Genomic DNA, 128,224 nt, shown 5'->3' with positions numbered 1-128,224 from the left:
CCCTTCTCTGCTACCTGGATGGCCCCCATATTTTTCAATCCATGCCCTCTGGCAAGTTTCTAAGCTGCAATTCTGAGACCCTTCCCTTTCCCATCCCAGCAGGTGGCCAAGGGCCTGCCGGGGCTGGAGACGTGCAGGAAGCAGAGCTGGCCCAGCTGGCCAGAGTGCGGTTTGGGGGGGGGGGTGGTCACAGCAGGAGAAATCACCATGCAGGATAAATGCCTCGGCCTTGCCATAAGCCAAGGGCAAGTCTCTCAGGGCTACGGGCCCTCTCAGGTTCTCCTTGCAGAGACCTCGCGTAGGGCACTTGGCTACTTGGGAAAACCGCGCGGGAGCGAGCTTTACACCAGCACATGTTTTGTAAAACTGGATGGGGTAGGCTCGGGCCTGTCCTCAAAGCCTCTACTCAAAGGCGAGCCCTTCCTGCGGCCGCCATGTTAGGGGGCTCCGCGACTGTGCCAAACAGCTCTGGTGTGAGTCGCGGTTCCCTCCTCCACCCACCCCTACGAGCCCCTGTCCCCTTACCTGCGGTCCGCGGCCCTCCGCTCCGCGCTCGGATGCCGCGGGGGTGCCAGGGACCCAAGGGACAGATCGTTCCCGGCGGCCGCGCGCTGTCTACCTAGACCCGCGCCGGGTCGCCGGCGGCTGACGGCGACGAACCCCGAGGACGCCCCGCGCCAGGTGCGCTCTGGCCGGGACGCCCACTTCCGGGAGAGGCGCGCGGACCGCCGGCGCGCTCAGGTGAGCCGCAGCCAATGCCGAGCAACACCCGCCCCGCCGGCGCCGCGTCCGCGCGGCGCAGCACGGTCTCGGCACTCCGGGCACGGGCGCCTGGGGCCGGGCGTCCCCTCTCCTGCGACCGCGAGGCAGGAAGTGGCGCCCCTGCGAGGCCGCTAACGATGCCCCGACGCGCGGGGCCTTCGGCGCGGAGACCGCTCCAGGCTGGACTCACCGAAGCCAACGCCGCCAGCAGGAGCGCTTAGCGGGACCCGGCTTGGGCGGGGGAGCTGCACACCCCCGCAAACAACCCAATTTTTTACATGGAAAAAGAACTTAAAAACACCCTTCTCCAGATAAGACATACAAATGGTCAACAAACACCTGAAGAGATGTTAAACATCATTAGTCACGATGGAAATGCACATTAATACCACAACGCCATACCCCTCCACAAACACTACAAGGCCTATAATCAAGAGAATTAAAAATAACAAGTTTTGGCAAAAATGTAGAGAAATTGATACAGAGTTTCCCATGGGGAAAATGAATCGGTCCAGGAGATGGATGGTGACAATATTTGTACAACAATGTGAATGTAGTCAATGCCACAGAACTGTATACTCAAAATGGTTTAAATGTTAAATGTTAGTTTTAATCACAATGAAAAAAATGAATGAAGCACTGATGATACATGTTAGAACATGGATGAACACTGAAAACATTCTAACTCAAAGAGGTCATACAGAAAAGGTCACCCAGATCATACTTATCTCGTGTGCTTTAAACCCATAAAGGTTTTCAAAATGAGGGAAAGTCTCAGTAATGGTTTCAGAGAAACAAAACTGGATCAGAATGGGAAAAGACATTTCCATAGAGTTGGGGAGATGATGAATGTTGAAGTGGGCCCGTGGATAGGATTATAAGGTGGAACCATAAAATTTCGTCTTTGGGTCTTTATGTGCTGGTTCCCTGGGAGAGGACCCCAGTATTGCATAAAACACACTGGAGTAGTTTATGTGAGGTGGTGTATTTTCTACTGCTACTTATAGTGTTTTTATACACTTGAAATTACTGGGAAGTACATTACTTTTCAAAAGAACCATGTCAAAACCATGCCCAAAAAAAGCAGAGAAGACATCAAACTTCATAATAGAGGCCAAGCCTTAACCAGATCCAGTTCACCTAAAGTGCTGACGCTCATCAGTCTTGTAGGGTCCACGCGTTATTAACAGGCACCATGGGAAGATAATATTAGGAGCCACTGTGTCTCGGGTGCTGTGGATGACCTGCCTGTGGTAGAAACAGTGGGATATCTGAATTCTAGTTTTCCACATCAAACCACCAAAAACCTGTTAGAACTAATAAACAAATTCAGTAAAGCTGCAGGGTAAAAAATCAGTACACAAAAATCACTTCTCTTTCTTTTTTTTTTTAATAAATTTTTTAAAAATATTTATTTATTTATTTATCTTTGGCTGCGTTGCGTCTTCGTTGCTGTGCAAGGCCTTTCTCTAGCTGCGGCAAGCAGGGGCTACTCTGCATTGCGGTACACGGGCTTCTCATTGCGGTGGCTTCTCTTCTTGCGGAGCATGGGCTGTAAGAGAGCAGGCTTCAGTAGTTGTGGCACACGACCTCAGCAGTGGTCGCTCGCGGGCTCCAGAGCACAGGCTCAGTAGTTGTGGCGCACGGCCTTAGTTGTTCCGTAGCATGTGGGATCTTCCCGGACCAGGGCTCGAACCCGTGTTCCCTGTATTGGCAGGCAGATTCTTAACCACTGAGCCACAAAGGAAGCCCTAAAAATCACTTCTCTCTCTATACACTAAAAATGTGCCATCAGAAAGAGAAATTAAGAAAACAATCCCGTTTACAATTGCATCTAAAAAATACCTGGGAATAAATTTAACCAAGGATGTGAAAGCACACTAAAAACTGTAAAACACTGATGAAAGAAACTGAACAGACACAAATGAATGGAAAGCCATCCCGTGCTCATAGATGCAAACAACACTGTTAAAATGTCCATTCTACCAAAAGCAATGTTCAAATGCAAAGCAAGCCTGGTCAGAACTCCAATGGCATTCTTCACAGAAATATAGCAAGCGTTCCTAACATTTGTGTGGAAACACGAAGGCCCCTGAATAGCCAAAGGGAGTCTGAGAAAGGAGAACAGGTTGGAGGCATCTCCCTCCCTGACTTCACACTACATTACGAAGCTTCAGTCACCAAAAAGTGTGCAATTGGCACAAAAACAGGCACGCAGACCAGAGGAACAGAACAGAGACCCAAGAAATACACCTACGGTTATGCGGTAAGTTAATTCACAGGAAAAGAGCCAAGAACATACACTGGGGAAACAACAGTCCCCTCAATAAATGGTGCTGGCAAAACTGGACACCACACACCAAAGACCACTGCACTCTGTCTACACCACACAAAAACTGGCTAAAAACCCAGTGTTCCACATGAAGCCCTTCCTCTCCTCGGTGCTCTGAGGACAGACACCCTCAGCAGTCAACCAGACACAAGAACCTTCTCCCCCACTTTTCCTCACCTTTTCCTTTAGCAGCATCACCTCCCAGCAGGTCCAGAGGAGACCTGGCTCCTGTCACCATGAACCGGACCCCACAGTGTCCCAAAGCCCCACTGGGTTCTGAGGAGACCCGGCTTCTGCTACATCCGTTCTCCTGTGGAAATTCAAATTGAAATAGAGCCAAATGACCCATGAATTCTCCAAAACAGTTAAGGAGCAATTAACTAGAAACCATAAGAAATGAAATGATTATAGACACAGACTTTACTTATTTTTTTTTTAATATTTATTTATTTAGCTTCGCTGGGTCTTAGCTCTGTCACATGGAACCTTTTTCTTTTTTAAGTTACAGCATGCGAACTCTTAGTTGAGGCACGTGAGATCTAGTTCCCTGACCAGGGATGGAACCCAGGCCCCCTGCACTGGGAGCACGGAGCCTTAGCCACAGGACCACCAGGGAAGTCCCTAGACACGAACTTTAAAACTTATGCCAAATTCACACAAATTTATTCACAGACATTTCAAATGCAAGGCTATGAAAATTACACAGAAACATAGAAGAAAATCAACAAGACTTTGGGTTTCGTCTATAGATCACCAGCTTTGAGTTTTAACATACAAGGCCAATCACAAAAGAAAAAAATATGGTGGACTTTATAAAACTAAAGATTTCTACTCTCAAAGACCTTATTCAGAAACTCAAAATGAGGCAGGAGATAAATGGTCTCCAGCCTACACATTTACAACTGGCCTCCGGTTCACACTTCCTGCGATGAGAAAAAAATGGGCTCCAGGCTGGACATTCATTACCAGCCTCCTGTTTACATTTCCTGAAGCAAGACACAAACAGGCGCCAGGACTACATATTTATGACCGGACTCCTGTCTATATTTCGAGGTCTGCACCTCGATATGAAAACCAGCAACAAAAATAGCGTAAATAATCACACATTGGACATTTTTATGCGAGGGACAGAGTGGGACTAAACCCTGTTAAAAGATCAAGAGGTCATACATTTCTCATCCTTGGGGCAAGGGAAACATTGCACATGTGCAGAAAGGTTCCTTGTGGGTCAAAAAGGAAGGCGCACCACCCCAAAATAGGTGATGCTAAGGTCGTCCCATAGGCCTCTGGGCTGTAATCCATCTTGGAAAAAAGTTGCGCACGCATGTTGGGGAGGGTCCTAGGGCAGGGCAGGTGTGGAAAAAGAAACCAGATAATCGACCAGAGGTGAACAGAGACCCGGAAGAACTGCCCTATATAAGTGACTTAACTGCCTCTTTACTGCACTCCTCCTCATTAGGGAGGGTCTCCACACCCTTTCTCTCCCGGTGTGCATCTCTGCCTTCCTTCTGTCTTAACTAAACAAACTGTTTCTCTGTGTGCTCTCCCACTTGTTGCTGTGCTATGTCTCTAATAATAAACTTTGTACCTGTTTTTACAGTTTTTACCTCTATGAGAAATGCATTTTTCACTGGGAGCAAGAGCTAGTGGGGGTGGTGGCTAGGATTCCTGGTTTTCATCCAGGCTACCCAGCTTCAATTCCTGTGCAGGGAATGAAGATCTCGCTTCATGCCACCACTCACTGCTGCCTCTCCAAGATAAAAAAGACAAGCCACAAACTGGGAGAAAAATACTTGTAAACCACATATCCAGTAAAGGACTTGGACTCAAAATGGACAAAGACCTCTAAAACAACCCCATTTTAAAAATGGGTAAGGATTTGAACACACACCTCGCCAAAAAAGATATACAGATACTAAAAATCATACAAAAATTATACAAAAAATTCATATACTATTAGGGATTTCCAAATTAAAATCGTGAGCCATCACAGCACACCTACTAGGATGGCTAAACTCCAACAAAACCATGGCAACACCGACTGCTGGAGGGTGAGAAGCAACCCCTCCTCATAGCTGGGGTGCATGTACAGCCACGTGGCAAGACAGTCCCGCAGCTTTTTCCACAACTAATCAAGTCTCCCCTCGGGGTCCAACAATTATGCGTCCAGCATACAGGCAACTGCTTTGAAAATCTATGTCCAAAAGCAGACAAGGGTGCAATTATGCACAGCAGCACTATTCGTAATGGCTAAAAACCTGAAGAAATCAGGATATCCTTCACTAGACGACTGCATAAGCAAAGTGGAGGACATCCATGTCAAGGTGAGCAGAATACACCACGCCAATATATGTCTCTCTGGCATAAGGATTATTTCAGTCTCATTCAAAAAAAGATACAAAACACTGAATAGAGACTGACCTTTTAAGAAGGACATTTATAAGGATATCTCCATTTCTAATGCCGTGTCCCTCTTTGCACCAGAAATACAAGGATGATTAAATCTCAAGTCACTCTTATCAATGGAGAATTCCCGACTTAAATCTGCATACAATACCCTTGTTTACTGTGCTTTGCATGATAACCTGCCACTATTGGCTTCCCCCCTTCCCCAAGGTCTTTTGTTTTTATCTGAAGATGGTATTTGGTATTTAAGGTGATGGCTTTGGCCATTTCACGGAGTGACTCAGTTTTTCTGGGTATCTCCCCTGTATACAGGAGGTATACATGCTCTTAAACTTCTGTTTTTCTCCTGTTAATCTGGCTTTTATTACGGGGCGGGGGTGGGGCTCAACCAAGAACCTAGAAGGACAGAGTGAAAATTGTTTTTCCTCCCGTACACATGCAATGCAATACTACTCAGCAGCAGAAAGGATGAACCATCGACCCACGGAAAGACATGGATAAATCCTCAGTATATGTTGTTACGTGAAAGCATCCAGGCTGAGGAGGCTGCACACACTATGACCCCATTGATGACATTCTGGGAAAGGCAAACCTACATAGATGATAAGCAGATCATGCGGTGGGGGGTCTGAAGTATTCCATGTGATACTTTAGGATGGATACCTGTCACTATGCATTTGTCTAAGCCCATAGATGTGTATAGCCCAAGGGGTCAATCAAACTCTATTCAAATTTAGTTATTTACAGTGTAGGAGTATTACAGGATGGAATACTCAATGTGACAGAATCTAACTGTATTAGAAATGCATGGGAAAAACTCACTGTAGGGGATGGGATAAAAGGTGCTGGCCTAAGTTAACTGTGGAAATGAACGCAATCTCTAGACTAAATGCAAAATGTACACAAACAGTGGACTTTATTTTATGGAGTTCTTTCCAGGGTGTAGCAGCTAACAATTCTGAAAGCTCTGCACATGTAATCTGGAAAGGAGCAATGCATAGGTAAATGGCAGATAGTGGGCACCAAGCTCCTCATTGTGGGAGTCGGAAGTTACAGATAAGCAAGGGGAGAGCCTCTGCCCTCATAATACTTGGCTGAGCTTCCTGGGAGGATGGTGTGGGGAGTTCACTGGCCATAGGACATGCACAGATCTTTACACTGGGAAGGCTGTAAAGACATAGGAAACTCACACCCCATCTTTCCACCCATACCTGCTGCAAACACTCAGCCCTCTGTAATCAGCCAGTTGCACCTTTTTAGACATTCTTGCCCCCAGGCAGATAAAGGAGCGTGAGGGTCTTGCATTACCTCTAAGCTGTCCCAGAATCCAGGCCCTGCGGGTGGAGCCAGGATGGGGGTGCCTGGGCTCCTGACCAGCAGGTGAGAGGAAGGAGAAAGACCAGTCCTGAGGACAGAGGTTCCCTCAAGTCTGTGAGCCCAGGAGCCCCGATGGGATTCATTCCCAGTGAGGACATGGGCGGGGTCTGCAGTGGTTCTGTGCTCCCCCTGGACCCCTCTGATGAAGCCATGGCAGCACTGGCCCCAGACGTCTCCTGGTGGTGTTTCAAACTGACACAGCAGTTTTACAAAGGAACAGGAGAATGAAGCTGAGCTCCTGACGGCCACTTCTTCTGCCTCTGAGTTGCTTCTGTCAGGCCCACAGACACATCCGTAGAGTCTGCTGTAACCCACCTTCCCCCACCTGGCCTTTCCTCTTCCTCCCTGCGATGATTCCCGTGACATTTCCAGCCTGGACCCCTCTCCCAGGCCAGACGCCTCTGTCCAGCCACTGCATCCCCATCTCACCTTGGGGGCTAACAGGGCCCTCAGGGGACCGGGATCCTGCAGCTCCCCACACCCAGGAGCAGCCCCACCTTCCCTGGTTGCTGAGCCCAGGCACCGGGTATAACCGAGCAGGACCCAACGGGGCCTTCCCAGGACAGACCCCTCCCCCGCATCCTCTGCTGTAGCTCCTCTCTGAAGTACCTGGATAACAGCATCTGATGCACGCTTCCTCAGTTGTTTTACAGACTTCTACCAGATGGAAGACATTAACTACTGTACTTGATGATCAAGAGCCCCCAGACCTACTGGTACCTAAGGATTGATACTGTTCACCACCCTGTTACCTCACCATCAACCAACCAGAGAATTGTGCACCAGCTGATCTCATACCCTGCGACCCCCTCCTCCAAATTCACACTAATTCCCCTCTACACCCACAGCCCTGGCCCAAGCCCGATCTAGTGCCTGGTTCCTCCATCAGGCCCTGACAAAACTCCCTGCCCCCACAGCGTGTCTCACATCCCACCCCAACGTGGTCTTTCTAAAGCATAAACGAGACTGTGACTCTCTCCCACATGTAATCCCCAAATGTTTCCCCACTTTCGCTAGAGTATCTGCTGGGAGAGACATCTGCCAAGGCCCTGAGAGTCCCCGGCATCCCTACTAGGCTAGTGCCTCTTGGGTTCCCTGATACTGAGCACCTCAGCAGGCCAGGCGAGATGGCACCAAACCCCAGAACTGCTCACCTCAGGATGGGGCTGCCACTGCTGCTGCCTGATCAAAGAGAGCAGAGAAGGGTTCCCCAACTGGGACACAGATTCTGCACAAGTGGCCTCTCCCTGAGCTATCGCATGTTCCCCACGGGACTTGAGGGAAGGAAGGACCCAGGCACGTTAGTTCCTAATCAGGATGCTGTGGGCTCAGTTGTGTCCCCCCCAAATTCACATGCTGAATCCCTAACCCCCAGGACCGCAGGATGTGGCAGTATTTGGAGATGGGGTTTTTAAAGAGGTGATCAAGGTAAAATGAGGTCACTAGGGTGGATCCTAATCCAACAAGACTGATGTCCTACCACAAGAGATTAGCACACAGAAGATCATGTGAAGAGAACATGGCTGTCTACACACCAAGGAGAGAAGCCTCAAGGAAAAACCAGCCTGCAGACACCTTGATCTCAGACAGCATCCAGGACTAGGAGGTAGGTCTGTTGTTCAAGCTCCCCGGTCTGTGGTGTTTGTTATGGCACCCCTGAGCAGACTCACACACAGGGTAAAGAAGGTCTCACACTAGATAGCCCACTCTCCATTCCCCTGTATGTGAGTGACATTAGCCTCAGGAACTGAGGAAGGTGTGCCCGAGGAAAGGCACAAAATATGAGATTTTAGGCATAACACGACTGCACTGATTTTTTTTTTTTCCTTTTTTAAAGATTTTTTAAATCTTTATTTATTTAATTTATTTATTTTTGGCTTCGTTAGGTCTTCATTGCTGCACACGGGATTTCTCTAGTTGCGGTGAGGGGGGCTTCTCTTCACTGCGGTGCACGGGCTTCTCATTGCGGTGGCTTCTCTTGTTGCGGAGCACGGGCTCTAGGCGTGGGGGCTCAGTAGTTGTGGCACACGGGCATAGCTGCTCTGCGGCATGTGGGATTTTCCCGGACCAGGTCTCGAACCCGTGTCCCCTGCATCAACAGGCAGATTATCAACCACTACACCACCACGGAAGCCCCACGACTGCACTGATCTTAAACGAGCCTGATCTACATTCACACGAGATGGTTTTGTCCTGTATATACACCCACATTAGCACCTTCAGTCTCAAGGGCAGACCTTTGGCTTCACCACCTCCACTGAGAGCATTACCTTAATCTGCTCTGAACCACCTCCTATAGGATTTCCAGAACCACAAAGCATCAAAGACTGCATGCTGATGTCTAATCATGTTTCACAGGACCCAGAGACTGTGTGCTAGCTTCCGAGTGACCCTGCCACAGCAGAGCCGCCCAGCTGTCCACCAGAACCCATGTCCCTTTTTCCTGTTCACAGCCACCCTGCACCTCCCAGCTTTCCCACCCATTGCAGCTCCAAATGGAAGTGGTGGAGGTGGTGACGGCCTTGGCTAGCCTGTGTCCTAGGATGGAGGGCATGGTGCCATGTGGTCACCCCATCCCCTGCTGGTTGGAGCCCTCCACCTGAAAGCAGGGAAGAGAAACAAGGAGGACAGAGCCTGGGCCCCGACACCCACCTGCCCTGAACTATCACATGAAGGGAACACAGACATCTTGAGCATCAGACTATTTTGGGGGGACACTTTCTTCCAGTAACAAACCTTTGCTTTAAAAACCAAGGTGCTTTACAGATCCCTCCCCAACTATAACAGAAAGTGAGGCTTAATTTCATCATAGAATAAAGTTATGAGGAATTTACAGGCCAAAGAAACTTAGGTTTGGGATACTCAATTAGTGAAGAATCTAAACAGAGTTTGGGCTTGGGGTAGTAAATTAAAGAAGTACCAAGTGTTGTTCATATAGGCTTCTGCACCTTTCACATGAGAGACTTATTTCCTGCTTTCAAGGAGATAGATAGTCAGAGTGTCCCTCTTGCATCAGCCATTTATTAAGGAACTGTAATTCAAAATAATTGATATGCCATTGTGGAGCACCCCTCCCTGAGACCCAACAATACACAAAGGTGGGAATACATGCACATATTTCCTTGCATTATCAGCCGAGCACTTTTAGCTCCTATATGTAACTTTTTCATAACATTCTCTAGTGAAAAGAACCAGAGCTCTTTGAAATAATGGCTGACACTAGGACTGACACAGTAAATATATGAGCCAGGACAATCTTGAATCTTATATCAGAAAATAAGGAAGTATCAAGAAAAAAAATCCACAGGGTGGAATGATGTCAAAGGAAAACAGGAGCCAATGGAAAGAGCTCTCAATAGCCAAAGTAGGAATGAACTTAGCAACAAAATCTGGACTGCTGGATTATAACAAAAAGTTAAAAAAACAAAGAAAAACAAACAAAAAAAAACTGTCCACAGGTGTCCATGCTAGTAAAAATAAGTAACTGCATAGGGTTTTGTTTGTTTGCTTGTTTGTTTGTTTTAATCAATAAGGTTGAATAGAAATCTCCTATGCAGAAGTCCAAATAATTGATGTGGACACTCAGCCATCCATAGATTGTGGAGGTGGAGATGACTCCTGTCTCCATAAGTGCTGGTTCCCAAAGTAGCTTCCTCCTAAAGAACACACACAGCACGGAAATGGGAAAAACTTAACTTCATTGTGGGGAAATCTGACCAACTACCTCAGCCAGGTGACCAGAGTTAATAGTAACAGTGATAAGTTGCCTTGAGAGCCTGTTCCCTTGATATAAAGTGATGAGAAAGCACTTTACCTCTGTGATCTGCTTACTCAAAACCCATAACTCAAGCCTAATCCTGAGAAAAACACCAGGTAAATTCCAATGCGGGACAGTCAACAAAATATCTGACCAGTACTCCTCACCAATGTCAAGGTCATAGAAACAAGGACAGTCTGAGAAACTGTGAAAGCCCAAAAGAGCCTAAAGAGACATGATGACTAAATGTCACGTGATACACTGGATGGCATCCTGGAAGAGAAAAAGTTAGAATGAAGGAAACCCAAATGAAATATGGATGTCAGTTAATAAGTGACAATTCGGTTGAAAACTAGACTGAGAAACCTATTGCATCACACTAGAAATCTAGAGGAAATGGGTAACTTCCCAGTAAAAACACACATTAACAAAATGGAACATAACAAAGGAAAATACAAACAGAATAGTTAAGCCACCAAAAGACCTCTTCCCCATTTTGCTTCTCCTTTCATTGTTCCGGGATTTCGCTCTCCTGCGACAGGGAAGGAACAGAGACACAGCAATCTGGCAGTTCCCCTAAGTTCGGACCCTGCTCAGTGTCTTCATCTCTCCCAGCCATGCCCCATCCAGTAGGGCACCCAAGGGAGTCTCAGGGATTATTGGCTCTGATGTATCAGCTATGACTTTTTTGATTCCAATGGACTGGACACACTTACTAAAGTAAAATAAAACATTATTTTTAAACGACAGAAATAAATTAATAACTGCAAGAGACAGGTTTAAGAGTGCATTTGCACCTGGCAGTTCTGGTGGCTCACTCTCTTGCAGTGTGATCTGGTCTCCCTCCAATCCTTTGTCCTGCTAAATGCCTTTGGGTGGCCCCATTCACAGGAACACTCTCTCTCACTGCATCCAGGGCTTCCAGAAACTGCAGGCGACACCCACTCAATGTCCATTTTAACAGAAAAGAAGAGGTTCAGTTAAGGTCAGTGACTGTGGTCACCCATCCAGGGCTCTTGCTGTCCTCCCTTGATGGCAGGAAGCTCTTCCACTAGCTAAAATAGCAATTTCGCTGTTGGTGGGAAACTCAAGACTCTTGCTTTGGGCATCGGGGCCTCATATCAGAGGCTGGCCCTGATTGCCAGTGTACCTCAAAAGGCACACAGACTTCATTTGTGTCCCTGGGAGGTGGGAGCCCAGGAGTCACACCTGCCCTCTGACTATATTAATCACCCATCTCCACAGAACACATTTGCTCATTTTCCAGTCTCTGCTCTCTCCTTTACAGAGAACAGAAACCAAATGGTAGGTGGTAAGGAAACTGTTACTCAACGGAGCAGTGTCTCAAGGATTATTCTATACCATGGAATCCACAGTTGGCTGGCTTTCCGGAGGCCGCAGGGACTAGGCCCGGGATGCGCATGGCTCCTGGAGACCACATAGCCTCAGAGGGAAAACACCAGTTGGGAAGCCACTTGCTCCCATTCCTTTGATTTTTAATGAGTATGAATCTCAAAGGTTTGCAACAACCCGAAGGCCAAAGGATTGCAGGGCCACGGTCTGCTGTATGCTGGTTGTGGCCAGGGCCACACTCAATGTCTGGAGGGTTATTTCTTCTCGAAAGGCTGAGAGGCTATGAGGGAGGAGGCCCTTTTCTCAATCACATGGATGTAGGGAACTGAAACATCCCAAGGGGCCGTCTACGCTGCCCAGGTAGCTGTTCAATTGCCCAGCAGCAAGGTCAGCTCAGTGATTGGCCACAGGGGCTTGACAGGGCCCAGGCAGGCCTGAGCTGCAGGACCGCAGATGCCTGCCTGGATGGTCAGGGGTCAAGGGATATTCTGAGATTTTATTATCTACTACTGCCCACTCAAATGGGACGAAGCATGCAGCCAGTCCTGAAGGGCACCGCCAGCCCTCAAGAAGGCAGCATAGGGGGGCTGGCAGCGCTACAGCCTTGCAGACATGCCAACATGTCCCACTGACCACACTGCGTGTCAGGGCTGTGCTGGAGCCTGGGTCCAGCCCCACCCTCCCCAGGTTGGCGGCGGGGGACCTTCCTGACTTCTGAGGCCCTCCACAACCACAGACTGAGGTTAAGTTGGAGATGAAACAGCCAGCAACCAGAGCAGACATTTCATTCATCTTCTTTAGAGTGCAGGATGCGGAGAGGAAGCAGAGGCGGAGCAGAAAACCAACAGTCCAGCTTGACCCTGCGTCACTTGTAGCACGTGAGTCCCGTCCATCGTGGAGGCTCAGATAGAAGAGAGAGGGGAAGGCGAAGCAGGCCCATTAGATCGTGAACACTAGGTGTGTAAAGTATGAGTACTTTCTGGTTTTCTTTTTATTTACAGGAATTTCTATTTTTCAATCATTAAGATACGCTATTAGTAAAATAAAAAGATTAAAATTGTGTATATCTTTTCACACGCCCCTCACTAAATGTGAATTCTGTAGAAGGTACACATTTTCTGAAATCTCTTCTTACAAGAGTCACGGATTTACTTACTAAACGCTGGCTGGAATCAACACAGGTGACTTTGCAGTTTTAGGATTGCCTGGGTCCATGGCTTGCTGGGCTGCAGTTCCTACTTTCCACCTCTGTAAGATGCAGGTGAAGAAGCAAGGGTGAGACCTGTCTCTCTATTAGCTGTTCAGCTAGGACTTTGAGGTACCTACCTTGCGCAGTATGTGGTAGCAGAAGCACGGGTCACAGCAGGAACAGAGTACTTGGGCTCGGCCCTTAGATAACCCAGAGTGGACATTACATACTCAGCCAACAACCAGAAAAGAGAGTCCCTTTATTAAAAAAAAGAAAAAAAAAGACATTCAGCCAGCACCTTGGGTTCACCCAGGCCTGCTCTGACCTTCTGTTCCCCCTCTAACACAGGCCAACGAGATAGCTCTGGGCAAAACTGTGTTCCCACTCACCTCCCACCCACCTCAGTCAGGTCTTGCTGAACCCAGAGCACCAGGAATGCTGACCATCCTTGCACTTTGGGGCCCCAAGGCTGTAAGCTCATCCCGGTGGGCCAGCTCTCTGGGGTCCTTCCGGCACACTCCCGAGGGCAGTGACGGGGACGCAGCTGGAATCTGAGCTGCACAGTCTGCTCACTTCACCTTCACTCGTTACGAAAAAGGTCTTTACCCATGAAACATTCACCCCATTTTTGGTCCTTTAAAAAAACAAATTTTCTTAGGAACTTTTACACCAAAGTGTCTTCCGGAAAGCAAACATTCACCAATAAGATTTATTTCAGTACAATTTCATTTTATGTACATACAAGTGTACTTAAAGAGGGCCATGTATAAAATGAGATGCCTAGTTTCCCATTTCTTTGAAGTCTGAGGCACCTGAGGGTGAGCATACCTGAGGTTTATGATTGTTGCTTTCATAGAGTACTGTCTTCTCGCCTTTATCTCCAGACCCAAGGATGGGGAACAAAGGTGAAACAGGTCTGCACACTGCAAAATGTCTTCAGAAATCTGCAAACCCAGCTTCTTACAGGAGTTAAAGGTTAAGGACCAGGACAATGAAAGGGTGTGCGGGGGAAGGAATAGCAAGTAACCAAAACAAGGTGTCTGCGACCAGCCCGCCTTCTCTGTCAGGAGTGTGCACCTGGAGCTGCTCTCTGCGTTTGGGCAGCCCTTGTGCTTCACAGAAGCAGTGCTGAGCCCGGGCGGAGCAGCTGGCCACAGACACCACCTGCCAAGTACCCACTCTCAGTCCTGAGCTAAGCTTAAACCATAATTACATTTATTTGCTTATTTACTGTGACAGGCAATGTGCTCAGTACTTGGAGTGACTATATTCCCCCCCATTTTATTTTTTTAAACCACTTTATGAAGGTATCATTGACATACAGAAAGCTGTACATGATTAATACATGCAACTTTGTGAGTATGGAGACAGATTACACCCATGAAACCATCACCACAATCTACACCGTAAACATATGTGTCACTCCAAAGGTGTCCTCCCGACCTATTCATTCCTTTATTTATTATTATTCCTATTATCATCATTCTTTGTGTGGATGGTAAGAACACTTAAGATAGGAGCCATCCTCAGTAAATTCTGAGCACACAATACAGTATTGTTAACTACAGGCACCGTATTATACAGCAGAACTCCAGAACTTGTTCATCTGGCATAACTGAAACTTTGTGCCCTTGCACTAGCACCTCCCAATTTCTCAGGGACTCAGAAGGGGTGACCTGTTGCTTTGGGCCTTGACAGCTGGGAGGAAGCAGAGCCTTGGTGTCTTCCTGCTCTGTCCAGACCTACGCGCGGTCTGCAAATGCTCTGCCCCTGGCCGCAGCCCCTTGCTCACACGCCCTGGTATAAAACCCCAAGTTTGGACCCCAGGCCACCCATGCATGAGTGGCAGAAACCCTTCCCCAGGGACCTCCCTCTGCCTCCTTTTTCTAGTCTTGTCCCTCCCTCCCTCCCATGCCTCTCCTTGCTTCCCCGTGAAGAAGGAGCTGGTGGAGAAAAGCAAAGCCCGGCGGCTACAATCACACACACACACACGCACACGCACACACACCCACACACACACACACCCACACACACACACCCACACACACACACACCCACACACACACACACAGTGCTCCCTGCTGTGAGGGCTGCTCTGAGTGGTCACTGCATTCACACATTAAGCCTCATGACGACCTCGGGAGGGCAGTCCTCACTGTTCCCGCATTTCACAGATGAGGGCCCGAGGCAGAGGACAGCAGTAGCGCATCCACCCTCACACAGGATGAGGGCCAGACGCCCCTAACCTGTGGCTCACCTGGCTCCAGCCACAGCCACCTCGGGTTCTCGGAGACTCTGCTGGGTCTTTTCCACAAATCCCTTCGAGACCTACAGGCTCTTAACTAATCTACGAGGGCAAGTTACTCAAGTTCGTCTGAAAAACATCCCCCGGCAGGTGTCTAACCAGCTATGATCACGGGAAAAACTGAAGACAGATGGGAGAGCCCAGGTTACAGAAGAGGTTGAAGCAGCCGCTTCGTTGTCACAGTAGGAGAAGGGAGAGCTTGGCAAGGAAAAGAAGGTGCGTGGCTGAGAAGGAGGGGCGTGTGCACCCTCTCAACGCCCCGTCCTCCACTCAAGCACAGACTTGGACCAAGCCCAAAGCAATGTGAGGACTCTGCAGTCAACAGGTTGAAGAAGGCGTACACCCTGGACCAAGGCCAAGTGCCAGCCAATGTCTTCAGAAGGGAAGAAAAATATAAAATAGGTAGCTCTGCTTGGAGTCTTTGAGATTGAGCTGCGAGGGGCAGACCCCAGCATCATGCCACTCCAGCACATGTTCATGCCCAGAGGTACCTTCTCCACGGGGAACTGTGGACATTTGTAGAACATATCTGCCCTTTTTCTCCACAGAAGAAGAACCTGAGAGTCAGAGAACTGAGGTATCCTGTGGAGGAGCACACACCGCTTACAGGTTGTAAATAGCTTCAGGAGGTCACCACTGCTGACCAAGCCCCAGCTGCATGCGCATTTAGGCACACAGGCGGGTCAAGAGTCAGGCAGGGTCCTTTTGCAAAGCTGCCCCACTAAGCTTCCACTCTGATAAGGTTTTGGTTACAGAAATGCGTACTCATGGCAGAAGTTTTTAAAATGCAGAAGATAACTGAGAAGTAACAATTCCCTGTGATTCCCTCCCAGGAGACACCGCCACCAACCTACTGATCCATCCATCTCCTTTCAGCCTCAGGCTGAGCCCCTCCGACCTGGACTTCAGTCTGGCGTGGACACCACACCCCGCGCTACCCCTACATGTCCAGTGCGGAGGGGCCAGCGTGCTGGGGCTCGGGGATGGGGTGGTCTGTGCCTGGGAGAGCCTTCTGAAGAGGCCAACTCCGAAAGGCCCAGGCCGTGGGGCACGGTGTGAGGCTGTGTCCTCGTCACACCTCTGCTACTGATCAGCTGTCCCAGAACCTCGCAACTCAGGGGCGTTCCGCAGAGCAGCCACCACCTCGCTACGAATCGGCCTAATTTGTCTCTTTCTACCCCAAATATCACCCTGTACATTACCAGTGACGCCAAGACCAAGCCTGCTAGCACCAAATCCAGCAGCCACTCCCTCTGGCTTTTCAGACCCTGCTCTACAACAGCAGGGAGCGTGGGGGTAAAGCGCACTCTGAGTGCACAGAATTCGGGGAGCTAACGAGGCCCTCAGGCCCCGACTCCTAAAGCCAGGGCACCGGGTCACTCACCAACAGCGGACAGCAAAAGGTCCTTAAATTGGAGCAAGCTACAGGAGAGGACCATCCCCCCCTTGTGGGCAGGAAGAGGGTTGGGCTGTCTCCTGAACTTCTCCTGGAGGCCAGCATTACCACATACATAGGTTTCTCATCCTCAGCACTGCTGACATTCTGGGCTGAATCGTTCTCTGTGGTGGGCTTTGTCCTGGGCATTGTAGTGTGTTTAGCAGCGTCCCTGGCCACCTGCCACTAGCCCACCCTCCAGACATTGCTAGGTGTCTCTGGGGAGGGAGGGTAAACTGTTCTGTTCAGGAACCCCTGCACTCATCCTGCCGCTCCGGCCAGCCCAGGGGCCACCGTGCCTGCAGGACTCACCTCCTAACCAGGCATACCGGGGAGGGTGGGTGGGGAGGGTACAGGCTGGAGTCTCTTCTCCACCAGAGTTGGCATCCAAAAATCCTAACTGCTGATTCTGCAACTCCCACGAGGTTGACATTTCTCCCCTCTCTTATCAGGGGCTTGAAAACAATTTATCTCTCTGTGGTTTCATTATTAAATCCCTTTTCTTTCTGATGAAAATGCCTTTGGTCCCTAAATACATAGAAGTTTAAGATTTTAAGTGTACTGCTACTTCTATTTTAGATACTGATGACTATGAGGGCAAACCTAGGTCTTTTGGGAAACACATTTTTCTGGGTCTATAACATGTTTCCTTTTTGATACTGGGGGGCTCGGGTAGCAGTTTGGGATGGATTATTTGAAACCAAAGATTTGAGGATTGCATCCTTACACCTGCCTATTTTCCCTCTCAGTCTCCATCTGAAACTAGCCTGGATACATGGAAAGTGTGTACCTCGGCAGCCAGGGTCTCAGTGAAGGGGCGCCGCTGGCTGAGCTCTGTCCATTCATGTGAAGGGCAAACTGCTCACTCCTGAAACCTCTCCACCTTGGACCAGGTGTGTCATTGCAGGGAAGGTACAACCTACAGACACTTTTATTGGCAGACCTCTTTAAAGATTTCAAAGTGGGGCCACATGGTGTACGTTTGTTGCCAGGTTATCGCCATGAATACGGGAGGGAAGCGCTGTGGTGCCCACCTTACAAATAAAGAAAGCTGAGGCTCAGTTAAGTGGCTTGCCCAAGTTGACCTAGATTCTGGTCTTTCATGGGATGCCTGCAGGACACACAACAGGAATATAACGCCTCTACACACTCCCAACACCTCTGATGAAATGGCTTCTGCCGTCAGGCACCCATTTCCCGGCGGACACGCAGCACACTTACACGTGCTTTCTAACAAGTGAAAAGAGACACGAGCTACACACTGGGCACTTCCCTGAATCAGCGTTTCTACACGGGGTGTTCTGTGTGTAGTGAACTGCCTCAACTAACGAATGCCTGAGTTAGGCCTCCGGGCCTGTGCTTGCTCCAAAAGCCTGCAGTGTTACACGAAGAACTGTGCTTTCCTTGCAGTTGGAACGCGAGCCGACGTTCTCCTGGAGGCAGGGTGACTTCAGGCAGGAGGTCCTAGAAGGAATGCTTAGCACAGTGCTTTTTCAGTGCAGCTCACAATAGGGCAATGAGGCACAATTCCATGGCGTGTTAGACGGGCTAGAAACGTTTTCCTAAAGCTGTTGGAGTGCTGAGGAAATCTAGTTCTCTTAAGGAAGAGTGTAGCATGTTGCCCTTTGCTCGGCATACCCAGAGGGCCTCCGAGGGACCGACCTATGGGTCTCGATGTTGCTCAGCAGGCCCACAGCGGTCTGGAGGTACTCAGTGATCTTGGAGGGAAAATGATGCACACACGAGGGGCCTAGGAGTCCTGAAAAGGGTACTTCCTTTAAAATAAAGCACAACAGCGACTAAGACCTCATGGAAACAGCTGCATGCCTCCCTTTCTGCACGGCTACTCAGGGCCTTACCTCGAGGCCAGTACTCACGTTGAGTTTCCCTTTAGCTCTGGAGCATGGCAGGATGAGCTCCACCCCGGCCATGGAAGCACCCGGTTTAGCTAGAGAAAACTCATTTTCTTCCCAGAGCCATGCGTACAGTGGCTAGTGGCCTGTCAACAGCAGTCAATTTCAAGTAGCTTCAAGGCAGCATGAATGGAGCTTTCCAAATGGGAAAGCAAGGCTAGTTCCATCAGGCCCCCATTTCCATGGGCACACGCAGCATACATCCCTGTGCTTTCTAACAAGTCCAGAGAGACACAGGTTACCCAGTGGTTCCTTCCCTGAATCAACTCATCGAAGCACGGTGTTCTGCATCTAGTGAACCGCCTCAACCAAGGAACGCCCCAGCTAGGCCTCCGGGCCTGTGGCTCTTCAAAAGCCTGCAGTGTTCCACGAGGAACTGGGCTTTAGTTGCAGTCAGAACGCAAGCCGACTTTCTCCTGGAGGCAGGATGAATTCAGGCAGGAGGTCCTAGATGGAATGCGAAGCCGAGGGTCTTTCTCAGTGCAGCTCAGACTAGGGCAATGAGTCAAACTTCCACGGCATGTTAGACGTTGTAGAAGTGTGTACGTGAACCTGTGGGAGTGTTGGGGAAATCAAGCTGTCCCAAGAAAGAGTGCATCGTGTTGCCCTACACTCGGCATACACACAGTGGCTCTGAAGGGCTACGGGCCTGGATGTGGCTTAGCAGGCCCAGGGGGGCCTGGGGGTACTCAGTGTTCTTGCAGGGAATAGGGTGCCCATGCGCGAGGCTCCTAGATGTCCTGCAAAGCGTACTGACGTTAAAATAATGCAGAGCAGTGGCTACGGCCTCATGGAAATTGCTGCACACCTCCGCTTCTGCATGGCAATTCAGGGCCTTACCTCAAGGCAAGTCCTCACGTTGGGTTTCCCCTGAGCAACAGAACATGGTAGGATGCTGACTTTCTCCTCGCGCAGAGTGACTTCAGGTACGCGGACATTGAAGAATTCTAAGCAGAGTGTTTTCTTATGGCTCTGGAAATATAACCCTAACCCTCTAACACTAACCCTCACCCTCCCCTTAACCTTAAACCGTAAACCCTAACCCTTAACCCTAACCCTAGCCCCAACCCTAAAACCCTAACCCTAACCCTAAACTTAGCCCTAATAAAGGCCACGAACCTGTCCCTAACTCAGTCCCTGACACAATAGCTAATAAAGGCTCTGATGCTAGTCCTAACTAAGGCCCTGACACTGTCCTTAACTAAGGCCCTGAAACTACTCCTAACTCAGGCCCTGGTCATGTCTTTCACTAAGACCCTAATGCTGATCCTACAAAGGCCCTGATGCTGCTCCTAAGTCATGCCCTGAAAATGTCCCTAGCTAATGCCCTGACGTTAGGCTTCACTCAGGCCCTGTCGCTCTCCCTAAGTCAGCCTCTGACGCTGTCCCTACCTGAAGCCCTGACACTGGTTCTAAAGAAGGCCCTGATCCTCTCAGTAACTGAGGTCTTGACACTATCCCTAGGTTATCTCCTGACACTATCCCTAGATGTTAACCTGACCCTGTCCCTAGCTAACCTCCTGCCTCTTATGCTAACTAAAGCCTTTGTGCTGTGCCTAACTCAGGCCCTGAATTTAGTCCCAAGGCCGTGATACTGTCTCTAACTATGGCCCTACCCCTATTCCTAACTCAGGACCTGACACTCGAGGCAAAGGCCCTGACACTAATCCTAACTAAGACCCTGACACTGTCCCTAACAAAGGCTCTGATGCTAGTCCTACCCAAGGCCCTGACACTGTCCCTAACTAAGGCCCTGACACTATTCCTATCTCAGGCCCTGACACGATACCCAACAAAGGCTCTGATACTAGTCCTAACTCAGGCCCTGACACTGTCCCTAACTAAGGCCCTGACACTACTCCTAACTGAGGCTCTGACACGATTCCTAACATAGACTCTGATGCTGGTCCTAACTAAGGCCCTGACACTGTTCCTTACTAAGGCTCTGACACTACTCCTAACTCAGGCCATGATACAATGTATAACAAAGGCTATGATGCTAGTTCTAACTACGGCCTTGACACTGTCATAACTAAGGCCTTGACACTACACCTAACTCAGGCCCTGACACTGTCCCTAACTAAGGCCCTGACATTACTCCTAACTCAGGCCCTGACACTGTCCCTAACTAAGGCCCTGACACTACTCCTAACTGAGGCTCTGACACGATTCCTAACATAGACTCTGATGCTGGTCCTAACTAAGGCCCTGACACTGTTCCTTACTAAGGCTCTGACACTACTCCTAACTCAGGCCATGATACAATGTATAACAAAGGCTATGATGCTAGTTCTAACTACGGCCCTGACACTGTCATAACTAAGGCCTTGACACTACACCTAACTCAGGCCCTGACACTGTCCCTAACTAAGGCCCTGACATTACTCCTAACTCAGGCCCTGACACTGGCCCTAACTAAGGCCCTGACACTACTCCTATCCCAGGCACTGACACGATACCTAACGAAGGCTCTGATGCTAGGCGTAACTAAGGCCCTGACACTGTCCCGAACTACGTTCTTGACACTACTCTTAACTCAGGCCCTGACACGATACCTAACAAAGGCTCTGATGCTAGCCCTAACTAAGGCCGTGACACTGTCCCTAACTAAGGCCCTGACACTACACCTAACTCAGGTCCTGACACTGTCCCTAACAAAGGCCCTGCTGCCGTCAATACCTAAAGTCCTGACACTATCCTGAGCTTATATCCTGACCCATCTCATACTAAGGTCCTGAAACTGTCCCTAAGTGAGCCTTGACGCTGTCCCTAAGTGAGGCCCTGAGGCTGTCCCTAACTCCGGCGCTGAAGCTATCCCTAACTGAGGCCTTGACGCTGTGACTAACTCAGGCCCTGATCATGTCTTTAACTAAGACCCTAATGTTGATCCAACAAAGACCCTGATGCTGCTCCTAAGTTATGCCCTGACAGTGTCCCCAGCTAAGGGTCTGACGCTAGGCCTCCCTCAGGCCCTGTCACTCTCCCTAACTCAGCCTCTGACGCTGTCCCTACCTGAAGCCCTGACACTGGTCCTGATTAAGGCCCTGACACTGATCCTAACTACGGCCTTGACGGTGGTCCTAACTACGGCCCTGACGCTTTCAATAACTAAGGTCTTCACTCTATCCCTAGCTCATTTCCTGACACTATCCCTAGCCTGGAATCTGACTCTGTCCCAAGCTAATGTCCTGCCTCTTATGCTAACTGAAGCCATAACGCTCTCCCTAACTAAGGCCCGGAATCTGTCCCTAATATAGGCTATGCTGCCGGCCATATCTAAGATCCTGACACTATCCTGAGCTCATATCCTGACCCATCTCTAACCAAGGTCCTGACACTGTCCCTAAGAAAGCCCTGTCGCTATCCCTAAGTGAAGCCCTGAGGCTGTCCCTAACTCAGTCCCTGAGCTATCCCTAACTGAGGCCTTGACGCTGCGACTAACTCAAACCTTGATCATGTCTTTAACTAAGACCCTAATGCTGATCCTACAAAGGCCCTGATGCTGCTCCTAAGTCATGCCCTGAAAATGTCCCTAGCTAATGCCCTGACGTTAGGCTTCACTCAGGCCCTGTCGCTCTCCCTAAGTCAGCCTCTGACGCTGTCCCTACCTGAAGCCCTGACACTGGTTCTAAAGAAGGCCTTGATCCTCTCAGTAACTGAGGTCTTGACACTATCCCTAGGTCATTTCCTGACACTATCCCTAGATGTTAACCTGACCCTGTCCCTAGCTAAACTCCTGCCTCTTATGCTAACTAAAGCCCTTATGCTGTGCCTAACTCAGGCCCTGAATTTAGTCCCAAGGCCGTGATACTGTCCCTAACTAAGGCCTAGATGCTCGGCCTAAGTCAGGGCCTGATACTGTCCCTAACTAAGGCCCTAACCCTATTCCTAACTCAGGACCTGACACTGTACCTAACAAAAGGCCCTGACACTAATCCTAACTAAGACCCTGACACTGTCCCTAACGAAGGCTCTGATGCTAGTCCTAACCAAGGCCCTGACACTGTCCCTAACTAAGGCCCTGAGACTACTCCTAACTCAGGTCCTGACACGATACCCAACAAAGGCTCTGATACTAGTCCTAACTCAGGCCCTGACACTGTCCCTAACTAAGGCCCTGACACTCCACCTAGCTCAGGCACTGACACTGTCCCTAACAAAGGCCCTGCGGCTGTCAATATCTAAAGTGCTAACACTATCCTGAGCTTATATCCTGACCCGTCTCTTACTAAGATCCTGAAACTGTCCCTAAGTGAGCCTTGACGCTGTCCCTAAGTGAGGCCCTGAGGCTGTCCATAACAGAGACCCTGATAATGTCTTTAACAAACACCCTGATGCTGATCCTACAGAGGCCCTTATGCTCCTCCTAAGCCTTGCCCTGACACTGTCCTTACCTAAGGCCATGACGCTGGTCCTAAATAAGGCCCTGATGCTCTCAATAGCTAAGGCCTTTAAACTATCCCTCGCTCCTTTCCTGACCTTATCCCTAGCCCGTAACCTGACTCGGTCCGTAGCTAATGTCCTGCCTCTTATGCTACCTGAAGGAATAATGCGGTCCCTAACTAAGGCCCTGACTAGTCCTAACTAACGCCCTGACACGGTCTGTAACTAAGGCCCGGAAGCTGTCCCTAATGTAGGCCCTGCTGCCGGCAATAACTAAAGTGCTGACACTATCCTGAGCTAATAGACTGACCCATCTCTAACCAAGGTCCTGACACTGTCCCTAAGTCAGCCCTGACGCTGTCCCTAAATAAAGCCCTGAGGCTGTTCCTAACACAGGCCCTGAAGCTATCCCTGAGGCCCTAACACTATTCCTATCTCAGGCCCTGACACTGTACCTAAGAGAAGGCACTGACACTACTCCTAACTAAGGCCCTGACACTGTCCCTAACTAAGGCCCTGACACCACTACTAACCCAGGCCCTGACACTGTCCCTAACAAAGGCTCTGATGCTAGTCCTAACCAAGGCCCTGACACCGTCCTTAATTAAGGCCCTGACATTACTCCTAACTAAGGCCCTGACACTGTCCCTAACTAAGACCCTGACACTACACCTAATTCAGGCCCTGACACTGTTCCAAACAGAGGCACTGATGCTACTCCTAACTCAGTCCCTGACACTGGCCCTAACTCAGGCCCTGACACTGGCCCTAACTAAGGCCTTGACACTACTCCTAACTCAGGCGTTGACAGGATACCTAACAGAGGCTCTGATGCTTGTGCTAACTAAGGCCTTGACACTCTCCCTAACTAAGGCCTGATGCTACTCCTAACTCAGGCCATGACACTGTCCCTAACTAAGGCCCTGACACTACACCTAACTCAGTCCCTGACACTATACCTAACAATGGCTCTGATGCTAGTCCTAACTCAGGCCCTGACACTGTCTCTAACTAAGGCCCTGCGGCCATCAATATCTAAAGTCCTGGCATTATCCTGAGCTAATATCCTGACCCATGTCTTACCAAGGTCCTGAAACTGTCCCAAAGTAAGCCCTGACACTGTCCCTAAGTGAAGCCCTGAGGCTGTCCCTAACAAAGGCCCTGATAATGTCTTTACCGAAGACCCAAATGCTGATCCTACAGAGGCCTTTATGCTGCTCCTAAGTCATGCCCTGACACTGTCCCTAACTCAGGCCCTAAAGATAGGCCTCACTTAGGCCCTGTTGCTGTACCTTAGTTAGGCTCTGATGCTATCCCTACATCTAGCCTTGACACTGGTCCTGATTAAGGCCCTGACGCTGGTTCTAACTATGTCCCTGATGCTCTCAATAACTAAGGTATTCACACAATCCCTAGCTCATTTCCTGACACTATCCCTGGCCTGGAACCTGACTCTGTCCCGAGCAAATGTCCTGCCTCTTATCCTCCCTGAATCCCTAATGCTCTCCCTAACTAAGGCCCTGACTAGTCCTAACTAAGGCCCTGACCCTGTCCCTAACTAAGGCCCTGACACTACTCCTAACTCAGTCCCTCACACTGTACCTAGCAAAGGCTCTGATGCTAGTCCTAACTAAGTTCCTGACACTGTCCCTAACTAAGGCCATGCTGCTGTCAATATCTAAAATCCTGACACTATCCTGAGCTAATTTCTGGACCCATCTCTTACCAAGTTCCTGAAATTGTCCCTAAATAAGCCCTGACGCTCTCCCTAAGTGAAGCCCTGAGGTTGCCTCTAACAGAAGCCCTAATAATGTCTTTAACAAAGACCCTGATGCTGATCCTAACGAGGCCGTTATGCTCCTCCTAAGTCCTGCCCTGACACAGTCCCTAACTCAGGTGCTAACTGAGAGAGTCCTCAGGTATTCCCTGTTGCTGTACCTTAGTCAGTCTCTGAAGCTGTCCCTACATCAAGCCCTGACACTGGTCCTGAATAAGGCCATGACGCTGTTCCTATATAAGGCCCTGATGCTCTCAATAACTAAGGTCTTCACACTATCCCTAGCCCGTAACTTGGCTCTGTCCCTAGCTAATGTCCTGCCTCTTATCCTAACTAAGAACCTAATGCTGATCCTACGAAGGCCCTGATGCTACTCGTAAGTCATGCCGATACTGTCCCTAGCTAAGTCCCTAACGCTAGGTCTTACTCAGGCTCCGTCGCTCTCCCTAAGTCAGGCTCTGACACTGTCCCTACCTGAAGCCCTGACACTAGCCCTGAGTAAGGCCCTGATACTCTCTGTAAGTAAGGTCTTGACACTATCCCTAGCTCATTTCCTGACACTATTCCTAGACCTTAACCTAACCCTGTCCCTAGCTAATGTCTTGCCTCTTATGCTAACTAAAGCCCTGATGCTCTCCCTAACTAAGGCCCTGAAATTAGTCCCAAGGCCCTGACACTGTCCCTAACTACGGCCTGGATGCTTGTCCTAACTCAGGCCCTCACACTGTCCCTAACTAAGGCCCTGACACTACTCCTAACTCAGGCCCTGACATTGTACCTAACAAAGGCTCGACGTTAGTCGTAACTAACGCCCTGACACTGTCCCTAACTAAGGCCCTGCTGCTGTCGATAACTAAAGTCCTGACTCTATCCTGAGCTAATATCCTGACCTATCTCTTACCAATGTACTGACACTGTCCCTAAGTAAGCCCTGACACTGTCCCTAAGTGAGGCCCTGAGGCTGTCCCTAACTAAGGCCCTGACGCCCAGCCTAACTCAGGCCCTCATGCTAGGCCTAACCCTGGCCCTGATATTGTCCCTAACAAAGGCCCTGACCCTAGTCTTACCTTAGGCCCTGATGTTTGGTCTAACTCAGGTTCTGACGCTGTCCCTAACTAAGGCCCTGAAGCTGTCCCTAACGTCAGCCTTGCTGCCGTCAATAACTAATGTGCTGACACTATCCTGAGCTAGTATCTTGATCCATCTCTTACCATGGTCCTGACACGGTCCCTCCTAAAGTCCTGATGCCGTCCCAAAGTGTGGCCCTGAGGCTGCCCCCTTGAAGCCCTGTTGCTGTACCTAACTCAGGCCCTGATAATGTCTTTAACTAAGGCCCTGATGCTGATCCTAGCTAAGACCCTGATGCTAGGCCTCACTCACTCCCTGACATTGTCCCTAACTCAGGCCCTGAAGCTGTCCCTAACTCAGGCCCTGACACTTTGCCTAACTCAGGTCCTGGCAATAACTTTAACTAAGACCGTGATGCTGATCCTAACTACAGTCCTGATGCTGGTCCTGCGTCATGCCCTGACACTCTCCCCAGCTCAGGATCTGATGCTGTCTGTAATATCTTGGTCTCTGCCTCCCTAATTCCCTGAGGCTTTCCATAACTATAGACCTGACACTGTTTCTAACTAACTGACTGACTCCGTACCTAACTGATACTGAATAATCAGCTTCTCTGCACCGGTTCTGAATCAAATCTTGAGAACAGTGTTTTGGAAAAATAAAAAAGATTAGTTTTATCACTCTGCCAGCCAATGGAGGACACAGCAGGCTCGTGCTCTCAACAGCTGTGTGTCCCAATGTGGGAGGATTTGGTGTTTTAGAGCAATGGTTCAAGGGTGTGGTTGCTCATAAGGATCAGTGTGTATGCAGGGCCTGCACTCCTTTAATCTGGTCTCAGATAGTTTCTTGATGAGCTCCTCTGGAATGAAGAATGCTAACATCTTCCATTTGTTGGGGGTTTTAGTTCTTTAAGGAGCTCAAAGATATTGTTATGTGTATCCCTTGAGGCAGAACCAGGACCCTGCCACAAGGCTGCACTATTGTTTCTTGACTCTTCCTCCCTGTCTCTGCATCCCCTCACTTCCCTGATTAGCAACTGTTCGAATTTGCCCTTTGGAACTCAGGGAAGGTCCTGGAGTCTCTAGTCTATTCCCTACAAACAAGTTAGGAGGCACACAGAAAGGCTTCTGTGCCCAGGAGACCACAGAGTCCCTCTCAGTTTCACTCCTCCTCTTCTGGATACTCCTCAATCTTGAGGAGAACAGATTTTTGACAAGAAAAGGAATAATCATTTCAGACTGAGACATTAATCATAAACTTGGCACAGGAACTCAGTTTTCAGGGGACTCGGTTTTAATCCCCACTTCACTTTTATCTTTCCCCACATCCTTCAAGGAACAGGCTGATGACCGCTCTGGCTACTTCTTGCTGAAATGGGGCGCAGCCCTGCCTAAATCTAGGGGAATGGATACCAAGGTAGAAATATTTGAGTTCCAAGTTCTGTACCTGAGACTCGTATGATTAAGATCTCAGTCCCTTGGTCCCCCATTTTGGTGCAACCAATCCAGTTAAAATAGGAGGGGTAACAACTGAAATTTTAATAGTAAAAACAGATCTCATTCCCTTAGGAATTCAGGAGAATAAGTCTGAAACCTGGTCTGGAACTGGCACTTCAGAGAGACTTCGCAGCCAGTTGTCCAATTCTACCTAAGTAGGTTTTAACTTCTGATGTAGTATTGATGTATCCATAACAGGAGCTATTGACCACTACACATATGTCTCATCTTTCTATTAGTATCTGATCTAACGTCATTGTTTGAAATTTAATCGTTAAGAGAGGAGTCCTTGAAAACGTACGGTTGCAGCTACCTGCAGACATTGTTTTGAGAATGGCTAGTGGCATCCTGAGTCTGATATAGCTCAGAAATTCAATTTCAACAATACAGGAACGCGGGGACTTACCTGGTGGTTCAGTGGTTAAGACTCTGCCTTCCAACGCAGGGGGTGCCGGTTTGATCCCTAGGCAGGAAGCTAAGATCCCACATGCCTCGTGGCCTAAAAACCAAAACATGAAACAGAAACAATATTGTAACAAATTCAATAGACTTAAAAAATGGTCCACATCCAAAAAAAAAACTTAAAAACAAAAAAAAAAATACAGGAATGCATCTAAATCACATCTACAATGGTCACAGTTTTATCTTGGATGTCTGAACCATAGTTACTTTTTGACTGTCAAATGCATTCCCCTCCTCAATGCCAAAGCAGATGTACAATTCATATCCAAAAGGCCAAAAAACAGGCCACTTTGGTCAGTAAAATTTAAGTTAAACCATGTAGAAGCCAGAGTGACTTCCTCACACCTCAATACGTGAAGAGTTTTTTTCCCTTTTGATTACAAGTCTTTCAATAGAAAGCATTGATGATCAAAATGTCAATCCGTCAGTGCCAGAACGATTCAGCTGTTTGGCCCAGGTGTAGATCATGTCCCTTAGCGCTAGGCCTCCTTTATATTTGCCTAGTTAATCCACATTGGGGGAATACTGATCAGGTATCGTGAACATGCTCAGAGGTATGTTAATGAGAGAACGCTTTATATAGGCCATACATTTTATTATTCATACCCAATTGTCACACAAGCATTGTACATGTGCTTTTAGCAGTAGACCTAAAGCAAACAGTGATACATCATGAGTAATTACATTCTGATAACTTCACTAGGTAATTTTCCTTTCCTCTTAAACATCAGGGCAAAATGAAGCCAACACAGTAACTTTCATAAATACACACTTCAATACAGAGGTGTCATTTACCCAATTGCTCCAAGTCCTAAGTAGCTTCAGGTGAAGGACTTCCCTGTGTCTGGGAAACACAGATCAAAGCCAGTAACAAAAAAACAAAAACATTATAACCATATTCACCAGTTCACTCAGTAACCAATCCTTTTGTTAACTTTTTATGAAGCCATCCAATTCTCCATTAAGATTTTTCATTTCTTACCCAGTTTGGCATTATGATATGAAATTTATCAGAGACCTGTGCTTGCCAAAAGGTCCTTCACATAGATCTTCTTGAAGATGGAGCAGTTTTGCAAAGTGTTAGAGCACAACAGTAACTATCTATAAATCACATAAAGACTTAAAAGGTCATGGTTAAACATCTGATCACAATGTAAATGACAAAAGAAACCATTATTGCTGTTACATACAACATTTAAAAATAACTAGAATTATGACTGATAAAATTTTACCAGGACATACTAGATTTTTAGGAATTCCATGTAATTTAACATACTAATCAAACATTTCTCTCTGAGATGGCTCAAGGGCCTTCTAAAGCATCTCAAAGTTAGCTGGAGATCAAAAGAACTGTTAGAATTGGCCAAACAACACTTATTCACTGAACCAAAGTAAAGAGATTTCAAACAAAAATACAGATCACAGACACAGGCAAAGAAACTCACAAGCTGTCCACAATCAAAAGCAGCATTCCAAGAAAACTCTGGAGGGAGAAACCAAATCCAGGCTTGCCCTAACCCACTTCCAACAAAATCCATCTTAGAAAATCCCGGTCATGCACAGCTCTTTCCTCAGTGTTCCCTTTTCACACATGTTCATCACCTTCTGTATCCATCTTATGTTGCCCCTTAGTTTTTTCCGCATTCAGACACAACCAGCTCTAGTACAAAGTGACTTTCTTTTCTCTTTGTACCATCAGCCTGTTACCTAGCTGCTCACTTCCTTTATTACGTAGCTTCATAAATGCTTGAACATATAGAACTTCTTTTGTCTTTCTCTTCCTGTGGCAAAATAACTAGCTGAAGGATAGTATAGTCATTTAGGCTACCATTCAAACACCACCTTTCCGCATTTTTCAAGAATGTATCCATACAGTGGCCAGACAAAATTATAATAGAATTTCATTCTTTTCTTAGTCTTAGGTTTACAACTATAGGTTGACCAGTCTGCCAGGATTTTGCCCATTGGCTATCAGATGGAACTGAAGAAGAAGCACTTCTTATGTTTGAACCACAGAACACTCAAATGCGGACTAAGAACAAAACAAAATCCTAACCACCAACGGAAGCCTCAAACCAAAGGAACCAGAAACCAAACAGAAACCAAAAACCAAACAGCAGAAGACTCAAATCAGCTTCCAAGTCTCAACTTAGCCTGTGACCTCTGTCCAAGTGGTGCACCTTCCAAATGAGATTTCCTGGAATGAAAAGTCACCCAAATGGGAACCAAGGTTCCCCCAAATGTACAGGGCTAAAAGGACCCCAGACTGCATGCCAGGGGAGTTACCACATGCTGGCTGAGGTGCTGCAACATCCCAAATGCTCTTTTTCTGGTTCCCCAAAATAATCCCTTGGAGTAGGACATTCGGGGCAGTCCAGGCAGGAGGAAGAGAGGAGTGTCCTCAAGGCAAAGACGGCCTCGGCAGCTGCTAGGGTGCTCCCTCTTCCACCATCTACTCCTGCCCCAGAGTTCTAACTGCTGGGATGACTGGGGCTCGGCCTTTCCAGGCAAGGGTCCCACGTGGTCTGGCCTCTAAAGGAATTCTCCAACCCTACACTCTCTCGAAAGAGGCTGGCGTGGAGAAAATCTCAGTGTCCAATCAAGTCAGGGGACCCACAGGGGCCATCCCCAAGTCAGCCCCACATTGGGTACTAAATTTGATGTCAAAAACTCGACCTCTGTGCACCAGTGCCAAATCGAATCTCAGAGAGAGAGGTATGGAGGAAGTAGAAAAGAATAGCTTTACTGCTTTGGCAGCCAAAGGGGGACACAGAAAACTCGTGCCCTCAAAAACCGTGCGTCCCAATGCAGGAGGATCTGGTGAGGAGTTTTACAGAAATGGTTTAAGGACACAGTTGATCCTAAGGATTAGTGTGTGCACAGGGCCTTAACTCACTTTAATCTGGCCTCAGATGGTCTCTTGATGAGCTTCTCGGGAATGAAGAACACGAAAATCTTCTATTTTGTGGGGGTTTTAGGTTGGTAAAGAGCCCAAAGATACTCTTACGTGTATCCCTTGAGGCAAAACCAGGATCCTGCCCCAAGGCTGCACTATTGTTTCTTGACTCTTCCTCCCTTGTCTCTGCATCCCCTCCCTTCCCTGATTAGCAACTATTCGAATCTGCCCTTTGGAACTCAGGGAAGGTCCTGGAGTCTCAAGCCTAACTAAGGCCCTGACACTACTCCTAACTCAGTCCCTGACACTGTACCTAACAAAGGCTCTGATGCAAATCCTAACTCAGGCCCTGACACTGTCTCTAACTAAGGCCCTGCTGCCGTCAATATTTAAGTCCTGACATTATCCTGAGCTAATACCCTGACCCTGATCTTACCAAGGTCCTGAAACTGTCCCAAACTAAGCCCCTGACGCTGTCCCTAAGTGAGACCCTGAGGCTGTCCCTAACAGAGGCCCTGATAATGTCTTTAACGAAAACCCTAAGGCTGATCCTACAGAGGCCCTTATGCTGCTCCTAGGTCATGCCCTGACACTGTCACTCACTCAGGCCCTAAAGATAGGCCTCACTTAGGCCCTGTTGCCGTACCTTAGTTAGGCTCTGACGCTGTCCCTACATAAAACCTTGACACTGGTCCTGATTAAGGCCCTGACGCTGGTCCTAACTAAGGCCCTGATGCTCTCAATAACTAAGGTCTTCACGCTATCCCTAGCTCATATCCTGACACTACCACTGGCCTGGAACCTGACTCTGTCCCGAGCTACTGTCCTGCCCCTTATCCCCACTGAAGCCCTAATGCTCTCCCTAACTAAGGCCCAGACTAGTCCTAACTAAGGCCCTGACACTGTCTCTAACTAAGGCCTGGAATCTGTCCCTAATATAGGCCCTGCTGCCGGCAATAACTAAAATCCGGACACTATCCTGAGCTAATATCCTGACCCATTTCTAACCAAGGTCCTGACACTGTCCCTAAGAAAGCCCTGTCGCTGTCCCTAAGTGAAGACCTGAGGCTGTCCGTAACTCGGACCCTAAAGCTATGCCTAACTGAGGCCTTGACACTGTGACTAACTCAGGCCCTGATCATGTCTTTAACTAAGACCCTAATGCTGATGCAACAAAGGCCGTGATGCTGCTCCTACATCATGCCCTGACAGTGTCCCCAGCTAAGGGCCTGATGCTAGGCCTCACTCAGGCCCTGTCGCTCTCCCAGAGTCAGGCACTGACGCTGTCCCTACCTGAAGCCCTGACACTGGTCCTAAATAAGGCCCTGATACTGTAACTAAGCTCTTGACACTATCCCTAGGTCATTTCCTGACACGATCCCTAAACTTTACCCTAACCCTTTCCCTAGCAAATGTCCTGCCTCTTATGCTAACTAAAGCCCTTATGCTGTGAATACCTCAGGCCCTGAATTTAGTCCCAAGGCCATGACACTGTCCCTAACTAAGGTCCTAACACTATTCCTAACTCAGGCCCTGACACTGTACCTAACAGAGGCCCAGATGCTAGTACTAACTAAGGCCTTGACACTGTCCCTAACTAAGGCCCTGCTGCCGTCAATATCTAATGTCCTGACACTATCCTGAGTTAATTTCCGGACCCATCTCTTACCAAGGTCCTGAAACTGTCCCTGAGTAAGCCCTGAAGCTGTCCCTAAGTGAGGCCCTGAGGCTGTCCCTAAAAGAGGCCCTGAGAATGTCTTTAACAAAGCCCCTGAGCCTGATCCTACCAAGGCCCTTATGCTGCTCCTAAGTCATGCCCTGATATTATCCCTAGCTAAGGCCCTGACGCTAGGCCTCACTCAGGCCCTGTCGCTCTCCCTAAGTCAGGCTCTGATGCTGTCCCTATCTGAAGCCCTGACACTGGTCCTAAATTAGGCCCTGATGCCCTAAGTAACTAAGGTCTTGACACTATCCCTAGGTCATGTCCTGACACGATCCCTACACCTTAACCTAACCTTGTCTTTAACTAATGTCGAGCTTCTTATGCTAAATAAATCCCTGATGCTGTTCCTAACTAAGGCCCTGAAATTAGTCCCGAGGCCGTGCCCCTGGCCCTAACTGAGGCCTGGAGGCTCGTCCTAACTCAGGCCCTGACACTGTCCCTAACTAAGGCCCTGACACTACACCTAACTCAGTCCCTGACACTGTACCTTACAAAGGCTCTGATGCTACTCCTAACTCAGTCCCTGACACTGTACCTAACAAAGGCTCTGATGCTAGTCCTAAGTCAGGCTGAGACACTGTCTCTAAGGCCCTGCTGCCGTCAATATCTAAAGTCCTGACATTATCCTGAGCTAATATCCTGACCCATGTCTTAGCAAGGTCCTGAAACTGTCCCAAAGTAAGCCCTGAAGCTGTCCCTAAGTGAGGCCCTGAGGCGGTCCCTAACAGAGGCCCTGAGAATGTCTTTAACGAAGACCCTAATGCTGATCCTACAGAGGCCCTTATACTGCTCCTAAGTCATGCCCTGACACTGTCCCTAACTCAGGCCCTAAAGATAGGCCTCACTTAGGCCCTGTTGCCGTACCTTAGTTAGGCTCTGACGCTGTCCCTACATCAAGCCCTGACACTGGTCCTAACTAAGGCCCTGATGCTCTCAATAACTAATGTCTTCACGTTATCCCTAGCTCATTTCCTGACACTATCCCTGGCCTGGAAGCTGACTCTGTCCCGAGCTAATTTCCTGCCTCTTATCCTAACTGAAGCCCTAATGCTCTCCCTAACTAAGGCCCAGACTAGTCCTAACTAAGGCCCTGACACTATCTCTAACTAAGGTCCGGAATCTGTCCCTAATATAGGCCCTGCTGCCGGCAGTAACTGAAATCCGGACACTATCCTGAGCTAATATCCTGAACCATTTCTAACCAAGGTCCTGACACCGTCCCTAAGAAGGCCCTGTCGCTGTCCCTAAGTGAAGACCTGAGGCTGTCCGTAACTCAGTCCCTGAAGCTATGCCTAACTGAGGCCTTGACGCTGTGACTAACTCAGGCCCTGATCATGTCTTTAACTAAGACCCTAATGCTGATGCAACAAAGGCCGTGATGCTGCTCCTACATCATGCCCTGACAGTGTCCCCAGCTAAGGGCCTGACGCTAGGCCTCACTCAGGCCCTGTCGCTCTCCCAGAGTCAGGCACTGACGCTGTCCCTACCTGAAGCCATGATACTGGTTCTAAATAAGGCCCTGATACTCTCAGGGACTAAGGTCTTGACACTATCCCTAGGTCATTTCCTAACACGATCCCTAGACTTTACCCTAACCCTGTCCCTAGCAAATGTCCTGCCTCTTATGCTAACTGAAGCCCTTATGCTGTGCCTAACTCAGGCCCTGAATTTAGTCCCAAGGCTGTGACACTGTCCCTAACTAAGGCCTAGATGCTCGTCCTAAATCCGGCCCAGAACTCTCCTTAACTAATGCCCTAACACTATTCCTAACTCAGGCCCTGACACTGTACCTAACAAAAGGCCCTGACACTAATCCTAACTAAGACCCTGACACTGTCCCTAACGAAGGCTCTGATGCTAGTCCTAACGCAGGCCCTGACACTGTGTCTAACTAAGGCCCTGCTGCCGTCAATATCTAAAGTCCTGACATTATCCTGAGCTAATATCCTCATCCATGTCTTACTAAGGTCCTGAAACTGTCCCAAAGTAAGCCCTGAAGCTGTCCCTAAGTGAGGCCCTGAGGCTGTCCCTAAAAGAGGCCCTGAGAATGTCTTTAACGAAGACTCGAATGCTGATCCTACAGAGGCCCTTATGCTGCTCCTAAGTCATGCCCTGACACTGTCCCTAGGTAAGGTCCTGACGCTAGGCCTCACTCAGGCCCTGTCGCTCTCCCTAAGTCAGGCTCTGACGCTATCCCTACCTGAAGCCCTGACACTGGTCCTAAAATAGGCCCTGACGCTCTAAGTAACTAAGGTCTTGACACTGTCCCTAGGTCATTTCCTGACACTATCCCTAGACCTTAACCTAACCTTGTCTTTAGGTAATGTCGAGCCTCCTATGCTAACTAAATCCCTGATGCTGTCCCTAACTAAGGCCCTGACACTACACCTAACTCAGACCCTGACACTGTCCCTAAGGCCCTGACACTACTCCTAACTCAGTCCCTGACACTGTACCTAACAAAGGCTCTGATGTTAGTCCTAACTCAGGTCCTGGCACTGTCTCTAACTAAGGCCCTGCTGCCGTCAATATCTAAAGTCCTGACATTATCCTGAGCTAATATCCTGACCCATGTCTTACCGAGGTCCTGAAACTGTCCCAAAGTAAGCCCTGATGCTGTCCCTAACAGAGGCCCTGATGTCTTTAACGAATACCCTAATGCTGATCCTACGGAGGCCCTTATACTGCTCCTAAGTCATGCCCTGACACTGTCCCTAACTCAGGCCCTAAAGATAGGCCTCACTTAGGCCCTGCTGCCGTACCTTAGTTAGGCTCTGACGCTGTCCGTACGTGAAGCCCTGACACTGGTCCTGATTAAGGCCCTGACGCTGGTCCTAACTAAGGCCCTGATGCTCTCAATAACTAATGTCTTCACGCTATCCCTAGCTCATTTCCTGACACTTTCCCTGGCCTTGAACCTGACTGTGTCTGGAGCTAATGTCCTGCTTCTTATCCTAACTGAATCCCTAATGCTCTCCCTAACTAAGGCCCTGACTAGTCCTAACTAAGGCCCTGACACTCTCCCTAACTAAGGCCCGGAATCTCTCTCTAATATAGGCCCTGCTGCCGGCAATAACTAAAACCCGGACACTATCCTGAGCTAATATCCTGACCCATCTCTAACCAAGGTCCTGACACCGTCCCTAAGAAAGCCCTGTCGCTGTCCCTAACTCAGGCCCTCAAACTATCCCTAACTGAGGCCTTGACACTGACTAACTCAGGCCCTGATCATGTCTTTAATACCCTAATGCTTATCCAGCCAAGGCCCTGATGCTGCCACTAAGTCATGACCTGACAGGGTCCCCAGCTAAGGCCCTGACGCTAGGCCTCACTCAGGCCCTGTCGCTCTCCCTAAGTCAGCCTCTGATGCTGGCCCTACCCGAAGCCCTGACAGTGGTTCTAAAGAAGGTCCTGATACTCTCAGTAACTAAGGTCTTGACACTATCCCTAGCTCATTTCCTGACACTATCCCTAGACCTTAACCTAACCCTGTCCCTAGCTAATGTCTTGCCTCTTATACTAACTAAATTCCTGATGCTGTCCCTAACTAAGGCCCTGAAATTAGTCCCGAGGCCATGACCCTGTCCCTAACTGAGGCCTGGAGGCTGTCCTTAACAAAGGCCCTCAACTTATCTTTAACTGAGGCCCTGACACTCTCCCTCACTAAGGATTGAGGCTGTCTCTATCTAAGGCCCTGAGTCTGTCTTTAACTAATGGCCTCATTCTTTCCCTAACAAAGGCCCTGACACAGTCCCTAACTAAGGCCCTGACACGGTCCCTAATAACATGAGCTGTCCCTCATTAATGCCCTGATGCGGCCCATAAATGATGTACTGAAGACGGCACTAAGGTCCAGACGATGTCACTAATGACCCAAAATGTCTCTTACTAAGGCCCTCAAATTACCTCTAACTGAGGCCCTAAAGATGTCCATAACTAAGTCCCTGACACTATCTCTAACTAAGACCCTCAAGTTATCTTTAACTGAGGCCATGACAGTGTCCCTAACAAAGAACTTGACACTGTCTCTAACTAAGGCCCTGAGTCTGTCTTTACCTAACGGCCTCACTCTTTCCCCAACTACTCCCTGACGCTGCCCCTAACCAAGGCCCTGACGGTGTGCCTAATTGCCTGAGCTGTCTTTCACTAATACCCTGACCCTGTCCATAACTAACGCCCTGATGATGTCCCTAACGAACAGCCTGAAGTGTCTCTTACTAAGGTCCTCAAGTTTTCTCTGAGGCCCTGACACTCTCCCTAATTAAGGCCTTGACACTGTCTTTAAGTAATGGCCTGATGCAGTTCCTACCTGAGATGCTGATGCTCTCACTAAGACCCTGAAGTCTCTACCTGAGAAGCTGACACTGTCTGTAACTGATTTCCTGACTTTTTCCTTAACTAACATCCTAATTTTGCCCCTAAATAACACCCTGACACTGGTCCTAACTACGGCCCTGATGCTGAACCTATCTAAGGCCCTGACGATGTCCCTAATAGACTTAGATGTCCCTCACTGTGGTCCTGATCCTGTCCATTACTAAGGTCCTGAATATGTGCCTAAGTACGTCTCTGACACTGTCCTAAGGCCCTGACCCTCTTCCTAACTAAGGGCCTTGACGCTGTCTCTACAGAAGGCCCTGACACTGCCCGTAAATAACGGCCTGACACTGGTCCCAAGTGTGGACCTGATCCTGTCCATAACTAAGCCCCTGAAGATGTCCCTCTTTAAGTCTCTGACACTGCCCTTAATAAGCCCCTGACACTGTCCCTAGCTAATGGCCTAAGCTATAACTTACAAAGTCCCTAACACTATCCCCAAGACGCTGACACCCTCCCTAACTTAGGCTTTAATGCTACCCCTTAGTACCTAAGCGGTCACAAAATAACACCCTGATTCTATTACTAAGGCCCTGAATAGATCCCTAAGAAAGTCTCTGAAGTGTCCCTAACTAACGGCCTAAACTGTCTCTTACTAAGGCCCTCACGTTATCTCTGAGGGCCTGACAACACTGTCCCTAAGGCCCTGTTGCTGGCCCTAACTAATGTCCTGATGCTGAACCTGAGGCCCTGATGCTCTTCCTAACTAAGGCCTTGATGCCAATTCTACCTGAGGCCCTAAAACTGTCTGTAACTAATGACCTGACTCTTGCCCTAACTAACACCCTAATTTTGTCCCTCATTAATGCCCTGACACTGGTCGACACTACAGCCCTGATGCTGACCCAATCTAAGGCCTTGACGATGTCCCTAATAGCCTTAGATTTCCCTCACTGTTGGCCTGACCCTGTCCCTCACCAAGGCCCTGACCTCGTCCTAACTAAGGCTGTGATGATGTCTCTACCTGAGGCACTGACACTGTCTATAATAACAGCCGACTCTTTCCCTAACACCCTGATGCTGTCCCTAATAGCCTCATGTATCTCTCAATAACGCCCTGATCCTGTTCATAACTAAGGCCCTGAATATGTCCCTAAGTATGTCTCTGACGCTGTCCTTAACTAAGGCCCTGATGCTCTCTCTACCTAAGGCACTGACACTATCTATAATAATGGCCTCTTTCCCTAACTAACACCCTGATGCTATCCTTAATTGAGGCCCTGAAGAGGTCCCTAATACCCTTAGGTATTCCTCTCTATCACCCTGATCCTGTCCATAACTAAGGCCCTGAATATGTCCCTAGGTAAGTCTCTGACGCTGTCCCTAACTAAGGTCCTGACGCTGTCTCTACCTCAGAATCTGACATTCTAATGTCCTGACTCTCCCTAACTAACATCCTGACGTTGCCCCTAAGTGAGGCCCCGACACTCTTCTTAACGAAGGACTTGCCGCTGTCCTTACCTAAAACCCTGACACTGTCTGTAACTAATGACCTGACTCTTTCCCTAACTAACACCCTAGTTTTGGCCCTGACTAACGCCCTGACACTGGTTCTAATTATGGCCATGATGCTGGCTCTAAGGCCCTGAAGATATCCCTAAGTAACAGCCTGAACTGTGTCTAACTAAGGCTCTCACGTTCTCTCTAACTGAAGCACTGACACTGTCCCTAACTTAGGCCCTGACGCTGTCCCTTATAGTCTAAGCTGTCACTAAATAATGCCCTGATCCTGTCCATAACTAAGGCCCTGAATATGCCCCTAAGTACATCTCTGACGATGTCCCTAACAGCCTGAACTCTCTTCAAGTTATCTCTGACGCTCTGACACTGGCCCTTCCTAAGGCCTCACCCCGGGGTTGTCCCAGGCTGCTGGGCAGTTTTCTCTTGTCCGCATCTCTAGCCAGCTGCCTGCCATCGGCCACTCTAAGATTCTGCGATGCAGTAGTCCCACGTGGGATGTGCCTGTGTAGGCTCACCTGCGGGAGGAGAGTCATGGCCACTCCGCCCTCCAGGGGACTGCGGCTCAGGGTAGGAATCTCTCAGCCAGCGTCTGGACACAGGGTTCTGTGTCCTTGTTTGTTGTAAATCCCTTGGAGTTACCTCTAACATTTTTTAAATGGATCTCCCCCTCAGCATATTTATGATTTAAATTATTTACCACATTAAAATACAGGAATGACATTATTAGAATGAGCAGGAAGATATCGGATGCCCCCCCTCAAATGATCTATTACTTGGAGGATTTAACATTCTAATGAGAAAACACTCACTCTCCTCACCCTCTTGGGCGTCAGCACAAGGCGGGAATCAGCTGCATCCTTTATTTATCCCTCTGATTTTCCAGAACCTTTCCTTCAAGGAGAAATCTCTGGGCTCTGCGGGAACTGTGAGTGGTGACCATCAGGTAAATCTGAGACTGAAAAGCAAGAGGAAAAGAGAGAGGGGAAGAGATGAGGATTGGTGATGGGGAGAAGCAGGGGCATCCACGTTCAATCTCAGGCTGAGAGTCTGGGTTAGTCTCCAATGAAGCTAAGGACCACCAGGATCTGGCCCCACTGGCCTTGTCACCTGGTGTGGGGATTGGGGACAGCCAAACCACCATGGCCACTCTCAGAGAAATAAAGAAGGTGGGAGGGCACCCCTGAGAGCCAGGTTGAAAATGGTCATGCTGTGAAATAATAAGATGCCCTTTTCAGAAAAGTGAAGACGGTTCTCTTGGTTCTCAAAGACTTGCAAATACTCTGTGTCCTTCTGGAGGCATGCTGAAGCCGTCAGCCTTTGAGGGCAGTAATGGGAGTGCATCTGGGCTCAAGACCATCCAGCGCTCACTCCTTGAGGGTGCAGAGGATGACCAGTGTCCACCCCTCGGGTGCTGTGGGGCCTGAGATCCCCTGATCACCGAGGACGGGAGGGGCCGCACAGACACTCCACTGGACCACCGGGGGCTTGGCTGGTGGGCTACAGTCCTTTATCAGATACATGGTTTGCAAACATCTTGTGCCATTTTGGATGGTGGATTATCTTATTCCTTGCTCCTTTTATACACAACTGTTTTTCATTTTGAGGAAGTCCAATTCATCTATTTTGTCTTTTGTTGCTTGTGCTTTTGGTAGCAGATCTAAGAAATCATGACTAAATCCAAGGTCATGAAGATTTACTCTCATGTTTTCTTCTACGAGTTTTATAATTTTGGTTCTTGCATCTAGGCCTTTGGTCCATTTTGCGTTGATTTTTGTATACGGCGTGAGGGGAGGTAAGGGTCCAAGTTTATTCTTCTGCATGTGGGTATCCAGTCGTTCCAGAACCTGTGCTAACTGTTTGGGAGAAAATACGCGCAAATGATGCGACCAACAAGGGCCTAATTCTAAAATATACAAACAGCTCATACAACTCAAAAAAGAAAAAAAATCAAAAAATAGGCAGAAGGTCTAAATAGACATTTCTGCAAAGACATACAGATGGCCAATAGGCACATGAAAAGATGCTCCACATCGCTAATTATTAGAGAATGCAAATCAAAACTACAGTGAGTTATCACCTCATAGTGGTCAGAATGGCCATCATTAAAATGTCTAGAAATAAATGCTCGAGGGGGTGTGGAGAAAAGGGAACCCTCCTACACTACTGGTGGGAATGTAAATTGATGCAGCCACTATGGAAAACAGTATGGAGATTCCTCAAAAACTAAAAGTAGAATTACCATATGAACCAGCAATCCCACTCCTGGGCACATATCCAGACAAAACTATAATTTGAAAAGATACATGCACCCCAGCATTCACAGCAGCACTATTCACAATAGTCAAGACATGGAAGCAACCTGAATGTCCCTCAAAAGATGAATGGATATAGAAGATGTGATACATATATACAATGGAATATTACTCAGCCATAAAACAGAATGAAATAATGCCATCTGCAGCTACATGGATGGACCTAGAGATTATCATACAAAGTGAAGTCAGACAGAGAACGACAAATACCATATGATATCACTTATATGTGGATTATAAAATGAGACCCAAATGAACCTATCTACAGAACAAAAACAGACTCTCAAATATAGAAAACAGACTTGTGGTTGTCAAGGGGAAGACAGGGGAGAGGGATGGATTGGGAGTTTGGGATTAGTAGATGCAAATTATTATATATAGGATGGATAAACAAGGTCTTACTGTACAGCACAGGGAACTGTATTCAATACCCTGTAATAAACCATAATGGAAAAGAATATGAAAAATATGTATATATGTATGTATGTATATATGAATCACTTTGCTGTACAGTAGAAATTAACACAACATTGTAGGTCAACTATACTTCAGTATCAATTAGTTTGAAGGCACTTTTATAAATTAGGCCTTATTTCTCTTGTCCTTTCATCCTGGGACAAATGTATAACAGAAACTAACCTGGATTACTCCGGGATGAACTCATATCACACAGAACTTTAATTGTTGAACAAACCATGAATATCAGTTACACCATGGGATGTCCTGATCCAATATGAAGTTTGTATACCTTGTATCAAGCCTGCAGAATCCACTAAATTTGGAAATTCAAACTGAAATGAAGCCACCTATCCCATGACTTCTCCACAACTAGTTATACAACATCAATTGGAAACCATATACAATCAAATGAATGCAGACAGAAACAACTATAGCCTTGCTTTTTTTTCCTTTTAGATAAAGACGGTATTTAAGGTGATGTCTTGGGCCGTTTCAGGGTGTTACTCAATTTCCTGGGTATCTGCCATGCACACAGGAGGTACACATGTTAGTTAACTTGTTTGTGCAACTATATGAAGGTAGTTAACACCACAAAACTGTATACGTAAAGTGAATTAAATGCTAAAGTCATGTTTTGTATTTTTAATGACAAAGAAAAAAAAGTGTAGCACTGATATTTGTTACAAAAATGAACATTAAAAACATTCTTAGTGAAAAAAGCCATACAGAAAAGGCCACCTAGATCCCATACTCATCTTGTCTGCTTCAAATCCATCAAGGTTGTCCAAATGAGGGGGAAACTCAGTCATGGTTCCAGAAAAAGAAAACTGGATCAGGATGGAAAAAGACATTTTCATACAGTTGGGACAGCAGGTGAAAGTTGAAGTGGGGCTGAGTATTAAATTATAATGTGGACATCAGGATTTCCTCATTTAGGGGTTATGTGCTGGTTCCTTGGGCAAAACACACTGAGCATTTTGTGTGAAGTGGCAAATGTGAGTACTTTTTGCCATTATTGCAACTTTTCTGTACATTTTAAATTACTGGAAAGTAAATTACTTTTCTAGACAACCATGTCAGTATCATGCCAGAAAATCAGATAAGACAGACATCAAATTTTGTTATAGAGGCCAAGACTCACCCAGACCAAGTTCAACCAAAGTTGTGATACTTATTTCCCTTGTAGGCCGCATGGTATTAAGAGGCACCGTGGGAAGAGTATATTAGTAGCTACCATGTCTTGGGTCCTGTGGATTACCTGGGGTGCAGTAGAAACTGAGATTTTAGTATTGCAATTTTTCACATTACTTCAACAAATATGTTAAAAAATAAATTCAGTAAAGTTGCAAAATATGGAATCAATATACACAAATCAGTTTTGTTTCTATACACTAATAATGAACCACCAGCAAGAAAAATTAAGAAAACAATCCCATTTACAATTCCATCAAAAAGAACAAACTATTTAGCAATAAATTTAACCAAGGACATGAAAGACCTATACTCAGAAAACTATAAAGCATTGATAAAGAAACTGAACACACCATAGAAAACAACATTCCATGCTCATGCATCAGAAAAATTACTACTATTAAAATGTTTATTCTACCCAAAGCCATCAACAAACAGTGCCAGGAAAACTAGACACCAGACTCCAAAGAACGACACTGGTCACCATCTACACTGCACATAAAACTAACTAAAAGCGCACAGTATTCCACATTAAACCCTTTCTCTCCTGAGTCCCCTGAAGAGGCACCCCACCCACCCAGCAGTCAGCTGCACAGGAAGATTCTCCACACTTGCTCATTTTTTCCTCTTGTGGAGTCTCCTCACCAGTGGTTCCTGAGAAAACCCAGCTGCTGTCAGTGTGGACAATGCCTCATGGTCCAGAAACCTAAGCCCTGACAGGAGACAAAGCTCCTGTCTGCTTGTCACAGAGCAAAGTCTGTGGGCAGGGTGCACCTGTGCCCCCAGGGTCAGACAGGTGGGTTCGGCGCCCCCTGTGGGACGTCAGAGAAGTGCCGGGAGCGCCGCACTCACAAACCCAGAGGCCTCATCCGGAAGGCAGTTCTGCTGTATATACTAAGTTTGGAAATCCAAACTGAAATGGAGCCAAGTATCTCACTGTATCTTCTCAAAAGATGGTTAAGGAGCAATTAATTACAAACCATATGTAATGAAATGAATGTAGACACAAACTTTACAACTTAAACCAAAATTCACTCAAAATTGCCCATAGACAAATTTAAATTACCAAACTATAAAAGTCCTAGGAAAAAAAAAGATAATCTACATGACTTTGGGTCTGGTGACCTTATTCAGAAAACCGGAAGACAAACCACAAACTGCAAGAAACTATTTCCAAAACACATATCTGATAAAGGATTTGTACTCAAATTATGCCAACAACGCCATTAAAATTTGGTAAAGATTGAAACACACACCTGGCCCAAGAAGATAAACAGGCAGTAAATAAGCATACAAGAATATACTCAAGACGCTGGTGGAATGCATGCACAACCAACTTTGGAAGACAGTTTGGCAGTTTTTTCCAAATCTAAAAAGTCTCACCTTAGGATCCAAGAAGTGAAGTGTACCTCTTGTATTTAGACAACTGCTTTGAAAAACTGTGTTCAAACCAAAACTAGCATCAAGTAATGCACAGCAGCTCTATTCATAATGGCTAAAAACTTAAAGATATCAGGATGTCCTTCTGTAGATGAATTCATAAGCAAATTAGGGCACATACATGTCAAGGGGAGAAGAATACACCACCCCAAAATATGCCCATTTGACAAAAGGATTATTTTGGACTGATTAATTTAAGAAACAGCAGAGCCAGGAGAATCTTTCAAAACCAAGTAGAAAATGCCCTTTTAGGAGGTAAATTTACATTTACTAAGGATATCTCCATTTGTAAGGGTATGTCCCTCTCTGGACCAGGAATTGAATGATGACTAAATATCAAGAAAAGCTTGTTGGGACTTCCCTGCTGGTCCAGTGGTTAAGACTCCATGCTCCCAATGCAGGGGACCAGGGTTCAATCCCTGGTCAGGGAACTAGATCCCGCATGCTGCAATTAAGAGCCCGCATGCCGCAACTAAAGATTCCACAGGCCACAACTGAGACCTGGCACAGCCAAATAAATAAATGTTTAAAAAAAAAAAAAAGATTGTCAATGAAATAGGCCTGGATGTAAATCTGTGTAACAACCATACCCTTGTTTACTGGGCTTTGACTAACAACATCCCTTAAATGGCTTCCTCCATTCCCTAACATCTTTCTTTTGTTCTCAGCAGAAGATAGCATTTAAGGTAATGGCTTGGGCCATTTCAGGGAGTGACTCAGTTTTCCTGGGTATCTTTCAAGTATACAGGAGGTACGCATGGTATATATTAAACTTCTGATTGTTTTCTCCAGTTCGTCTCTTTTTCATTACAAGGGAGATCTCAATAAAGAACATAGAAGTGTAGAGGGAAAACTATTTTTCCTCTCATATACATGCAATGCAATAGTATTCAGAGATATAAAGGAATGGACCATCAACCTGTGCAAAAATAAATAAATAAATAGATGCATCTAACACTTACATTGCTAAGTGAAAGAATCCAGTCTGAAGTGCTACACACTGTATGACCTCATCTATATGACATTCTAGAAAAGGCAAAACTGACAATGGTAAACAGTTTACAGAATATGTGGTTGAAATAGTCCATATGATACTTTAGTGGTGAATACCTGTCACTATGCATTTGTCTACACCCACAGATTTTTACAACCCAACAAGTAATTTACAATCTATTCAAACTTAGCTACTTAGGATATGGGAGTGTCAAAGACTGGAATACAGAACGTAACAAAGAATCTAACTGATACAGAAATGTATGAAAAAACTCACTGTTGGTAGTGGGACAAATGGGCTGACCTAAGTTAACTTTGGAAATGTAAAGAATCTGTAGGCCAAAGACAAAATGTGCCATACATACACAGTGGACTCTCTGTTCTTTCCATGAGGGGTAGTAGCTAACAGTACCGAAACTACTATATAAGTAATCAAATGGAACAAGCACTGAATTTAATAAATGACAAATGGTGGAAGCCAGGTTTCTTACCACTGGAGTGGGATGTTACAGTCAAACAAAGGGAAAAGGTTACTATATCCATGTCATAACAGATCCGGTTGGAGATATCAGTATAAACTATCTTTAGCCTACACATAGTTCCACATGGAAATCTTTATAATTATGTGTATACGCATAGGCTGGGATACATGCATATATTTCCATGCACTGTCAGCTGAGCATATTTAGCTCCCACGTGTAAGTTTTTAATACCATTCTCTAATAAAAGGAACAAGGGCTCTTTGAGGAAAGGGCTGATGCTAGGACTGAGACAGTAAATATATGAAGCAGGATAATCTTAAAATATCAGAAAGTAAAGAAGTACCAAAAATTTTAAAAACCCACAAAAGAAAAATTATGTAAAATGAAAACAGGAGCAAATGGAAAAAGCTCTCTACAGCCAAAGCAAGAATGAACTAAGCAGTCTAATAATGTAGTGCTGGCTTATAACCAAAAGTTTACAATAATTATTCATGTGTCCAAACTGGTAAAAATAAATTACATAGTTTTTGATGAATGGTGTTAAATAGAAATCTCCTATGCAGAAAGCTTCTAAACAATGTATACAGCCACTCAGCTGTCCATCAAGGATGTGAAGCTAACCCCTCTCTCCTCAAGTGTGGGTTCTGCATGATGACTTCCTCCTAAATAAAACACACAGGATGGACATGGGAAAAAAATTAACCTCACTGTGGGAACACTTGACAAACACTACTTCAGCTAGGTGACCAAAGTTAAGAATATAAGTGAGAAGTTTCCTTAAGAGCCTGTCCTCTTGATACATAGTGAACAGGAAGCACTTCACCTCTGTGATCTGCTTTTTCAAAGCCAAGTCTAACCACGACAAAACCACCAAGCAAATCCCAGTGCCCGGCAGTCTATAAAATACCTGACCAGTCCTCCTCCACACTGTCAAGGTCATGGAAACAAGGAGAGTCTGAGCAACTGTCAAAGCCCAGAAGAGACTAAACAGACATGATGACCCCATGTCCTTTGAGATCCTGGAACAAGGAAAGGTATAACAAAGGGAACATGAATAGGGACTTCACTTAATAATGAAGTATCAATATTTGTTCATTATTTGTCATGATTCTGTAGAAAATTAGACAGGAAAGATTAAAAGTCAAATAAGAGAAACCTACTGTAACAAACTGGAAATCTAGAGGAAAAGGGGGATTTCTTTGTAAAAACACATTACCAAAATGCACCCTAAATTAAGGAAAATACAAAAAGACCAATTAATCACTGAGGAACCTCTTCCCCATACTGGTTATCCTATCACTGTTCCAGGGTTTCCCTCTCCCGGGACAGGGAAGGAACAGGGGCAGAGCTGTTTGGCAGCTCCCCTAGTATCTGACCCACCCAGTGTCTTCATCTCCCCCAGCCACGCCTACCCAGTGAGGACACCTGAGGAAGGATCAGGGATTATTGATTCAGATGTATCAACCAGGACTTTTTCTTTTCCCAGCGACTGGACACACTTACTGAAGTAAAATAAATTAGTATTTATTGTAAGGGTAGAAATAAATTAATACTTGCAAGTGGCAAGTTGAAGAATGGGTTTGGACCTGGCAGGTCCAGTGGCTCACACTGTCTCAGTGTGACCTTGCTTCTCTCCAAAACTTTGTCCTGCTCAGTGCCTTTGGGGGACCCCATTCACAGGCACAGGCTCTCTCACTGCCCTTGGGCCAACAGCAATTCTAGGCTGACAACCACTCACCATCCATTTTCCAAGAAAGAGTTTCTCCTTTTCTTGGATTCCAAGAAAGTCATGGTTTTAAATGCCTTTGATCTGGCTTGGGTTGCATTCTCATCCTCCACCCATCACCAGAAGATGGAAAGTGGGACTGGCTAGATGTGGGCTGTAAACCCATCTCCGAGCTGGGTGGAACATGGGCTCATCCTTCTGCAACTGTTTGGACTGGAAGCAGGTGAGATGTAATTCCCAAAGGAAAACTGAGGCACTTGGGCCTGAGAACAGATGCTGGCTGGCAGAAAGCAACAGATTCTAAGTCAATGACAGCTCACTGCACAGCACAGAATCTGACACAAAAGGAAGAAAGGGGTTCACTCAGAGTCAGGGGCTGCAGCTACTCATCCAGTGCTCTTACTGTCCTCCCAAGACTGCAAGAAGTTCTTTCACTTACTGAAAAGTCAGGATCATTGGTGGTGGTAAACTCAAGTCTCTTTCCTTGGGCATCAGGTTCTCACATCTCAGAGGCTGGCCCAGGACAGCCCATGTGCCCTCAGAAGACACACAGACCTCATTCCTGCCCCTGAGAGGTGGGAGCCCTTGAGTTATGCCATCTCCCTGGCCATATTAATTGCCCATCCCTGAAAAACAATACTGCTCCTTTTCCAGTTTCTTCTCTCTCCTTTACTAAGAGGAAGAAACCAAATGCTAGTGTGGTAAGGAAACTCTTGTGCAATGAAGTAATGGGAGGCTCAAGAATTATTCCATGCCATGGAACCCATAATTGGCAGGCTTTCCAGAGGCCACATGGATGCATATGGCTCTCCAAGACAATGCAGTGTCAGTGTGAACCTTCCATTGGGAGGTCCAGTTGCCCCCATATCTTTGATTCTTAATGAATATGAATGTCAAAAGTTTCTAACGACTGAAAGGACAAAGGATTGCAGGGCCATGGTCTGCTGTATGGTTGTTGTGTCAGGGACACACTCCAATGTTTAGAGGATTATTACTTCTCTTGGCAGCCTATGAGGCTGTGAACGGGAGGCCTTTTTCTCAACCACATGCATGTTGGTAGTTGAAACTTCTCAAAGGAATGTCTACACTGACCAGGTAGCTCTTGAATTGCCCGGCATCCTGGTCAGCTCCGTAACTGTACATGAGGGCCTGACAATGCCCAGGCTGGACTGAGCTAGAGGACCACAGATGCCTGCCTGGATAGTCAGAGGTCAAGGGCTGTCCTGCCTGAGACTTGATCATCTATTCATGCCCACTCAGATGGGACAAAGGATGCCTCCAGTGCCAGGAGGGCCCCACCAGCCCTTAAGAAGGCAGCATCTGGAGGCTGGCAGGTCACTGCACCCAGTCCTGTATAAATCCACATATGTCCACTGAGTGCCCTCCTGTCTGGGCTGTGCTGGAACCTGGGGCTGCCCAGGCAGAGTAGGGCCAGCATCACCCTTCCCAGGTAGGAGGGCAGAAGGAAACCATGCATGACTTCTGACACCCTCCCTAATCCTTGACAGAGGTTGAGTTGGATAAGAAACAGTCCGAGACAAGAACAGACATTTCATTCTTCTCTCAGAGCCCAGGACTGGGGGAAGGGAGGCCAGAAAAACAGTTACTGACCTCAGCTCCCTGACTCCTGTTTGGGCAAGTCCTATCCATTCTGGAGGCTTCAGAGAGAAGGACAGGGGAAGGCAATGAGGGTCAACTGTGCTTAAACCTAACTCTAACCTTTACCCTGAGAACCCTAACCTCTAACCTTAACCCCCTAACAACCCTAGCCCCAGACCCTCGCCCCTGACCCCTAAACTCTAATCCCCGACCCTGACCCTTTAACCACAACCCTCTACCGTAACTCTCCAACCATGACTCTCCAACAATGACCCATAACCCTAAACCGTGACCCCTGAACCCTCACACTGACTCAACCCCAGGCCTAAAGCCTGGCCTAGTGGGTACCGAGGGATGACTGTAAGAACTCTCAAATAAACCAAGGAATTAAATCTTCCTGACCATGAATTTAGCAATGGTTTCTTAGATTTGACAGTAAAGCATAAGAAATGAAAGAAAAAAAATAGATAAATTGGATTTCCTCAAAATTACAAACCTTTGTGCATCAAAAGAGGTTATCCAGAAAGTAAAAAGACAGCCCACAGAATGGAAGACAATATTGGCACATTATATATCTGATAAGACTCTTTACCTAGAATATACCCAGGGCTTTTACAACTCATCAACAAAAAGACAAACAATAAAATTTTTGAAACAGACAAATGGCTTGCATGGACTGCTCTCCAGGCAAGACATACAAATGGTCAACAAGGATGTGAAAAGATGTCAAACATCAGTAGTCATGATGAAAATGCAAATTAAAGCCACAGTGTGATGCCCCTTCACACACACTAGAATAAAAATAAATTTTAAAATAAATTTTAAAATATATAAATAAAAATAACAAATGTTGGCAACAATGTAGAGAAATTGAAACCCTTAAAAGTTACTTGTGGAGATGTACAATGGTGCAGTCTATGTGTACAAAACTTTAGCATTTACTCAAAAATATAAAATATAATTACCATGTGGTTCAACAACTCCACTCCTAGATATATACCCAAAAAATGGAAAACAGGTGTTCAAACAAAAACTTGTTCACCAATTATTCATAGCAGCACTGTTCACAATAGCCCGAGGTAGAAAAGATTTAAGTGTCCATCAGCAGGTAAACGGATAAGCAAAATAAGGTAGATCCATAAGCTGCATTATTCTGTCATATAAAGGAATAATGTAAGATTTATACAGTCGCTATGGAAAACTCTACGGTGGCTCCTCAAAAACATGGAAAATGTATGATCCCTTGATTCCACTCCAGGCTGTACACCCAAAATATTAGAAAGCAAGGACTGGAACAGATATTTGTACCCCATATTCATAGCAACATTATTCACAATAGCCAAAAGGTGGAAGCAACACAACACATCCTTCAACAGATGAATGGATAAGTACAGTGTAGTATATACACAATGGAATATGATTCAACCTTTAAAACTAAGGTAATTCTCACACATGCTACAATGTGGATGAACCTTGACATCATTATGCTAAGTGAAACAAGCCAGACACAAAAAGGACAAACGTTCTATGATTCCACGAGTATGAGGTATCCAGATAAGTCAAATTCAAAGACAAAGTAGAATAAGGTTGCCAGGGGTTGAGGTGAGTTAGTGTTTAATGGCTACGGTTTCACATGGGGAAAATAAAGTTCTGGAGATGGATGGTGAGGATATTTTTACAACAATGTGAATGTAGTTAATGCCATAGAACTGTATACTTAAAAATGGTTTAAATGGGGCTTCCCTCGTGGCACAGTGGTTAAGAATCCGCCTGCCAATGCAGGGGACATGGGTTCAAGCGCTGGTCCTGGAAGATCCCGCATGCCGCAGAGCAACTAAGCCCACGAGCCACAGCTACTGAGCCCTCGTGCCACAACTACTGAAGCCCATGTGCCTAGAGCCCATGCTCCACAACAAGAGAAGCCACTGCAATGAGAAGCCTGCACACGGCAACGAAGAGTAGCCCCCTCTCGCCGCAACTAGAGAAAGCCTGCACACAGCAACAAAGACCCGACACAGCCAAAAAATAAAAAATAAAATAAATTTTTTTAAAAAGATTTTAAAAAAATGGTTTAAATGGTAAATGTTATGTGTTTTTAATCACGATGGAAAAAATGAATGAAACAATGATCAATGTTACAATGTGGATAAACACTGAAAACATCCTAAGTGAAAGAAGCCATACAGAAAAACCACCCAGATCATGCTCATCTTGTACACTTTAAATCCAGCAAGGTTTTTAAAGTGAGGAAAAGCCCCAGTGATGGTTCCAGGAAAAGAAAACTGTATTCGAATGGGAAAATACATTTCCACAAAGCTGGGGCAGCTGGTGAAAGTTGAAGCAGGTCTGTGGATAGGATTATAATGTGGAAACCATAATTATTCCTCATTTTGGGGTTATGTGCTGGTTCTCTGGGAGAGTGGCCCTCCCACTCTCACAGGGTAAAACAAACTGGCGTATTTTGTGAATGTGGAAAACTTGATACTGCTATTTAAAGTTTTTTATACACTTGAAATTGACTAGAAAATAAAGTACTTACCAAAACAACCATGTCATAGCACGCCAGAAATACAGACATCAAACTCTGTTATGGAGGCCAAGCCCTACCCAGATCCAGCTCACCCACAGTGGTGATGCTAATCACCCTTGTAGGAGTCCACATACTATGAGAGGCACCATGGGAAGATTATATTGGGAGCCACTATGTCTTGGGTGCTGTGGATGACCTGGATGTAGTTGAAACAGTGGGATTTCTGAATTCTAGTTTTCCACATTCAACCACCAAAAAACTGTTACAACTAAAAAATGAATTCAGTAAAGCTGCAGGATACAAAAAAAGAAAAATCAATGCACAAAAATCATTTGTGATTCTATACACTGATAATGAACCATCAGAAAAAGAATTTTAAAAAAAAATCCCACTTACAATTGCATCCAAAAAGATAACCAGGAGTAAATTTAACCAAGGACGTGAAGGACCTGCACACTGAAAACTGGAAGACACTGATAAAGGAAACTGAACAGACAAAAATAAGTGGAAAGATACCCCGTGCTCATGGGTAAAAAGAATATTGTGAAAATATGCATTCTAAGGTGGGACTTCCCTGGCCGTCCAGGGGTTGGGACTCTGCGCTCCCACTGCAGGGGGCGCAGGTTCGATCCCTGGTTGGGGAACTAAGATCCCGCATCCTGCATGCCACGTGGTGTGGCCCAAATTTTTTTTTTAATTAAAAAAAAATATGCATCCTAGCCAAATTAATGTACACATTCAATGCAATCCCTACCAAAAGTGCAATGACATTTTCCATAGAAACAGAACAAACAATCTTGAGATGTGTGTGGAACCACAAAGGACCCGGAAGAGCTAAAGCGACCCTGAGGAAGGAGAACGGGCTGGAGGCATCTCGCTCCCTGACTTCACACTTCATTACGAAGCTACAGTCCCAAAAAAGTGTGGAATTGGCACAAAAACAGGCACACAGACCAGAGGAACAGAGCAGAGAGCCCAGGAATCAACCTACAGGTATGTGATCAGTTAATTCACAAGAAAGGAGCCAAGAACATACACCAGGGAAAGGACAGTCCCCTCAATAAACGGTGCTGGGAAAACCGGACGCCACACGCCAAAGAACAACACTGCACTCTGTCTACACCACACACAAAAGGGGCCAAAAACCCAGTTTTCCACATCAAGCCCCTCCTCTCCTGGGTCCTCTGAAGACAGACACCCGCAGCGGTCAGCCACCTACAGGAACCTTCTGCACACTTTTCCTCACCTTTTCCCTCAGCGACGTCACTTCCCAGCAGGTCCTGAGGAGACCAGGCTCCTCTCAGCATGAACTGGACCCCACAGTGTCCCAAAGCTGAAGCCCCAGGGGGTCCTGAGGAGACCCGGCTTCTGTTAGTGTAGACTCGACCCCGGGTTGTCCCGAAGCCCGGCCGTCAGCGTGGACTCAGCCCTGCGTGTCCCAGAATCCAAAGCCCCAGCGGGTCCTGAGGAGACAGGGCTCCTCTCAGCGTGAACGTGAACAGCATGATCTGAACAGACATCCCACCAAAAAAGATATACAGATAGTAAAAGTCATACAGAAACAAGCTCAACATCATATACCATTAGGGAATTACAAATTAAAATCATGAGATATCACAGCACACCTATTAGCACTGCTAAGCTCCAAAAATATGACACTACCAATTGCTAGAGGGTGAGGAACAAAAGGAGCTCTCCCTCATAGCTGGGGGGAGGCATGTGCAGCCACTTTGTAAGACAATTTGGCAGTTTTTTCTAAAGCTAAACAAGTCTCACGTTGGGATCCAACAATCATGCTTCCAGCATTTAGGCAACTGCTTTGAAAATCTATGTCCAAATGCAAACGAGGATGCAATTATGCACAACAGCACTTTCATAATGGCTAAAAACTTGAAGAAATCAGGATATCCTTCAAAAGATGAATGCATAAGCAAATTGGGGTACATCCATGTCAAGGCGAGTAGAATATGCCACCCCAAAATATGTCTCTCTGGCATAAGGATTATTGGTCTGCTTTAAAAGGAAAAAAAAAAAAAAAAAGGGCTTCCCTGGCGGCTCAGTGGTTAAGAGTCCGCCTGCCAATGCAGGGAACACGGGTTCGAGCCCTGGTCCGGGAAGATCCCACATGCCACGGAACAACTAAGCCCGTGCGCCACAACTACTGAGCCTGTGCTCTAGAGCCCGCGAGCCACAACTACTGAGCCCGTGTGCCACAACTACTGAAGCCTGCACACCTAGAGCCTGTGCTCCATGACAAGAAAGGCCACCACAATGAGAAGCCTGCTCACCGCAATGAAGAGTAGCCCCTGCTCGCCACAACCAGAGAAAAGCCTGCACGCAGCAACGAAGACCCAATGCAGCCAAAAATCAAATAATATATTCAAAAAAAAATCTCAGAAAACTGAGATTGCTGTTTTATGAAAGACATTTACAATACAGAAGTCGCCATTTATAAGGGTATGTCCCTCTTTGCACCAAAAATAGAAGGATAATTAAATCTTAAGTAACTCTTTTCAATGGAGAAGTCCTGACTTAAATGTGCAAACAATCATACCCTTGTTTACCGTGCTTTGCATGATAACCTGCCATAAGTGGTCTTCCCCCCTTCCCCAGCATCTTTCTTCTGTTTTTAGCTGAAGAGGTATTTAAGGGGATGGTTTTGGTCATTTCAGGGAGTGACTCAGTTTTCCTTGCTATCCCCCCTGTATTCAGAAGGTAGACATGTAATTAAATTTCTGCTTTTCTCCTGGTAATCTGTCTTTTATTACAGGGGCAGGGGGGCCTCAACCAAGGACCTAGAAAAGTAGAGGGAAAATTGTTTTTCCGCCCATACACATGCAGTGGAATGCCACTCAGCAGAAAGGAATGCACCATCAGCCTATGGAAGGACATGGATAAATCCTCAGTATATACTGCTAAGTGACAGCATCCAGGCTGAGGAGGCTGCACACAGTATGACCCCATTGGTGACGTTCTGGGAAAGGCAAAGCCACATAGATGATAAGCAGATCATGGGGTGGGGGGTTTGCAGTGTTCCATGTGACATTCTAGGATGGATACCTGTCACTATGCATTTGTCTAAGCCCACAGATGTGTATAGCCCAAGGGGCCAATCATAATCTATTCAAATTTAGTTATTTAGAATGTAGGCATGTGTCAGGATGGAATACATAATGTGACAGAGTCTAACTGTATTAGAAATATATGGAAACAACTCACTGTAGGGGATGGGATAAAAGGTGCTGACCTAAGTTACCTTTGGAAATGAATGGAATCTGTAGACTAAAGGCAAAATGGACCGTACATATACAGTGGGCTTTATTTTACGAAGTTCTTTCCAGGGTGTAGTAGCTAACAATTCTGAAACCTCTGCACATGTAACCTGGAAAGGAGCAATGCATACATAAATGGCAGATGGTGGGAGCCAGGCTCCTTGCTGTGGGAGTGGGAAGTTACAGATAAGCAAGGGGAGAGCCTCTGCCCTCGTAATCCTGGATCTGGGCTTCCTGGGAGGATGCTGACTGGCCGGGGGAAACACACAGATCTTCACGCTGGGAAGACCCTGCAGACGTAGGAACTTCACGCCCCATCTTTCCACCCATACCTGCTGGAAACACTCAGCCCTCCATAATCAGTCAATTGCAGCGTTTAAGACATTCTCATCCCCAGGCAGATAAAGGAACATGAGGGTCTTGCTTACCCCTAAGCTGTCCCAGAATCCAGGCCCTGGGGGTGGAGCCAGGTTGGGGGTTCCTGGGCCTCTGACCAGCAGGTGAGAGGAAGGAGGAAGACCAGTCCTGAGGACAGAGGTTCTCTGAAGTCTGTGAGCCCAGGAGCCCCGATGGGATTCATTCCCAGTGCGGACATGGGCAGGGTCTGCAGTGGTTCTGTGCTCCCCCTGGACCCCTTTGATGAAGCCATGGCAGCACTGGGCCCACACGTCTCCTGACAGTGTCTCAAACTCTGACACAGTGGTTTTACAAACGAACAAGAGAATATGGAGCTGAGCCCCTGACGGCCACTCCTTTCTGGCTCTGAGTTGCTTCCAACAGGACTGCAGTCACCTGCACGTAGTCTGCTGTGACCTACCTGCCCCCATTGGCCTTTCCTCTCCCTCCCTGCGATGATTCCCGTGACATTTCCAGCCTGGACCCCTCCCCCAGGCCAGACGCCTCTGTCCAGTCACTGCATCCCCATCTCACCTTGGGGGCTAACAGGGCCCTCAGGGGACCGGGATCCTGCAACTCCCCACACCCAGGAGCAGCCCCACCTTCCCAGGTTGCTGAGCCAGGCACGGGGTGTAACCGAGCAGGACCCTACAGGGCCTTCCCAGGACAGAGCCCTCCCCCACATCCTCTGCTGGAGCTCCTCTCTGAAGTACCTGGATAACAGTATCTGATGCACACTTCCTGAGTTGTTTTACAGATGCTGAAACCACCACCAAACGGAAGAAATTAACTACCTGATGATCTTGAACAGGTAGCCCCGGAACTTCTGGTGCCTAAGAATTTAGAATGTTAACCGCCTGTTACCTCACCATCAACCACAGAATTGTGCACCAGCTGATCACATACCCTGCGACCCCCCTCCTTCAACTGGCCTTTAAAATTGCTATGCTGAAATCCTTCAGGGAGTTCGGGGATTTAGAGCACAGGCCACCTGGCCTCCTTGTATTGGCACTTGTACAATTAAAGCTGCACTTCCCTTCACCACACCCGCTGTCAGTAGACTGGCTTTACTGCACTCGGGCAAGCGGACCCAAGTTTCGTTCGGTAACACTGGGGTCTCCCAGGCTCCCACTCTCCTTGTGCCCCACTGACTGTCATCTGCTCCTCCAGAGTCGTGTTGCAACAAAAATAGAAAGGAAGTTTTCCCTCCCCTGAGAACAAGGAAAACAAAGGGAACAGCGAACAGGCTAGAGAAGAAACATAACCTGGCCTGAAAGAGTTCATCACTCCTTGTTTTACTTCGTCACTAATTTGTAGTAACTAGATTTGTGCTTTACAAAGCTAACCTCACCCCTTGACACTATGTAATTTACCTATGGCACCCATCACCCCTAACTCTGTGTGAGTTACATCCCCTGCCTCTCACTCCCTAAACTTATTTATGTCCAGCACTTACATTCTACATGCCCCTCATAACAAATCACCCCCTATAGTCTTTGCATTTCAGAAACAAGGTCACCGGCCGATAAATCAGAGGCAAACGGACGCAATTACCAGACTGCCGGACCCCAATTACCGGGCGGCCTGATGCCAACTATGACTGTTTTGAAATAATGCAAAGAAAAGGAGGAATGCAAGACCTTCACTACTTTGATCCTCATCCTATACCCCGGACTGCGAGAGCCCCACATATAAAATCTTCCCTGACTCTCAAGGAGAGCGGGCCCAGTTCTTGAGGCGCTAGCCGGCTGTGTCCCCTGCTGCCTGGCAGAAGAGTACAACCATCTCTCTCTTCCTCCAAAATCCCTGTCTCCGTATTTCTGTTTGGCCTCGGTGCACAGGGAAGCCGAGATTTCGACAACAGTCTGTGGCCAGTTCCCACACTAATTCACCTCTACGCCCACAGCCCTGGCCCAAGCCCGATCTTGTGCCTGGTTCCTCCATCAGGCCCTGACAAAACTCCCTGCCCGCACGGTGCACCTCACATCCCACCCCAACGTGGTCTTTCTGAAGCAAAAACGAGACTGTGACTCTCTCCCACCTGTAATCCCCCAAATGTTTCCCCACTTTCGCTAGGGTATCTGCTGGGAGAGACATCTGCCAAGGCCCTGAGAGTCCCCGGCATCCCCACTAGGCTGCTGGCTCCTGGGTTCCCTGACAATGAGCACCTCAGCAGGCCAGGCGACACGGCAGGAAACCCCAGAACTGCTCACCTCAGGAGGGGACTGGCACGGCCACTGCCTGATCAGAGAGAGCAGAGAAGGGCTCCCCAGCTGGGACACAGACTCTGCACGAGTGGCCTCTCCCTGAGCCACTACATCACCTCGTGTGACTTGAGGGAAGGAAGGACCGAGGCACACTTGGTTCCTAAGGAGGATGGGATAGGCTCAGTCACGTCCCCCCAAATTCACATGCTGAATCCCTAACCCCCAGGACCCCAGGATGTGGCTGTATTTGGAGATGGGATTTTTAAAGAGGCGATCAAGGTAAGAATGAGGTCACTAGGGAGGATCCTAATCCAATAGGATTGATGTCCTACAAGAAGAGATTAGGACACAGATAGGCAAAGGGGGAGACCACGTGAGGACCTGGGGAGAAGATGGCTGTCTAAGCACCAAGTAGAGAGGCCTCAGGAGAAGCCAGCCTGCACACACCTTGATCTCAGACAGCATCCAGGACTGGGAGATAGGTCTGTTATTCAAGCTGCCCAGTCTGTGGTATTTGTTACGGCGGTCCTGAGCAGACTCACACGCAGGGTAACTCAGGGCTCAGACTGGACAGAGCCCACTCTCCATCCCCCTGTACGGGAGTTACAGGATCCTCAGAAACTGAGGAGGGGGTCCCTGAGGAGAGGCACAAGATAGAAGATGCTAGGCATTAACATGACTGCATTCACGTTAAACGTGCCTGAAGTCCATTCACACGAGATGGTCTTGTCCTGTATGTACATCGGCACCTTCAGTCTGAACTGAGATCTTTGGCTTCACCACCTCCACTGAGAGCATTAGCTTCACCTGCTGTGGACCGTCTCCTATAGGATTTCCAGAACCACAAAGCATCGAAGCTTCACAGGACCCAGAGTCTGTGCGCTACCATCCAGGTGACCCTCACAGCAGGGCCGCACAGCTGCCCACCAGATCCCATTTCCCTTTTTCCTGTTCACAGCTACCCTGCACCTCCCAGCCTTCCCACCCCTTACATCTGGGGCACAGTGTCTCGTGTTACCAAGGGGGAGAGGTGGAGGTGGTGAGGGCCTTGGCCAGACTGCATCCTAGGACGGAGGGCATGATGCCCACCTGGTCACCCCACCCTGCTGGTTGGAGCCCTCACCTGGAAGCAGGGAGGAGAAACAAGGTGGACAGAGCCTGGGCCCTGCCACCCACCTGCCCTGGACTCCCACATGAAAGGGACAGAGACATCCTGAGCTTCAGCCCATTTTGGGGGGGACACTTTGTTCCAGTAACAAACCTTTGCCCTAAAAGCCAAGGTGCTTTACAAACCCCTCCCCAGCTGTCACAGAAAGTCAGACTTAACTTCATCACACTTTTCTCAAACCCCAGCTCATGCTGAGACCACCACTCAGCCTTAGAGTCAGCATTGGGCCCCCAGAAACCCTAAATCAGTGGCTGGACACCACAATGTTGAGGGGTCAAGTAGGAAGCCCATCCCTAAAGGTGCGGGTTGCACACGGCCTCCCGAGGTTCTTACACCTGTACATGTTGGGGGTATTTCAATCCTGACTGAGGACATTTAATGTCACCATTCATGTTGCTAATTAAGAACCCACTAGTTAGATGAAAACCCTATCAAGATACTTGCTACACTGATGAAAAATTCTGAAGTTGGTCAGAGGCAGGGCATTTTCTCACATGCTGCCAGCAGCCCCCCACAAGGAGCATCCTCATTGGAAAGCTGGTTGGACCGTGCGGAGGCGTCTCTTTGTGAACGTTAGCTGACCTCCAAGCCAGTTGCTCCTGAACTTCATCCACCCTTCTCAGGAAAGCCGCCTGAATATGTGCAAGGACCTTACAGGCTGGAGGAAAGGGCTTGCAGCCACCCCAGCGACAGCACACATGCTACGTGGGCTCCTGCACGTCACACAGGATGGTCCTGGCCCCGGCTGCTCTTCTGGAAGCTTTCCATTCCCCTACCCGAGTTACCCCTCCTGTCCTGGCCCCCACTGCCTTTTTCTTGCTTCCTCACCTCTGCCCGGGGACAACTTCCAGCAGAGGCCCACTCAGACCGGGCCACCCTCAAGGCCGTGGCCCCTCACTCCCTCCCACCAGCCCAGCCCCGAGACTGCTGACGGGGCAGAGAATATGGCGTCAGGCACAGCTGCAGGGGCTCTTGCTGCCTGGAGGGGTGTTTATATTGACCTCAGCCCAGGCACACCTGGGGAGGGCTGGCCGGCCGGGTCAGGCTGCCCAGGTCAGCCAATCCTCACCCCTCAGGGGTTCATAATTGCAGAAAACGGGCCTTGTTGTGCCGGCCAGGCCCAAGGAACAGGTGTGGGGTCCTGAGGGTCAGGATTGACATGGGGCTACAACTCTGGCTGATTTTCTAATCATTTTAACTGGCTCATGAGTAGGAAACAACTTCAAGAAGACCCTCTCCACACGAGAGGAACCCAGGAGTCAGGGAGAGGAGGCGCGGTGAGTGGAGACAGAGGCCTGGTGCCCCCGCTGCAGTGGAAGCCCCCGGAAGACCAGGCGGAGGGAGGCGGCACAGAGTGAAGCCCAGGGTCACAGACCTGTCGGAGCTGCTGTTTGTTAGTTCAGGTCCTGCTCTGAGGTGCTCAGGGTCAGCTCTGACCAACAGGTGGGCTGGGGTGCTCTGCAACGAGGGCTACGTGCACAGTTCCTCTGTGCCCAGCCCTGCCGGGTGCCTGCCCAGGTGAGCTCCATACCCTGGGAGGGGCCTGCCCACGAGAGCCCCGGAGGCTGCTGGGTGCCTGCCCAGGTGAGCTCCATACCCTGGGAGGGGCCTGCCCACGAGAGCCCCGGAGGCTGCTGGGTGCCTGCCCAGGTGAGCTCCATACCCTGGGAGGGGCCTGCCCACGAGAGCCCCGGGGGCTGCTGGGTGCCTGCCCAGGTGAGCTCCATACCCTGGGAGGGGCCTGCCCACGAGAGCCCTGGGGGCTCCTGGGTGCCTGCCCAGGTGAGCTCCATACCCTGGGAGGGGGCCTGCCCACGAGAGCCCCGGGGGCTGCTGGGTGCCTGCCCAGGTGAGCTCCGTATCCTGGGAGGGGTCTGCCCACGAGAGCCCCGTGGGCTGGGAGGAGCATGTGAATGAGCGTCCTCTCTATGCAGCCAGCACAGAGTTGCTTAGCGACTTCCCTGTGGGCGGTGCTGGGGTGAGATGAGAACCAGGAGCTACTGCGGGCCCCCTGAACCCCCATCTAGGCCCAGCCACAGTGACGAGGTCAGCAGGCGGTTGCTGGCTGCTGTGCTGCGTGAGGGAGGCCCCACCAGTACCTCTTGTTTCTTCTACCTGACACCACGGAGGCCTCCCCAGGACAGAGCGGACAGCCTGCACAGGATGAGTGGGCACTCCTGGTGACCCTGCAGGGGACATGAGAGGGACGGACCAGGCAGGAGGGGAGTGGGCACCCAGGCAGAGCCGTGGGGCTTGGGGCCCAAGGGGGCATTTCTGGGTCTCAGCTGGGTCTCAGACCCATTTCTGGGTCTCATTTCTGGGACGAGCAGGTGGTGAGTATCACCCAGGAAAGCTGCTCTGGTGACGTGAGGCTGAACACGCTTCAGGGTGATATAAGCTTCCCGGGTGACCCCAAAAACAGCATTGTGAGATGAATCCCATGAAAGGAAGGTTTTGTAACAGGAATCTTGCTGAAGGGAAGGTTTGCAAAGTGAATCCGCCTAAGAGGAGGCCCTGTGAGCCAGTCCCCTCAGAGGGGGGACATGGAACCTGCTGGCAGCAATCATCCACCCTGGGCGGGCGATGGGCACAGACCCCACTTCCTGCTCCCACATCTGTGCTTCTGCGTAGGTTACTTGGCTTCTTGGAGTCTCAACTTCCCAGTCTGTTCATCAGGTGACAGTAGCATGGATTGACTAGTAATTTGCTCAGAACAGGGTAGAAAGGGGTCCCATGGAAACTCCACAGAACACCATCAGTATGGGAATCGCAGGCCCTGTTTCCCGCAGGTCTGTCTTCAGAATCAGGAGAGCAAATCTGAGCAGACTTGCAGCAGAGCCCAGGGATGGGCTCAGTTTGGTGGGTCCTCCTGTTTCCTGAACCTTAGAGAAGGGAGACTCCAGTGGGTAGTGGCATGTTTACCCTACACCTGGGAGCATCTGGACCTCAAGTCCCAGCAGCCGCTGAGCCCTATCAGCCCAGTATCTGGGGCCCCAGGAGGCAGGCGGGAAGCCTGGAGGGCTCAGGCAGGAAGCACTGGTGTGGTCATCACCAGTGCGGAAGCTTCCGAGCCACTGTCCAGTGGGAGCTCTTGCCCTGCCCATGAGTTTCAAATCCACAGCACAGATCAGCTTCTAGCAGCTCAGTTTGTTCTCTAGACACAAAGCAAAGTCCTCAGACCCAGTATGTCCATGGCCCGTGAAAAGACACGTCTGGTCTGGCACCAGGAGCTGCCTCTGGGTCCCTCCTGATTGGACGCCCAGCAGCCAGTGTCGCCACGTCATGACCGTCAGGTGGTGTCGGGTGTGGGGGGACGAGAGCACACGGTCCAGGCCCACAGGGGACCATGCTGTCCATGGAACCAGTGTTGCGGCTATAGGTGTGCCCTCCACCACCCCACGGGCAGAGACCACCGTCCCCTTACACACTGTTACCAAATTAAGTCATATGAACCCTACTCGGGCCCTAGCCTGGCTGAGGATCACTGCCTCGACAGGGAACGTTTCCTTTTTCCGTTCTGGTTCAAACAGGCGAATAACGAAACCAAAGCTGAGACCAACAGAGCACAGGCTTTATTCAGTGGTCAAAGAATGGAGAAGAGGGAACTAAGTTCACAAGTAAACTTCTCGCCCACCTGGAGAGAGTGATTTAATTTTAAAGAGTAAAAACACAATCAGCTCAGTAATTGGCCACGGGGGCTTGAGGGGCCAAGGCTAACCTGAGCTGGAGGAACGTGGATGCCTGCCTGGATGCTCAGAGGCCAAGGGCTGTTCTGAGACCTGCTTGGACACCCATGCAGATGGAACAAAGGATCCATCCAGTCCCAAGAGGGCCCCACCAGCCCTCAAGAACGCAACACCAGAATTCCCTGGTGGCGCAGTGGTTAAGAATCCACCTGCCAATGCAGGGGACGGGGGTTTGAGCCCTGGTCCGGGAAGACCCCACATGCTGTGGAGCAACTAAGCCCGTGCGCCACAACTACTGAGCCTGCGCTCTACAACCCGCGAGCCACAACTGCTGAAGCCCACGTGCCTAGAGCCTGTGCTCTGCAACAAGAGAAGCCACCGCAATGAGAAGCCCCCACTCACCGCAACTAGAGAAAGCCTCCGTGCAGCAATGAAGACCCAACACAGCCAAAAATTAATTAATTAATTAATTAATTTTAAAAAAGGCAGCACCTGGGGGCTGGCAGACTGATGCACCGAGTCTTACATAACGTCTACTTAGTATCCTGCATGTCAGGGCCATGCTGGACCTGGGGCTGCCCAGACAGAGTGGGGCCTGCATCACCCTTCCCAGGAGGGAGGGTTCAGGGAAACCCTGCATGACCTCTGAGGCCCTAAGAACCCTTGACTAAGGCTGAGCTCAATTTGAAACAGTGGGTGACCAGAGCAGACATTTCATTCATCTATCAATCAGAATCCAGCACTGGAGGAGGAGAAAACAATGGCCTCACTCAACCTTGACGCTAATCCTGACATTGACCCTAACCCTAAACTCTGATCCTGACCCTAAGCCCTGACCTAACCTTAGCCTAACCCGTACCCTAAACCTGTACCTTACCCTAACCCATGCTCTACCCGTATCCTACCTGTACCCCAATTCTAACCCATACCCTAACACCCACTCTAACACAGAACCCTAACACCCTGAGACCAAAACCATAAACCTTAACCAATAAGCTAAACCATAACCATAACCAAACCATAAAATATATTCATTAACCATACCCATAAATAACTCATTAACCATAAAACTTAAACCATAACAGCAACCATAAACCATACACAGCCCCAACCCTCACACCAGCCCCAGCCCTAATGCTAACCCTCCAAACCACTTACACCAAGCCAAATCTAATCAGATTACACAAATACATCTTGAAAAAGAAAACTGGGGAATTCTCTGGTGGCCCAGTGGTTAGGACTCTGTGCTTTCACTGCCAAGGGCTCGGGTTCGATCTCTGACTGGGGAACTAAGATCCCACAAGCCATGGGATGTGGCCAAAATAAATAAATAAAATGAAATAAAACCACTATTTTAAAAAAGATTTTAAAAATAAAGAAAAAAAAACTACCCCAGTATAACTTATAAATATGAATGTAAAAATCTATCACAAAATAATAGCAACATGAAACCAACAGAACTTTAGATGGATGATGCCATAAGCAAGTATCTCTACACCAGAAATTTCAGGTTGCTCAACATAGTAAAAGTAAGCAACGTATTAAACCACAAAAATGGTGTGAAGTAAAAACACATAATCGTATCAATTAATGCAACAAATCTACAATGAAAATCCAGTGTTATTTCATGATAAACACTCAAGAAAGCAGGAATAAAAGGAAATTCGTTCAGTACGGAAAAGAGTAGTACAAAAAGCCACAGCGAACATCATGCTCAACGTTAAAGACTGAAAGGTTTACTCCTGAAATCAGGAACGAGGCCAGGAAGCTGCCCTTCATCCCCGTCACTCAACAGCGTACTGGAAGTTCTACCCAGAATCTTGAGGAAAGAAATAAAAGGCATCTGTGGGTGAACGGAAAAATTAAAACTGTGTCTCTTCACAGAACATAGATCACATCATCTTATATATAAAACTACCTATAATCAGCAAAGAAATTATTTGAGCTAATCAACTAATTAAGCAAAGTTATAGAACAAAATATCAATTCATGAAAATCTATCTTCTTTGCATACGCTAGCAAAAAATAATCTGAAAAAGAATTTATGAAAACAATTCCATTTTTAATAATGTCAACATCAATATTTAGGAGTATATTTAATCAAGGTACAAGACTTGTTTTTATGTATGTAAAGTTGTATGTTTGAAATTACTGGAAAGTAAATTACTTTTCAAAACATCATGTATGTCAATAGCATGCCAGAAAAGCAGAGAAAACATCAAACTTCCATGTAGAAGCCAAGCCTTACCCAGATCCAGTTCACCCAAAGTCCACATGTCATTTAGAGGCACTGTGGGAAGGTTATATTAGGAGCCGCTGTCCTCCGTGTTGCGGACGACCTGGATACGGTAGAAACAGTGGGATTTTTGAATTCCAATTTTCCACTTCATTCCACAAAAAAACTATTAGAACCAATAAATAAATTCAGTAAAGCTGCAAAATCAATACACAGAAATCAGTTGCATTTCTAAACAGTAATAATGAACCATCAGAAAGAGAAAAAAAACAACCCTATTTACAATTGCATCAAAAAGAACAAAATACCTGGGAATAAAGTCAACCAAGGAGGTGAAACACCTGCACACTGAAAACTTTAAGACGTTGATGAAGACATTGAAAAACACACCAATAAATGGAAAGATATCCTGTTCTCATGGAATGGAACAATTAATATTGTTAAAATATCCATTCTACCCAAAGCAATGGACACAGTGAATGCAATCCCTCCCAAAATTCCATGGTATTTTCCCCAAAAATAGAGCAAATCCTCCTAATATCTGTGTGGAACCACAAAGGACCCCAAATAGCCAAAGAAACCCTGAAAAAAGAGAACGGGCTGGAGGCTTCTTCCCTCCCTGACGTCACACTACATTACGAAGCTACAGTCACCAAAACAGTGTGGAACTGGCTCAAAACGGGCACAGGGACCAGAGGAACAGGACAGAGAGCCCAGAATTCAACCCACACGGACGGGGTCGCTTAATTTATGACACAGGGACCAAGGACACACCAAGGAGCACGACACTCCCCACGATAAATGGTGCTGGGAAAACTGGACACCCCATAACTCATGCTGGCTACCCTGCACACAAACCGGACCAAAAACCCAGCTTTCCACGCCAAGCCCTTCCTCGCTCACACGAAGACGGACCCCCTCAACGGTCAGTCGCCCACAGGAAGCTTCTCCCCACTTTTCCTCACCGTCTCTTCACCTTTTCCTCAGGCATCACCTGGGTCCTCAGGAAACCTAGTTCCCTAGTCAGCGTGGACGCAGCCCCACTTTGTCCTGAAGCCGAAACCCCGGCGAGTCCTAAGGAGACGGAGACCGAGCTCCTCTCGGCAGAGACGCCGAGCCGGCCGTCCTACCCGAAGCCCCCGCCCCCGCGCCTGAGGAGGCTCAACTCCTCTCAGCTGCGCTCCGAATCGAGTTCGCAGGGAACGAGCATGCGCTGTGGGTCAGAGAGGCGGACTCGGCGCCACCCTGTGGTCAGTGCAGGAAGTGCAGGCCGCGCCTCCCTCACAGGTCACTGGAGACAGCGCGCCCTACTGACAGGACTGCTGAATCCATTAAACTGGAAATTCAAACTAAAATGGAGTCTCTATCCCAAAAGTTTTCTAAAATTAGTTAAAGAACAATTAATTGGAAACCATTTGGAATGAAGTGAATGTAGATGCAAACTTTACAACTTATACCAAATTCACTCAAAGTTATTCAGAGGCAAATCTTATTTTATTTTATAATTTATTTTTGGCTGCGTTGGGTCTTCGTTGCTGCATGTGGGCTTTCTCTAGTTGCGTCGAGCGGGGCTACTCTTCGTTGTGGTGCACGGGCTTCTCATTGCGGTGGCTTCTCTTGTTGGAGAGCACGGGCTCTAGGCGCGCAGGCTTCAGTAGTTGTGCCGCGCAGGCTTAGTTGCTCTGCGGCATGTGGGATCTTCCCGGACCAGGGCTCGAGCCCGTGTCCCCTGCCTTGGCAGGCGGACTCTTAACCACTGCATCACCAGGGAAGTCCCCACAGACAAATTTTAAATACAAAACTATTCAAGGGGCTTCCCTGGTGGCGAAGTGGTTGAGAATCTGCCTGCTAATGCAGGGGACACGGGTTCGAGCCCTGGTCTGGGAAGATCCCACATGCCGCGGAGCAACTAGGCCCGTGAGCCACAACTACTGAGCCTGCGCGTCTGGAGCCTGTGCTCCGCAACAAGAGAGGCCGTGATAGTGAGAGGCCCGCGCACCGCAATGAAGAGTGGCCCCCACTTGCCACAACTAGAGAAAGCCTTCGCACAGAAACGAAGACCCAACACAGCCAAAAATAAATTAATTAATTAATCAATTAAAAAAAAAGGTGTCTCTCAAATTTAACTTCCAGAATATATTCAGGAAAAACGCATACGCCCTTTTTGGCCAACCAAAGAAGCGGGCAATGCAAATCAACACTACAAAGAGGTATCACTTCGAATCAGAAAAAAGGACCATCCTCACAAAGGGTAAAAACCAGATATGCAGGACAGGGAGGGGAGAGGAGAAAAGGGAGCCTTGTTACGCTGAAGGGGGGAATGTAAATTGCCAACGGCCACTCTGGAGAAGTGTACTGTGTTTCCTAAAACATCTAAAAAACAGAGCTACAAAGCATACGGCGCTTCCACTCATGGCCCTATATCTTGGAAAAACCAACAATCCACAGGACGCAGGCACCCCGTTTACTGCTGCTATGTTTACAACAGCCTCGACTTGGGTACAACTTAAAAGTCCTTGGAAGGAAAAAATGGTGAAAGAAAATTTGGTACTTAAGCACAACGGAATATTACTCAGCCCTGAAATCAATGAAATGAGGCCAGTTGCAGCAACTCAGGGGGACTTATGTACGGTCATTGAGAGTGAAATAAGTTAGACAGCAAAAGAAACTTATCATAAGATATCACTTATAAAGGGAATCTAAAAATCGCCAAACATGAACAGAATTACAAACAGAACACCATCACACATTTACAAAACACACTTATGGCTGCTTAAGGGGAAAAGTGTGGTGCGGTGATGCATAAACCAGGAGGTTGAAATTGGCACAGATACCGTTCCATACACCAATAATGTAATCGCCAAGACATACTCATTGCTCAAGGAACTGGACTCAGCACACTCTATTCACAGAAAAAACATATATCTGACTACTAGAAACTGGCAAAGAATTTATTGATGTCTCTCTGTAAGTGACTCAAGTGGATGTACAGCACCAAGAAACACAGCATTGAAAATCAGCTACACCCCATTATAAAAATAAATTACAAAAAAAAAAAAGACAACAGTGAGAGAGAGAGGAATTCTTACAAAATTCGATCAGGGGCTGTGATGCAACTGGACTGGCCACATCTACACTCACAGCTGAATGGGACGTAAGGCTGGACACCCTAACCCTAACCCTAACTTCATTCCAAACAGTTTTGTTAGATTGTATTGTGACAGCTGTCGTATCAGCGTGCATTAAAAAACAACTTATCAAAATTCGTGAATTTTTGTGTAGCCATTTTAATATTGAAGATGGAAGAAAGCAACATTTTTGGCCTATTATACTGTATTATTTCAAGAAAGGTAAAAACGCAACTGAAATGCAGAAAAGGATTTGTGCAGTATATGGAGAAGGGGCTGTGACTGATCTAACATGTCAAACGTGGTTTGCGAAGTTTCATGCTGAAAATTTCTCTCTGGACGATGCTCCACGGTCAGGTAGACCAGTTGAAGTTGATAGCAATCAAATTGAGACTTTAATTGAGAAAATTAACGTTATATCACAAGGGAGATAGCCGACATACTCAAAATATCCAAATCAAAGATTGAAAATCATTTGCACCAGCTTGATTATGTTAATTGCTTTGATGTTTGGGTTCCATATAAGTTAAGGGAAAAAAACCTTCTTGACCATATTTCCAAATGCGATTCTCTACTTAAACGTAATGAAAACGTTCCGTTTTTAAAACGAATTGTGACGGGCGAATGAAAAGTGGATACTGTACAATAATGTGGAATGGAAGAGATCGTGGAGCAAGCGAAATGAACCACTACCAACTACACCAAAGGCTGGTCTTCATCCAAAGAAGGTAATGTTGTGTATATGGTGGGATTGGAAGGGAGTCCCCTATTATGAGCTTCTTCTGGGAAACCAAATGATTACTTCCAACAAGTACTCCTCCCAATTAGACCAACTGAAAGCAGCACTCGACAAAAAGCATCCAGAATTAGTCAATGGAAAACACATAATCTTCCATCAGGATAATGCAAGACCGCATGTTTTTTTGATGACCAGGCAAAAACTGTTACATCTTGGCTGGGAAGTTCTGATTCATCTGCCATATTCACCAGACATTGCACCTTTGGATTTCCATTTATTTCGGTCTTTACAAGATACTCTTAATGGAAAAAAATTCAATTCCCTGGAAGACTGTAAAAGGCACCTGGAACAGTTCTTTGCTCAAAAAGATAAAAAGTTTTGGGAAGATGGAATTATGAAGTTGCCTGAAAAATGGCAGAAGGTAGTGGAACAAAATGGTGAATATGTTGTTCAGTAAAGTTCTTGGTGAAAGTGAAAAACGTATCTTCTATGTTTACTTTAAGACCGAAGGAACTTTTTGGCCAACCCAGTAATAGCCAGTAATACTCCCTCCAAAGCCATTGTAATAGTCAGACATGCTCATGTTCATTTCTCACTGCATATGGTGGGTACTGTCCCAGTTGGGAATTGATGTTTGGGAAAATATAATTTGGAGGTTGTGTACAAAATGAATAAGAGGGTTCAGATTTAGGATGTAGGGAAACCTGAAATGAGGTATTAAGATGCTGTGATGTTGCAATCTTCAAACCTGACCTGCTTCTGTGTTCTCTTAATACTTTTTTCTGTCCATTGCCTTGGTCAGCATATTACTTTGGGACACCTAGGTCAACTCTACCCATTCTCTCTTCTATTCAACCTCCAAATATTTGTGATTATGACTGAGGACTTAGTCCTGTGTCTAGTTCCCTATCTACTTTGTATTTTTGGATTTTGGAGTTTTTTTTATGTTTAAACAGCATTCTGTGCACCCTGCCCCTTCTGTTTTTCATTTCCCCCCCCCCCCGAGAAAAACAATTTCATCTCTTTTAGCTCTTTCTTATGGTATTTACCTCCATGTTTTCTAAATAAACAACTTATTCTCTTACACCTTGATCTTCTCCTCTAATTATTCAGTATGAAGGGTAAAGATTTCCTCTTCCCCACGATACACACACTCTCTTCCCATACCTCCATCATCCTAATCAAGCTATTTCATACTTAAATCAGTCTTCAGTTTTTATATCTTTAGGACCATGTAATTTCTTTTCATGGGCAAATCGTGCAAGTGTACAATGGTTAGTTTTGTTCATAAATCATTTTTTCTCTTCAGTTGTTTTATTTTCCTACAAAGTTTTCTCTGTTATCATTAATGTATTTATAATTAATTTAACCCCAGACTCGTCTTCACATGTCTAAATATTCTTTTGGTACATTCAGCTAAATTAGTGATTCTGTCAATTTCATCTTCCTGGTGACATCACTCCCATGTCGTTTGACTTGCTCCAGTGTAACCTGATATTTCTCAAGACCTGGTTGTACAGTTTTTAACCTGGAATCTCCTTTTAGATTTTCTTTTCTATTTTCATTGTGTCACCTTTTTTCTTGGTTTGTTTTGTTGGAACACCTCTCACAGTAGCTTCCTTTGAAACGGTGCATTTGATATAGATTTTGCGACCTGTGCCTCTACTTTACTCCTGAATCCTCTGTTTTTCTCTTCTAGTGATGCTAATGAGAAGTCAGATCCATTCTAAATTTTGATCCATTATGTGAAACTTTTTTGGTTTCTCTGGAAGCTTTATTAGCTGCTGCTTGTCAGTGTTCTGAAACATCTCGATGATGTTTCTTGTGAATTTATTTTCATCTCTTTGAGTATTCAGCGGAACTTTATTCCCAGGAGGACTGTAAACCAATCTGCAATGGTTCTGCTCTTTCTCCTGAGCTTAGCACAGTGTTTGGCACATAATAAGTATTTAACAATTATTTGTCGAATGAAGCCTATGCTCAGAGATCCCTTCCCACTTCTTTATATTTTGCTCATTTTTCCTTGTGCTTTCTAAAGAAGACATTATGCAAAATTTTGAAACTCAAGACTACCTTTATTTATTGTCAGTTCCCTTTGCCTGTTTTCATGTTTTGTTTTGCTTTGTTTTACCCAGAGCCCAGGAGTCTGGGTATGTTTACACTTGAGATTTTACTTACATTCAGAATTGACTTCAGAAACTAAGAAAAACCTCATGAAATGACATTTATAAGGCAATTTTATGCTGTACTAGGATCATGTTACTATTTATAGCGTGAGTATTTTCATTTCTAGATGAAGGCTGGGAAATTGATGGTGGTATGGAATGGCATCAGGAAAATCAAGGCAAGCTGAGAAGTATGTCAAAAGGCTATCAGTGTACTGCATTTGGAAAACTATGTCTTCTTCGTACAGATTATGTTTCTTCAAGACAAAAACTTCAGGGCTTCCCTGGTGGTGCAGTGGTTAAGAGTCTGCCTGCCAATGCAGGGGACACGGGTTCGAGCCCTGGTCCGGGAAGATCCCACATGCCGCGGAACAACTAAGCCCGTGCGCCACAACTACTGAGCCTGCACTCTAGAGCCTGCAAGCCACAACTACTGAGTGCACGTGCCACAACTACTGAAGCCTGCGTGCCTAGAGCCCGTGCTCCACAACAAGAGAAGCCACAACAATGAGAAGCCCGTGCACCACAACTAGAGAAAGTCCACACACAGCAGCGAAGATCAAACACAACCAAAAATTTTAAAATTTTTATAAAAAGACAAAAACTTCATAAATATGTCACAAATGGAAAGAGTTTGAAATATAATATAGATTTCAGTAATAATTATGCTGGAAAGAATCCTAATGGGTTTCATGCACATAGGGAATCATCCTTCCATTCTAAACATGAGCAAGCTCTTACTGGAATAAAATACTGTGAAAATAATGAATCTGGAAAAACTGCCAACAGAAAGTCACAGCTCATATGCCAACAAATACGTATGGGAGGAAAACCCTTTGAATGCAGTTATTGTGGGAAGGCCTTCAGCAGCAAGTCATACCCTGTGGTGCATCAGCAAACTCATTCACAAGAAAAACCCTACAAATGTAATGGATGTGGGAAAGACTTCAGCAGCAAGTCCTACCTCATTGTTCATCAAAGAGCTCACCCAGGAAAGAAACTACATGAATGCAGTGTTTGCCAGAAAACTTTCAGTTTCAATTCACAACTTGCTATACATCAGAGAATTCACACACGGGAGACTCCCTATGAATGCTGTGAATGTGGGAAAGTCTTCAGTAGGAAAGACCAGCTTGTTTCACACCAGAGAACTCATTCAGGACAGAAACCCTATTGGTGTCATGAACGTGGGAAAGCTTTTGGTTTGAAATCACAACTCAATATACATTAAAGAATTCATACAGGAGAGAAACCTATGAATGCAGTGATTGTCAAAAAGCCTTTAATACAAACTCAAACCTCATGGTACATCAGCGAACCCACATGGGAGAGAAACCTTATGGTTGTAGTGAATTTGGGAAAGCCTTTACTTTCAAGTCACAGCTCATTGTACATCAGGGAGCACACACTGGGGTAAAACCCTATGGCCGTAATCAGTGTGGAAAAGCGTTCAATTTGAAGTCACAGCTCATTGTACATCAGATAAGTCACACAGGAGTGAAACCCTATGGATGCAATCAATGTGTGAAAGCTTTTAGGATAAAGTCCTACCTCATTATACATCAGAGGACTCACACAAGAAAGAAACTCCATGAATGCAGTGAATGTCGGAGAGCCTTCAGTTTTAATTCACAACTTGTTATACATCAGAGGGTTCACACAGGGGAGAATCCTTATGAATGCAGTGAATGTGAGAAAGCCTTCAGTCGGAAATACCAGCTCGTTTCACAGCAGAGAACTCATGTAGGGGAGAAGCCCTATGAATATAGTGACTGTGGGAAAACTTTTGGCTTGAAGTCACAGCTCGTGATACATCAGAAAAATCATACAGGAGAGAAACACTTTGAATGCAGTGAATGTTGGAAAGCGTTTAATACAAAGTCAAACCTTATTGTACATCAGAGAACCCACACAGGAGAGAAACTCTGTGGTTGTAGTTAATGTGGGAAGGGTTTCAGTCGGAAATATCATCTCATTTCACACCAGAGAACTCATGCAGGGGAGAAGCCCTATGAATGCATGACTGTGGGAAAACTTTTGGTTTGAAGTCACAGCTCCTGATACATCAGAGAACTCATACAAGAGAGAAACCTTCTGAATGCAGTGAATGTCAGAAAGCATTTAATACAAAGTCAAACCTTATTGTACATCAGAGAACCCACACAGGAGAGAATCCCTATGAATGCAGTGAATGTGAGAAAGCCTTTAATAGAGAAGGTCAGCTCATCTCACATCAGCGAATTCATGCTGGGGAAAAACCTTATGGGTGCAGTGAGTGTGGGAAAGCCTTCAGTAGCAAGTCATACCTCATTATACACATGAGAACTCATTCAGGAGACAAACCATACGAATGTCACAAATGCGGGAAAGCCTTCATTTGGAAGTCACTTCTCATTGTACATGAGTGAACTCATGCAGGGGGAAAACCTTATAAATGCAGTCAATGTCAGAAATCCTTCAGTGAAAAATTACGGCTCATTATACATCAGAATGCACAAAAGAGAGAAGCCCTCTCAATGCAACGCGTATGAAAAAGCCTTCATTAGGAAATCTCAGCTCATTGTACATCAGAGGACTTATTAGGGGAGAAACCCTATGGGTGCAGTGAATGTGGAAAAACCTCTCAGAAATCAATTCTCAGTGCACATCAGAGGACTCATACAGGAGAAAAACCCTGTAAGTGCAGCAAATGTGGGAAAGCCTTTTGTTGGAAGTCACAGCTCATTATGTATCAGAGAACTCATACAGATGAGAAACATATTGGTGAAGTAAATGCAAGAAACTTTCTCTCAAAAGTCAATTCAGGGCTTTCCTGGTGGCACAGTGGTTAAGAATCTGCTTGCCAATGCAGGGGACACGGGTTCGAGACCTGGTCCAGGAAGATCCCACATGCCGTGGAGCAACTAAGCCCATGCTCCACAACTACTGAGCCTGTGCTCTAGAGTCCGCGAGCCACAACTATTGAGCCCACGCGTCACAACTACTGAAGTCCGCGCGCCTAGAGCCCATGTTCTGCAACATGAGAAGCCACCGCAATGAGAAGCCAGTGCACCGCAATGAAGAGCAGCCCCCACTTGACGCAACTAGAGAAAGCCCGCACATAGCAATGAAGACCCAATGCAGCCAAAAATAAATAAATAAAATTTTTTTTTTTAAAAAGTCAATTCACAGGAATTCCCAGAAAATTCGTACAAGAGAGAAACTCTATACATGGAATAATCTCATGGTACACCGTGTATGTATGGCATGTGGAGGGGCATCCAAAGAATGCTGTTTTTTATATACACAAAAAAATATCAGTAAATGTACACAGGAACCCTATCAATTCAGTGAACCCTATGAAAGTTCTCAGCAAGAAGTCATACCATTTCTTTAAGTTTGTGCAGGTGAGGAACAATATGAATGAAATGAATGTCAGGAAGTCATTTTTTAATATGCTAACATCCACAAAGAGGAATCCCATAATGCAAATGAATATAGAATACAATCCTTTGAAATTCATAATTTATTAAGAATTAGGATTTTAATGAGAGAAAATATATAATGAATGAATTGCAGGTATTGGAAGCTCATACCTTGGAGAAACCAAGCCAGCAAAAAAAAATACAAGAAAAGAAGATTTTATGAATGTTTCAAATGGGATAAAGCCTCAGCAGAAAAGTTTACTTCACTATTATTTTGGTTCACTTGGAAAAAATAATTTCCTTTACAAATTACTTTGAAGTTGTAAAGATGTTCCAAACTTTTAGGAAAAGATGGAGAAAATGTTTAAATGTCAATGATATGCATGTTCATAATAGAACATAAAGATTTTTAAAAGTGTGTAAGTAAATGTAATAACCAGGAAAACAATAAGGATTACATCATAAGACCTAGGATGTTTAGGTGTTATCTTTCTCTGTACTGTAAAATATGCTTTGTGTAGTCTGCTGCCATTATTAATTAGTTCCTTCTACATAGATTACCCAGAATAGCTTTAGTTATTGCCACTTTTTAATCAAATTATCAAATTAAAGAATTCTCATCATTTTAATTATAGCAATGTAATGGCAATTCTAGCCAATGTGTGAGAAGAAAAAGTTGTAAGGAATTGGGGATTGGGGCTGAAACAAAAATCCTTTTGTTTGGAGATGTGATAGTCTATTTAGAAAAACCAAAATAAACTACAGGCCGTAAGGCAAGGAGATGTTTTGCACAGCTCTGAGAGCTGGCAGCTTGGCTGTGAGCACGAGCAAATCTCTACAGCGTCTCCACACTCAGATTCCAGGCCCTGCTGAGGGAAACATTATGATTTGCCCTCAAAATATCTGAAGGCAGTTTTGCACTAAATCAACCAAAAGCTTCAACAAAGCTCAGACAGCTGAAATACATATAAGATTGACTCAGCCCCACCCTATCTCCCAGCCTGAGAGCTGACATTAGAAAATATGTGCCCTTTTATGGAAGAAAATATATATTCAGAGCAAAGAAAATTATCAGGAATGTATAGGTACCTTATATAATGAAAACCATCATTTTACCAAAAAGACAATTCTAAATGTGCATGTACTTAACAAGAAAGCTTCAAAATCATGCAAAAACAGAGCTGAAATGAGAAATATACTCTACCATTTTAGTTGGACACTTCAACAGTTATATCTCAGTAACATAACTTGGAGACTAAAAATCAGCAAGGCTATAGAAGCCCTGAATAATGCCATCAATAAGCTGGACCTGGTAGACATGTCTAAAACATCCAACAGCAGAATACACATTCTTTTCAATTACATGTGAAGCATTCACAATTACAGATCATGTCCTAAGTCATTAATCCTAAAATTTTTTAAATAATTGAAACCATGCAAAATTTCTCCCATCTATAGTGCAGTTTAACAAGAAACCAATTGCAGCAAGAAAAGAAAAGTCTCCAACACTTGGAAATTAAGCAACACAATTCTAAATAATTCATGGGTCCAAGAAATTTCACTCATAATATGGAAAATATTTTGAATTATTATTATATACGATGTGTACAAATTAAAATACAACATATATCAAAAATTTTGAGGTGCAGAAAAAGCAGTGTGTAGAGAGAAATTAATAGCACGAAATGCTTACGTTAGAAAAGAATAAGGGTCTCACATCAATAATCTAAAGTCCTACCTTAAGGAACTAGGAAAAGAAGAGTAAAGCCCAATGTAAATAGGAATGAAATAGTAAGGATAAGACCAGAAACCAGTGAAACAAAAACAGTGGAAGGGATAAGCAACACAAAACACAGATTTGACAACTTTGATGGACTAAATTCTTGAAAGACACAAACTACCAAAGCTTACTCAAGAAAGGGTAACCTATTACATTTCTTAAAGAAATTAAATTCAGTTAAAAATCTCCCAACAAAGAAAAACCCAGGCTCAGATAATTTCACTGATGATTTCTAGCAAATATTTAAGAAAGAAGTAATACCAATTCTATACAAACTCTTCCAGAAAATAGATGACAAATTCTTAACTCATGAAGTCAGTATTACCCTGATTTTAAAAAAAAACAAAAAGGATTACAAATTGTTTAAAAAACTACAAATGTTCCTCATGAACATAGATGTAAAAGTCCTCAAAACTAGTTAATTTAATCCAGCAATATATAAAAGGGCAATACATGAAGGCAAATTGGAGTTTATCTTGGGAAGACAAAGCTGAGGCTGATTCGATATTCAAAATCCAATCACTAATTCATACCTGACCAACTAAAAAATAAAAATCATACGGTCACATCAACAGGCATAGTAAAAGCATTTGTTCAAATTCCATAACATTCATGATAAAAAACCTCAGCAAACTAGGAATAGGAAGTAGCTTCCTCAAACTAATAAAGCACATCTGAAAAATGTTTACAGTTAATGTCGTAACGGTCAAAGAGTGAATAGATTCCCCTAAGATTGAGAACAAGTGAAATATATCCACTCTCACTACTCTCTTTCAACATTGTACTGGAAGATTTAGCTGACTGCATAAGGCAAGAAAAAGAAATTAAAAAGATACAGATTGGTGGGAATTCCGTGGCAGTCCAGTGGTTAGGACTCTGTGCTGTCACTGCTGAGGGCGAGGGTTCAGTCCCTGGTCGGGGAACTAAGATCCCGCAAGCCACGTGGCGTGGCCAAAAAAAAAAAAAAAGGATACAGATTGGAAAGGAAGAATGACAACTTTATTCAGAGACAGCACGACTGCCTTCACTGAAACTCCTTTTAAAACTTTACCCAAAAAAAAGGCACCTTGGGGAGGGCGGGTGGAGGAAAAGTTGGGAGATTGGGATTGACATATATACCATACTATATATAAAATAGGTAACTAATAAGGACCTACTGTATAGCACAGGGAACTCTACTCAATACTGTGTAATGACCTATATGGCAAAAGACTCTAAAAAAGAGTGGATATATGTATAACTGATTCACTTTGCTGTATGGGAGAAACTAACACAACACTGTAAATCAACTGTGCTCCAATAAAAAGAATTTTTAAGCCACTGTAACAAATCAATTTAGCAAGATAGCAAAATACAATTTTTAATTAATAGTGTTACTTTTTAAAAAAATATTTATTTATTTGGCTGCACTAGGTCTTAGTTGCAGCATGCAGGATCTAGTTCCCTGACCAGGGATCAAACCTGGGCCCCCTGCATTGGGAGTGTGGAGTCTTAACCACTGGACCACCAGGGAAGTCCCAATTATTACCTCTTTAATTCAACACTGAATATTGGTGGTTCTAACCAGTGCAATAAGTTTTTTGAAAAGTGTGAAGATTAGAAAGAATGAAAGAAAACTTGTCATTCCTACACAATATGTTTATGTACCTAGAAAACCCAAAAGAATCTACAGAACCTGTTAGAATTATGTGAATTTAGCAGAGTTGCTAGATATTGATAGAATGTCAATATACAAAAGTCAATGGTATTTCCATATATTACAAAACAATTAGATAATGGAACTAAAAGTACCATTGACAATAGCATCAAAAATATCAGAAATAAGGCTAAAGAAAAGCCTCTATACAGAAAACCACAAAATACTGCTTGAAATTAAATAAATGAGATCTATTTTATATTTGAGAATTGGGAGACTCAATATTGTTCTCAAACGTTTCCCAAGTTGATGTATAAATTCAGTGCCATCTCAGAGTCCTAGTAGATGCATTTTTGTCAAAATTAACCAGCTGATTCTGAAATTCATGTAAAAATGCAAAGGGTGAAGCATACCAAAGACAAAGAGGAGGAAAATTGAAGGATACACACTGAATATCAACTTATCCCATGATTAAAATAGTATGGTTTTGTGTAAAGTTGGACAAACAGACCAATGGAACAACAGATCAGAGAGCCCAGAAGCAGACCCACACATGTACCATCATCTGATTTAAGACAAAAAGTGCCACTGTAGTGCAATAGTGAAGACTCTTCAATAAATCAGGTAAATTGGATGTCCTATTGAGGGGAGGGGGAGTTGACACACCCATACCTCATACCATAAGTTAAAATTATTTCCAGATTAATTGTACACCTAAATGTAAAGGGGGAAAAAATAGACCTTCTAGAAGGTTACATTGGGGAAATATTGTAGCATTTGAGAAGGCAGATAAAGTGCAAAAACAGGCAAAGCTAACATTTGGTGACTTAAGTCCAGGGTGGTCACCGTGGGGGGATAGTGACTGGACACCAGCATGAGACAGCCTTGAAGCATGCTGGAAATGGTGAGGACACAGTATCTGCACGTATGGAAAAATCAGAGGTAAACCCTAAAGATCTGTGCACTTTATGTAACTTACAAGGATAGAAAATCAAAATCATCAAGAACTTCCACAATGTGCTTTCATTTTCTTGGACTTGTATGTCTGTGCAAGTTTTCACATGTAATATTATGTTAATTTAAAATGCTTTTGGTTAAATATCTATTTAGGTTTTTTTCAATGACAAAAATAGATAAATAGATTGATTTTTTTTCCTGCTCTGCATAGAGTAGGCAATCAACAGGTCCTGAGAGGATGGATTCCTCAAACGCAGGGACACTCACTCATCTGTGATGTCAGTGTCCAGCCTGGGCCCGGAGTGTAACAAGCATGGTTACTGAGTAACGAACGAGAATGTAGTGTGCAGGGAGACTTCCCTCCTTCTCCCCCACCCTCTGAGTCAGTGTGCTGCTGGGTGACGTGAAAACCAACACTTGGGGGCCAGATGGGAGTGGGCTAACCTCAAACCCACCCCCTACTAGTTCTGTGAGTAGACCAGTGACTTAACCTCTCTGATGGGCATCTTGTCATATGGGAATGATGGCAAAATACCCACCTCACAGAGTCCCGTATGCTCAGTAAATAGACCTTGGGCTCTGAGTCCCTGTCCCCACCCTGCACCTGACCTACCACCAGAGGGAAAGAAGGTTTGTAGCAGGTGAAGTGGGCCTTGTTTGGGCACAGCACCACTGCCCAGCCACCTTTGACCCTGAAGCAGAAGGAAAAATCGGTAATACTCATCTCATCTTTAAAAATTTTTTAGGGCTTCCCTGGTGGCACAGTGGTTGAGAATCTGCCTGCTAATGCAGGGGACATGGGTTCGAGCCCTGGTCTGGGAAGATCCCACATGCCGCAGAGCAACTGGGCCCGTGAGCCACAACTGCTGAGCCTGCGCGTCTGGAGCCTGTGCCCCGCAACGGGAGGGGCCGCGATAGTGAGAGGCCCGCGCACCGCGATGAAGACTGGCCCCCGCACCACGATGAAGAGTGGCCCCCGCTTGCCGCAACTAGAGAAAGCCCTCGCACGAAACGAAGACCCAACACAGCTAAAAATAAATAAATAAATAGAGTAGCTATTAATCTAAAAAAAAAATTTTTTTTTAAATATTTTCTCTAGCAAAAAAAAGAAAAAAAAAAAAGCATTCCTAGTGCCTCTGGGTCAGTATGTTGGGAGGGTTTTCCTGTTCCCTACCCCACCTGCACCTGCCATCTTCCGAGAAAGGAAGGACAGCTGAGTCACTCTTTCAAGCTCTTGTTTACATTCCCTCTGTCCTTCTCAGCATTCTACCCAGGACGTCAAACATCCCCTCTCTTTTTCTGTCAGGCATTGGTTTCCCAAGGGTGTTCCCCAGACGGCCTGCTCCCCGTAGTTCTGTGAACCCAACGAACGGCCCAAAGGACTGGTCTCCAATGGCTACAAGCACCCCAATATACAGACAGATTAGACAAATCTGACAAATCTGCCAGGGGGTACTTACCCTGGGGCTTCGAGAAGGCTTCATGGGGCAGTGCAGGTGGGCGAGGAACTCCCTCAGGGGGACCTCTGGGAACGAAGGTAATTCCCCTGGAGGGAAGAGGGGTTCAGGGTGAAGTAGAGGTTCTTAGGAGGCTGTATCTAGATGGGCTTGCAGCCTTGCGTGGATCAGGGATTTTTAAAATGTGTTCAGCTACTCATTATGGGGGAAAGTACATGAATGGCCAGGACATTTCTGAAAAGGAGAAGTCCTAAGGCGGAAGTTCCCTTACCAGATTTTGAATGTGTTAAAAGTGAACAACGCCGGTAAGAAACAAAATGGTAAAGAAGATAGTGCGTGTAGAGTACTGACTCATTTAATGATCTCAAACCGAAGAGGAAAGAGGGCCTGTTATTATTACAAATCATAAACTTTACCAAGAGGAGAGAAGGTACAGGATCAGTACCTTGTCCAAAGTCACACAGCTATTAAGCAATTGAACTGGGAGTCCGCCCCAGGTAGCCTGGGTCCAGAAGAGAATAGAAAATAAGGAAATAGCAGGTAAGTATGCCTTAGGTTGCGTTATGTGGTAATGATTGCATTTCAGACTAGTGAGCATGGAAGAGAGAGGCAGCCTCTATTTACAGTGGGTGTTGGATAATTACCTTTTGGCCTACCTTTTGTTGGAAGATCAGATCTCTATTAAAAATGAACCTTATGAAGAGTTTGCCCTGATTTAGAATACTTGAAATTATTATGTGCTTAAGTTAAGAATGTATGCTTTTGAGTCTGACAGTTAAAGGAGGCCACTTACTGGTCGGAAGTGTTTTAAACGCACTGGGACCTATTTCCTTTTTAGTAACAAGGGAACATAACTCGCTCAGAGGGGGCTTGGGAGGCTCAAATAAGACAATGTTTGTAAACAATAACTTCTCACCTGGCAGCCAAAAAAAGTAACTGATTTTATAACAATGAATTAGAATCATAAAATTTGTTGAATTACATTTAAATTTAATAACGTAGGTACCTGGACATTTTGGTTTCCATTGAGGTTTTAACTTCACTGATGCTTCATGGGTGGAGCGCAACCAGGAATATTCTCACTGAGCACCACCCGGTCCTGTAGAAAGGGCCTGTGATCGCATTCCCACAACAGGAGGGTTTCCTGCAGCAAATCTCCAATTTCCTCTCTGTTCACCCATGTCCACCTTAGTGTATTTGGACGATGGGGATTGCTTCCCCCAACCCTGCTGTCTATGTGTTTTCTCTCACTTCTTGAAAAGAACCTTAAAACGAGAAAAACAGAAGATTATCTTTTTATACAAATTAGAAAACATGGATAAGCAAAAGAAAAAAATTTAAAAGCCAAATAAAAGTAATAAAAGAATAATTTTGTCACCCGGTGGCAACCAGGGTTTAACATGTGGCATACATCATTTTGTGTCTGTACTTTTCAAATGGGCTCGTCTCACTCACACTGCTTTGTAACAGCGATTTTTATTGTACAATGTATCACTAGTCGGGTCAGGAAGCATTCTTTCTCCGCGCAACTACTAATTACCCTCCAGGAGCCCATCCTGTTTGTGAAGTGTGATGTGTTTAGCAATAGTCCACCAGGCGCTGGGGTCGTTTCCAGATTTTCAAGTGAACAAACGCTGAAATGTTTCTCTTTCTGCCGAAGTCTTTTGCGTAAGTTTAGGCATGAGCTTTGATGTCAGAAAATTTTTGCCCTGACCACCCTTTAAAAAGCAACTCGAAACCCTCCTGGTCTCCTCTCTTAGAGCGCCTTCCAGCTCGCTGTGTGTGCAACATCTCCCCAAACTAAACTGCACAGGGGAGAGGCCAGACCGTGTCCGAGCCAGGACGGCGGCACTTCAGAGGCTTCCCCTGCGTGACTGACCAGGGTCACCGAGAACTCGGGCCCCCAGGCCCCCACCGTCGCGAAGGCCTCTCCACCGCGCGCAGCTGCGCCCCAGGGTCACGCGGGGGTGGGATCCCCGGGGGCCTCCGGCTGGGGGTGCGGAGGCACGGGAGGGGCGGGGGTGTCTGCCCCCCGGGCTGCGACCCCAGCCGGGCTTTGTCTCCGCAGAGCTCCAGGGCGGTGGCGTGGGGTTAATCCAGGGTCACAGCTTCCTCCTGCTGCAGGGGCGGAGGTCGTGGCGCCATCTCCTCCACCCCAACTCAGCACCCACAGGACCCCGGCTCCGCTCCTTCTGGGACCCGAGGACGCGCAGAAGCAGGCTGGGTGGCGCCTCCGACGCCCCCCCTCGCCCCCCAACCTGTCGGCTCCCGTGCAGCCCCCCCGAATGCCACGGACCCCCGAGAACCTCTCGGCTCCCCGAGAACCACCGGAACGCCCCAAACCCAGGCGGGCGGACCCGCAGGCCCCCCGGACTTACGGGGCGCAGGGCACGGGCGGGGGTCGTCGGGCGGGGCCCTCGCAGGGATTGGCGGAGGCCTCGATACTCTGTGGCGACCGCGCCTTCCCGCCGCCTCCCCGGACGTGCGGGCGGAGCACGTGCGCGCCGAGCGTGGAAGCGGCCCCGGGCGCCTGGCGCGGGTAGTTGGGGGCGTGCGGATGAAGGTGAGTGAACGAGGGGGGCGTCCGGGTGACGGTGACTGAGTCCGGCGTCCGGGGCGGGCCGCCGGGGAGGCTTCTCGGGCCCCGCGGGGAGAAGGGCGCCGGGAGAGGTCCGGCGGCGCAGGGCCACGGCCAGACGGAGGTGTCCGGGCAGGACGCAGGGCAGAGCCGCCTGCCCCCCGCCCCCTCTGTGCCCGCCGGGCCGGGTCCCCTCAGTGTTCGGGGTGCCCCCCGAGCCCACTTCCTTCCCGAACTCCAGGACCCTCTCCATGAGCTCGGCCCTTAGCCTCCTTCCCGCCCTTCCTGGAGCCGGGTGGGGCGGGCTGTCGGCGCTAGAGGACACCCGGGTCCCTCGAAGGGTGCGGGGTCGCGGGCCTCCTGCCAGTCGCGACGGGAAGAAATGTGGGGCCCCGAGGCAGGAGCCCGTGACAAGGCGCTGAGGCCCGGAAGCGGCGGCGAGAGCGCGTCGCCTGGCGGGCGCCCTGGAGGCCCTGTCGGGAGGAAAGAGCTGGAAGCAGGCCAGACCCTCCGCCGGGAGCGCGGCACTTCTCCGCAGGTTCCCTCAACCCGTGCGGATAGCGGTTTGGCAGCATCGACTGAAAACGCGCCCTTTACGCTCGCTTCCAGGAGCCTGTTCCACAGAAGTGAGGTAGTTGTGAACACAGGTCTGCACGTGCTGTTTGAAAAAGCGATCGCCAGCTGCCTCAGCGGCCGCGGCTGGGAAGCTGCCGCTGCACGTTACGCCGCGCCTCGCACGGGTGCTTTGCAGGACCCGGCGCAGCCCGGGAGTCATGCCTGCGGTGCGGGCCCGACTGAGTATCGCCATAAGCAAACTCTCTCTGCTGTTAAAACTTGGTGTCTGTTTGCATAGTTAGACGGTAATTTTTTAGAACAATGCAAAGCCTTCGGTCCAGCTTGCCGTGGCTCACCTGTTTGCGTCGGGGTGGGAGGGCGGCAGAGCGGGCTTTTGGGGTGCAACGGGCCACACGGAAGCCAGCCTGGCCGGGCCCCCGCCCTCGGGCCTTTGCAGGTTACCTCAGCTCTCAGCCTGTGCCCTCACCGGGCAGAGCGGGAAGTTTGGTGCCTGTCCCGCCCGCCGCCTGCCGCGCACGGAGGGGCGTCGCTCCGGGACTTTGCTTCGCACGTGTGAGATCCCCGAGCCAGTAAACCACGTAGGTCTCTGTGGTGGTCGCTGACTCCAGGCTCGCTCTTTGGTCTTGAGGCTGGGCAGGCCCAGGGCTTGCAGGCCTTCGGAGTGCAGCCCAGCGGTTTGTTTACAAAGCCTTTGCTTTTCCATCTCCGTGTGAATTGCCTTCCTCCCCTTTGAGGTCGCGAATCACCCTCCCCCACAGGCTCTCTGGTCTTTTTTTTTAACATATATTTGTATTTCCAAATAAAGTCCTTCAATTAGTTCTTTATTTATTTATTTATTTATGGCTGCGCTGGGTCTTCATTTCTGTGCGAGGGCTTTCTCTAGTTGCGGCAAGCGGGGGCCACTCTTCATCTCGGTGCGCAGGCCTCACACTATTGCGGCCTCTCTTGTTGCGGAGAACAGGCTCCAGACACGCAGGCTCGGTAATTGTGGCCCACGGGCTCAGTTGCTCTGTGGCATGTGGGATCTTCCCAGACCAGGGCTCGAACCCGTGTCCCCCGCATTAGCAGGCAGATTCTCAACCATTGCGCCACCAGGGAAGCCCAGGCTCTCTGGTCTTTAGCCGAGGATGGTATTTAGGGTGAGGGCCTGGGCCTGGGCCACCGCTGCAGGAGATCAGGAGGGATGTGTTTGCGCATCATGTGTTGCGTCAGGTGTGGTTCCAGCGTGTAGGCCCGGCTGCAGACGGCGCAGGTGTACACCTTGCTTCACGGTGTGTGTGGACAGGGGCGTCTCCAGCGAGGTTGTGTCGGAGCGTGCCCAGTGACAGCTGTGGCCCTGGCAGGGTTTACCTTTGTTGCGCCGCGGCCTGTGGGACTGCGGGTTCGAGCTGTGTGGAGGTGTTCTCACAGCCTGGCTGTGCACACCTGGGTGTCCCGGTGTGGATGCGGGCATGCGGCTGGAGTGAGAGAGCTGCCGGAAAGACTTCTCACAGAAGTTACACCTCTGGGCTTGGCCCCTGAGTGGATACGCGTGTGCTGGGCCAGGTAGCAGCTGCTGGCGAAGGGCTGCAACAGCGTGGGCACTTGTGGGGCTTGGTCTCAGTGTGTGACCTGGAGTGCATCCGCATCTCCGCCTTCGAGTAGAAGGTCAGGGAGCACGTCCGGCTCTCTCTGATGGTCATCATCGTCAGGGGAGAGGTCAGAGGGAGCCCTGATTCCAGCATCCGCTTCTTTTCTCGGCCCCAGGGGTTCTTAGCGGCCACGGTGCCACCTCCATCCCCACCACCACCTCCTTCCTCTGTGAGGGTCAATGCTGTCTTCTCAGAGAGGTCAGGGACCACCCGCAGGGCTTGTGAGCGGGGGAAGAGCTGAGACACTCATGGGAGCTGAAGCTGGGGAGGTCTGAGCTGACGAGGCCCTTGTCGCAGGGATCCTGAGAGGGACGTGATGACCAAACCGGGACCCCTTGATTGACCCCCTTCCCTCCTCCACCTCTGAGAACAGGAGACTCCAGCAGTCCGCAGTCCTGTCCACGGCATGGGTACCACCGTATATTCTGGGTAACGGACGCCTGGCTCTGTGGGGTCAGCTGCTCTGACTTGGACTCTGTCCACGCTGATGCCCGAGGGCAGGCGCGCGGAGGCAGCACAGCCAGCGAGGTGGGGCAGGGCGCGGGGGCAGGGCGCGGAGCCAGCCCGGCAGCCCTTCTCCGGCAACAGCCGACCACGCCCTTGTTGATGCACATCTGTTCTCACCCTGCCCTGAGGCCCAGGCCCCCCAGGCTTCACAGCGGCCACAGCCACCACACTTCTGGTACCCGGGGGCAGCCCACCAGCCCTCCCCCCAGTGTTCCTTTGACCTGACCCCCTAAAGACGGCGGAGCATCACGAGGACCTCTGTCTCACTGTCACCAGCAGCACCATCCAGCTGGAGCACCTGGCCAGCTCGTGGAGACCTGTGCTGCGGTCCGCCAGGTAGAGGGGAAAGAAGTTCTGGTCCCTTCTTTCTGCAGCTCCTCTCGGTGGAAAAAGTCGTCTTCTTCCTTGACAGGCCACGGCTCCATCTCCTTGGGCCTCAGGCACGGCCTTCCTCCACAGGATACCATCCTTATTCTCAGCCTCTCTCAAAAGGAACGTCAGCCCTCCTGAAAGTCAGTGGAGTACTGAACTGGTAGCAAAATCCAGCAGCCTCCCCGCCCAAGCATAGCTTTTAACACTGGGGGTTGGTGCTCAGGGAAGGGGTTTGCTGTGACCTCATAGAGACTTTTCCAGCGTGGGCACTTTCTCTCTCCTCACCCTCGTAATCCTCCAAGCTCGGGCTGACGGAGGACGAGAGGCCAGTCCTCCCAGACATCAGAGAGGAGGGAGCCCTAAATGCAACCAGCCTCCTGTTCTATTCTTGCTGTGCCCCTGTCCCTGGGAGCCGCTTTCTTCCCGTCATGATCTCGATTCACTTCCTACCTAATGCTGGAAGGAGATGGGGGCGGTCAGACCTCCTTTACTGTTAAAGGGGCAAGGGCTGAGATGTGGTCCCCAGGGGCTGGAGATCCCCAAATTGGTCGAGGGTGGCTTAGAAGTGTGGGTTATGGTTCTCCTTGGAGCCTCTCCGCTTCTCTGCCAGCTGAGGCCCTGGGCTCAGTCTCCCCATCCCCGGCCTAAGGAGCTGTGGGTTCTTTGTGAGACCCCACAACTGGGGGCGCTGCAGAGAAGGGAGGGTTCGGGGCAAATGGCAAGGACTGGACTTACCTCCTTAGGTGCCACAGTCAGTTGCTGGACGAGGATTTATATATAAATATATACATATATAAATATATACATACCCACTCGTCACGGCCATCTTTGTTGTAACCATTTCTGTGTTTATAAATACATTATTTCTGGAAAAAGAAAAAGGTGACGGTTTCCAGCATTTTGGAGAGTTACTCAGTTTTCTTGGGTCGCTCCCAAGCATACGTTTTATTAAACTTCTGTGTGACTTTCTCCTGTTAATCTGTCTCATGTCAGTTTAAATCTTAGACCAGTCAGAAGAACCTAGAAGCGTAGAGGGAAATTCCTCCCTCCACAACATCAGCAAGGCTTTCAAATTCTCCTCCTTAGCTCTCCGAGGTCTTATCTGCAAAAGTTCTTCTCCCACTACCAGAACCTCGGGTCTCCCTCTGTCTTCCCCTGCAGTCCCCCTTCATCTCTGTTCTCACAAGCAGCTCTCTGTGAAACCAAGTCCCCCTAAAACCGAGCTCCCCTGCCATGTTGATGATTAGTCTCTGTCCAAAACTTTACTCCCTTTCTTGTCCCCTCTGACCTAATCCTTTGCTCACTGAGCACTCACCCCCAGAGTCAGATGAGGTCTCATCATCAACATACAAAGTCGTGTTTTTTCTCCAGAGCAAGATGAGCTCACGGATGGCCAAGCCATGGATCTCCAGAGAGTGGCAAACCAGAGACATCCTGAGCCCCAAAACTACGACTAAGAAATGTCACAAGGGGACTTCCCTGGTGGTCCAGCGGTTAAGACTCCACACTCCCAGTGCAGGGGGCCCAGGTTCGATCCCTGGTCAGGGAACTAGAGCCCGCAGGCCACAACGAAGATCCCGTGTACCGCAACTAAGATCCAGCGCAGCTAAATAAAAAATATTAAAAAATGTGTCACAAGATGATAATTAACCCCAACTTCTTTGTTCTTCCCCTTTAAAAACGGTCAAGTTGGAGTGGATCTGAGGCTTGTCACCCACTCTCTTGCTTGGTGCCATAAGCCCTTACTTTGCTGCAAACTCCCGCTGCAGGAGTTGGGCTTTCTGTGCCACAGACGCACGAGCCCATTGCTGGGTTACATCAACTTGCAAACTCCACTCAACAAAACAAAGCCCTCTGTGGCTGGCCTTCCTCATGCCCTTGTTTCAAGACAGCTGCTCTGGGATTATCAGCGTTGGGGGGGGGGGGGGGGGGCGTGTGCACCAAGAGAAGGTTCTCGCCCTTCTGTCCCCAAACAATTGATCAAAGATTTCACCGGGCAGATCCTTTGCGGGCAGAGTGAGCGAAGTGGGGTAAAGGTGCTAAGGGTCAGGGAGAGACTCTGCTTAAAAGAAAGCAAAGCACGACATCTGCCAAAGGGAAAAAGGGAACTGCCCGATCTGTCCTCTTGCTCTCTCTGGCCTAACAGATGCGCTCCATGCCCTCGGATTATGACATGAGAAAAGCGTGCCATCTCCTAGTCAAAAGCCACTGACCCAGAAGTGTTGTTGAACCCAAGTTCGTGTGCCTGACACACAATGAGGCCAAACAAACGGAAACATCAGCGTTTGGAGCAGAGAGAGTTTTATTAATCTGTGAGCAGCTTTTGGCAGGAAAGAGCTCTCTGCAGGAGGCCCCGTTTGTCCTACCACTTCAGCAAAGCTATATTTTAACTAACCCAAGCACATCTTCCAAATGTTTTGGTCACATAATACTTTGCCTAACCTGTTGGTTCTTTCCTTAGATTAAAGAAATATAAATAAAGAATAAGTAACTAACAGATGATTGGACCTTTTCCCCAGCTTGGCCTTCAGTAACCTCACGAGCAAACTGTGTGAGCAGGATAGCATCTAAAGAGAGGTCACAAGGAGTCCACAAGCCTGCACACAGTGGGGCGTGGGATGACTCGGACCCCCTACCTCAGTGATTAACTGAGATTACTTCACCTTTTTCGTGGCTAAGCAGACTCTTTGGAGTTGGTTTTGGGACATGAGTTTGCCTTCTCCCCAGACTGCTGGCTTTCTTATTAAAGCAACTTTTCTGTTCCTGCCAGCACCTGCCTCTGGAATATTGACAAGCGGCTGGACCTGAGCTGTGCACCAGTCCAGAAGGTGGGGGATGCAGGTTTGTCTCAGGTCCATCTTGCTGGCTGGCCAGGGTGCAAGGTCTTTAAAGGCAAAAAGGATAAATGAGAGGGGGTCTTGGTGATTTCAGCTTCCTGATGAGACCTCAGTTGCAGACTTCCCAGCACCATCCTGTGACTCGATGTGTCATTGGTGACTGTGATTGATCTTCATGTCCCTGAAAAGCAAACTAGAAAATCATGGTCTTGTCATCCTTTAACCTGTTTCTAGGAGAGAGCAAAGGCCACGGTTGAGGCTTTTTATTATTTATTTAGAGCCTATGTGATGGGTTAAGAATTTTAATTCCTGGTTGGCCCCTGGTGTTTCCTCTGACACCATCTGGGCCTGCTTTTCCTTCGTTTCTGCATTCCCTATCTTCCCTAATTAGTAAGTGCATATGTCCGCTCTTTGGAACTCAGGAAAGGCCTAGGAGACTAAAGCCTTTCTCTGCAAACAAGAAATGGGGGACATGGAGGGTCTTTTGAACCCAGGAGGGCCCTGCAGGGTCTTGACCGGTGCCCCCCCCCCGCCCCTTTTCTTTGATACTCCTCAATCCTGAGGGGAACAGGGGCGGGACAAGAAAAGGGATACACTTCTGTAAAGAAAGGTTAATCATAAACTCAGCAGGGGAACTCGGTATCAGAAGCTTGATATAAATACATCACCTTCTTACCATGAGTCCAGTACCGAGCTAGGGAGAGGAGGGTACAGCAGAATATTCTCTCCTCCTGAAAACTGTCAACTTTCTGGAGACTCCCAGACATGGGATTTCTAGAGAACAGATACTACAGGAAGGAACATGTGACTTGAAGATCAGAGCTACAGAAACTCAGAGAGGGGAGTGGTCAGGATTGGCTGGAGCTGTCAGGAAAGGTTCCAAAACGCAGCGGGAACCTGACAAACTACCTCAGCCAGGTGACCAAGGTTAACGGTAACAGTGGTAAGTGTCTCGAGAGCCTACTGCCTTGATATAAAGTGATGAGAAAGCCCTTGACCTCTGTGATCTGCTTCCACAAAACCCATAACCCCCGTCTAACCATGAGAAAAACACCAAGTAAATCCCAATGCGGGACAGCCTACAGAGTACCTGCCCAGTCCTCCACCACCCTGCCATGGTCATCGAAACAAGGAGGGTCTCAGAACCTGTCCAAGCCCAGAAGAGCCTAAACAGACATGATGATCACATGTCATGTGGTGCCCTGGATGGGATCCTGGAACAGAAAAAGGTAGAAGGAAGGGAACTTGAATAGAATAAAATATGGATTGCAGTTAATAATAATGTTTCAATAGTGCTCATTAATTGTGACAATTCTATAGAAAACTAGAAAGAGAGGGAAAATTAAAGTCAAATAAAAGAAATCTTTTGCTTCAGATTGGAAACCTAGAAGAAATTGGTGATTCCTAGTAAAAATACACGTTAACAAAATGGACCCAAAAATAAGGACAATGTAAACAGACCAATTAGCATAGAAAAGCTGGGAATGGTACTTAGAAATCTCCCACTAGAAAAGACCCCGGACCATTTGGGTTCACAGTTAACAGCTGAGTGTTAAGTGACCTTTAACAAATTCTGATTTTAATAACAAAGTTTGATATGCTTACATATTTCATTTAGTGTAGGATGTCACTGTTTACAAAACATACTTTATGTAGTATTACAAATATGCTGCCTATTAAACTGTGACTTTCTCAACAAAAGGAAAAAGTTGTTGATGAGCTTACTTCCATTAAAGCCAGAAAGGAAAAATTTTAATATATTCTCGTTTTGGTGTAAAAACTGTATTTAAACTTAATGTTGTGAGTTTTAACACACCTTTTCAACGTGTCGATTAACTTGTTCAACGGCATCAACACTGTAACAAGAAAGGGCCATCAGAACACTCATGAGAGTAAGAACGCAGGGGCGGCTGGCCCTCGGGTGGCTGGCGGGGCCGGCCGGTCCCCGGTGCACGTGCGGCCCTTCGGAAGTACCACTATGACCCACTTCTGTACGAAGAACGCTGTGTGCCCTGAGTGACAGCGCCTTAATGCGGGGATGCTTTCGTAAAATACCGTTGACCCTTGAACAACTCGGATTTGAACCGCTCGGATCTACTCACGTGTGGATTTTTTTCAATAGAAAATGCTGCAGGCTGGATCCACCAATGTGAAACCAGGGTGACGGAGGGCGACCGTCAGTCATACTCCATTCTGACGGCAGAGGGTCAGCGCCCCAGCCCCACTGGCTCAAGGGTCGACTGGAGCCCTGATGAAATTCTAGTGAGAAAATAAAGAGAAACCCTGGGGCAAAGCCCCAAGGACGAGATTCCGTGCCCGCGCCCAAGACCAACGCCTGCGCTCTGCCCTCCCGCCCGCTGTCCCCCGCGTCCCAGCTGGGGACAGCACGGGCTCCACAGGCCACCAGAGGGTGGCATCTTGCTCAAGGGAAGGACACTGCGGTGTTGTCGGGACCACGAGTGAGGGCAGGCATGGCTCACCCACAACGACACAGCCTTGGAGTGGCGTGGCACTCAGGCGCCACCAGCACCAAGTGCGTGACTCAGATGAACACGGTCCGGCCACACAGAAGGGCTCCCAGCTGTGTAATCCCGCAGGGGCCCAGGTCCGCGAGAAGCTGCACGAACCCCGCGGATGCTGTTACAGACACACAGGCCCGGGCTCCCCAGGGGTCGGCTCCAGAAGCGGATCCACGCTAGTGCTTCTATACTGGGTTAGAACTGAGGGTGCCTGCGCCTCACTCCGTCCACACTCTCCGCTCTCTGGATACTGAAGACACGGTCCGGGCCCCGCTGGCCCCGCCAATATGGATATGGCTCTGCACCCAGAGAGCCAGGCCTCCATCTAACTACCTTCAATACTTTAGCACCTCCAACCCCAGGACAGGCTGGCCCCAGCCCTCACTGGGCGGAGGATCCCAGAGCCAGACCCAAGTCCTACAGCCAGGAGGGATAGGGTCTCCTGCCTGGGGCCCCCAGTAAGTGTGATGGGGTTGCCCCAGGGAGGGACCAAGGTGCCTCAGGCCAGCAAGGGGTGGGGATCACTGCCAGAGACAGGGACACTGTTACAGGTTGAACTGTGCTCCCAGAAATCCACGTGTGGAAGTCCTAACCCCCAGTACCTGTGAATGTGACATGACATGGATATGGGGTCTTTGCAGATGATCAAGTCAAGAGGAAATCATTCCGGTTGGCCGGAACCCACTACGATCGTGTTGGTATAAAAAGGGGGAATTTGGACAGAACACCACACACACACACACACACACACACACACACGGAAAATGCCTTGTGAGGACTGCAGCTATGCTGTCCCAAGACAAGAGCTACCAGAAGCTGGAGGGAGCCCTGAATCAGATCCTCCCCCCGGTGCCCTCAAGGCCTTGCCAACACCTAGATGTCACACTTCCAGTCTCCAGGACCGTGAGACGACAGATTTCTGTTGTTCTGAGCCACCTAGTTTGTGGCACCTCGTTGTTTTTTTTTTTGGCTGCACCGTGCGGCTTGTGGGATCTTAGTTCCCCGACCAGGGATGGAACACGCACCCTTCAGCAGTCAGTGTGTGGAGTCCTAAGCACTGGACCACCAGGGAATTCCCTTGTGGTATTTTGTTACAGCAGCCCTAAGGGACAGATACAGGCACCCTCTGCTCTGTCCCCTTCCCTCCAGACCACGGTGGGTGAGGGTAGAGGCAGGGCCCTTCACAGACAGACCAAGGCCACTGCTGGGTGGTCACTCTGGCCCTGTCTGGGAGCTCTGGACACAGCTCTCAGCCTCCAGGAGCCATGGGAGGATGAGGACAAGGAGGGGGGCTCCCTGGAGCTGGTCACAGCCCCCCCCTTCCTGGAGCCCGGAAAGCCCAGGAATAGCCAGACCCCACCCCTCACCGTCCTCTGGGCCCCTCCCCCAGCCATCAGCAGGTTGGAATGGCCGCTATCTGCGTCTTCATCTCAGTAGGGGAGACACAGAAAGAGGCACTCTTGCCTGGTCATTGCATCTCACCAATGTCCACTGGCTCAGGCTGGCCCTTTCAGGAGGGGCGAGCAGGACAGACTGTGGGCCAACACCCTCTTCTCAGAAGGGCCTGGGGTCAAGCCAGGAAGCAGGGAGGGAAGTGGTGGGCAGGAGGCCTGATTGGCAGGACCCAGAGGGCAGAGCCCCCTCCCTCCAGGTGCTCTGTGGAGGAGGGGCGAGCCCCTTGCCTCCTTCCGCAGGTCTGACACGGCATAGGTGGCCCTCCGCAGGAGGTCCGGTCTGTCAAGGGTCAGCTCCAGAGACTTTAGTCCATTTTCTCCAAAGCAGACCTGATGCAGCTGGCTGACTCAGGGCTCTGGGACTTTCAGGATGGAGCCCAGTGCCTGCCAAGGGTAGGAGGGAGGAAAATGCCCTAGAGGTCCTCATGAGAGGTCCTCACCAGGGTCCCGCCTCTGACTGTGACCAGTCCCCATCCAGGGCAACCAGGGTCTGCTGGCCACAGGGGACCAGGACAGGCCCAGAGCTCTACATGTTTCCTGGGAAGGTCGAGGGGTGGCACACTCTGTAGCAGCCCAGGGCGTTATAACCCCTAACCCCTAACCCTAAAGCACGTTCACTAATTTTGCTGACATGTTGCGCAGAATTTGAATGAGGGTGAGTGAGTTTGAAGAGCGTGCTTCATGTGGGAACAGGTGTGGATAAGAGTGGGTAAAATGCGTTGTGGAACTCAGTTATTTACATCAATCACCATTTGGGTGAAGGGTAAATCATGAAGAGTGACTCTTGGTGACGGGGTTGTACACTGTGTCCATGTGCGGGGAGCGTCGGTGACGTCTGAGATCCCAGAACTGGGGTAAAAGGGAGAGTAAAGTGTTCACGAATTCTGAGAATTAGGTAAGCACATTAGGGAAACTAATGAATTAGTTAATAGAAAATTTGATGAGAAACAGGATATTTACATAGCTTCAAAGCACCACCCGCTAAAATACTTACACAAAGAGAAAAAGAGGAACTTCACAGTGGAGAAGCTTGGTCGGCAACACCCTAACCAGGTGATGGGGATGAACACCATCAGCGACGGGGTGAGGTGAGCAAGACCACGTGCCGCCCAGGAGACGCAGTAAGGACCAAGCGTCACTTCTGGGATAGTCCTTCCAAATGCAAACCCCAAATCACAAGGAAACGTCAAACATGGCCACTTTGGGGGACATTCTGCAGAGTAACCGGCTTGCAATCCTCAAGTCAAGGTCATGGAAGGCCAGGAAAACCCAGGGACTGTCCCAGGCTGAAGGGCACTGAAAGCCCTGTTGAGTAAAGGCAGCCAGTGCTATGGGGCGGATTTGGATTCTCTCACATCCAGGGCATTACTGGGACAACTACCTCAACTCTCACGGGGTCTGGCAATTAGGAGGCGGTAAAGCACCAGGACTGATTCCCTGATTTCCATGGAGGTGCTGTGCATGTGTAGAATTCCTTATCTGAAGGAAACACATAAAAGTATTAGGGGAATATGATGGGGCAGCAGATCAGTAACTTGTTCTCAAAAGGCTCAAAGGAAAAAAGATCTTTGTACCCCATTTTCAACTTCTGGCCAGTTTTCAATTGTTTCAAAATAAGGAAATGTTTTCAAACTGAAAGGCCCGAGTTTCCGGGAACCTGGAACGTGAGTGGCCGTCCAAGTGGCACGCCTGTCACTCATGGTGCTCGGCCCTGCCTGCGGCTCTGGCGAGGAAGATGGGACGTGACGGGCTGCGGGGGGAGCACTGGTGGTCTCAGCTGAGACACCGCTCCTGGGGAGCTCCCGGTGTCCGCTCAGGCGTCCCAGGCTCTCAGCTGCTCCCCACTTCACCCCATCCCCCAGCAAGTACCTGGAAGCGCCCCCTTAGTCCTCTGCCTCTCCCCACTCTCCTGTGAGCCCCAAGGGCACAAATCTGACTTTGCTCCCCACTGTACCACTTCTGTTGACCAACAGGATGGGGAGGTGAGGGTCAAGGGCCCATTCCCGGAGGGGACAGTCCTGGGTGTCAAAGCTCAGCCCCTGGCCCGTGCGCTCGGCACGCCACTTCCACCTTGGGGGCAATTCCTCGTTCCCAGGGCAAAATGACCAGGTAAGGGGCAGAGCGCAGAGATGCCCACGGGACGCTGCTTATAAAACGGAGCCGGTGGAAAGGATCCGAATATCCCTCACCAGGTCCTGATGCGTGGAGTAGTGCCCTCGTGCTGTGCAATGGGGGCCAGGCCTGGGAGGGGCAGGTGTCCGGGACAGTTAAGTGAATGGGGGAGGGGGGTGTCAGAACATTAAACTTTAATTGAACAGAACACTTGGTCGGCAAACACAACGGATCACAACGCGAGGGGAAGGCGCCGCGCCCCACCCAGCGCTCTCCTGCGGTGCACGTGCCTATGTGCAGGCCCACACCGCACTCACCACAGGGCTGGGCGGAGAAGGCCGGCCGGCCTGTCACAGCACAGGCGGGAGGGTGGCTGCAGTGCCACACCCTCCTCTCTGGAGAGGGGCCTTCCTGCCCACAGCCTGCCCAGGAGCTTGACTGCAAGCTGCTGCTGCCTGAGTAGAACAGACCCACCTCTGACTTCTGACTTCATGAATGTTTCTCAGATGCTTCTTGCAGTATAGGGAGTTGCCAACCAAACTATTCAAACATGGCAGGGGGCTCAGCAGCCCTCAGTGCTTCTCAGCAGAACCCCCAGGGAACTCTGGGGACCTCCTTCTTCTGTAGGGACAGAGCTCTGTAACTTGTGTTACCAGACGTCCACACTTGCTCCCCTGGAGCACTGGCCAGGCTCCCGAGGGGCAGCTCAGCCCAGGCTGCCCCCTGAAAGCTCAAGGAGCATCCTGGCTCCCCAGAAGGCGTCGCTGGAGGTCTGGCCATCGGGCCACTGCACCTGGAATGCCAACACAGCATCACACACGGAGGTACCCTCTGTGGGCTCTGCCTTCCCATCTGGGTCACCCCTGATCCTGGGACCCACCCCCTCTGGACTCCGTAAGGAACACCTCCCCATGACACCTGCCTCCCAGTTCTCATTCCACCGAAGTCCAGCCTCGAGGCATCCCTGCCCCATGTTCAACTCTGCCCATTTTATTCACTCCAAAGTCCCAAGCTGAGGACCCAGGAGTTAGGAGGGAAACCCACGGTACCTGGTAGGAAGGCCTCACCTGGCTGGAGGGCATGGGCTGGCCCAGCTCCATGGCCGACGCGGGGCCAGGGAAGGCAGGCGGGGCCGGGGCCAGCTCCGGGGTGCTGGAAAAGGGACAGTGTCAGGACAGGCCCTTTGCCAGGCCCTATTTGAGGCTCACGCTGTTTACTGTGAGCGACACACCCTGAGAGCTTTCTGCCCATCAGAAGCCGTTCCTGGGGCCGGACTCTCTTTTGGGAACGGCCTCCTCCTGCAGGGCCCTCAGGTGTGCAGGATGCTGGAGGGGCCTGTGTGACACCTCGGGCAGGTGGCTCAGGTAATCAGAGAGCACATCAGGGCAGGCTCACAGAGGAGGGGGTGGGGAGCAGAGATGGGAAGGAAGAGAAGGTCACGAGAAGGAACAGGCCTGAGGTGTGAGGGAGTCCAGAGGTCCTTAGGACCGAATCAGGGGTAGCGGCAGGGGGAGCAGGTGCAGCCGCTCGGAACAATGACCACACAGTTCCTCAAAGTCACACCACACCTACCCTGTGACCCAGGCATCCCACCGCTAGGTGTACACGCCCCAGGGACACGAAGGCAAACATGCAGGCCGCCACGTGTCTGGGGATGTGCACAGCAGCCCCAAACCAGGAGCTCCCAAATGCCTGCCAACAGGTGATGACAACCCACACCAAGGACTGGGACTCGGCAACGAAGTGGAAGGGACGCTGACACACACAGCAGCGGGGCAGGCCTCACAGCAGTCAGGCTGAGTGAAAGAAGCCATACCAAAAAAAAGAGTCTACGCTGTACGATTTCACTTCTACGAGACTCTAGGAAACGCAGCTAAAGAAATCAGGTCCTTGGTCCTGAGGTGGCCGGGGTGGAAACAGCCCTGTGACCTGTGACTAGCAGCACAGCTATGGTTTGTAGGAGATATGTAAGTCACACTCGGAAAACTGTCCTGTGTACCATCTAAACATGTTGGTTTACTTTATGCCAACTACACCCCAATGAAGCTGTTTTTAAACAAGGAATCAAGGTTACCAGATCAGAGCAAGGCTGAGCCGGGGCACTGGAGTCCAAGGGTGATACAGCCAGTGGAGAGGCCCAGCAGGCCACGAGGGGCCCTGTGGCTGCTGTGTGTGGCTCCCAGTCATAAATGGAAAAGTGAGTCCATCAGCATGGTCTGGATTTTCCCACCATCTGGCTGTTTCCGCAAGGAGAGCCTGTGACTTGGGAGGCTGCTCCCCTTCTCTCCCATGTCCCCCAGTAATTCTGCCCTCACTGGGCACCTGGCCTTCTGCTCCCAGACTTGGGAGACCCCGAACCCTGGGGACCCTGTCCTGCGGCCCCCATCGTAGATTCCCTCTCCACCGGAGGACCCCTGGCCCAACATCGCCTCCTGTGAAGTCTCTGGGCACTGCCACGGCCTCCCCTGGCCACAGTCCACAGCACCTAGGCTGTTCACAGCCGTCCCAAGCCCCTTTAAAACTCTAATTTGGAATATACAATCAGGATCTTGATACTGTCCAGAAACTAAAACAGCCTTTGGGGAAAAAGAAAATGCCTGAAAGAGGCTGCTGGGGCCCAGGGAGACCTCTGGGGAAGCGTGAAGGCCTAAGCACCAAACACAGAACGGACGCCCGTATCTGCTCCAATGCTTCTCTTAGGGAAAGACTACCATCTTCTTTTGGTAGATGTAGGATGGGGGACTGCTGAGGTTTCCAGAAATCCATAAGGAAAGGACGCACTCTGCACCGTTGGAGATGGTGAGTCTGTGCACCAGGCACCCTGTCCGCGGCCCGTAGGAAGTGTCACCTGAGCCCTGTGGCTGTGCAGCTTACCTCTGGGTGAGGGTGAACTCAGGAGCCTGCAGTGGAGGCTGGGGCACCAGGAAGCCACTCGCCTGTGGTTCCACTCGGCCACCGCTGGTACCTGGACCCTCCTCCAGGTATGTGCTCTGGGCGTTGCTGCTGGGAGGGTCAGCGAATCCTGCACGGGAAGAAATCCCACAACCCAGTGCTGGGGGAAGGGAGCACAGTCTACGTGCAGCCCAACACAGGCCTCCGCGGAGAGGTGGCGTCCAGCCTGGCCAGCCCACAGCCTCGGCTCCTGCACTGAGGAAAGAGCAGCCACCACTGCTGATCTCAGTGGCCTCTGAAGGCTCCCAAAGACCAAAACAATGTCAGGTTTTGCTGACCTCAAATTTTTCTTTGTCATTCTAGATCTCACGCCAGCCCCAGTGCCAAACAAAGACTCAGCACCCCAGTCCGCCCTACGCCCACTGCGGCTGTCTGAGGAGAGACCCCGCGGTGTCCCCCGTTCACCACAGGCTGGCCCAGCCCGTGGCCGTTGCCCTCCCCTTTCACCTTGGGTTTCACCATGATTTCACTGCAGTGCAAGGTGTTACTACCTTACCTTGCCTTTTCTCTCTACTTAAAATATTGTAGAAAATCCCTCAGGATGTCTTTCACCCTAAAAGGCAAGCCACTGTGGACGTGATCAATTCTGGGTCGACAGACATTTAGGAGCAAAGTGAGCTAAGAAGGAAGGTCCATTGCTGCCCTAAGTCTATCCAGGTGGTAAAACTAGCATGCATCCCTGATCTCAGACCCCAAACAACAGTCCTCCCTCCTGTCTGCCAGAGCCTAGACCTTCCTAACCATTTGGGGTATGACTCTACCTCCGCCCTCTGCTGTTTCCCCTTTCCTGCAGAACTCTACAGATAGTCTGAGGTCCAGGAAATATGGTTAAGTGCTAATTTGAACATTTCCAGTTTACACAGAATAGATCAGTGGGTTTTATCTTCTTCCTCCAAGAGAAACAGAAATAAAAAGCCCAAAGCCTGGAACAAAGGGAGTGTCATGGGAAGGGTAATTGGCAGGTGGGAGATGTCCATGTTCTGCAGATGCAGGGCACAGGTCTGATCCCATGGTGGGGGGTGTCTGAAGGGAAGCTGGGGCATAAGCAGGGGCCAAGGACCCTGAGAGGTTTGCAGGGAGGAAGGGAAAGCAAGGTGCTCAGACAACCGGCAGGGAGCTCTCCAATTCCCAGAGAACATCACCCCTCACATAGGCTGGACACGGTGTGAAGACCAGCTTCCCTCATCCCAGTATGAGGCTGGCCACTGCCCATCCCAACTCCAGCCTTGTTAGTAAACAGGGACAGAGGAGGAACCAAGATGGCGGAGTAGAAGGACGTGCTCTCACTCCCTCTTGCGAGAACACCAGAATCACAACTAGCTGCTGGACAATCATCGACAGGAAGACACTGGAACTCACCAAAAAAGATACCCCACATCCAGAGACAAAGGAGAAGCCACAATGAGACGGTAGGAGGGGCGCAATCAGAGTAAAATCAAATCCCATAACTGGTGGGTGGGTGACTCACAGACTGGTGAACACTTATACCACAGAAGTCCACCCACTGGAGTGAAGGTCCTGAGCCCCACGCCAGGCTTCCCAACCTGGGGGTCCGGCAACGGGAGGAGGAATTCATAGAGAATCAGACTTTGAAGCCTAGTGGGAATTGATTGCAGGACTTCGTGACAGGACTGGGGGAAACAGAGACCCCACTCTTGGAGGGCGCACACAAAATAGTGTGCACATCGGGACCCAGGGGAAGGAGCAGTGACCCCAGGGGAGACTGAACCAGACCTACCTGCTAGTGTTGGAGGGTCTCCTGCAGAGGCAGGGGGGGTGGCTGTGGCTCACTGTGAGGACAAGGACACTGGCAGCAGAAGTTCTGGGAAGTACTCCTTGGCGTGAGCCCTCCCAGAGTCTGTCATTAGCCCCACCAAAGAACCCAGATAGACTCCAGTGTTGGGTTGCCTCAGGCAAAACAACCAACAGGGAGGGAACCCAGCCCCACCCATCAACAGTCAAGTGGATTAAAGTTTTACTGAGCTCCGACCGCCACAGCAACAGTCAGCTCTACCCACCACCAGAGCCTCCCATCAAGCCTCTTAGATAGCCTCAACCACCAAAGGGCAGACAGCAGAAGCAAGAAAAACTACAATCCTGCAGCCTGTGGAACAAAAACCACATTCACAGAAAGATAGACAAGATGAAAAGGCAGAGGGCTATATACCAGATGAAGGAGCAAGAAAAAACCACAGAAAAACAACTAAATGAAGTGGAGATAGGCAACCTTCCAGAAAAAGAATTCAGAATAATGATAGTGAAGATGATCCAGGACCTTGGAATAAGAATGGAGGCAAAGATCGAGAAGATGCAAGAAATGATTAACAAAGACCTAGAAGAATTAAAGAACAAACAAACAGAGATGACCAATACACTAACTGAAATGAAAACTACACTAGAAGGAATCAATAGCAGAATAACTGAGGCAGAAGAACGGATAAGTGACCTGGAAGACAGAACGGTGAAATTCACTGTTGCGGAACAGAATAAAGAAAAAAGAATGAAAAGAAGTGAAGACAGCCTAACAGACCTCTAGGACAACATTAAACGCAACAACATTCGCATTATAGGGGTCCCAGAAGGAGAAGAGAGAGAGAAAGGACCAGAGAAAATATTTGAAGAGATTATAGTCGAAAACTTCCCTAACATGGGAAAGGAAATAGCCACCCAATTCCAGGAAGTGCAGAGAGTCCCATACAGGATAAACCCAAGGAGAAGCACGCCGAGACACACAGTAATCAAATTGGCAAAAATTAAAGACAAATAAAAATTATTGAAAGCAGCAAGGGAAAAACGACAAATAACATACAAGGGAACTCCCATAAAGTTAACAGCTGATTTCTCAGCAGAAACTCTACAAGCCAGAAGGGAGTGGCATGATATACTTAAAGTGATGAAAGGGAAGAACCTACAACCAAGATTACTCTAACCGGCAAGGATCTCATTTAGATTTGATGGAGAAATCAAAAGCTTTACAGACAAGCAAAAGCTAAGAGAATTCGGCACCACCAAACCAGCTCTACAACAAATGCTAAAGGAACTTCTCTAAGTGGGAAACACAAGAGAAGAAAAGGACCTACAAAAACAAACCCAAAACAATTAAGAAAATGGTCATAGGAACATACATATTAATAATTACCTTAAACGTGAATGGATTAAATGCTCCAACCAAAAGACACAGGCTGGCTGAATGGATACAAAAACAAGACCCATATATATGCTGTCTACAAGAGACCCATTTTAGACCTAGGGACACATACAGACTGAAAGTGAGGGGATGGAAAAAGATATTCCATGCAAATGGAAATCAAAAGAAAGCTGGAGTAGCAATACTCATATCAGATAAAATAAACTTTAAAATAAAGAATGTTACAAGAGACAAGGAAGGACACTACATAATGATCAAGGGATCAATCCAAGAAGAAGATATAACAATTATAAATATATATGCACCCAACATAGGAGCACCTCAATACATACGGCAACTGCTAACAGCTATAAAAGAGGAAATCGACAGTAACACAATAATAGTGGGGGACTTTAACACCTCACTTACACCAATGGACAGATCATCCAAAATGAAAATAAATAAGGAAACAGAAGCTTTAAATGACACAATAGACCAGATAGATTTAATTGATATTTATAGGACATTCCATCCAAAAACAGCAGATTACACTTTCTTCTCAAGTGCACACGGAACATTCTCCAGGATAGATCACATCTTGGGTCACAAATCAAGCCTCAGTAAATTTAAGAAAATTGAAATCATATCAAGCATCTTTTCTGACCACAACGCTATGAGATTAGAAATGAATTACAGGGAAAAAAACGTAAAAAACACAAACACATGGAGGCTAAACAATACGTTACTAAATAACCAAGAGATCACTAAAGAAATCAAAGAGGAAATCAAAAAATACCTAGAGACAAATGACAATGAAAACACGACGATCCAAAACCTATGGGACGCAGCAAAAGCAGTTTTAAGAGGGAAATTTATAGCTATACAAGCCTACCTAAAGAAACAAGAAAAATCTCAAGTAAACAATCTAACCTTACACCTAAAGAAACTAGAGGAAGAAGAACAAACAAAACCCAAAGTTAGTAGAAGGAAAGAAATCATAAAGATCAGAGCGGAAATAAATGAAATAGAAAGAAAGAAAACAACAGCAAAGATCAATAAAACTAAAAGCTGGTTCTTTGAGAAGATAAACAAAATTGATAAGCCATTAGCCAGACTCATCAAGAAAAAGAGGGAGAGGACTCAAATCAATAAAACTAGAAATGAAAAAGGAGAAGTTACAACAGACACCGCAGAAATACAAAGCATCCTAAGAGACTACTACAAGCAACTCTATGCCAATAAAATGGACAACCTGGAAGAAATGGAAAAATTCTTAGAAAGGTATAACCTTCCAAGACTGAACCAGGAAGAAACAGAAAATATGAACAGACCAATCACAAGTAATGAAATTGAAACTGTGATTAAAAATCTTCCAACAAACAAAAGTCCAGGACCAGATGGCTTCACAGGTGAATTCTATCAAACATTTAGAGAAGAGCTAACACCCATCCTTCTCAAACTCTTCCAAAAAATTGAGGAGGAAGGAACACTCCCAAACTCATTCTATGAGGCCACCATCACCCTGATACCAAAACCAGACAAAGATACTACAAAAAAAGAAAATTACAGACCAATATCACTGATGAATATAGATGCAAAAATCCTCAACAAAATACTAGCAAACAGAATCCAACAACACATTAAAAGGATCATACACCACGATCAAGTGGGATTTATCCCAGGAATGCAAGGATTCTTCAATATACGCAAATCAATCAATGTGATACACCATATTAACAAACTGAAGAATAAAAACCATATGATCATCTCAATAGATGCAGAAAAAGCTTTTGACAAAATTCAACACCCATTTATGATAAAAACTCTCCAGAAAGTGGGCATAGAGGGAACCTACCTCAACATAATAATGGCCATATATGACAAACCCACAGCAAACATCATTCTCAATGGTGAAAAACTGAAAGCATTTCCTCTAAGATCAGGAACGAGACAAGGATGTCCACTCTCACCACTATTATTCAACATAGTTTTGGAAGTCCTAGCCACGGCAATCAGAGAAGAAAAAGAAATAAAAGGAATACAAATTGGAAAAGAAGAAGTAAAACTGTCACTGTTTGCAGATGACGTGATACTATACATAGAGAATCCTAAAACTGCCACCAGAAAACTACTAGAGCTAATCAATGAATTTGGTAAAGTTGCAGGATACAAAATTAATGCACAGAAATCTCTTGCATTCCTATACACTAATGATGAAAAATCTGAAAGAGAAATTATGGAAATACTCCCATTTATCATTGCAACAAAAAGAATAAAATACCTAGGAATAAACCTACCTAGGGAGACAAAAGACCTGTATGCAGAAAACTATAAGACACTGATGAAAGAAATTAAAGATGATACCAACAGATGGAGAGATATACCATGTTCTTGGATTGGAAGAATCAATATTGTGAAAATGACTATACTACCCAAAGCAATCTACAGATTCAATGCAATCCGTATCAAATTACCAATGGCGTTTTTTACGGAACTAGAACAAATCATCTTAAAATTTGTATGGAGACACAAAAGACCCCGAATAGCCAAAGCAGTCTTGAGGGAAAAAAACGGAGCTGGAGGAATCAGACTCCCTGACTTCAGACTATACTACAAAGCTACAGTAATCAAGACAATATGGTACTGGCACAAAAACAGAAACATAGATCAATGGAACAAGATAGAAAGCCCAGAGATAAACCCACGCACCTATGGTCAACTAATCTATGACAAAGGAGGCAAAGATATACAATGGAGAAAAGACAGTCTCTTCAATAAGTGGTGCTGGGAAAACTGGACAGCTACATGTAAAAGAATGAAATTAGAATACTCCCTAACACCATACACAAAAATAAACTCAAAATGGATTCGAGACCTAAATGTAAGACTGGACACTATAAAACTCTTAGAGGAAAACATAGGAAGAACACTCTTTGACATAAATCACAGCAAGATCTTTTTTGATCCACCTCCTAGAGTAATGGAAATAAAAACAAAAATAAACAAATGGGACCTAATGAAACTTCAAAGCTTTTGCACAGCAAAGGAAACCATAAACAAGACGAAAAGACAACCCTCAGAATGGGAGAAAATATTTGCAAACGAATCAACGGACAAAGGATTAATCTCCAAAATATATAAACAGCTCATTCAGCTCAACACTAAAGAAACAAACAACCCAATCCAAAAATGGGTGGAAGACCTAAATACACATTTCTCCAAAGAAGACATACAGACGGCCACGAAGCACATGAAAAGATGCTCAACATCACTAATTATTAGAGAAATGCAAATCAAAACTACAATGAGGTATCACCTCACACCAGTTCCAATGGGCATCATCAGAAAATCTACAAACAACAAATGCTGGAGAGGGTGTGGAGAAAAGGGAACCCTCTTGCACTGTTGGTGGGAATGTAAATTGATACAGCCACTATGGAGAACAATATGGAGGTTCCTTAAAAAACTAAAAATAGAATTACCATATGACCCAGCAATCCCACTACTGGGCATATACCCAAAGAAAACCGTAATTCAAAAAGACACATGCACCCCAATGTTCATTGCAGCACTATTTACAATAGCCAGGTCATGGAAGCAACCTAAATGCCCATCGACAGATGAATGGATAAAGAAGATGTGGTACATATACACAATGGAATATTACTCAGCCATAAAAAGGAACGAAATTGAGTCATTTGTTGAGACGTGGATGGATCTAGAGACTGTCATACAGAGTGAAGTAAGTCAGAAAGAGAAAAACAAATATATCGTATGTTAACACATGTATGTGAAACCTAGAAAAATGGTACAGATGAACCGGGTTGCAGGGCAGAAGTTGAGACACAGATGTAGAGAACAAACGTATGGACACCAAGGGGGGAAAACTGTGGTGGGGTGGGGATGGTGGTGTGCTGAATTGGGCGATTGGGATTGACATGTATACAGTGATGTGTATAAAATTGGTGACTAATTAAAAATAATAATAATAATAAATAAATAAAGAACATGTCAAAAGAAAAAAAAAAAAAAAAAACATGGACAGGAAAAGGTCTCCGAAATCAAAGACCAATCCGATCAGATGGAAAAGCTGCCTCGGAGAAATGAGTCTCCAGGCTCTTCCTCTTTGGGGCACCTCTTCCTCCTCTGTTCAAGGAAGGGCCTGAATCCACAACCCCAACATTCCCCCCTTCAGGCAAGAAAGCACATTTTCTGAAACGTCTAACTAGGATACTCAGAGACATATAAGATATTGCATCTATAAAAAGTAATACGATCGGGGCTTCCCTGGTGGCGCAGTGGTTAAGAATCCACCTGCCAACGCAGGGGACACGGGTTTGAGCCCTGGTCCGGGAAGATCCCACATGCCGCGAAGCAACTAAGCCCGTGTGCCACAACTACTGAGCCTGCGCTCTAGAGCCTGCACGCCACAACTACTGAAGCCCGCGCACCGAGAGCAGATGCTCCGCAACCTCAATGAGAAGCCCGCACACCACAACGAAGAGTAGCCCCCGCTCGCCACAACTAGAGAAAGCCCGTGTGCAGCAACGAAGACCCAACACAGCCAAAAATAAATAAATAAATTTATTTTTAAGAAAATTTATTAAAAAAAAACAAAAACAAGTAACATGATCTATGAAGAAAGGAAAATCAGAAATAAGAAAAGGGAGCTTGGGGAACTTCCCTGGTGGTCCAGTGATTAAGACTCCATGCTCCCAATGCAGGGGGCCCAGGTTCGATCCCTGGTCAGGGAACTAGATCCCGCATGCCGCAACTAAGAGCCTGCATGCGGCAACTAGAGACCCCGTGTGCCGCAACTAAGACGTGGCACAGCCAAATAAATAAATAATTTTTTTAAAAAAAGAAAAGAGAACTTGGAGTTCTCTTAAAATATATAACTGTCAAAATATCATAAGACAGAGTTTAAGACAAAAGCACATACAATAAAAAAGAAATTTTTTTAAAAGGTAAGCATTTTGGGAGATTGGTCCAGGATTTCCAACATCCAAATAACATTTGTGCTCTAAAGAGAGAACTGGAAGGAGGAAACTATCAAAGAAAATCACAAAAAGTGCCCAGAGCTTAAAGAAGACCTTGTTCTCTGGTTCTTTAAATTGAAAAGCTTAACAACAAAGTGAATTCAAAAGACTCACACCTGGGACCATCATTGTGAAATTTCAGAACACCAAGACTTCAAAAATAAAAAGCTCCAATAAAGGAAAAATATGTGAACATCAGAATGACATCTGACTTAAAATGACAACATTGGATGCTATGATTGGATGCTGTGTTGCTTTCAAATTTCTAAGGGAAAAAGTATTTTAAACTCAGAATTCTGTCCCTGACAAATCGTTAATCAAACTTGAGGGCGGATTAAAGACAATTTCAGAAGATGCAAGGAATCAGACACTTTACCTTGCAGGCACCCTTTCTTATAAAGTTAATTAAAGACGTTCTCTAACATAACAAGAGTCAAGAAAGAAAGAACAAGACTTGCGATTAAGGAAGCACTGAAGCAAACCCAGGGAAGCAGTTACAGGTGCTCCTGGGATGACGGCTCCACCCCGGACTGGGAGCAGGAAGGAGGCCCCAGCAACAAGTCCTCAGAGGGGGTGCTTAAGACACTGCAAGAGGTTAGGGATGTTGATAAAAGCAGACAATGTAAGAAAAAAGGGAGGCAACGACAAACTACAAGATGACCTGCATGTAACCACAGCAGACTAAGGAATTTAGGTGATGGGCTGAGTTCAGTGCCAACATCCTCCTTAGAAGCTGGGATGTCACAAGATGCTATCGTGTTTGGTGCACAAAATATATACCTGAATACGTGTTCTTTAAAGGTATTTATAGCGACAGTTACAACTAAGGAAGAAACTAGGACGAGAGGGCCAGGGGTCTGAACTGCTCAGCCCTCCTCTGTTGGAGCAGATGTTGGCTGGTTAGTTACAGGGACTGGAGTACAGGGGTGGCAGCCATTTCATTCCATTTTAACTCTTTTCTCACCATCTTATTTTTTTAGTCACGTGCACATTTTATTTTGAAAACAAAAATAAAATGAAAAATATTCAGGCTGTTGGTGGGAAGAGCCTGTTCCAACTGCACTGGTCTGGGGTCTAATCAAATACACGAGATTCAAGCAGAAAGTCCTGGCCCCTCAGAATTCTTCCCCGCCAAATGACATACAAGCAGTTGAAGCATCTGATGTAGAAACACATGGTCTGTCTAGCGTAGACCCACCTGTGGGGCTGGGCTCACCAAGGGCGGTGATGGACACAGCCAGAGGAGCATCTGCAGGGCGCATCGTGAGGTCCAGCCCGTGACTGTGGATCAGTTGCCTAGTCTGGAAGGAAACTTCCTTGGAGGATGCCAGTGCAAGAGACGTCAGCCACGACTCGGGGGCACCCAGAGAGGGGTCCAGCATGTCGCTGCCAGCAGCCATAGGGCAGAGACCAGGGCCAGGGCAGACGGGAGGAAGAGTGGCAGGATCGTGGCTAGGCCCCTCCTGGTACATCTCACCACCCTGCAGAGACCTGGGGAGCACAGCGAACATCATCCCTTGGTGGGCAGAGGCTCCCTCAGGCTGGGGTAGGGGGGCCTGGGAGGAGATTCCAGCCCAGTTTGGGAATCTGGGCTCCGGACTCAACGCAGCCACAGATGGCTGTGGGGTCCACCCCAATCACGCTGCCTTCACAGTTCTCCCTGGGGCTGCAAGGGTTCCAGAGACACAAAAAATACTACCGCTGGAAACCTAAGATACATTAGCAGTTTATTTACAAGGGCCTTCAATGAAGCATTGTTCCACAATATTGAAAGCTGAAAATGATTAGGAAGAGCCTAATAGTTGAATGATTAAATGAAGGTGGATCTTAAAGGAATGTTAGGCAGCAGCTAATAATTTAAAGAATTAAAATATTCCCCAAATGCTCCCTGTGTCTCAGATGGTGCTCCTGGGCTTTTGTTAACAACCCCCCACCCCTGTAATCTGTGTAATGACGTGCATGGCAGGGTCCATCACTATCCTCATTTCACAGGTGAGAAAAAGCAGACACTGAGAGGTCACGGGAACCTGCCTAAGGCCACACACCTGGGTAGTGCCAGCCTGGATGTGAGGTGCCAGCCCAGGTGGTGTCATGATAGACGCTGAAAACACAAGTGTAAATGGAAAAAGTGGGCACAGCTTGATGTTTACGCAGACGTCGACCTGGTCCCACACTCAGACTCAGTCCTGCTGCTGCCGGCACTTTCCTCACAGCAGTTTGTGCGGCACCACAGGGGCAACAGGGTGAGGGAAAGCGGTTAGACAGGGCCTGGTCTGTAGCAGGAACTCAAGAAATGTTGGCTGTTACTAACTTAATGATATACCAACCATACCAAATACTAGAGAGAAACAGACCACGAGGACAGCGGGTTTGCCTTTAGGAGATAGGTCTGCATGTTTTTCTTTCTGTTTTCCCCATTCTCCAAAATTTACGTTAAGTCAGGCTGTGAGTCAGGCTCCAGGGAACAAGTTTGGGGTCCATGACGTGGGCTCCTTGCCAGTGGCTCCCCTGTACCTGGGGTCTCAGCTCTCTCTGCCCTCCATCACTGAGCTGGTCCCAGTGTCCGGCAGGCATTCCTACGCCCACTCCAGGCCTGGTCTCCCACTGAGGATGGGGAAGTGAACAGGGGACGGTCCCATGGCCCACGTGGGTGGCAGTACCTGGGAGCCAGTGACTTTGGCATGGTCTCGTCTCCAGAGAAGTCTGGGGTCAGGACCAGTGGCTCCCACGGCCCTTGGGTGGTCTCCTGGGTCTGTACAGACCCACTTTCCTCAGGTCCTGCGAAAAGCCGATCAGACAGGAGGGGAAGCTGGGTGATGCTCAGACTCCCAGCTTCCTTCCCAGCAGGTTAAGAGCAGCCATGCTGGCTGCCCAGTATTCTTTGTTTGTCCCTTGATCTGTCTTTGGTCTGAACCAACACCCATAATTAGGAACCCAGAACACCCTAAATTCTAGTGCTTGGCTCACTTCCCACTGACTCCTGGCCCTGGCCGCAAAGTAACCTCTCAACGCAAAACGCTGCTGCAGCCCCACCTGGGCCCATCCTGAGCCCAACCTGACCCTCAGCTTCAGCGATCTCGCTTCCCACAGGGTGAAGTCCCGAACGTGCAGACGGGGGCTGGCGGAGAGGGTCCTGTCCTGTAACCAGTGACCCTACCTCGGCCTGGCCCTAGACACAGGTTTTGGGAGAGGGGCCACTCACCCGACCACTGAGGCCTGTCCACGCACCCAGAGCCAAGGTGGGGCTGGCCTGTGGGCTGCGGGGGGCGCGGGACGGCCTCCCTCGCGGTGCGGTCCTCCGCCGAGTCCCGGGCTGGCGCCGCGCGCTGCACAAGGGCCCTCTGGCGCCGCCGGTAATTGGCGAACCAGTTGTAGACCTGCTCCGTGGTCAAGCGCGTCTCCGAGGCCAGGTCCTCCTGCCCCGAAACAACACGCCGCTTGCCCAGCCCGCTCCTGAGACGCGGGGCCGGGACACCAGCGGGCCGGGACACAGGGCGGCCGGGGCATCACGCGGGCCGGCGCCGTGGCCTCTGGCCTTGTTCCTCCTCAAGCCGCCGCCCGGCCGACGGCCACTCACAGCCGGGAGGGCTCGGCAGGGCTTGCAAACCGGACCCTCCCGAGGCGCCACCAAACCACTGTCCGCCCGCCCGCCGGCCCGGTGCGAGAGCGCGTCGGCCATAACCGACCCTTTGATCAGGCACCTGTCCTTCCTCAGGAGCCATATCCGAACCACCAAGGGCCACAGCACGGAGCTCCGGGAGGGCCCCGCTGATTGGACCCGGAGAGAAGGGGCGGGGCGATCACTGGGAGAGCCCCGCTGATTGGACCGGGAGAGAAGGGAGCACGCCAGCTTTATGAGCGGCAAGGCTCTTACTGCTGCCCCCTCCACCTACTCCCGAGAGCTCACCCGTGCATCCCTCCTGCTGGAGTCCCGGCCGCGGTGAGTGCTCAGTGAGCATCTGTTGAAGCCACACTGGATGACGGGGTATTAAGACTCCCGTGATGAAACTAACCCCGCCACGTGTGCAGGCGGCTGCCAGCCAAAGGGCGCCGTCCCCAGGGCAGTTCAGGGCAGGCGGAGAGCGCCAGCACCCTGGCAGATAGGCCGCTGGGGAGGCGGAGAGGTGTGGCTAAGGATGCGGGTCAATCCCCTAAGGGTGGTGATGTCACCTAAGGGTGGGAGTCCCCTAAGGACCGGGGAGGGTGGGCTAAGGGGAGGGTTGCCTGGCCTCCCTCTCATCTGCTCTTACCCGCTCGGCCTTGCTGGGGTTGGTGCTCACGCCCGAAGCAAAGTCCTGCAGCTTCTGGCGAACTTCTCTGGGGAAGTTCCGGCTCTTGAGGCCGTCAGGGCAGAGGGAGGCGGGCGGTGGGTTCCTGGATGAGGACAGTGAGGAGGTGGTTACAGACCCCCCCCCCTTCTTCTGAATGCACCTGTCGTGCTGCCCTGGACTTCCTGTCCTTTCACTGGCCACCCCCCTCACCTGCAGCACTGTGTGCTGCAGTCCCCGGGTCCATCCCCTGAACAAGGGAGGGGTCTCGTGTTGCCCGGGCCCACACCCCACACTTCCACCAGGGTTTCCAGTACCACTCACTGACCAGTGGCCATGACTGTTAAAGCTGGGGGATGAGGGTACTGAGGTTGGTTATGCTACCCTCTTTACTGGGTGTATATTGGAATTTTTCCAAAAGAAAAAAGTGGCATATAAACAAACAGCACCGGTCTATACAAGATTTGCTATCCAAATGCCAATTGAACAAATCCCCACGAACATCGAAAATACACCCCACACATCCCAGTGGAGCTCAATCTCCCACTCCCCACACCGTCCCCCAGCCCGTCCTGCGCATCGCAGTGAGAGACCACCACGTCCCTGCCAATCAGCCCAAGAGCCCTGCAGCCAGGTTTATTCTCTTTACCTTCTCCAGTACATTCAACCTATCGGCAAATCCTCTAGAGTCAGTCCTGACACAACCCTTTCCCCAGCCATGGCCACTCCCAGAAACTCCAAGAACCTCCCAGCTCTGCTCCTGCACTAACCATCTGCTGTTAACTCCAGTGTCACCCCTCCTTATGCCCAGAGCACGCCTTCCCTGTGCTCAGACCTCTCCAAGGCTCAGCCCTGTGCTGCAGCCCTACCACAAGCAGAGGGCCAGTGAGTCACAGCCCTCTACTGAACGAGTTCCGTCTAGCATTCCTTGCTCTGAATTACGGGATCTGCTTTGTTTCCTGGTCTACTGTCCATCATCCACACCCGCGGGCAGCTCCAGGACAGCAGGGCCCCAGCACCTCTAGTAACGCCCAGCAACCAGGAGCCTCTTCACAAACACTGCATGCTGGTTCCCAAGGCATTTACTTTGCTGAGCCACCCTCTGGCAGGCTGTCAGAGCCTATATGGAGGGACCTGACTGCATCCCTGAAGACCTCAAGGCTGATTAACTGCTGGGCTTTGAGGACATATCTGGTGGGCACCATGAGAAAAATTCTGTCTGATTCAAAAGGAATCCATCTCTTCTTCCATCAACCAGGCCCATGGCTCAGAAACTCCTGTCACTTGGGCTTTCAGGAGCTCAGAGCAAGACCTGCAGCTCCTCCTGGCCAGTGGGGGATACCCAAGGTCAAGAACAAAGGCTCTACAGTCTCGATGTCTAGGCTGGAATCCTGCCTTTGCATCTCTCTAGTGTGTAACCAGGCAAGTGACTAACTTTTCTGTGCCTTGGTGTCCTCATCCATGAACGGTGATGATGGTAATGATGATAACTAGTAGTCGTAACGTGTACTTAGTGCTGATAACGGTCATGGTGGTAATTATTATTAACATCTATCCAGCAGCCACCGTGTACCAGACGGCCTTCTAAGCACTAAGTGTATCTCATGTGGTGCTTGCAGACCCTCACCTTTATCTCTCTTTTAAAGGTCCTGCAGCCCTGAGGGGCTGTGCTGGGATCTGGGCCAGGCACCTGCAGAGCCTGACCATGGGGATTAGCCGAGCTGAGGGGCACCCATCCTGCAGGAAGCGAGTGAGGCCAGGGTGCCCACCTGCCGCCTCCCTCACTGCAGGGCCCTCACTGACAGGCAGCAGCTCCTGCTGCAGCTACAACTTTCGGCCTGGGTCCTGGGAACAGCTCCCTGTCCTCGCCCTGCGGGCACAGGTAGGAAAGCATCCCCACAGCCAGCCGAGCAGTGGAGAGGAGGCTCAGTGGCGGGCACCCGCTGCTGTTGAGCCTATTACTCTCTGTCTATTACTGCTTCCTCTTATCTCCCTGCCTCTACTTCACCTAAGTCCTTCTGTGCTCTTGGAGGGCAAACCCCTTGGGAGCCCCAGGGAATAAGCACCGATAAAGGCTGGTGCATACCTCTTCCTGCACCGGAACTTCTGCACCGGGGTCAGCGTGGCCACGCCGAGCCTCTTCATGACCAGACGGTAGTGGATGTCATTCCAGAGCTGCACCAGCTTCAGGCTGCCACCCGGCACCCGGCATCCCTGTGGACAAGAGCCTGCTGAGACCCGGCACGCTCGCCTGCCCCGGAGCCCCACTGTTGACCCAGCCTGACCGCTAAGAACATCCGCTGGCTGGTGCCCCGTGGCGAGGGCATGAGCCCCATGGCCGGGCTCCTGTCCCCAGCAGGCCCTCCCACGAACAGGAGGCGGGCACAGCTCTCCCTCGCCCCCACCCCAGGTGAAGGCCAGGCAAGGGGAAGGCCAACTCCGGGCTGTGGCCATAGCACACAAGAGGCCGAGCCGCGCTGAGAACCACATGGTCAGGTCTGAGGGGCCCGAGGCTTGATCCCCGTCTTGCGTGAAAGGCCTTTCTCTCCCACCAGCAGGGCGGGCCCCTGGGGCTCAGTGAGTTCATTCTGAGCTGAGGAGGATGAAGGGGTCCCGGTCTGTGCCAGTGACAGCTCCCCAACCCAGTGCGGCTTGGTCATGTAACCAGACTTTAGAGATGGCCAAGGACGCTGAGTGTGGGCCTCCCCTGGACACAGCCCCTGTGGTCAGTATGTGGTTCTTGCCTTTAACCCCAGTGTTCTCAGGCCCATCTTGGTGAGGGAGGTGCTGAGAATCATTTAGCTTTCTCTCAACAGCATCCGAAAAAGCCCATTTTGCTGGGTTGAGGCCTGCAGTCTCCTGCCAGGATGGAGACGTCTGACAGGGAACCCACCTGGCGCCTCCCCACCTGCAGGAGTGGCCCTTGGCGGGAAATGCCCTTTCCTGATGTGGTAGCCCCATCCTTTCTCTCAGGTCTCAGAACACATCGCTTCCTCAGAGACATTTCTGGACCATCCTGAGTTAGGGTCCCTCTCCTGGGAGTTTTTCATCACTGATGTCATGCTCACATTCCATCACTGACGGCCTTCACGGCAGCTACTTCAGCTCTGTGTGTTCAGCCGTTTATTCTGACATATTTGGAAGGCTGAGCCCTCTTATGTTCCCGGTGTTATGCTGGGTGTTGGGGATCCTTTAATGAGCAGAACTAACGTGCCCCTGCTCCTGGGGCCTGCAGTGCAGGAGGGGAGGCGGATCACAGATCGAAAAAGACAGGTTTCTAACTGTGAGCTGAGGAAGGAGCCATAGAGGGGGGTGAGGGCTCCCTTAAGTCCTTGGGAATAAAGGAGGCACTAGCTCGACGGGGTGACATTTAAAGCAGAAACCAGACAGGTAGAAAGGCACCAGCCACACAGAGTGGTGTCCAGCCTCTGGCAGAGGGAACGGCACGCACAAAGGTCAAAAGACAAAGATCTCGGGAGTTCCAGGAGAACAGCAAGCAGCCAGCACAGCCACTGTCCGGGAGCCAGGACGGCATGGCAGGCTCTGGGGCCGCGCCTCGGCGCATACCGTGGTCCCATCTGCAGTTTTAAAACTGCCTCTGGCTGCTACGTGAAGACTAATAGATAGAGGGGGCAGGAGAGGACACGGTGGTGGGGCGTGAGCGCCAGGAGGGTGCCGCAGGGCTTGGGGGAGAGGGAGCAAAAACAAAGAACTGGGCAGAGTTTAGTATCGTGAAGGTAAACTCAGCATGAGTTATGCATGGACTGTAATATGGAGTGAAAAAGGGAAACACAGGTCCCCAAATCTCTTATTAAAACCTTTTGAGCCAGATGTATTTTGGAATTCAGAATTCCTCACACTTTAGGAAGTAACACAAGTATATACTACATAATTTGCACTATCCCAGTATGATCTAGGGCAGGAAGCATCCTGCAAGCAAACATACCAGAATTTGCGTAGCAAAACGTACTGCAGTGACATTAAGTGGATAAATAAAGACATAAATAGTTTCCCATCAATGCAGCTCAGGTTTGATGCCAATTGAGTTGAGGTTCAAAGTACCACCAGAGGAGTGACAAAGATACTTGTGGTTTCAGAGTTCCCGAATGCAGACCCGCAGCTAAGGGACTGCAGTCCTGGGTCTGTTTGATTGCTTGCCTCACTAACCGGAGTGCCAACTTTCCAAGCCAGGACCACTGGTCCAGGACCAGAGGGATTCGATAGATGGACAGTTTTGTCTCAGGTTAGGAGGCAAGTTAGAACTTAGTACAGTGAAAGTGAACTGCCCTGGCTCGGTTTATAGCAGCTCTCCCCAGGCTCCTGCTGACTTCTGGGCATTTCCATCGTCTTCAGGATGGTGTGGGCTGCTGCCCCTCTCCCCGCCCCCCGCCAGTCCTACCTCTAGCAGCTGGCAGGCAGCCCGGTACTGCTCCTGCTGGGCCAGCACGCTGGCGCACACCAGGGCCACGTCCGCGTTGTCCAAGAGGTACAGGCGGAGCTGGCTCTCCAGCACGGCCGTGACCAAGGGCTGCACCTGGGCGGGGTCATCCTGTACCTCCCGGCACAGCCTGCCTGCGAGGGTCACCAGCTCCGCCAAGGGCAGGCCAGCACCTCCGCTTCCCCTCAGCAGCTGCAGGAAGCTCTGCATCCTGAGTCAGGTTGGACCCCTCTGCAAACAAGATGACAGTCAGGACCACCACCGGTGCTGATCCGCTGACTGCACATCAATCCTCAGAGCAACTCTGCGAGGCTTCTCCCGCCACAGGTACTTGTATCGTGGCGGCAGTGACAGAAGGCGGCGCGTCAGGGCCCGCCAGACTTTCCTTGTAGTCCCCACAACAGGGTAGACCCTGGCGGTGCACCAAGGCCCAGCTCGCTGCTCTCGCTGCCAGACTTCTCACTCCGCACGCCTGGAACCTCTGTCTGGTGCCCTCGTGCCCCTCACCCGCCGCGCCACCTCTGTTTCTCCCACTTCTCACACCGCTTGTCACCGCGTTTCCTCCTTCCTTCTCCGGGCTCTATGGGGGGCGGGCGCGCCTGCGCTGGGGTCATCAGATCCCCCCAGCATCTGCCAGACGGAGAGCAAGGCCTCTCGGAGTGGGTGGGCAGGGCCGCGGGCCAGGGGCTGGGCAGACGCCCTTGGCGCTCCTTCGGAGGGGAGTCAGAGGCCCGCTAGGCGGGACCAACAAAATTCGCCTTTAACTATTTTAATTTTGGGGAAAAAAACCCCTTATATTTGAAAACCACAAACATTTAAGGGTTGCTCTAATCCGACAAAATAATAAAATTAGAAAGGGAAGGGAAGAAGGAAAGGAGGGACGAAGACAAGGAAAGAGAGAAAGAGTGAAAGAAGGGAGGGAGGGAAGGCACGAGACAAAGAAATGAACACGTGCCGGCCTCTGGCCCAGCCCTGCTGGAGTTTGGGCTCCCTGCCCTCACATCGCCGCGGGCACCAAGCTTCCCGCTCTGCCCGGTGAGGGCACAGGCTGAGAGCTGAGGTAACCTGCAAAGGCCCGAGGGCGGGGGCCCGGCCAGGCTGGCTTCCGTGTGGCCCGTTGCACCCCAAAAGCCCGCTCTGCCGCCCTCCCACCCCGACGCAAACAGGTGAGCCACGGCAAGCTGGACCGAAGGCTTTGCATTGTTCTAAAAAATTACCGTCTAACTATGCAAACAGACACCAAGTTTTAACAGCAGAGAGAGTTTGCTTATGGCGATACTCAGTCGGGCCCGCACCGCAGGCATGACTCCCGGGCTGCGCCGGGTCCTGCAAAGCACCCGTGCGAGGCGCGGCGTAACGTGCAGCGGCAGCTTCCCAGCCGCGGCCGCTGAGGCAGCTGGCGATCGCTTTTTCAAACAGCACGTGCAGACCTGTGTTCACAACTACCTCACTTCTGTGGAACAGGCTCCTGGAAGCGAGCGTAAAGGGCGCGTTTTCAGTCGATGCTGCCAAACTGCTGTCCGCACGGGTTGAGGGAACCTGCGGAGAAGTGCCGCGCTCCCGGCGGAGGGTCTGGCCTGCTTCCAGCTCTTTCCTCCCGACAGGGCCTCCAGGGCGCCCGCCAGGCGACGCGCTCTCGCCGCCGCTTCCGGGCCTCAGCGCCTTGTCACGGGCTCCTGCCTCGGGGCCCCACATTTCTTCCCGTCGCGACTGGCAGGAGGCCCGCGACCCCGCACCCTTCGAAGGACCCGAGTGTCCCCTAGCGCCGACAGCCCGCCCCACCCGGCTCCAGGAAGGGCGGGAAGGAGGCTAAGGGCCGAGCTCATGGAGAGGGTCCTGGAGTTCGGGAAGGAAGTGGGCTCGGGGGGCACCCCGAACACTGAGGGGACCCGGCCCGGCGGGCACAGAGGGGGCGGGGGGCAGGCGGCTCTGCCCTGCGTCCTGCCCGGACACCTCCGTCTGGCCGTGGCCCTGCGCCGCCGGACCTCTCCCGGCGCCCTTCTCCCCCGGGGCCCGAGAAGCCTCCCCGGCGGCCCGCCCCGGACGCCGGACTCAGTCACCGTCACCCGGACGCCCCCCCTCGTTCACTCACTTTCATCCGCACGCTCCCAACTACCCGCGCCAGGCGCCCGGGGCCGCTTCCACGCTCGGCGCGCACGTGCTCCGCCCGCACGTCCGGGGAGGCGGCGGGAAGGCGCAGTCGCTACAGAGTATCGAGGCCTCCGCCAATCCCTGCGAGGGCCCCGCCCGACGACCCCCGCCCGTGCCCTGCGCCCCGTTAAGTCCGGGGGACCTGCGGGTCCGCCCGCCTGGGTTTGGGGCGTTCCGGTGGTTCTCGGGGAGCCGAGAGGTTCTCGGGGGTCCGTGGCATTCGGGGGGCTGCACGGGAGCCGACAGGTTGGGGGGCGAGGGGGGGCGTCGGAGGCGCCACCCAGCCTGCTTCTGCGCGTTCTCAGTTCCCAGAAGGAGCGGAGCCGGGGTCTTAGGGGTGCTGGGCTGGGGTGGAGGAGATGGCGCCACGACCTCCGCCCCTGCAGCAGGAGGAAGCTGTGACCCTGGATTAACCCCACGCCACCGCCCTGGAGCTCTGCGGAGACAAAGCCCGGCTGGGGTCGCAGCCCGGGGGGCAGACACCCCCGCCCCTCCCGTGCCTCCACACCCCCAGCCGGAGGCCCCCGGGGATCCCACCCCCGCGTGACCCTGGGGCGCAGCTGCGCGCGGCGGAGAAGCCTTCGCGACGGTGGGGGCCTGGGGGCCTGAGTTCTCGGTGACCCTGGTCAGCCACGCAGGGGAAGCCTCTGAAGTGCCGCCGTCCTGGCTCGGACACGGTCTGGCCTCTCCCCTGTGCAGTTTAGTTTGCGGAGATGTTGCACACACAGCAAGCTGGAAGGCGCTCTAGAGAGGAGACCAGGAAGGTTTCGAGTTGCTTTTTAAAGGGTGGTCAGTGCAAAAATTCTCTGACATCAAAGCTCATGCCTAAACTTACGCAAAAGACTTCGGCAGAAAGAGAAACATTTCAGCGTTTGTTCACTTGAAAATCTGGAAACGACCCAGGCGCCTGGTGGACTATTGCTAAACACATCACACTTCAGAAACAGGATGGGCTCCTGGAGGGTAATTAGTAGTTGCGCGGAGAAAGAATGCTTCCTGACCCGACTAGTGATACACTGTACAATAAAAATGGCTGTTACAAAGCAGTGTGAGTGAGACGAGCCCATTTGAAAAGTACAGACACAAAATGATGTATGCCACATGTTAAACCCTGGTTGCCACCGGGTGACAAAATTATTCTTTTATTACTTTTATTTGGCTTTAAAATTTTTTTCTTTTGCTTATCCATGTTTTCTAATTTGTATAAAAAGACAATCTTCTGTTTTTCTCGTTTTAAGGTTCTTTTCAAGAAGTGAGAGAAAACACATAGACAGCAGGGTTGGGGGAAGCAATCCCCACCGTCCAAATACACTAAGGCGGACATGGGTGAACAGAGAGGAAATTGGAGATTTGCTGCAGGAAACCCTCCTGTTGTGGGAATGCGATCACAGGCCCTTTCTACAGGACCGGGTGGTGCTCAGTGAGAATATTCCTGGTTGCGCTCCACCCATGAAGCATCAGTGAAGTTAAAACCTCAATGGAAACCAAAATGTCCAGGTACCTATGTTATTAAATTTAAATGTAATTCAACAAATTTTATGATTCTAATTCATTGTTATAAAATCAGTTACTTTTTTTGGCTGCCAGGTGAGAAGTTATTGTTTACAAACATTGTCTTATTTGAGCCTCCCAAGCCCCCTCTGAGCGAGTTATGTTCCCTTGTTACTAAAAAGGAAATAGGTCCCAGTGCGTTTAAAACACTTCCAACCAATAAGTGGCCTCCTTTAACTGTCAGACTCAAAAGCATACATTCTTAACTTAAGCGCATAATAATTTCAAGTATTCTAAATCAGGGCAAACTCTTCATAAGGTTCATTTTTAATAGAGATCTGATCTTCCAACAAAAGGTAGGCCAAAAGGTAATTATCCAACACCCACTGTAAATAGAGGCTGCCTCTCTCTTCCATGCTCACTAGTCTGAAATGCAATCATTACCACATAACACAACCTAAGGCATACTTACCTGCTATTTCCCGATTTTCTATTCTCTTCTGGACCCAGGCTACCTGAGGCGGACTCCCAGTTCAATTGCTTAATAGCTGTGTGACTTTGGACAAGGTACTGATCCTGTACCTTCTCTCCTCTTGGTAAAGTTTATGATTTGTAATAATAACAGGCCCTCTTTCCTCTTCGGTTTGAGATCATTAAATGAGTCAGTACTCTACACGCACTATCTTCTTTACCATTTTGTTTCTTACCGGCGTTGTTCACTTTTAACACATTCAAAATCTGGTAAGGGAACTTCCGCCTTAGGACTTCTCCTTTTCAGAAATGTCCTGGCCATTCATGTACTTTCCCCCATAATGAGTAGCTGAACACATTTTTAAAAATCCCTGATCCACGCAAGGCTGCAAGCCCATCTAGATACAGCCTCCTAAGAACCTCTACTTCACCCTGAACCCCTCTTCCCTCCAGGGGAATTACCTTCGTTCCCAGAGGTCCCCCTGAGGGAGTTCCTCGCCCACCTGCACTGCCTCATGAAGCCTTCTCGAAGCCCCAGGGTAAGTACCCCCTGGCAGATTTGTCAGATTTGTCTAATCTGTCTGTATATTGGGGTGCTTGTAGCCATTGAAGACCAGTCCTTTGGGCCGTTCGTTGGGTTCACAGAACTACGGGGAGCAGGCCGTCTGGGGAACACCCTTGGGAAACCAATGCCTGACAGAAAAAGAGAGGGGATGTTTGACGTCCTGGGTAGAAGGCTGAGAAGGACAGAGGGAATGTAAACAAGAGCTTGAAAGAGTGACTCAGCTGTCCTTCCTTTCTCGGAAGATGGCAGGTGCAGGTGGGGTAGGGAACAGGAAAACCCTCCCAACATACTGACCCAGAGGCACTAGGAATGCTTTTTTTTTTTTTCTTTTTTTTGCTAGAGAAAATATTTTTAAAAAAAAATTTTTTTTTTAGATTAATAGCTACTCTATTTATTTATTTATTTTTAGCTGTGTTGGGTCTTCGTTTCGTGCGAGGGCTTTCTCTAGTTGCGGCAAGCGGGGGCCACTCTTCATCGTGGTGCGCGGGCCTCTCACTATCGCGGCCCCTCCCGTTGCGGGGCACAGGCTCCAGACGCGCAGGCTCAGCAGTTGTGGCTCACGGGCCCAGTTGCTCCGCGGCATGTGGGATCTTCCCAGACCAGGGCTCGAACCCATGTCCCCTGCATTAGCAGGCAGATTCTCAACCACTGTGCCACCAGGGAAGCCCTAAAAAATTTTTAAAGATGAGATGAGTATTACCGATTTTTCCTTCTGCTTCAGGGTCAAAGGTGGCTGGGCAGTGGTGCTGTGCCCAGACAAGGCCCACTTCACCTGCTACAAACCTTCTTTCCCTCTGGTGGTAGGTCAGGTGCAGGGTGGGGACAGGGACTCAGAGCCCAAGGTCTATTTAGTGAGCATATGGGCCTCTGTGAGGTGGGTATTTTGCCATCATTCCCATATGACAAGATGCCCATCAGAGAGGTTAAGTCACTGGTCTACTCACAGAACTGGTAGGGGGTGGGTTTGAGGTTAGCCCACTCCCATCTGGCCCCCAAGTGTTGGTTTTCACGTCACCCAGCAGCACACTGACTCAGAGGGTGGGGGAGAAGGAGGGAAGTCTCCCTGCACACTACATTCTCGTTCGTTACTCAGTAACCATGCTTGTTACACTCCGGGCCCAGGCTGGACACTGACATCACAGATGAGTGAGTGTCCCTGCATTTGAGGAATCCATCCTCTCAGGACCTGTTGATTGCCTACTCTGTGCAGAGCTGGAAAAACTCAATCTATCTATTTTTGTCGTTGAAAAAAGCCTAAATAGATATTTAACCAAAAGCATTTTAAATTAACATAATATTACATGTGAAAACTTGCACAGACATACAAGTCCAAGAAAATGAAAGCACATTGTGAAAGTTCTTGATGATTTTGATTTTCTATCCTTGTAAGTTACATAAAGTGCACAGATCTTTAGGGTTTACCTCTGATTTTTCCATACGTGCAGATACTGTGTCCTCACCATTTCCAGCATGCTTCAAGGCTGTCTCATGCTGGTGTCCAGTCACTATCCCCCCACGGTGACCACCCTGGACTTAAGTCACCAAATGTTAGCTTTGCCTGTTTTTGCACTTTATCTGCCTTCTCAAATGCTACAAAATTTCCCCCATGTAACCTTCTAGAAGGTCTATTTTTTTCCCCTTTACATTTAGGTGTACAATTAATCTGGAAGTAATTTTAACTTATGGTACGAGGTATGGGTGTGTCAACTCCCCCCCCTCAATAGGACATCCAATTTACCTGATTTATTGAAGAGTCTTCACTATTGCTTTACATAAAACCATACTATTTTAATCATGGGATAAGTCGATATTCAGTGTGTATCCTTCAGTTTTCCTCCTCTTTGTCTTTGCTATGCTTCACGCTTTGCATCTTCACAGGAATTTCAGAATCAGCTGGTTAATTTTGACAAAAATGCATCTACTAGGACTTCGAGATGGCACTGAATTTATAGATCAATTTGGGAAATTTTTTTTTATATAAATTTAGTTAGTTAGTTTTGGCTGCCTTGGTTCTTCGTTGTTGTGCACGGGCTTTCTCTAGTTGCAGTGAGTGTGGGCTACTCTTCGTTGTGCTCTGAGGGCTTCTCATTGTGGTGGTTCTCTTGTGGAGCATGGGTTCTAGGCACGTGGGATTCAGTAGTTGCGGCACACGTGCTCAGTAGTTGTGGCTCGCGGGCTCTAGAGTGCAGGCTCAGTAGTTGTGGTGCACAGGCTTAGTTGCTCCACAGCATGTGGGATCTCCCCAGACCAGGGCTCGAACCCGTGTCCCCTGCATTGGCAGGCAGATTCTCAACCACTGCACTGGGAAGTCCCTGGGAAATGTTTGAGAACAATATTGAGTCTCCCAATCCACAAATACAAAATAGATCTCGTTTATGAAATTTCAAGCAATATTTTGCAGTTTTCTGTATAGAGGCTTTTCACACCTTTCTTTAGACTTATTTCTAATCATTCAATATTTTTGATACTATTGTCAATGGTACTTTTAGTTCAATTATCTAATTGTTTTATAATATACAGAAATACAGTAGACTTTTGTATACTGACATTCTACCTAGCAACTCTGCTAAATTCACTTAATTCTAACAGTTTATCTTCAGCCTTTTTTTGGTTTTCTAAGTACATAAACATATTGTATAGGAATGGCTAAGTTTTCTTTCTTTCTTTCCAATGTTGAATTAAAGAGGTAATAGTTGTAATTTTTTCTACTCTTATATGCAAGGAGAGAGCATTAAGTATTTCACCTGAAATGAAATGATGTGTTTGCAACATGAAGTGTCTGTGATAGATTTCTTTCGTAAATATGCTTTATCAGATTAAGGAAGTTCCTCTCTATTACTAGATTTAAGAGCTTTTGCTATAAATACCTGTTTAATTTCATCACTTACTTTTTTTCTGCGTCTCGGGTTTGTTTTTCTCCCTTATTCTGTAACTGTGATGGATCTCAGTGTGTGTGGGTTGTTTGTTTGTTTGTTTTGGCTGTACCACCCGGCATGTGGGATCTTAGTTCCCCGACCAGGGATCAAACCCGTGCCCCCTGCACTGGAAGCATGGAGTCTTAACCACTGGACCACCAGGGAAATGCCGTTTTTTGGGTTTGTTTGTTTTTTTAACAGTAAACCATCCTTGCATGGATACAATAAACCATACTTGATCATGATATAATTTTTATATATCACTAGATTCCATCTGTTAATTCATTGTTTAGGATTTTTGCATCTCTGTTCATGAGAAATAAATGTCTACATTTTCATTTTTTTTCTACTGTGTTTGTTGAATTTTGGCACCAAAGTTATGCAGGTCTCAAAAAAAGTATTGGGAAGCATTCTCTCACTTTTTCTATTCCCTGGAAAATTTTATAGAATTGGAATTATTTCTTCTTTAAATTTCAGAAGAATTCACTAGGGAAGGCATCTAGACGCCAAGCTTTCTTTGTGGAAAGGTTTTTAATTTTGGATTCAATTTCTTCAATAGATTTAGGACTGATTTGTTTTTTATTTCTTCTTATATCCAATTTAAGTTGTGATTTCTAAGGAATTTGTCCTTACTATCTAAACTGTCAAATGTGTTTGCCTATTGCATAACCTTCTTTTACATTTACTTTATTTACTTTCATGTAAAATCTGTTGTGATATCCCATTTCATATTGGATACTGGCAATGTATTTTTATCCTCTTTCTTGCTTTTTCTTTTTCTTTTTTTCCCCAGTATTTTATTTTAACATCTTTATTGGAGTAAAATTGCTTTACAATGGTGTGTTAGTTTCTGCTTTATATCAAAGTGCATCAGCTATACATATACATATATCCCCATATCTCCCTCTTGCATCTCCCTCCCACCCTCCCTATCCCACCCCTCTAGGTGGTCACAAAGCACCAAGCTGATCTCCCTGTGCTATGCGGCTGCTTCCCTGTCTTGCTTTTTCTTGATCAGAAGTGAATTTTATTAATCAAAGAATCAACTTTCAGTGGCAATTTCTCTTTTGTACATTTGGTTCCTATTTAATCAATTTCTGCTCTTCATTATTGCCTTCCTGCTACTTTCTCTGAGTTTAATTTGCTTTTCTTTTGTGGCTTCCTGAAATAGAAGGCTAGATAATTGGTTTTCAACCTTTTTCTTAATACATTAAAGCTATACATTTTCCTTCACTTTTTACCATTGTATTTTACCATCATTTATGTAAAAATATTTCCTAATTTCTGAAATTTCTCAATCTAACATTACTATTTTTGTAATTAAGAAGTATCTGAGAGGAAAATACTTTGAGACTAATATTTGTTCCTCATAATATTTTTGCTTACAAGTTTTAGTATTCATTAATTCCTGCCTGAAACAATCTTTACTATAGTGGCTGCCTAATGACAATTTTCTAATTTCATCATTTCTTCTACATTTATCAGTTGGAATTCTCCCGCCATAAATGGTTTTTCTCCAGCCCCCTCCATTATTTCAGTGCAACCTATTTATATTTATTTTTTCTTCTGTGTGGTTCTTTGTTCTTTCAAATAATTTCTTTTGTAATTTAGGCTTCATATTGTTCCAGTTGTTACTTTTATATCTTCTTATAGTGCCCTGAATCCCACTTTTCTCCATCTTTTATTATCAGCCTAACAGTTAAAGTGGTATCCTTTGCTTTCCTCCTAATATCAATGGCAGTATCTTACTTCCCCCAACCCTCTCTTTCCTCTTCTTATGCTCACTTCATATTCTTACTTTACCAGAAAATATCTTTATATAGTATTCTTCCATCTTTGCTCAACCCTCATTTTAGTCTTAGATGTAAAATTAAATATATTAAATGCTCACCATCAGCCCTTTAGCTGGAAGCTCAACCTCTAGTATATTCCTCAAAAAATTAATTTTTGTATATGGTGTAAGTATAGACCAAGACACATATTTTTCTCAAACAGATGTGCAAGTGTTTCAGCACCATTTTCTTTGTAAAGACTATTCTCTTTCCAATGAATTGATTTTGTAATTTTGACAAAAATCAGTTCACTATGTAGTGTGTAGTTTTATTCAGGACTCTCTTCTGTTTCACTAATCTATATGTCTGTCCTTTCACAATACCACAGTCATAGCTGCTGTAGCTTAATGACAGGCCTGGAAATCAAAGAGTATGTCTTGCAACTTTGTTTTTCCTGTTCAAAATTTTGAGTATTCTAGTTCCTTTGCTATTCCACATAAATTTTAGAATCAGTTTGTCAGTTTTCACAGAAAATCTTCCTGGGAATTTTATTGGAATGGGATTGAGTCTAAAAATCCGTGTGGAGAACACTGACACTTTAACGACATTGAATCTTCCAATCCATTAACAGGGCACCTCCTCCCATTGTCCAGGTCATTATTATTCCCTCCTTCATTGTTGTTCTCAGCATACATTTCATGTCACTCACATTTAACTATTCCATGGTTTTTGGTGCTATCATAAATAGCTGTGCATTTTAACCCTAATTTTCCATTGTATATTGCAAGTATGTAAAAATAGAACTGATTTTTGAATATTGATTTTACATTTTGCTGTCTTGCTAAATTGACTTGTTATGTTGGCTTTTTTAGTGTGTAAAGTTTTAAATGGTGTTTGAGTGAAGGCAGTCATGCTGTCTCTGAATAGTTGTCGTTCTTCCTTTCCAATCTGTATCTTTTTAATTTCTTTTTCTTGCCTTATGCAGTCAGCTAAGTCTTCCAGTACAATGCTGAAAGAGTGGTGAGAGTGGATATAATTGACTTGTTCTCAATCTTAAGGGAAGCTATTCACTCTTTCACCATTATGACATTAATTGTAGACCAGCGGTCCCCAACCTTTTTGGCACCCGGGACCAGTTTCACGGATGACAATTTTTCCATGGACCAGGGGGCGGGGGGATGGTTCAGGAGGTAATGCGATTGATGGGGAGTGATGGGGAGCAGATGAAGCTACGCTCACTCGCCTGCTGCTCACCTCTTGTGTGGCCCAGTTCCTAACATGCTGCAGACCAGTACCAGTACTATGGTGCCCCCTGGGGGTTGGGGACCCCTGCTGTAGACATTTTTCAGATGTGCTTTATTAGTTTGAGGAAGCTACTTCCTATTCCCAGTTTTTTGAGGTTTTTTATCATGAGTGCTGTGGAATTTGAACAAATGCTTTTACTACACCTGTTGATGTGACCATATGATTTTTTTTAGTTGGTCAGGTATGAATTAGTGATTGGATTTTGAATATTGAATCAGCCTCAGCTTTGTATACCCAAGATAAACTCAAATTTGCCTTCATGTATTACCCTTTTATATATTACTGGATTTAATTAACTAATATTGAGGCTTTTTACATCTATGTTCATGAAGAACATTTGTAGTTTTTAAAAAATTTGTAGTTTTTTCTTTTAATCAGTGTGACACTGATTTCATAAAATCGGTTAAGAAGTATTTGTCATCTATTTTCTGGAAGAGTTAGTATAGAATGGCTATTACTTCTTTCTTAAATGTTTGATAGAAATCACCAGTGAAATGATCTGAGCCTGGATTTTTCTTTGTTGGGAGAATTTTAACTATGAATTTAATTTCTTTAATAAATGTAGCACTATTCAGGTTACCCATTTCATATTGTTTTGGTGGTTTGTGTCTTTCAAGAATTTAGTCCATCAAAGTTGTCAAATTTGTGTTTTGTGTTGCTTACCCCTTCCACTGTTTTTGTTTCACTGGTTTCTGGTCTTATCCTTACTATTTCATTCCTATTTACACTGGGCTTTACTCTTCTTTTCCTAGTTCCTTAAGGTAGGACTTTAGATTATTGATGTGAGACCCTTATTCTTTTCTAATGTAAGCATTTAGTGCCATTAATTTCCCTCTACACACTGCTTTTTCTGCATCTCAAAAAATTCGATGTTGTATTTTAATTTGTACATGTTGTATATAATAATTCAAAATATTTCCCATATTTTTCTTGAAATTTCTTGGAGCCATGAATTACTTAGAATTGTGCTGCTTAATTTCCAAGTGTTTGGAGATTTTTCTGTTCTTGTTGCAATTGGTTTCTTGTTAAACTGCACTACAGATAGAAGAAATTTTTAATGGTTTCAATTATTTAAAAAATGCTAAGATTAATGACTTAGGACATGACCTGTATTGATGAATGCTTCACAGGTAATTGAAAAGAATACATACTGTGCTGTTGGATAGTCTAGACATGTCTACCAGGTCTAGTTTATTGATGGCATTATTCAGTGCTTCTATAGCCTTGCTGATTTTTGGTCTCCAAGTTATGTTACTGAGAAATAACTGTTGAAGTGTCCAACTAAAATGGTAGAGTATATTTCTCATTTCAGCTCTGTTTTTGCATGATTTTGAAGCTTTCTTGTTAAGTGCATGCACATTTAGGATTGTCTTTTTGGTAAAATGATGCTTTTCATTATATAAGGTACCTATATATTCCTGATAATTTTCTTTGCTCTTTGAATATATATTTACTTCCAGAAAAGGGTACATATTTTCTAATGTCAGCTCTTAGGCTGGGAGATAAGGTGGGGCTGAATCAATCTGATCTGTGTTTCAGCTGACTGAGCTTTGTTGAAGCTTTTGGTTGAGTTAGTGCAAAACTGCCTTCAGATATTTTGAGGGCAAATCAGAATGTTTCCCTCAGCAGGGCCTGGAATCTGAGCATGGAGACATTGTAGAGATTTGCTTCTGCTCACAGCCAAGCTGCCAGCTCTCAGAGCTGTGCAAAACAACTCCTTGCCTTACAGCCTGTAGTTTAAATATTTGCCTGTAGTTTATTTTGGTTTTTCTAAATAGACAATCACATGTGCAAACAATAGGATTTTTGTTTCTGCCCCAAACCCCAATTCCTTACAACTTTCTGTTCTCACATATTGGCTAGAACTGCCATTGTATCGCTCAATAAAATTGATGAGCATTCTTTTTCTTAAAGGTATACATCTACTGTTTTATCATTAAATATGACATTTGTCAGTTTTTGGAACATACTCCTTGCAAAGTTAAAGAAGTTAATTTCTATCTCTAATTTAATAACATTTTAAAATCATCTATGGGTATTACAGCCCATCAAATGATTTATCTACACATACTGAGATACTCATATGGCTTTTTTCTGGTAGTGTGGTTAATTTTACAAAAAGATTTTCTAATATTAAATCTTCCAAACATCCTAATGTGTTTTAATTAGGATCAGATTCAGGTGCACATAACAGAACCAACTCTCCTCCCAACGAAAAAAGAAAAGATGCCGTGAACAAGACAGTTCATCTCTCTTTTGTATAAAAATATACCCAGACTTGGTGGTCTAGGGCTGGCACAGCAGCTCCATCATTACCAGAGAGCCATACATCACTCTTATCTCTCTACTGCACTCCAGCAGACAGCTTCCACCCTCAGGAGGAATTCAGATTCTAAGATGGCTGCTGAGTCTCCGGACATCCAGCGTGTTGCATATTAAAAAGAAAAGATGAAAGCACACTAGGGGGCTTTCCCCACTTGTTTTCCTTTTGAAAAACCTTCCCATTATCCCTCTTGGTAACTTCTATGTCCATTTCATTACTCAGAATTAGCAGCATGATCACACTTAGCTACAAAAAGAATGGAGAAATGCAGCTTTTTAGCCGGGCACATCACCATTATGAAAAATACAGTGATACTGTTGGTAATGAGGAAATACTGGGTTCACTACTAACAGTCTGCTACACTTAATAATGTCATGACTTAAAAAAATAAAAACTCTACATTACTAGATGCATTTTTGCTATAATTCCATTCAGGATTTTTAAATCTATGTTCACAAATGACTTTGTCATTTCCCCCCAAAATGTCTACTTCCTGTGAAATATTGTAAAATGTTAGAATTATCTTTCCTTTAACTTTCCTGAAAATTATCAACTATTACTGAAAGTCTCTGGAACCTCTTCCTTTTCTGGGGCTGGGGCAGAGTTAGAGGAACTAGGTAGATTTTCAAGCCAGAAATTCAATTTTTAACTTTCCTATTTTGTTTACTGGTTGCTGATCTATTGATTTTTGTTGTTTCATTTATCTGGAAAATTTTCCATTTCATTTAAAATCAGACCCAATCCAGCATTATCCTTTCACACAGTATTTGATTTATGCCTTCAACATTATGTTGACATCTCTGGCTTCTACTGGGAGAGGCTGAATGTGGATTTGCGTCACACAATACAGCACCTTTAAAATCTAATTGACCCTGGATAGTGGGGAACAGAATATATGTTTATTCTTTATTTTGTGTATGTATCTTTCTTGAAACATCAATGACAAAATACATATTCATGATATTTTCCAGGTTTAGGGGATAGACTGTAGCAGATATCTGAAATTCTTTCCTTATGCAAGCCTTCTCTTCCCTTCTGTAAATCATCATTCTTCACCCCAGGTCTCTTGACATTGGATAATAATAATGAGCTGAACACATAAGGACTTGGGATTCAGAAATCATTGACTACGTCCTTCAAGGAAGATGCAGTTTCTTTGGGTAAGAGATGGGATTCCCCACTGAAGTAAAGAGCACAAAGTAGTGGGTGTTTCAGAAATATTTGCAGTTTTGAATCCTCATATTCCTCCAAAATAGCCTAACCTAATTTTCAGATTAATGCTCATTCACATAAGGTAATTGGTGAGGCTGTGAAAAAAACTGACGTTGTAAGTAAGCAACTGGTAGAATGACTTTTCACCATCCTGAATCTATAGCTATACATACA

At 47.6% G+C, this 128,224-nt stretch overlaps 1 protein-coding gene, 1 long non-coding RNA gene and 1 pseudogene across 3 annotated transcripts; 1 reads left to right on the top strand and 2 right to left on the bottom strand.

The window, feature by feature from the left end:
* Positions 1-42,431: 42,431 nt before the first annotated feature.
* Positions 42,432-65,199, bottom strand: LOC133075998 (uncharacterized). The gene is made up of 3 exons (XR_009697441.1): positions 65,135-65,199; positions 64,182-64,272; positions 42,432-42,501 (listed from the first exon to the last, which is right to left on the bottom strand). It is a non-coding gene; the product is annotated as an uncharacterized LOC133075998 (long non-coding RNA).
* A 178-nt stretch (positions 65,200-65,377) lies between these two features.
* LOC133075205 (zinc finger protein 268-like) lies at positions 65,378-79,405 on the top strand (annotated as a pseudogene).
* A 15,322-nt stretch (positions 79,406-94,727) lies between these two features.
* ANHX (anomalous homeobox) lies at positions 94,728-114,055 on the bottom strand. 2 transcript variants are annotated; one of them, XM_061170174.1, is made up of 9 exons: positions 113,807-114,055; positions 111,494-111,621; positions 109,390-109,513; positions 108,342-108,555; positions 107,800-107,917; positions 106,338-106,630; positions 96,896-97,043; positions 95,089-95,173; positions 94,728-94,814 (listed from the first exon to the last, which is right to left on the bottom strand). In XM_061170174.1, exons 1-9 carry the CDS (start codon positions 114,053-114,055, stop codon positions 94,728-94,730), a joined length of 1,446 nt encoding a protein of 481 aa, XP_061026157.1. The 2 variants fall into 2 exon arrangements, with proteins under 2 accessions (XP_061026157.1, XP_061026158.1); XM_061170175.1 differs by lacking the exon at positions 106,338-106,630 and having other exon boundaries at positions 96,896-97,024.
* Positions 114,056-128,224: the final 14,169 nt, after the last annotated feature.

The sequence above is a fragment of the Eubalaena glacialis genome, chromosome 15 (assembly GCF_028564815.1).
Source record: "Eubalaena glacialis isolate mEubGla1 chromosome 15, mEubGla1.1.hap2.+ XY, whole genome shotgun sequence".
Classification (NCBI taxonomy): domain Eukaryota; kingdom Metazoa; phylum Chordata; class Mammalia; order Artiodactyla; family Balaenidae; genus Eubalaena; species Eubalaena glacialis.
Note: the sequence above shows the minus strand (reverse complement) of the source record. Positions and strands in the feature narration are given on the sequence as shown.

What these genes read in the sequence shown, in the direction of transcription:
- ANHX (XM_061170174.1), bottom strand. Translation starts at nt 114,055, where the DNA reads ATGCAGAGCTTCCTGCAGCTGCTGAGGGGAAGCGGAGGTGCTGGCCTG. An exon ending in CCAAAGTCACTGGCTCCCAG is followed by an intron (nt 106,631 to 107,799) that starts GTACTGCCACCC and finishes TGTGCTCCCCAG; the next exon opens with GTCTCTGCAGGGTGGTGAGA. An exon ending in AGCCCATGCCCTCCAGCCAG is followed by an intron (nt 94,815 to 95,088) that starts GTGAGGCCTTCC and finishes TTGGCATTCCAG; the next exon opens with GTGCAGTGGCCCGATGGCCA.